This window comes from Schistocerca piceifrons, chromosome 1, assembly GCF_021461385.2.
Source record: "Schistocerca piceifrons isolate TAMUIC-IGC-003096 chromosome 1, iqSchPice1.1, whole genome shotgun sequence".
Lineage (NCBI taxonomy): Eukaryota > Metazoa > Arthropoda > Insecta > Orthoptera > Acrididae > Schistocerca > Schistocerca piceifrons.
The window spans coordinates 344,582,985-344,704,880 of NC_060138.1; the positions used below are offsets into that span (position 1 = coordinate 344,582,985).

General features: G+C 42.7%; 1 protein-coding gene across 1 annotated transcript; it reads left to right on the forward strand.

Moving 5' to 3' along the window:
• Positions 1-57,446: 57,446 nt before the first annotated feature.
• Positions 57,447-104,011, forward strand: LOC124783901 (chitinase-like protein Idgf4). The gene is made up of 6 exons (XM_047254058.1): positions 57,447-57,598; positions 82,648-82,886; positions 87,936-88,068; positions 91,912-92,084; positions 96,995-97,184; positions 103,261-104,011. Exons 1-6 carry the CDS (start codon positions 57,487-57,489, stop codon positions 103,710-103,712), a joined length of 1,299 nt encoding a protein of 432 aa, XP_047110014.1. The 5' UTR covers positions 57,447-57,486; the 3' UTR covers positions 103,713-104,011.
• The last annotated feature ends 17,885 nt before the right edge of the window (positions 104,012-121,896 follow it).

The following is a 121,896-nucleotide window of genomic DNA, read 5'->3' on the forward strand; positions in this document are numbered from 1 at the left end:
TCTTCCACTTTCATTTCACTTCGAGTCGCGTTCTCTATGTCAGAATATCAAGTTTCACTGTGTTTTAATAAACGATTCTGTTACAGCACACTATAATGAATCACCCTCCTCTAACATTATCCTTTTTTTTACAAAGGTGACGGATACCATACTATCTGTTCTTGCATTAGTTAAAATTATCCCAGCTGTTTCATTAAAAGAATTCATATGATTTCGAACGCGATGTATTATATTTCTGGCTAAAATTTCTAAAAAAGAAATTAATGTGTTACAGTCGATATGTACTAACAGTTAAAATTAGTCTTCTTTTAAAAATATTTTAAATTACGAAATTTCTGGAGTACTTAAAATTCATATTATTAATTGTACAATGAAACTCTAATTAATAAATTTATTGCTGGATTTATTTAAAAAATAATGATATAATTTGGTAAAGATTCTTCTCTGGTAAAGAAAGATTGTAACGCGTTTGCTTTGTAAACTCTTTGGCATAATGTGAATACAGCAGAATGTAAGTAGTGGTGGGCTTGCCTCTGGTGGAAGAAGACGTTTTCTAAGTTTGTCACCGACTATGTAATTATTGATTTCTTTTTTTTTAAGTGGAAAATGTAAAAACGGTGTGATGTTGGAAGATGTGACAAAGAATAAAATTCAAGAATGATCCAGGCAAATGGTCATTAGTTATTTAGTCATCAATAACCTACAAAATCGAAATCTCAGCTGTAAGAATATACCCCAATACAAGACTTTGAGCCATCAACAACAACGAAATAATGAAGATAAGTAAAAACTTATTCTTTTGTATATCTTACGCCTCTCGAAGCTTTCAAAATTTGTACAAAGACAGCAAATATTAATAGTGATGTGCGGAAGGGTAAGATTACAACACATAACGTTGCCGCGCGGCCTCGGGCGCCTTGTCACGGTCCGCGCGGCTCCCCACGTCAGAGGTTCGAGTCCTCCCTCAGGCATGGGTGTGTGTGTTGTCCTTAGCGTTAAGTTAGTTTAAGTTAGATTAAGTAGTGTGTAGGCTTAGGGACCGATGGCCTCAGCAGTTTGGTCACATAGGATCTTACCACAAATTTCCAAAACTATAACGTATTTTAAAAGTTTCCAGTTTCTGAGAAAGAAGCTGCTATTTTTGCCTTGCCATAGCACATTTGACTCATATATACAGGGTGAGCTAGAGGGAAATGTATATACTTTGAAGGGTGTTAGTATTAGTGATTCTGAACACAAAACTTCATATGGACCTATGGCCTATTCCGAATGGTTTCCTACATAGAACACATTTAATATCACTTTTGTAGATTTTATTGAAAAACTCGAATCCGAACCCTCCAGGGAAAACGTGTCGCAGTACAAAATGAAACTATTTTAAATTTCCTACAGAAAATGTCCTATTCATTTTTTTTTCTAGAAGAGAGTGCGAGATTGTTGAAAAACTCGCTCGACGCGCATGCGCTGTAGCTTACGTAGTTTTTGTACGCCAATTTGATGTAGCATATTGACGTAGCAAATTGAGACGAACAGTTTGATTCGGGGCCCTTGTGATCTATCAAGTCGGGAAAACACCTCTAGCAGGTCGAGTTAGAAGAGCTTACTTGGTAGATAAAATTACAGCATGACACAACTGGTAAAAAAAGTTTATTTTCTCAGGTCGCACCATTGGAGTTTCGTCAGCCTTGTGTATGACGCTGCCTAGTTTGGGAGACCTAACTTGTGGTGTTGTTGTGCTCCAAACGTGAGCTGAAAATGACCGTGCGGACACCAAGTTCAAATAGCTCTGAGCACTATGGGACTTAACTTCTGAGGTCATCAATCCCCTAGAACTTAGAACTACTTAAACCTAACTAACCTAAGGAGATCACACATATCCATGCCCGAGGCAGGATTCGAACCTGCGACCTTAGCGGTCGCACGGTTCCAGACTGTAGTGCCCAGAACCGCTAGGCTACTCCGGCCGGCAAGTGGACTTGACTGCACACTGTCCGCAGTAATATGTTGCAAGGTAACTTCTTTCTGATTTGATGGGGACGCAATTAAAAATAAAATCGCGTTCTGGAAGGAACACATTCTGGCAAAGAGTCCAGCTCCCTAAGCTCACTGCTGTCAAAGAAAGCGCGAAGCCTGAAGAGTTCATTGTGGTCTTGAAACAATCACAAGGTTAGTCTTATAAAGATTCTGAGGACACTGTCAGTCTTACATCTGTTTTCAAGCTGTTTTTGACACCATTCGCTACCTCAGCTGAAAGCGCCATGTGCATATACCGACGTAACCGACTGGCCTGCAAGGTAATTCCAGTTTTAACGACAAACCATTTTACGTTAAAACTGTCCAGGACATCTACATTGCTTTCGTCAATAGTTTCCACGATTCCGTAATGAGGTTGCAAAAGTACTACAATATTTTGATCGACATATTTGTGTGAAAGACATTTTCTTCGTGGCAACGTGAATGCGAAGCTCGAGGAAATTGTGTCTGTCTGCATGCCGACAATTTGTACCAGATAAACATTTTATTATGCTTTCAGTCCGCCCAAAATAATCAAATAATTCTGAAAATTTGTTTTGTTTGTGACGTACGGGTTGAGAAATGTGAAATATGAAACCAACTAGTACGCAGTGTGCCTGCACTGCCATTTCAATGCGGCTTGTTCACAGTTTTCCACTCCTCATGCTCAGAAAGAATGGCGTAGCGGTGGGGGATAAGTGAAGCGAGGTTGACCGCTTTTAACAGTAGTTCCCGAGCACGGCCTGCGATTCGAAAACTTCGCCTCCCCTGTTGTAGACATATAGTGAATTATTTTGAAAATGTACTGAATCAGAATACCTTCTGGGCTGTTATCCTCTGTATTCTTCTGGAGTAAAAGAGTGGGCAAGATGAATATAGATTCCTTCAGTTGTTTGTAACCAAGAAAGTGAATCAGAATTATGAAACCAACCAGCGACAACGCTTTAACACAAATATAAACATGTATGGTCTAAATAAATTTACAGTTCATAAATATGATATCACTAATACCTGTTTCATATTATAGTTACTAAATTTCAGTTATTTTAGAAAGAGACATTTCGGACTAGAGAATTAAAGTGATATTAAATATACTTCCAGCGAAATGACCAGCCAGAAAAACAGATATTATTACCTGTAAACTAAACAACAAATAATGATTCAAAAGTGAAGTTCCTGAGAACTTCTTCTTAAGTCTACCAGGGAAATTAAGCTAAAATATTTATGTAGTATAAGCAAACCAATTTGTTGAAAAACCTTTTTGGTCAAATCGAGATTTGCTACGCTTGAAACATATTCTGGTTCAATTGTAGCCTTCACCCTCCCTAACTGGCGATGCAAATGACCTTGATTGCGTGAACCTAATGGGTTCGGAAGAATTAAGTTAATCGTTTCGGAAATAATAACTGGTTAGCAACGGAAGTGTACAAATTCCAACTGGACAAACTTTGTTCATTAATCAATCAGTTATCAGAACAGTAATTATTACATAACTTATGTGGAAAAACGTGTATTGACGAAATAGTTCGCACACAAAACCAACTGAAAAATTTTACGAAATAACAAAGACAAATGTTACTGACGGTAACTTGGGAAAAATACAGATAACTGTTACGGAAATAATCAGTTGCTGAGCTATCCCTATTACAAACAAAACTACGTTACCTCGCCATTGCGTTTACCTTCTCAGGCAAACACTCATCACATTCACAAATAAACATTATGGAATTTCACTATTTTAAATAATTTGGAAGTCTGTGCATGAAATGAATCAAAATTCTGTGCAGTTGCAACGCCGAATACCAAACACCAAGCACGCAACAGCAAACACTTGAAAAACTCAATCACGTTAAAAAGTTTGAAAACTAAAGTTTTAAATCACCAGCATTATTGCTTTGAAACTGTTTGCTATAACTTTAATAGAACTTTCGTTAAAATTACAGTAACTGTAACGTTCTCTGATTACGTTCATTACTAAACAGTTTAGACTATTTTCCAATAAAACAAAGCTGGCGTAAGTTTTGAAATACGTTATTTCTTTGACAGGTTACTTATTGATGACACACAATTTTTGCCATCGCGATAGGACCAGTGCAAGATCCTAATGTGGGTCATTGGGCTGAAGTGAGTGACACGACACTATCGAGGAATTAGAACTTCACATAACTACCAGTATTATTCACTTTTCTCAATGAAATTCCCTGGGTATGCCTTACGAAAGGTCTAATCCAATGCGACGTAAGCAGTCTCATAGGTTGTCGATGCCGTGGAGACGTCGGTGTCGGCGCATGTGACAACACACAACTAGCTCCATTCGTTACGAGAACACTAATTAAATCCAGACAGTTTTGGGGCCGGTTCTTGATGTTATCTGCAGCTTAATTCGTCTGCCCACATACGTCACCCCCAATTTGACACGTAGAATATGACTTGATATCACATTGATCAACTTCTCTTCTTATACGACACCACTTCTTCTACACCGAAGAGCCAATGAAACTGGTGCACCTGCCTAATATAGCGTAGGACCCCCGCGAGCACTCAGAAGTTCCGCAAGACGACGTGGCATGGACTTGACTAATATCTGAAGTAGCGCTGGAGGGAACTGACACCATGAATCCTGCAGGACTATCCATAAATACGTAAGAGTACGAGGGGTGAAGATCTCTTCTGAACAGCACGTTAAAAGGCCTCCCAAATATGCTCAATAATGCCCATGTCTGGGGAGTTTGGTGGCCAGCGGAAGTGTTTAAACTCAGAAGAGTGTTCCTGGAGTCACTCTGAAGCAATTCTGGACGTATGGGGTGTCGCAATGTCCTGCTGGAATTGCCCAAGTCCGTCGGAATGCACAGGTGACATGAATAGATGCAGGTGGTCAGACAGGATGCTCACCTACGTGTCACCTGTCAGCCTCGTATCTACAGGTATCAGGAAGCCCATATCACTCCAACTGCACACGCCCCTTTAGAGCCTCCATCGTCTTAAACAGTCCCCCGCTGACATGCAGGGTCCATGGATTCATGAGGTTGTCTCCATACCCCTAGACGTCCATTCGCTCGACACAATTTGAAACGAGACTCGTCCGACCGGGCAACATGTTTTCAATGATCAACAGTCCAATGTCGGTGTTGATGGGTCCAGGCGAGGCGTAAAGCTTTGTGTCGTGCAGTTATCAAGGGTACACTAGTGGGCCTTCGGCTCCGAAAGCTCATATTAATGACGTTTCGTTGAATGGTTCGCACGCTGACAGTTGTTGATGGTGAATTTCACTTCTGTCACGTGGAACGATTATCTTCAGTCGTCGTTGGTCCCGCTCTTGCAGGATCTTTTCCCGGCCGCAGCGATGTTGGAGATTTGATGTTTTACCAGATTCCTGATATTCTCTGTACTCTCCTGAAATGACCGTACGAGAAAATCCCCACTTCATCCCTACCTCGGAGACGCTGTTCCCCATCGCTCGTGCGCCGACTAAAACAGCACGTTCAAATTCACTTAAATCTTGAAAGCCTAACACTGTAGCAACTGCGCCAGACACTTCTGTTATATAAGCGTTCCCGATCGCGGTGCCGTCTTCTGTCTGTTTATGTATCTGTATTTGGATACACATGCCTACAATAGTTTCTTTGGCGCTTCTGTGTATAATGTAGATAGAACCAAAGCGCCGAGCACGCGCACTTTGACGTAACGAGGAAACTCCTGCAGTCAATGCTAACACCGCTTACAAATATGAAAATACCTAATTGCCCTTACCATTTTCCTGGCGACTATGACCAATTGTAATAATATTTTACGAAAAATTGTAAGGGTTGATAAAAATGATTTTACAATATGCACATCAAACATAGAAACCGAATTTCGTTTTACTGGCAGGTGAGATTTAGAAGTTGTAGGAAAAGAAACATTTTTATTTGGACAAACATGGATTATATTTAAGAATCGTATTGAAAAAATATCACATCTGTGTTATTACGTTACATGGTTCCTTTAACTTGCCACTAATGAGGAACACAGTGTGTAATATGATAATTATAAGAAATTTCGTTGCAAAACTCAACCGGCAATATCATAAGAAATTTAAAAAAAAATAGAGTTTGTTTCATAAACACAACTTAATACATTGTTAATTATACCTGAAATAGCACATTACAGAGATTCACAAACAAAAAGTAACGACTTAACTGATAGGCGCAAGGCATCATTAACCCAGGATATTGTTTTCCTGCGTGACATGAGTTCGAAAATGTTTGTGAAAGTAATGTGCTTGCAACACTCTATAAACTCCAGTGTGAACTTCAAAAGAACTTCCCAACCAATCATGCTAAGTGCTCATTCTCAAAAGTTCAGCACTGCCTACTCTTTTTGTGACCTGTCCAAGGTATTTTCGGGAATTGTGACATTTCTGTTCTCAGAAACTTGCATTCGGTTATAATTAATGATATGGTAAAGCTTAAATTACATCGCAAGTAACGAAAAATTTGGAAATTTGTGATAAATAATTTGTAGGTTTTAATATATGATTTGATGACGGGATCAGCACAATGATCCGTTAGAAACGAAAATAAGCAACATGTTGAATCTTAAACGGGAGAATGATAGAGGTAGACTGGCATTCGGGAAGACGGCGGTTCAACTTCCCGTTTGGCTATTCAGATTTGAATTTTACGTGGTTCCTTTGCAAAAGACACGGTCGATTTATGTTCTCAATCTTAGTCTATTCGATCTTGTGTTTTGTCTCTATTGATTTTTTAATCGACGAGACGTTACAATGTTATCTCCTATCTTCTAATAGCAGCAGATGTTTCTCTATGACACAACTAAACATGTAAGATTTATTCTGGCGCAGTGCTAATTAAATAAGCAGTTTCGCTGAACGAAAGTACGTTGCTCATCAAGACACCACTGCTTCTCTGAGAGAAAACGTGATAGGATCATTACTGTGTCCGATATCCCTGCTCTGCAAAACTGAAGGACAAGGTAGGTACAGTAACATAAAATATTAACTACTCGCTGGAAATGAGTAAAAGTGCGGAAGATGTTCAGAGAGGTCTCCAGTCGTGCACAAAAAGTAGGACGTGTCATGGTGTGACGTTAGCGTGACTGCAGTGCAGCAAGAGGCAACTGAAGGAAAGAGAAAAGACAGTGTGTGTAAATCAGGGAGCAGTTACGGTGCGCTGTGGTGGTGTTCTTCATTACAACATGAACTGGAGAGAATATCTGGATGACTTCAAACGGGAAAGAATCATCGGGAAACTGGAGGAATGACGAATTATGACGCATGGAACAGGGGAGTTCGATACTGCTCACAACATTGTGCATGAGCACAGTTACGAACTACAGACTCTGCTGCCTGAAGGAGAGGACGTGGCCGACCACAGTCAACTACAACAGCAGACGATAGCTACATTGTGCAACAGGCGAGAAGGGACCCAAGACAAACAGCGGGTGTAACGGCAACCTCATTTAACATGGCTTGCAAGACACGAAATAACACGCTCCACAGTGGCACAGCGACAACTTGGGATGGTCTCTTTGTCCTATGACCAGCACGTTGTATTCCGGTGACAGTCCCACATCGGAGGCACCATTTACGATGGTGCCAAGAGCACAGCGACTGATCCATGTTTATAATGTGGGGAGACATAATGTAGCAAGGACGCATGACCTACAATCTTTGAACAGATTGAACTTGATGAGCGTTTAGACAGGCTGTATGAACGAGCCTTTTCAACTGTTCTTTCTTTGAAAAATAAGTACAGGAATAGATTGAATGTAGGTATCAATTTGAGGCTAAAATTAACCAGGCGATGCGGTTGTCTACAAAACGATGGCAATGCCGGAAGAAATGCAAGAAGACGTGCAGAGGATCGATGATTGGTGCGGGGGCTGAGATTCATAGGAGGCATCTTGAGGAAACGTAATTCATCCACGAAAGAAGTGGCGTTCAAGACACTTGTTCGACCAATTCTTGCTTCTTCGTCATCGGTCTGGGACCCTTACCAGGTTGGATTAATAGAAGATGTCGCCTTACGTCACGGGATTGTTTGATCGGCGTGATAGCATTACGGAGATGATTTAGAAAGTCCAGTGGCAGTCGCTGCACCGGATAAGTTGAGCATCAAGGAGAGATTTACTACTGAAATTCTGAGAAGCACATATCGGGAAGAGTTGCACAACATATTACTCTCTCTCAAATACGTCTCTTAAAATGAGCACTACGAGAAAATCCGAGAAATTAGAGGTAATACGGACGTTCACCGATAATCATTATTCTCACGCCCCTCCACCACAATCCATTAAGTTGCTTGTGAAGTAGGGACGTACACTGGCTGACAAAAAAAAGTGGAGCACCCTGAAGGTATCGTTGGAAGTCAATGTAACTTGGTTCACGTACACACCATCGGCGGCTATGTAAATGATTAGAGTTGCAGTTCTCTGTGACAGGTAAACGGCCGCCAGAGTGCATCAGTGTTGTTCGGGTTTAATGTTCTTACTAGACGTGTTATGGTGTATAAGATAGTGAACAGCACAAATGTTGAGGAATCTCTGTGAAGGGTGCAGAGACGCCTAGGATCATAGGAAACAGTGTTCGGCGCCTGACAGAAAGGGGCCTCATTATTGGTCTCCATTAGGCCAGCTGGTCGAATCGTACAATATCCATATTCGCGGAGCATTATGATGTGACAGTGGTCTGATGTACTGCATGGGCAGGCACACTCATCTTCAAAGTTCCGGTCGACTACGTCTGTCCACCACAAGGGAGCATCACTGTATTGTGCACCGATCACATCGGAACTCCCGCCATCCGAGAACAAAATATGGATCCTGCGCAACGTTCTGTGTCATCTAATACCGTTGTGTTCACTAATGAATCGCGGTTCTGCACTACCCTGATGACCAATGTCGGCGAATATGACTGCGACCTGCAAGAGGTCCCACTCTTTCAATGTTCAGGAGAAACACAGCGGTGTTATCCCTGGCGTCATGTTGTGGGAAGCCATCGGGTACGACTTCAGGTCACGTCTAATACTGACTGAGGGAACTCTGCACGGCGCGTAGCGGACGTCCCGTGTCCTCGTCTGTCACCTCTCATGTGACACTATCGTGATGCTAATTTTCAACAGAAGAATGGTCCTACACATACGGCACGTGTCTCTGTGAACTGTCTGCCTGATGTTGAGGTATCCCTGTAGGCAGCAAGATCGACTGATCTGTCCCCGATGGAACGCGCGTGAGATAAGATCGAACGTCAAAACTACAACATTCAAATTGCAATGAAATCCAGACCATTAGCTGCTCACAGGCCTTGATAAATATCAATGGGGAAAGTTGAAAATGTGTGCCCCGACCGGAATTCGAACCCGGGATCTTACATGACAGACACTCTATCCGACTGAGCCAACGAGCACACAGAGGATAGTGCCACTGCAGGGTCTTATCTCGGGTACGCTTCCCGTGAGACCCACATTTCCAACTTACTGTCCATACACTACATTTGTAGTGCCCCTGACCACTATACTCATTTATCGTGGCAGTCAATCCACCGATTCCCGTAAGAGCCTGAGCAATGTGAGTGCATCCGCACTGAAGAAGATCACTGGCCAGTAAACCTTATCTATAAGAAGGTGGTATCTGTTCAAAAAATGGTTCAAATGGTTCTGAGCACTATGGGACATAACATCTATGGTCATCAGTCCCCTAGAACTTAGAACTACTTAAACCTAACTAACCTAAGGACAGCACACAACACCCAGTCATCACGAGACAGAGAAAATCCCTGACCCTACCGGGAATCGAACCCGGGAACCCGGGCGCGGGAGCCGAAGTGGCCGTGCGGTTAAAGGCGCTGCAGTCTGGAACCGCAAGACCGCTACGGTCGCAGGTTCGAATCCTGCCTCGGGCATGGATGTTTGTGATGTCCTTCGGTTAGTTAGGTTTAACTAGTTCTAAGTTCTAGGGGACTAATGACCTCAGCAGTTGAGTCCCATAGTGCTCAGAGCCATTTGAACCATTTGAACCGTGCGCGGGAAGCGAGAACGCTACCGCACGACCACGAGCTGCGGACGTGGTATCTGTTCTTTCGGACATGTCCTAATGAACAGATGCCATTGGCGATCTTGCAGAACTCAAAGAATGAAATTACAATGAAATCCAGACCATTAGCTGCTTATAGACGTTGATAAATATCAACAGGGACAGTTGAAAATGAGTGCCCCGCCAATGACCTTCTTCAGTGCGGATGCACTCACATTGCCCAAACTCTTACGGGAATCGGTAGATTGACAGTCGCGAGTAATGAGTATAGTGAGCAGGGGCACCACAAAAGTAATTGTGGACAGTAAGTCGGAAATGTGGGTCCCATGGGGAGCGTACCAGAGATAAGTTCCTGCACTCGCATTACCTTCTGTATCTTCGATGGCTTAGTTGGATAGAGCGTCTGCCATGTAACAAGGAGACCCCGGCTTCGAGGCCCAGTCGGGGCACACATTCTCAACTATCCCCGTTGATACTTATCAACGCCTGTAAGCAGCTAATGGTCTGAATTTCATGGTAATTTCATTCTTCGAGAATTGCAAGATCACCAGTGGTATCTGTTCTTTCGGACATGTCATCTTCATACGGTTACAACATCTGTGGGCTATCTTGCCTCAGCAGAGGATACAACGGCTTTTTGACATCTTTTCAAACGACTGAATGCGTGCATCCATCAATGCTGATGGGGCTGCAACGTCATACCGGTATGTGGGCTCATAGTAACAGGTTCTTCTTAAAATTGACTCGTTATTGTAATGAGTGAAACAACAACACATACTCTTCCAACAAGTGAAGTTTCATTTTCTTTCCTCCCCCCCCCCTTCCCCCTTACTGGCCGATTCAAGTTTTTTTGTCAAGCAATGCAGACGCTGATGTAGTTAACAAAATTTTGGTTCTCCCGGACGTAGCGTTTCAAAACCCTCGGCATGGTACGTTGAAACCAAATAAGAAATGTCACATGTCTGAAATTAAGAAGTTCTTACATAACGAAACGCCTGACTCACAGGTCTCGCTCAGAATGGCCGTCTCAGTTTATAGGGCGATATGCGCAGCAGAGGGCCATTACTTTCCTGCAGTGGCGCAGGATATGACGCAGAGGCAGTCGCCTCCGCATGCTACGCACGTCCTCCAGCAGTAATGGATGCTAACCTCGCCTCATCAGTCATCAGTCAGCTGCAAAGTCACTTACGTGGTCGAGATGCTGCCCACCATTTTTTCCTTACGGTAGTCCTCTCTGAATCTTTTGCTACCCTGTGAACAACGACACATCGCGGCTGCGAAAAAACAAGACTGGAAAGAATGCACTGAAGATAGGGCCATAATTATCTGCCTTCACTTGTCACAACAATTAGAGGATTAATAGGAAAATAGTGGATTAGTAGGAAAATAGTACATTATGTTACGCAAAACTTTTAACTGATTCGGCTCAAATGGCTCTGAGCACTATGGGACTTAACATCTGAGGTCATCAGTCTCCTAGACTTAGAACTACTTAAACCTAACTAACCTAAAGACATCACACACATCCATACCCGAGGCAGAACTCGAACCTGCGACCGTAACAACAGTGCGATTCCGGACTGAAGCGCCTAGAACTGCTCGGCCACACCGGCCGGCCAAAATTAATCACCAGATCTGTTAATACTTTTATCCCACTGTGAGACAAGATGTTTAATGACTTCGGCCACCGCGGCCGGCCCAGTTGAGTTACACACACTGGACCCACACCTGGAATTATTGTCTGGGGTACGATTTCGTATGATAGCAGGAGTACTGTCATGGTTATCCCACGCACTCCGAATGCGAAACTGTACGTCAGTCTAGTGTTGGAGATCTTGTGCTGCCGTTCATTAACATCATTCCATGGGGTGTTTTCCAACGGGATAACGCTCGCTCACATGTCGCTGTTGCAACGCAACATGCTATGCAATGTTTACACTTGTTGCCCCGCCATACTCGATCACCAGTCACCAGATCCGTCTCCGATCGTGCACATGTGGGGCGTCATCGGTCGACAACATCAGCGTCAATCACAATCGTCATTAACCGTCCCTATACTGACCGACCAATTGCAACAGGAATGGAAAAAACTGATATCCGGTACCTGTACAAAAAAAAAAAAAAAAAAAAAAAAAAAAAGAAATGCATGCACGTTTGCATGCTTGCATTCAACATTCTGGCGGTTACAACGGTCTTTAATGTATCAGCATTTCACATTTTTATGGCTTATCTCGCGCTTACATTAACCTGCGATCTTGCAATATTAACCTCTGAAATATGTTTCCTAGACAAATGTATTCCGGAAATTTCATTACGTAACTAGAAATGTAAAAATATATGATAGCAGAAGCAAAAACATTCCTGTAAACATGTATCTGAAAATGAATTTTGGGAAGTGGCCATAACATCCGGTAACTGATTCGGATATAATACTCTGTGGTTACACTTCCAGATGTAGTACAACATGAAAGATAAACGTGTTGAAGCAATGGTTTTTGACTGGTCAGTCACATTGATGTGACCACCCGCCAAAAGAATGAATAACCACCTTTTGCAGCGCAGACCGCTTCGCGAAGTATTGCGTGGAAATGCTAACATGCGAAATCCACCTTCGCCTCTATTGGAACAACCAAATGCAGCACAACCTGACATCGTTTACGAACATCTGCAGAACGAATTACAGATGTCAAAAACAATACTGTACAATTACTAACGTGTTTACTTCAAATATGTAGGCCTACCGACTTCATCACAAAACGCTTCATTATTTCAACTCGTATTTAAGATCGCAAACGCTAATTACGTACTAAAAACGATATACAACTAAATCTAACATGCATGCACAACGCATAACAAGTCTCTCAATAATTAAAATACCTTTTAATCGTTTCCAAAAGTCCTCTGAACTTCAATTCAACTCAAAAGCACGGCGCACATGGGAAGCGCGAGAGACGTTTGGCAGAAAAATGGCGCCAAAGCTAATCAACCAATCGCGGGCTACTTCACCTATGGCCACTCTCTCTCTGTGTACAGGCTCTCTAACCCTCCACAGCTAGTGCTGCCATCTGCCGTCTATGAGTAGTCATTGCAAGTTGACGTCGAACATAGGCGGTGGTCGCATCGATATGACTTGACCGTGTACAGTTTAAGATTTTTTTACGTATTATGCACATTGCACACTGCATATTTTCATAATCTCTGCATCATACACTTATATATAGGGTGTTACAAAAAGGTACGGCCAAACTTTCAGGAAACATTCCTCACACACAAATAAAGAAAAGATGTTATGTGGACATGTGTCCAGAAACGCTTAATTTCCATGTTAGAGCTCATTTTAGTTTCGTCCACCTACGCTCAGTGGAGCACGTTATCATGATTTCATACGGGATACTCTACCTGTGTTGCTAGAAGATGTGCCTTTACAATTACGACACAACATGTGGTTCATGCACGATGGAGCTCCTGCAGATTTCAGTCGAAGTGTTCGTACGCTTCTCAACAACAGATTCGGTGATCGATGGATTGGTAGAGGCGGACCAATTCCATGGCCTCCACGCTCTCCTGACCTCAACCCTCTTGACTTTCATTTATGAGGGCATTTGAAAGCTCTTGTCTACGCAACCCTAGTACCAAATGTAGAGACACTTCGTGCTCGTATTGTGGACGGCTGTGATACAATACGCCATTCTCCAGGGCTGCATCAGCGCATCAGGGATTCCATGCGACGGAGGGTGGATGCATGTATCCTCGCTAACGGAGGAAATTTTGAACATTTCTTGTAACAAAATGTTTGAAGTCACGCTGGTACGTTCTGTTGCTGTGTGTTTCCATTCCATGATTAATGTGATTTGAAGAGAAGTAATAAAATGAGCTCTACCATCGAAAGTAAGCGTTCCGGACACATGTCCACATAACATATTTTCTTTCTTTGTGTGTGAGGAATGTTTCCTGAAAGTTTGGTCGTACCTTTTTGTAACACCCTGTATACTCATGGTTCTGAGTAGCCGATGATTTACAACTTCTAGAAATTTTTCGGAAATCATAATTTACACAGAGCTGCATTCTCTCTTTATTAAACAACTAGTTTCGTGGAATACGTATAGTACAGTACATGCAGTAGCCAGTACGTAATGCAGCCACGCCGTAAATAATATGGCCACATTACCTACTGTGTATTATTTGTTCTCCAGTATTACAGTTGGATTTAATATTCGATTTATGGCTTTTGTTTTTCGCTGGAAAACGCTCTGCCTTCCAAATACTTCGGTATTTTCAGTGGTCTTCCCTTTACAGCGTGATTTTAGATGGTTTTCAAGGCGTTGTCTATACGAAGCATTTCAGCACTCGTGCGGCGAAGGAAAAGAGGAAACGAATTGAGATTTATCGCGAAACCGTATTTTGGCATTCTCTGTCTTCCACCGCATCTGCGCGAATATTTAGTGAATCAATGGGTAGTGGTTTGGAATCATTCGCTAACTTTTAGATAACAGCAAAATTTCTCAGGGTTCTTTGACAGTTTTGCAGATAAGACATTGTTTTTGAATTCGTCGAGCACTTATCAGTAGTTTCCCTGCGTTCGTTTTGACTCCTACAGCTATTGATTCATAGCAGATCTTCTCTTTCCCTCGCAATTTTACTCAGCACAAAGCTACTGTGTGTAGCACAATACCATTGAATACTTGCCGTTGATCCCTTACACTTTCAGCCCGAGAGACTATGGCGTTTTTTTAAGAGACGATCAATAAACGATTAACTTCGTAGTCCCTATTCAACCCTACAAATTCAACTTTTTGATTTCATCGACAATCAATGATGAATTAATTAAATTGGCTGTAGTCCATTCCAGGAGTTTGGTCATCCTAAGTACTAATTATTATTTATTATGTAACAAATAATAAGTTAAAGCACTTATTCATAGTACGACGTTTATTAGTAAACACACTTCACAGAGTTCACAATAACAATAGTCAATGGCCACGTTTTGCCAGTGTTGCCAACCTAACTTAGCGATGCAAGCACAGAACTAAAATATCTGTCTTCTAACGCCTGTGAGTTGACCACTACCTGTGAAGACTGAAGGAAGATGCAGGAAGTAAAGAATAAAGCTTGTAATCACTTTCGCCTCCTCAGGGGTCAACCAGCTTAATTTTCTGGAAAAGCTTTGTTCTACGAGAAATACAACCCACAAAGAATGCTGATGCTGATACTGTACTTAACCTCAGGCTTATAGTGGAAGGATTTGCTAAGTTAAAGAGGAAGACTGTCGTGATTTTGAAAAATATATGCATAATGAGTACATAACGCGATCGGTCTATCTCGTTATGCTGTATTGTTAAATGTTGTGAAAGGCTGCAAGTCCTTTGCCACACGAGAAAAGAAAATCTGATAAATTAGCATTTCGCATTACGTCAATTCCCGGACTAGCCCCACATCTGAAATTTCGTGTCTCCTTGCAAGTAATAGCTGCAAATCAAAAGCTGGTAATTACACAGCATTAAAATAGAAGGAGACGGTCGGGCTTTGAAATAAATAAACCAGTTAAATGTTGAAGGACTTCATTATATTTATAGTGAAACGTCCCCTTTTGAATAATTATATACGTGACTGGGCTTAAACTGACACACAATGTTTTTAGCGCAACGCAATCTGACTTTCAAAAATCCCTACAAAAAAATGGCCCTGACTAACATTAACCTATGCGTTTCACAAATCGCTTGCCTCACAAAAATCTTGGTTACTCGAACTACTGCAATACAGCGAGCGCCACTACTGCCAGCTAAATAAAAGATTCAAACTACGGAAGGCACTAACTACTGATAGGCATAGTTAGCAAATGAAAGATTTTAATAGAGAACAAACAATGTATTTACCTTAATAGTGTTGAAAATCATAATATACATAGCAGTTCATGACATCCAGTCTTACAAATTTCAAAACTCCGCCATTTCTCTCCCCACATCCACCACTGCTGGCGGCTCACCTCCAACTGCCGAACGCTATGCGCTGTTAACATCCAGTTGCCCAAAACTACAATGGCAGACAACAATGCAAACTAGCCACAGACCGCACACAGCACAGCCAGTGATTTTCATACAGAGCGCTACGTGGCGTTACCAATATAAAAACCTAAACAGCCTACTTACATAGCCCCCATGCTCCCCACAAAAAATTTTACAAATTTTTTTGGGCACTGGCCAATAAATATTTGTTAAAATTTTTTTCACAGTTACAATAACAAAGAAATCAAATGCACACACTTATTGATGCAATGTTGGTCAAAAGCTAAAATTTTCTCACAGTCCATAAAGACAGTCCTGATCATCCATCACAGTAAAATTGCATTGTTTTTTTTTCATTTATTTTTCAAAGTCTGAGCAGTAAAAGACAATGCACACGGAAGTAGTGGATTTCCATGCAATCTTGAAGAAGTAGTGTTGTCCTTCCAACGGAAAGACAGTGCTGACTCTTGACATGCAGACAGGTATTGGTCCACAACAGAGCAAACCCACAGCAGAGTCAGTCGAAATTTTGAAGAGTATTGGTAGGTAGGTCATCAAAGAGCAGACCCACTGTAGTTCTGGTAGAGAGTATGGTATTGGTGAGTCATCAAAGGTGCAGACCCACTGTAGCCCTGGTAGACATTGTGGTATTGGTGGGCCACCAGAGGTGCAGACCCACTGCAGTCCTTGTAGAAATAATGGTATTGATGGATCATCAAAGGTAGTCCTTGTAGAGATGGCCAGCAGCCATCTGCTGCGACTGTGCAGGTGCACAATCACCATCAAAGAGTCTTGCGGAGAATATAGCAAGTCCATAAACCACCACCTGTGCACTCACACAGTTTTTGGAATTGTCCTTAGAACCAGCAATGCTGTTATCCAGTCCCTTGCTGAATTATTAACACACGTGCAAACACTAACAGTCCCTACTTCTCACATATTGTCCATATACTATGACCAACAGAAACGTGTGCAGTGAAATGGAACTTACAAGTTAATAATATGATGAACTGGTGTCAATTACAATTTTATAACATAAGAATACAATTACAAAGGTACAAAATACATCATTAAAGAACATAACAATACAGATAACATTTGTAGTACAGGCTTTACAAAAGAATCGAAATAAACAGATACATCAGTGTTACAGGAATTATGACATAAGTGAATATGTAAAATAATGAGAATAGTTTTCGAAACATTAATTTCACACATGAGCATTAAAACAAAACAGAATAAATCATGTCTAAACATCTTTATGAAGTAAATAACATATTATTAATGCAAATTATATTTGAGGATAACAGTATTCCTCATCATAGTGAATGTAGCTTAGTATTAGAAGAGAAAAAATTCTATGAAACAGTACACAGAGACAGGAAGAAAACAAATACACAAGGGTACACAAACACATAGTGGGATAACACAAAAGGAAAGGACAGGGTTTGTTCTCAGTGTAACATTTGGTACTGCAGTCCAACACAAAACTTCATTCCATAGATCTTTCGTCTTATTTCAACATTTGATTCCACCAATAAAAATCCTATCCAAGCATGCTTTCTGTATTTATATGTACACATATTTCTTACCTCATTATTTATTTTCCATTATCTTACCTCATCATTTATTTCGAAGAAAATCCTACCTATACCTGCTTTCTGTACTTTTTTTGTATAACTTCTCAATGCATTTCTTGCAATTCATGGCAACTCATTCTCTTATATAGACTACCCCCTCTTGAGCTAACTTAAATCTACTGAGCTCAGATATATATACTAAGGGACGAGGCAATGCAGCAGCACAAAACAATTAACACAAACAGCAATGACAAGAAAAATGGACATTGGCAAATCAATTGCAATATTACGACTAATATAAGGCACTGAGCAGCAAACAAGAAAAATAAATCAGTAGTAAAACTAGCTTAACCGAGTAATACAAAGTGATATTTAGTAGCACTATGCCTGGCAAACAGCAGCAGCAAATGCAATAACTTATATCTGAACATGACATAGCTCAAGCAGAAAAAATATTACACTAAAGACAACAATGCAGACAAGGAAAATGTTTATTCACATCTTAATGTCTATGTAATTAAAGTGGTGCGCCACAAGAAGTTATTCTACCAAAAAAATTACCAAGTAGTTGAAAAGAAAATTCCGTATGCAATTCCTGTGAAGGGAAATGTCTTTTATGCTCCTTCATTTTTTTTAATAAATCATAAAATTATTTTCTGGATCTGTAGGCATAAAATATTTATATTAGTACATCTATTAAATTTTATTTTAACCAATGCTGCTGCAGCTAGAAACTTGATATTAAACAAAATGAGCAAACTCTCAACTAGAAAGACAATAGATGTAAAATGTGTCTCATCATTTCATTAGGCATTTTAGTAAATATCATAAATTAAAAGCTCCACAGTATAATCATATGTTTTCAAGTTTGAGCGTGTCGTATTTGCGATGCTTTCTACAAAGGAATGTCAATAGCGAGGATAATGGCCTCCCTTTTTTTTTTCTACCTGTGCCTCTGAAAAGGCACACACTAATGGCTTTTTCTCCAGGTGTCTGACACGCAGCTGCTCACGACGCATTACATGCAGATGGTCACTTAACTTTCTTACGGAAATATTTACGACAGCAGTTTCCGCTACAGTGACAGTCTCATATAAAAATTTCACAGGTCGAGAATTTGCATTTCAAATCTGTAGAAACAAAATCCTATAAATAACAGTGTCCAAAAACTTTCGCCGACATTGTGATAACTAACATTCATGTATTTACACACATTTCATAACTCTTAAAGTATGATTCTTGGTTTCCAACATACTTTTTCACAAGTCAGAGTCCCTGACCACTACTCATTATTCCTTACCTTATTACACATATACATATTCGTTGACACTTCTTCAATATTTCATCATAATAAATACGTAGCATAATCAAATTACTCATATACAGTAGCATCATCTTGTTGATCATAAACATACCTCAACAGCATAATACACATCGTCGTCATAAAAATAACATCATAACACCTCACTCAAATCTAAAAAACGTCATAGCTTTCTGCAATAATGTCAAAACCTAAATAAAAAACCTCTGCTCATTTCAACAGTGTCATCTACCTCCAACGTACTTTAAAAATCATGATCCCATACCAAATATATTATTCAGAGCTCTCATGGTATCACAATGGTTCCGAAAAAATACGAACATTTCACAAAGTACAGACAAAATACAATTTCGTAAGTGTGAAGTAATCCAACTCTGCAATTGCGTAAACATATGTCACTGATGTAGAAAAAAAATGTTTATCTCTCAGTTAAATGATCAGATAGCTGTGTAATTTGTGTGTTAGAGAAATATGGTACCGATGTGTAAAGTCGTATGAGCAAATACCATATTAGCTAGGGCTCCGTGTGCTTGCCAAACACATGGTACACAAAGTAGGCGTGTACCCCCCTGAGGATTAATGTATAATACCCTCAGGTGTTACAGATTACAGCAATGGAATGAAATGTATCACGGAAGACTTTCTTTGTAATTCAAAAATCTTTAAAAATAAATGTTATAAGTATAAAATTAATCACTCAAATGCGTGTCCTGTAGCGCTAATTATGCGTCTTGCTGTAAGATAATTCTGTGGAACTGTTGTAGTTATCGTCCTTTGTAAGCAAAGTTATGCTGAAATCAATGTACTTACCTCATCATAAACGAAAGTGAAATGCTTTGCGTATAGATATCGTAGTTATTACGTACCTTACTGTGATCAAGAAAGTACTATAATGTAACATATTGTTGTGCTATGAAAAAGGCTGTCTCATTGTAGCTATACCACAAAATTTACTAATAAAACATGTTTTACTTTCCAGAATAATACATAAAACTGTGCAGACATAAATCAGAAACACCGCAAAAGCAACATTGTAAATTGTCACTCATTAGTAGTGTCATGATAAAATCGTGTAGCTGTCACATAAACTAACCACTGCGTCATCTGGTATCTCACAGAAAGTACTTTAAATCCAGAATGTATTTTCAAGTAAACCAAAATGTTGCATTAAAATCTCATTAGCAATACTGGTAAATGTTCTAAGTATGTGAGCCTTATAGTCGTTACGCAATCGTGCAACTAACAAGCAAGAATGTATACACACAATAACACTGTGTCGTCTGTTCACAATAACAATGCATTCGTAATTTCTGTTTAAATAAGTTCTATTGGTTCATGACTGGATATTTAACTTCAAACATTGTTGCATATTAACAGATTCTAAGTCTGACAAAGCATACTAGTAATGTAAAGTGAAAAATTTTATGGCAAAGACTAAGTTAAAAAGCAGATTATCTTTCAATAAACGGATTTACATGTGAAATGTGGTGTAAACCTTTACTCTTCCTAGTACGCAGAGTTTGAGCTTCAGCGGAATTATCATGTGGTATATGGTACATCGGTAAAGAATGCTAAAATTTTTCTCAGGGTTAGTGTCTATGTTAATTTTCACCAAGCCAGCCGGCGCACGTGGCTGCATGCGGTGCGGGTCATTGTCTGTCTCTTTGTTGGCGCGCATCGTTAGGAATAGGAGACCTAACTTCTACAAATTCACCTTGTCGAGAGTGCCATGCTCTGTTTGAATCCCGCCAGTTCTGATGCAATTCAGGTCTGTCGTTAGGATTATATCGTCTGTCGGCATGTAGGTAGATTCCATAATTTCTTTCTTGTCGGTCACGTGGTGGAGAACTTCTCCCTGAGTGGTAACTGCGTGGAGGACCGTTGTGTCTAAAGTTATTCTGTCTTCCTTGATAATAATAGTTCTGGTTGCTATATTGTCTGTTTCTATGATTGTCTCTGTCATATTCATTACTACGGAAATGCGATCTTTCTCTGTAACTATTATTACTCTGCCAGTGGTTGTCATATGGGTGGTGTCTGTTTTGGTCACGGTTTGCGTTGTAAGAATAGACTTGTCGTGTCCAGTTATTGTTTCTGTCATCACGGAATTGTGACGGATGTGACCTGTAGTGATTGTTTTCCTGTTTTCGCATCCCGCGACTGTCTGAGTCAATTTCTAATTCTTGTAAGAGTCCCTGAAAAGCTTCAATGTCGTCTTTGCAACGTCCTGCCAAAATAATATTTCTTAAATGTTCACGCAATTTCATTAAGCAAATGCGGATGCGTTCTGAAGGGCTGTATGGGTTTGAAAGATACTGATTCTGATGCAACATGTCTTCAAAATATTTGACAAGACTGGAAAATTCAGATTGTTCAAAGTGTTTCATCATCATGATGCTATGTTTTACTCGGTCTTGTGTAGCTTGAGACCAGTATGCTGAGAGGAAAGAATGATAAAATTCTCCTTCACTGTGGCAATCGTGAATGACTGATCGCAATCTTACACCTGGTTCATTCTCCAAGTAGCCACACATAAATTCTAACCTGTGCTCCAATGACCAGTTGGGAGGAAAACAATGAGAGAATTGATGAAGCCATGCTTGTGGATGAATGTCGTTGTCAGAATTCTTAAATGTTTTGAATTTACGTGTAGTAATGAACAGCTTATAGTCAAAATCATCATGTCGGCGAGTCGCATGTCGGTCATTGTTACGTCGTTTCAGCGGTTCCATCTCAAAATTCGGTGTGCCTTGCCAATTTCTTTCATAATTTCCGAAGTGTCCTGTGTTATTATTTTGTGGTTGTTCCGAATTTCTAAGTCCCTCTTCCCGTATTGGAGCGCGAGTGGCCTCTGAAATACGTAATTCTTGTATTACCTGAGTCAGCTGATCTTGTATTTCCTGGATTTCTCTTTGGTGTTTCGTATTAATTTGATTCTGATTTTGTTTGAATTTCCTAATTTGTTCGCACTCTTCTGTGTCATTACAGACTACCGGTTTTGTGTCATTCAGATTATCATCTACCTTCGTAGATAAGTTAGTGAACTGATCCGAAGGTTCGGCTACTTTCTCCGATAGTGAACACATTTCCTCAGTGTGTTTTTCTGAACCAAGTTTCAGAGTGTCCATTTGTGTTGAAATCGAATCTACTGTGTCCTTTAAGTTTTCTTGAGTTTTTGCAAGTTGCGTAACCGAATCGGTAGATGCAACTGAGTCAATTTTAGCCCACAATGTCTCATGATTTTCATGAACAATGGTTTGCAGTTCTTTTATGGCTGCTTCGTGATTCTGTAATGCATTTTCATGCCGCGAAAAAATGGGTTGAAAATGCTCACAAATTTGTGTTTTTACGTCGTTACAGACTTTTTGACATTTCGATTCGATTTTATGTAACTCAGTAGTTAAATCTTCACGTGTTTGTTCAAGCGTGGTGTGAAGATTTTGTTCCACTGCGTCTAACTGTTGCTGTGTTTGTCTCTGGTGTTGTTCCATTGTGTCTAACTTTTGAAGCTTTTGCTGTGTTTGTCTCTGGTGTTGTTCCATTAAGTCTAACTTTTGAAGCTTTTGCTGTGTTTGTCTCTGATTTTGTTCCATTTGTTGCATTAGCTGTAATAACAATGCATTAGTGTCTGGAATCTGTTCCTCTACGCTTTTCGGCAGTGCATTTGCACCGGCAACATTCACATTTTGACAAGCAGAATATGTGTCTTGACTTATTTGAGAAAACGGTGAGGACGCAAAACCTGAATCTACGGTATTTGCAAAATTGTGTCCTGTCATTTCGGATTCCTGAGGCGAGCTGTTGCCGAGCGATCGATCGATAATGCTTCCCTGTTCACTAATTGTTTCACTACCTACGCCATTGTTTGCCGCCCGCTCCATTTCCCTATGCACAATTACCAAATTACTATGTTGAACATTAGTTAATACATTACACGGTGGCGCTAACACACTGCTTTCGTCTTCACTGTCATTTCTCAGTTTACTTTGGAGCCTAGTATTACGTTTTTCACACGCCATTATTGTCACAATATTTCACACGATAACACAGAAAATAGGAAAACACATTAACATAGCACTGAAAATAATATCTAGTTAATTGCAAGCGCAGCTGCGAAATACTTGCTGCAAATCTACATGCATGCCACAACTGTTTTACTGTACAACAATGAAAAACTACAACTACAAAGGAAATTCTCTCTATAATTACGCGCTAGCAATAAACAAAAGCCACACTAATTACACAAACTACAAGAAAAAATCAGAAGATTCCAGTGAGGTATCTTCGGCTAAGGGTCGACATATGAAACGTCCCCTTTTGTAAAATTATACAAGACTGTGCTTAAACTGACACACAATGTTTTTAGCGCAACGCAATCTGACTTTCAAAAGTCCCTACAAAAAAATGGCCTTGACTAACATTAACCTATGCGTTTCACAAATCGCTTACCTCACAAAAATCTTGGTTACTCGAACTACTGCAATACAGCGAGCGCCACTACTGCCAGCTAAATAAAAGATTCAAACTACGGTAGGCACTAACTACTGATAGGCATAGTTAGCAAATGAAAGATTTTAATAGATAATAAACAATGTATTTACCTTAATAGTGTTGAAAAATCATAATATACATAGCAGTTCATGACATCCAGTCTTACAAATTTCAAAACTCCGCCATTTCTCTCCCCACATCCACCACTGCTGGCGGCTCACCTCCAACTGCCGAACGCTATGCGCTGTTAACATCCAGCTACCCAACACTACAATGGCAGACAACAATGCAAACTAGCCACAGACTGCACACAGCACAGTAAGTGATTTTCATACAGAGCGCTACGTGGCGTTACCAACATTAAAACCTAAACAGCCTACTTACAATAGTTAATGAGAGACTAATCTATTGAAGCTTACACGGTGGTAGCTGGAGCAAAGCTTCTCCTCACTGCTCCCAGAAAGAAGTGAAATCTGAGCTTTGCTTTATTTATAGGCAATCTTTTTACAGTACGTTAAATATCACTAGGGGACTCTTTGGTCCTCTTTCTAGTGACACACAATTTGAACTTTACATTTAGAAGACATAAAATAGGAAACTGGATATGGCGTCTTGTATGACCTCGGTTTTGGAATGTCTTAAAAGTCTGTGTGTAGACATGTTCTTCCCCACCAGTTTAAGGGATTTGAAGTCACAAAAATAAAGTATAAATGTGTACTTCACAGCAGAATTAAGCTGTTCGGTTGCCATCAGTTGTTTTATTTATTTTAATATCAGAGTTTTTCCTATATGTATTAAATTTATCATGTACATTTATATAGTAGCAGTTATATCGCTAGCATGCTGAGGCAATTACTCCTTTCACAACGGGTTCTGTCATCTTAGCAAAGTAAAACAAATATAATGTTTACGAAATTTAAAACGTTTGTGAAATAATATGGAAAATGTCTTCATCTTAAAGGAATTTTCTGTGCTAATCCCGTAACTGGTCTTAGACTTTTTTGACCTGCAGTATTTCCTATGTTATAGAGGATTCAATATTATGATTAATGTCTTATTAATATTAATTCTCCTGAAGGTCTGGACTACAGTTGTATGTGTAAAACATGATCTTTTGTTGTCTAGCATCAGTTGAGCGTACGTTACTTTCAAAAACAGTCGTCTAACTGAATTTCGGTATTGCTTCATAGCATCTGACGTTAATATGTAACACTATTTTGGAATTTGGCCAGTGAAAAAATCCCGCATGAAACCTGTCATCTTATTATCATCTTGAGTTCTTACAAATCCTCGATTCATGATGACATAATATGGGGTAATGAATTTAACTGGTCTCAACATTTGAAACATGGATTGCTTACAGGAATCCTAAAATACAATTTCAGAAGGATTTATGGTATGTATGGAATCAGCAAGTAATGACCAATGCTATTGTTACAAACATGTGTTATGTATAAGAAAACAGAACTTTTATAATATCTGTTTAAGTTAGGGTCAAAGAGTCTGTTGCTAGGAGCGCGATGGACTTTGTTTCTTGCCTTACTTGCTGTGTGGAAATATTTCTTACGTTTCTGAGCATTTCTTTTAACACTCTCGTGATCACAGATTCCTTTTGTTAAGAATCTGAATTAAAAAGTACAGACTGAGAATGTTATTCTGACGAATTGGTTCTGTCTCAGACTGATGCCATACTTAACACTGTTCTTGCCCGGCTTTTTCTGCTAGTGTCAGTCACCCAATTTGCAGTTGGTAATTTGAAATCTCGCGTTGTTACCATAAAAAGACCGGGGAATGCACACGCGATGTCCTCTTTTCCTAGAACCATTCTGCCACTACAGTATATGAATCAGATGGCCTCTAAAAATTACTTACGCACCCCGATGCAAAGAAAGACATTTATAGGTCTTGCTACGGTCAGTGAACGAGGTGGCGCAGTGGTTAGCAAACTGGACTCGAATTCGGGAGGACGACGGTTCAGATCCCCGTCGGGCTATTCAGACTTAGATTTTCCGTGTCCCTCAGTCGCTTAAGGTAAATGCCGGGTTGGTTCCTTTGAAAGGGAACGCCTGATTTCCATCCCCATCTTTCCATAATCCGAGCTTGTGCTCCGACTCTAATGATCTCGTTGTCAACGGGACGTTAAACTCTTGTCTTCCTTTCTTCCTTCCTTGCGATTGTTGAAGAAGATACCACAAAATTTGCACGGTACGTAAATATTACTGAGCGCTATGTGAGGCCACCCGCGCCCTTTTCTCAGTGGTCAGTGCGCCTCACTGCTCTCCGGAGCACCTGGCTTCGATACCTCGTATTACCAGGGATTTTCCTCGTTGGCAGAAGGACCGTAACGGGGCGCACTTAGCCTCGTGGAGTCAGTTGGGGAGCTACTTAAATGAGAAGTGGCCACTCCAAGTTCTGGGAAGCTGACAACGGTCGCAAGAGAGCGGTGTATTGACCCACGGCCTCCATACCGCGTCCAAATGACGCCACTGGCTGAGGACGACACGGCGGTCAGTCGGTACTGAATTACCTGACAGGGCCAGCAGACGGAGCTTCAAATGGCCGTGGTGACCCTAGACCTTGGAGGTCTCGGGTTCAAACCCGGAAGGAGCCGAGCGTTCTTCCTCGTTCCAGTCCCACCCACTCAGCCTGCTGTCACATGATTACCAGAGATGTTTCTGTGAGTAAAAGGTGGCCGAAACGAGATGGGCCCCCAACCATCTCCCTCCTAATACCGTGGCGTATAACGGCTAATACCGTGGCGTATAACGGCAGCAGTAATTCCAGTAGCCCGTTCACTGCTGTGTGCCTCAGACATTACCTTTCGTTTATTCTGTAAGCTCGCCGCCCTCTGAACAGGGTCGCGTTTACCCGCATGAGGCTGCAACTCCACAAAGAGACCCGCACCATAGAAAAACTAATATTAAAATATTCTTTTTTCTTAATGTCGTGGACTGGGCCCTCTTCTGGCTAAAAAGACGTAGACCTAAGGCGAAAAAGACGTAGACCTAATCATTTCGTAAGAGCTTATTCGGCTAATTTTTTCTGTACTCAGCTGACGATAATTGTGTCAGCATTCATATCTCAAAGCTCGCGCTTTGACTTTATTTCCCGCCCGATAAAAAGCGTGGCACTTTAGTTGGAAAAATCGCTAAGACTTTTGAAAGAATGATTAACGAGATTTTTCCAGTCCGAAGTAATCATTTTCGGAGAAAACTGATTTGTTTCATGCCTCCTTTCATCCAAACCAACACCCATAACATGTCAAAGACACTATTCACAGTGTCGAGGTCACTCTTCGAATACACCAGTCACTTACGGTCACTAATAGCAGTGCCAACATGTCACTTTCTAAACAGAGGTTGTTTAAAGACAGAGTTCAAAGCGCTGTATTATAAGGCAGGTTCAGTCTTTTGGCTCTGTTCAGAATTGGAAGTAATGTTGTAAGATAGCTTGAGTAATATAAGTAGCCTTCTTCGTTAGTAAGAAGAGTGGGTGCAAACAGATTAGCCACTAAGATTATTTGCAACTTGCATTTTAAGGCAGATTGTTCGACATAGAATTTTGTTTGGATGAAAGACAGATGAAACTAGCTAAGTGCTAAAGTCCTTTCATTACCTTGCACTTGTCTAGGAGACATGTTTGCTAATAGTTACAATACGTTATTTTCAAAAGTGGAATACTGATTTTTTTCGTCAACGTGAAACTAGACTTTTTGTCCCTTTCTTGAAAGACAATTGTTCATAGCGATGTCAATAAGACATGTTGAGTATCTTAATGACTTCATTTTTCCAATTTTTTAATCTTATCAGTAAATCAACTCATAAACTTGCAAATTCCACGTGTAAGCTGAGAAAACTTGTCGACTTTAGTGTCCGATGGCGGTTGGACCTCCTGGCAATTGGGACGCTCCAGACTCATTCGGATACGTAATTTGAAATTAACGTTACACGACATATCGAAAAGGATGAGGCCCCCATAAATAGATAACGGCTACCAGCTATGTTGGTTGTCGGGTTGTTTTTGGGGAAGGAGACCAGACAGCGAGGTCATCGGTCTCATCGGATTAGGGAAGGATGGGGAAGGAAGTCGGCCGTGCCCTTTCAGAGGAACCATCCCGGCATTTGCCTGGAGTGATTTAGGGAAATCACGGAAAACCTAAATCAGGATGGCCGGACGCGGGATTGAACCGTCGTCCTCCCGAATGCGAGTCCAGTGTCTAACCACTGCGCCACCTCGCTCGGTCACCAGCTATGCAAAATTAATTATGTAATCGGGATGATCATCTAACTCCAGCTTGAATACCAAAAGATCCAGTTAATCCTTTCTTTATTGGTTCCACTGGTTACACGTGAAAAAACTGCATGTAGAGAAAATGTATATTTAAGTACCATAATATACAGGGAAAAACATTAAGTCATATGAATTGGACATTAAGAAATTTATGAATGTGCAGCAGGGAACAAGACAATGAATGGAAACGTTTCCTGACGTGTTCACCCTCGTACCTTGTTTCATCTACAGAAAAATAAAAATTGCATCGAACATGTTGTGAGTGTGAAAGAGGAATGAAAAAGTAGTTAATACAATGCTACTGGAACGTAATGAGCAATCACTTTGACCAACCGACATAGGTTAGTCACACCATAACAACAATGGAAAATCATACTGCACATTAAACAGTTTTCGAATTCGTGTAAGTAATCTCTACAGCAACAATATGAATTTTGAAAACTGTTACATAATAACCATCTATCTGCACATGCTACTGAATCCAATAGTGTAGCTTGCTTCACGTTTTGCGGAAGCACAAGGAAATAAAAAGAAACTCTTCCAAATAGATCGCAGAAAGAATCAAGCAGTGCGAGAATTATTCACTTTAGAAGTACGAAACCGTTGACAGAACTTATATAGAGGCGTGAACAACTGTGAAACTTTCTCCAGCGCCAGTCACTCTTGGATCACAAAGAAATTGCAATTAAATTTCTGTTTACCAGTACAAAAATTACTGGGGGATACCGTCCACCAAAAAAAAATTGACAGTTAAACTGAAATGGTTGATCTGACAGAAACTTTGAAGAGCCTTACATCACATACGTGCACCGTCATGAGAAAGAAAAATATAATACCAGATAAAACTACAACACCTGTATCAGTTTAAAGTAAAATAGATACATTAATCCCATGACAAACTCCTCGTGTGAAACACTCTTTCAAATGTGTCATTACAAAAGACTATACAAATTCACCCAGTCACATGGAAGCACATACACAAAGATTGTTCTAGAAATTGCATAAAATTCCCTCGCAAACTGCCAAAAATTAATATTGCACAGCTAATCGAATGAAATATCACCGTAAAGACTCTAAAGTTCAACCGATGCCTGACTAGAACTACAGCTTTTCAATTATGTTTCAAGTCAACTGTCGGAGCGAAATCAGTACTTAATCTGGCTGGCTATGGACCCCACCAACCAAACGTCCAGAGTGAGAAAATACTCAGTCTTTCTGTCCTCTCGGCACCTACACGAAAAAAGTGCACCTAAAGTGATAACAGTCAAGTGAAACACGTGACTGGTTGCCACCATATGAACCTTCTTCCCAGGAAGATTTGAAGTGACAGACCAAAGATGAAGACAAATACCTGTCGTCGCTACATGGCAGGACCTTTTTAAAAAATTTGCTGAAACATTGACTGTGCAAGAGATATACGTAACTGCCAAGAAGTGGACGGGATAGCCGGCCGGGGTGGAAGAGCGGTTCTAGGCGCTACAGTCTGGAACCGCGCGACCGCTACGGTCACAGGTTCGAATCCTGCCTCGGGCATGGATGTGTGTGATGTCCTTAGGTTAGTTAGGTTTAAGTAGTTCTAAGTTCTAGGGGACTGATGGCCTCAGAAGTTAAGTCCCATAGTGTTCAGAGCCATTTTTCGGACGGGATATCAGGAAGCTAATTACTCATCGTCACAATTATTTCTGTTATTGGCTGTTGTCGTTGCATTCATACTTTATGAAACTGACAGAATTTAGAATAAGAGGAAACGAATCAGCCAGAAAACTGGCGGACGCATTTCAAACTGTATAGTACGTTCTTATACAACTAAATAATAAACTTACAATACAGACTTTTAATTCGAAAATTGATATGAATTTTTTTTTTTTTTTTTTTTTTTTTTAGATTTTTCCCAAGGTAGCACTCGCGCCACAGGTTTAACTTACAGGGTCTACAGATGCTAAATAAGGCCCTACTCATAAATCTGAAAGTTCATAAGGCAGTGCAATTAATAAAAATAAAAAAAACGACGCACCGCGATAGAATTATCCTAATGGGACGGAAATCGGTACATGTGATATACGTGAACTGAAAAACATATGATTACAATTTCGAAAGGATTGGATGATTTATTCCAGAGAAAGAACTTCACAAACTCAGCGAGTCGATAACGCGTTGGTCTGCGTCTGGCCTTCATGCAAGCAGTTATTCGGCTTGGCATTGATTGATAGAGTTGTTGGATGTCCTCCTGAGGCATATTATGCCAAATTATGTGCAATTGGCGCTTAGATCATCAAAATCCCGAGATGGTTGGAGGGCCCTGGCCATAATGCTCCAAGCGTAATCAACTGGGGAAAGATCCGACGAGCTTGTTGGCCAAGCTAGGGTTTAGCAATCACGAAGACAAGCTGTAGAAACTCTCGCCGTGTGCGGGCGGGCATAATCTGGGCAAAATGTAAGCCTAGGACGGCTTGCCATGAAGGTCAACAAAACAGCCTAGGATAGCTTGCAATGAAGGTGAACAAAATGGCGCGTAGAATATCTTGTAAGCCTAGGACGGCTTGCCATGAAGGTCAACAAAACGGTGCGTAGAATATTGTGTAAGCCTAGGATAGCTTACCATGAAGGTCAACAAAATGGCCCATGGAATATCGTGTAAGCCTAGGACGGCTTGACATGAAGGTCAACAAACAGCGCGTAGAATATCGTGTAAACCTAGAATGCCTTTTCATGAAGGTCAACAAAACGACGCGTAGAATATCATATACATACCACTGTGCTGGAAGTCTGTCGCGAATGACAACCAAAGCGGTCCTGCTATGAAATGAAATTCTCTTCCGAATGCGAAAATAATTTGTTGACGCCGTCCTACAAAGGGAGAAACGATCTGCATTATAAAATCAGGGAAATCAGAGCTCGCACGGAAAGATATAGGTGTTCGTTTTTTTCCACACGCTGTTCGAGATTGGAATAATAGAGAATTAGTGCGAAGTGCACCGCAGACCGTCACTATTGGATGTCGCGCCGCATGGTGGGCGATAGTCAGGTTTTTATCCCACTGCTGTCTGGGCCGTCTCCAGACATTCTTCTGCCTGGAATCTCTTTGACTGGAGTAGAATTGCCTTCAGTGAGAAGTCCCTCTTCGAACTGAATCCAATGACCAGCGGAGACGTCCATGATCCCGCTCGACCCAAAGAGTATGAAGGCCTAGAGACACTATATGCCTACAGCTTCCATTCCTGGCTGCAGTTTCTCTCATTGGACACTCACTACAGGCTCTCCCAGAACAATCGATTATGGCACGTGCACCAAAATCGCGCTACAGTGGTCTGATGGGTTTTTTGAATAATTGTTGTCATGGTCCTGGTACTGAACCTGGCAAGTAGTTGAGGTGATCGAGGTCCCTTTCAGAAATCACAACAGTCTCCTCGTCAACAGTAGTACAAATATTTGCGCAGCACTTTGTTGGTATATGGTCCGCCGCCGACTGACAACATCCGTGTTGCGAAAAACTGCCGTTATTTAGCGAGTTTCATATGTGGACCAAGGAGGTATTGCATGGATGGTCGTAAAGGTTTGCTTACTCAGTGCACATACTCCACACGGTACACTTACAGCTATTCACGGGGAGTGGGGGATGCACCATCCACAGATTCCACATTGACGTCCTCACATTAAATCCTTCTCATGACAACCACGATGAATCGCCGAGCAGTCTGAGGCGCCTTGTCACCGTCCGCGTGGCTCCCCCCCCCGCCCAGTCAGAGGTTCGAGAGAGGTGTGTGTTGTCCTTGACACAAGTTAGTTTAAGTTAGATTAAGTAGCGCGTAAGCTTAGGGACCGGTGACCTCAGCAGTTTGGTCTCATAAGACCTTACCACAAATTTCTGAACACCTCATCGCCAGATTCGTGAATTGCTATGGCAAACCTGTTGGATTTGCCCAAGACATTACAGCGAATTTCCGCATTTTCTTCAACTCACATTCGAATATCGGAAATTTCTTCATTTTAGATTGGCTTCTCGTAATACAGTTGCTGTTTGCCATGACAACCTTCCCAGATTGGAGGAATATGCTATCGCACGCGTCGACAGTCATTGCTATTCCTGCTGAGGCACCCGCTGAAGGTACGCTGGCTGTATTGAAATACCCTGTCGTCCCTCAGCGTTCTTGCATACCTCTCAGCAGTGTTTGAGGTACATAAAGCTCCTTTCTTTGAATGTGGCCCATGTAAAATTAAATAGCGGCACCGCTACGCTCTCAGCCTTCATTAAAGGATTTTAAGTGTCATGTCGAGGATTGTCGAACGTAAATATCCTTCGTACATCTTTTCTGACGGCGTTATCGATGAGGCATTTAGTGAAAGTCAGACAATCTTTTTCGTTTTGTAAATAATAGATGTCAGCTATCAGTCGCCCTTTGGAATATTTATTGCCAGATCTCGATTTCGGCTAGCAACTAGCACTATCCTTTTTTGCTCAATGCATGTAATGCCTGTTGGTCTGGTTTTGCACACAGTTCATGGAACTGACCAACAGGCATTACATGCATTGAGCAAAAAAGGATAGTGCACTGACAATGGCTAGTTGCTAGCCGAAATCTAGATCTGCCAATAAATATTCCAAAGGGCGACTGATAGCTGAAATCTATTATTTACAAATCAAAATAACGGTCGCTGCGTGCAACAGCCTCTGAATGGAGGGTAACCTGATGAATCTCTTTTGTATTATTCCTCATTATGTAAACCGATAGCTATGTTTGTTCCACGTAAAGCAGTACTAGATACTTGATCTATATTCCAATTTTGTGATTTCAGTGCTGCAATCGAAATAACCATAGATTTATAACTGCGGACACTGTCTCTTACTGCACGTAGCTTGAAATCAAAGGCCAGTATACATCTCATATGGTAAATACACAAATTAGTCCTAGAAGCTACTTTTTCTTTCAGTCTCATGACTCGTTTCCTTGCAACCACGGTAAGACATACAATATAAAGGGCTGTAACAGCATTCTACTTAAAACGGTATCTTGTCACAGCTGGCATGATGTAGACACATTTTGTACTACGTCTTGACGCTGTGGAGTCCTTAGGGCATTGTTAACAGATTATGGCATTATCCATCATCCCTTGTCATATATAGTAGCATGCGTATATCACTCTTCTATGATGAACGCGATGGAGCATTTGCGCTGTTGAGTGATATTGCGGACTTACGTCAAATGGTATAGGGACTTTTGGATACAAAGCGCTGTATAGCGATTTCGCAAGCTTCGATTATGCAAAACTTGCTTCGCTCTGTTCGTTCTTCGATCAGAAGGCTGAAGATGGCAGAGCCCTGCTTGGTGCCGTGTTTTTTGACTTCCGAGAAACCTGCGACAGAGTTCTGCACCCTTGGTTATAAAATAAAACCTGTCTTTATTGAATAAGAGAAAAGTTTCGCAAATCGACTAAAGGCTCTACAGCTAAGAGCAATGAGAAGGTAGTTCTTGATTGAGAGACACCGTCAGAAGAGAAATGGTGTCTGGTGTATCCGAAAAACTCAAATGGCTCTAAGCGCTATGGGACTCAACATCTGAGGTCATCAGTCCCCTAGTCTTAGAACTATTTAAACCTAACAAACCTAAGGACATCACACACATCCATGCCAGAGGCAGGATTCGAACCTGCGACCATAGTAGCAGCGCGGTTCCAGACTGAAGCGCCTAGAACCGCTCGGCCACAGCGGCTGGTGGTGTATCCGAGAGAAGTACGAAAGGACCCTCACCGTTCTCCACCCGTAAAACGACATAAGAGGCAACATATTTAGCTCTCTAAGGCTGTTCGCTGAAGATGCAGTTGGATGCAGTAAAGCCCTGAAGCTAGGAGATTGCTACGAAATTCTTTAAGGCATGAAGAGGGTTAGTGGTAGGTGCAAAGACTGACAACTGACCCTCAGCGAAGTAAATGTCATGTTTTGCGCATAATAGACGAAAAAATTGTATACAATTTGACTACGTCATTGATGTTCAATCACTGCAACCACTCTGATACGATAAGAGTGTGGATAGAGGAGTGGAGCGCGCTAGTGGTATTTATTTATTGATAAACAGACAGTTAGCATATATTTCACATCGTGGGAAGAGCAAATACGGTCGTTTATAAAAACATAGTTTAGAAAGCACCTGCATTTCATGACGTTTACCGACAGAAAAAAAAACTTTTCGACTTGCAAACCACTCAAAATATTTACATGTTAGATTTAGATTTATTTTAAAACACTCATCGACACACAACTTTAAAAACATACATTATACACATATATCAGTTGTCTTTAAAAATGTAAAACGCTTTAGCTAGCCTTAGTGCAATTAGCGCACTAAGCCATAACACAGTTAAGTGGAGCCATCATTGCATAAATGGCTCTCATATACAGGGTGATCGTAATTAATGGCGTAAACGCATACAGTTGAAAGTACACGATACTAGAAGCAAAAAAGACTCAGTAAACATAGGGTTGAAAACGCATACCTTAAGAGCTACGAGCAATTTTTAATCTTCGATACTGTGAAGCAAATCTCTTCTACTGCAGGCTCTTTACTTTCCACATTTTGGGCAGTGGTAGTATGGACCAAAACAAGGAAAAATGTTCCGTAAACATTTGCTCTAAAATGCATACCTTAAAAGTTATGAGCAATTGTTCATTAGAAGAGTTCTGTTTCCAAGTAGCGAAGATGAGCGTGTGCTCATAGCTCTTAAGGTATGCATTTTAGAGCACATATTTACTGGACATTTTTTCTTGTTTTGGTCCATACTACTACTGCCCAAAATGTGGAAAGTAAAGAGCTTGCAGTAGAAGAGATTTGCTTCACGGTATCGAAGATGAAACATTGCTTGTAGCTCTTAAGGTATGCATTTTCGACCCTATATTTACTGGGACTTTTTGATTATAGTATCGTGTACTTTCAACTTCCGCGTTTACGCCATTACTTATGATACACCCCGTATATTCCACCATATGCCATACGATGTCGGCGGTACCAGCCCCGGGGTCAGGGATTTTCTCTGCCTCGTGATGACTGGGTGTTGTGTGATGTCCTTAGGTTAGTTAGGTTTAAGTAGTTCTAAGTTCTAGGGGACTGATGACTATAGATGGTAAGTCCCATAGTGCTCAGAGCCATTTGAACCAATTGGGTACCAGCCCCGTAAATATTTAAAAGCAAGTGAATGGTGACAACTTTCACAAAATAAGCTTCAGTCAAACATCACATTCTTCTAAATAACTTAAAAGACACAAGACTAAAACTTATATCATAAATTATAAATTCCAAACTTAATACTTATTGTAAACAGGGGACGAACAAGAAATAATCTTAGAACTGGAAATCCCTCACTTGTACTTATACACTAACACATATACTTTAATAAAACACTGTCTCATGCTAGGAAATAACACTAAAGCGATTGAACACATGAAACAAACATGACGGAAAGACACGACTAAAACAACAACGCCGTAATAAACAGCAGAGACGGGTTAAAGCAGAGTTGTTCGTACACCGATAGACCACAATGTCACACGAAAACTAATCAACGACAAGGACTCCCAAACGGCGTCGCTCACACACTGATGAATCACAATTTACGTACATGTCACACTAATGTGGCAGCACACAGTAGTAAAGAGGAAAAAAGAGCAATTAGCCTCTACCTGAACAGAACGCAAAGTGAAAAACGGCAAACAGACAATAACGTCTACTTTTTCATTACAGAATAGTCGTCGCAGCATTACTGCAAAGATGATTCTGTAGGCAGTATCGACCTCTTCCTTGGGATGTCTTCTCTGTAAGGTTTGCGGACGATCAGACTGTTGCCCGCACTCAAACCACACTGGAATATAGCTGTCGAATACGCTACTCTGGTGTGGATCACAGAGAGAGTTGGAGGGGAATGCTGTTCCTTAAGATGGCTTACGTTGGTGGGGTTATCCGTAGGCATTGCAGAGCTGAAAAATTATTTCGTTAATTTTCCAAAATCACCCTGTGAAATTTCTGTTATCAGCGGGAGCGGACTTAGTTCCACGTGCAGTCACAAACTTTTCCTGTCTTTGTGAGGTCGGTACCTACGAGACTTGGTATAGAATCCAACTTTAATCACTTAATCCGAAGAGCGTTTCAGTCAATTCAGTCACTCTCCCCATCAGTTTAGCTTATTAAATGCTTACCGGCCGCTGGTGGCCGAGCGGTTCTAGGCGCTTCAATCTGGAACCGCGCGACCGCTACGGTCGCAGGTTCGAATCCTGCCTCGGGCATGGATGTGTGTGATGTCCTTAGGTTAGTTATGTTTAAGTAGTTCTAAGTCTAGGGGACTGATGACCTGATATGTTAAGTCCCATAGTGCTCAGAGCCATTTGAACCATATTAAATGTTTTGTGTTGTGTATGGAAACTACAGTATGTTCAGAAGATGAGTACGTATTTGCATTTTGCCTAACATGTGTCGTTTGTGCACTCAGAAGGCATGTATTATTCTGTTATTTGACTTCTCAGGTCGGTTATATGAAGTGGTATATAAGTGCTTCCTCTCACTTCGATTTCCGTGGTCGTTTAATTATTTCATTCTATTTGCAAGAATGATACTTTCCAGCCATTGTCCTATCGCACAGTGAAATACATAACCTTTGGCTGTACCGATTGACTCATTCTATAATTATTACATGGTGCTTTCACTTCAAAGATAGCATAGTCACTTCTGAACATCATGTACCCCGTCCTGTGGATACATTTCTCAGTAAATAAGGTAAATGTGAAGGAAGTACAACTTGCAGAGACCTGGTACTTGATTCTACACAAGTATATATGTTCGAGGTTACATATTTGACCGTAATAATTTCAAATCAGTGTTCATATCCCCACAGAACAGTGGCTGACAATTAATCGAATGACTAAATCGCATTCACTATTGCTGGAATATTAGAGAAGGCTTTTCAAATTCAGTTATGTTTAAATCCGTGTCGCCATGAATATTACAAGTATTTACCGTTGCGCTGCAAAAGTGTAAACTGTTCACGTGTCTGTCATTTGTCACGCTGTAGTCAGATTTCGTTCCTTAATTAGTTACTTGCGTCATAACTTCGTCTACAATAGGACACCTTGGGATGTACTTGCACTAGTAATCCAGTTTCAAACAAAGATGTCTTACAAATTACCTAGCAGCATCTGTACGGAGCGACTTACAATAGAGTAACCGAGTGAGGTGGCTCAGTGGTTACAACACTGGACTTGCATTCGGGGGACGACGGTTCAAACCAGCGCCACGGCTGGGCATCCAGATTTAAGTTTTCCTTGATTTCCCTAAATTGCTCCAGGCAAATGCTGGGATGGTTCCTTTGAAACACTACGGCCGATTTCCTTCCCCATCCCTGACACTATCTGAGCTTGTGCTGCGTCTCAATGACCTCGATATCGCCGGGACGTTAATCCCAGTTTTCCTTCCTTACAATAGATAAACCACGTAAATCTGTCTGTGTGGTAGGCGGAAGTCAAAATGAGATTTCTCAGAATAACGCGTGGAATTTATTATTCATACCTGTAACAGTTCAGCTACAAACCCGTCGTAACACCAATTGTTGTGTATTATCCGTCCTCTACCAACTACTTCTAAAAGAGCAGACAGAAAAGATGAAAACAAAGGTATGCGCTTCGTCATGTGTTTGCTTAGTCTGTGTGATAGCGCCATGGAAGTTCCCAACAAATTCCCGTCAGAAAAGAATATTATTATACATCATGTAGAGCCTTCCTCTCGAAATTCCGAGGATCCACTTTGCCCTACGAGCTAAGTAACCCGTTACTCCCTGCCACTAAAACCTCCCATTATGGCACAAGAAGAATATTAGATAAACTGGGGAATATGCAGAGGAACAAAAACAGTTTTTCTTCTTGTGCACTGTCTCAAATGAAAAAGACAGGTGGGATATGATTTGTACACGATATACCCTCCACCACACACACCATATGATAGCCTTCCCAGCACTAACGTAGCCATGTTGATAATCTTTACTTCTACGTGCTACGGACAATACGAACACCAACTGTTGCGTGACGAAGTTTTTAGAATTTGAAGCACCTCCCTCCTTCAGGCATCTCCAGGTGATATATTTCAGTACCAGTACGCCTTTATGTAAGAGCGATGGGTACCATAGTTTTGTGTGACACGACCCGCATCGAACGTGTCCTGGTGGGAGATTCCCTATAACATAAGCATACCGGATAAAAAATTGGCGTCCTGGTTGATGTCACGGTAAACATAAACGAGTGGGCCCAAGTACGGAGAATATCATAGAACCACCTCTGGTATTGACATCACTCTGCACACACAGTGAATTAAACGTCGCATTGGCATGCCGGTGCACTCGATGTTTTGCATCATTTGAAAAAAGCGAAAATCGCGGCTCATAGGGTCTCTCTATTCGCATTCAGTCAGCTACAGTCAACCTTCCATGTTTTTCAGCCCACTGAATACGTGCAAATTTACATGCTGCTGTGAGCAATGACCTTGTCAGAGATACCCAAAAGTCCATTGCAGTGTTCCCTCCGCAGTGTTCTCTTGGAAAATGGTTGACACGGACATTCATTCACTGACAGAAGTAATTCCTGTCAGGTTTGAAACCGATTGTCATTGATAAGGTGTGACATTCATCTCTAGACCCTTTTGGTTAGAATAGCTGTATGAGCTCTGTTATTCTGCCAGGTTACATCCCTACGAGTGCGTAGCACTCATTGTCGGTGTGTTTAACTACCTGCATTTATGCGTGAATTGTGGTTTCGTAGAGCACAGATGGCAATGGAAACACATGTTTCCGCCATGACTGCTAATGGTGGTCACGCAGGGACCCAGCAGATCCAGTGACGCGCTCCCACTGAGCCACACTCACAGCGTCTCCGCCTACCAGCGGCCTCTGCCGCCGCGATAATGGATGCCCTACAGCAGCTAAAAGCCCCAGTGTTAGTCCTCAATCTTCAACAGTCTTCAGTCTCAGTCAGCGTCCGTCAGTTAGTTCGTTCATTAGCAGCAGAAGCCTCACACTGCAGGACCCTCTGTAGTTGCTTCTAGTAGTAACCAGGTTGAGATTCATTGGGAGAGTCCTTAGAAAATGTAGTCCATCAACAAAGGAGGTGGCTTACAAAACACTCATTCGACCTATACTTGAGTATTGCTCATCAGTGTGGGACCCGTACCAGATCGGGTTGACGGAGGAGATAGAGAGGATCCAAAGAAGAGCGGCGCGTTTCGTCACAGGGTTATTTGGTAAGCGTGATAGCGTCACGGAGATGTTTAGCAAACTCAAGTGGCAGACTCTGCAAGAGAGGCGCTCTGCATCGCTGTGCAGCTTGCTGTCCAGGTTTCGAGAGGGTGCGTTTCTGGATGAGGTATCGAATATATTGCTTCCCCCTACTTATACCTCTCGAGGAGATCACGAATGTAAACTCAGAGAGATTCGAGCGCGCACGGAGGCTTTCAGACAGTCGTTCTTCCCGCGAACCATACGCGACTGGAACAGAAAAGGGAGATAATGACAGTTGCACGTAAAGTGCCCTCCGCCACACACCGTTGGGCGGCTTGCGGAGTATAAATGTAGATGTAGATGTAGAACTGGACTTTATTGCTGTTTGTTCTTTTGTAAAGTTTCGTCGCAACGCTTGGAGAAATCTGTAAGTTAAGTTAAACTTCTGCTTACTGTATTTACATGTTCGCTAATCATCTCTGCTCCTTTACATCTTCCCTATGACGACAGCTGCTGCACCACTCTGTAGCCCACCTCTTCTTACCGTTGTGTACGATGTAGTACAGACAAGAATAAGATTTTCACTCCGCAGCGGAGTGTTCACTGATATGAAACTTACTGGCAGATTAAAACTGTGTGCCGGACCGAGACTCGAACTCGGGAACTTCGCCTTTCGCGGGCAAGTGCTCTACCATCTGAGCTACCCAAGCACGACTCACGACCCGTCCTCACAGCTTCAGTTCTGCCTGTACCTCGTCTCCCACCTTCCAAACTTCACAGAAGCTCTTCTGCGAACCTAGCAGAACTAGCACTCCCGGAAGAACTTCTGTGAAGTTTGGAAGATAGGAGACAGGGTACTGGCAGAATCGAAGCTGTGAGGACGGGTCGTGAGTCGTACTTGGGTAGCTCAGATGGCCGAGCACTTGCCCGCGAAAGGCAGAGGTCCAGTAGTGCAGACAAGTCAGACAACCTCAACCATGGTGTGGCCAAGTGCGCGTCCAAACACGACACCTCTTTCCTGCCATTCTGTCATGTCTCCATGGAAACCAGTCTCATAGCGCTGTTTGCATGCAACTGAATAGCATAAATATATACTTCAGTGCTATCACTTACGTCAGCGGTGGAGGACTTCGTGTGTGCCTGGTACCAGTTCTACATTATCTACAACGCTCCAAAGCGACCCACGTCGTCTTTTTAAGTAGATGATGGGTCAAATGGCTCTAAGCACCATGGGACTTAACATCTGAGGTTATCAGTCTCCTAGACTTAGAACTACTTAAACCAAGTAACCTAAGGACATCACACACAGCCATGGCCGAGACAGGATTCGAACCTGCGACCGCAGCAGCAGCGCGCTTCCGGACTGAAGCGCCTAGAGCCGCACGGCCACAGCGGCCGGAGAAGTCAGAGATCATGTGTAGTGCATAATGGAGAGGTGTTCAGTAAATAATGCAACACCTTTTTTTTCTGAAAGCTGCTTGGCTTTATTCAGGATTCCAATACACCACATTATTTTCCACTGTTTTGGTTAAAAAACCTTATTTTTCAACATAATCGTCATTTAATGCGACGGCCTTACGCCACCTTACTAGGAGGGCCTTTATGCCGGCATGGTACCACTCTACTGCGCGGACTTCCTGCTGGATCGATAACTTCCCCATCATACACGTACTACTTCTTGCAGAGTGCATCCTTCACTGGGCCAAACCGATAGAAGTTGGAAGTTGCGAGATCCGGGCTGTCGGGCGGATGAAGAAGAACAGTCGAATAAAGATTCCTGAAATCCTCTCGGATGCGCAGACTTGCGTGAGGCCTTGCGTTCTCATGGAGACTGACAAGTTCTTTTGCATTTCTGTGGGGACGGGCACACTGAAGTCGTTTCTTCAATGTCCTAAGGGTATCACAATATACTTCAAAGCTGATTGTTGCACCATGAGGGAGGACATAAAACAGAATAACCCCTTCAGAGTCCCAGAAGACTCTCGTCATGGCTTTGCCGACAAAGGATGCGGCTTTGAACTTTTTTTCGGAGGAAAGGTACTGTGGCGCCATTGCATGGATCGCCGTTTGTTTCTGGTTCGAAGTGATGAACCCATATTTCATCGCCTGTGACGACGTTAGACAAAAAATTGTCACCATCAGCCTCGTAATGGGCAAGCAATTCCGCAGTGATGGCCCTTCGTTGCTCTTTATGGTCTTATGTTAGGCGGCGAGGCACACTCCTTTGAGCACCCCAATTGGTGGACAAGTGTGTTAGCACTACCAACAGAGACGTCCAGTTCAGCAGGGAGTAGTTTGATTGTGGTCACTTCGAATGAGTGTGTCCGCACGTTCTAACACTGCAGGAGTCACAGCTGTGTGCCGCAGGCCGGCACGAGGGAGATCGAACAGGTTTGTGTGACCTTGTTGCGATGACGTCAGACGCCTCGCCCAACGACTCACCGTACTGTTGTTCACTGATAGGGGCCCGTAGACATTCTACAACTGACTATCAATATCTGTGATATCCTGGTTTCCCAAGAAAAGAAACTCAATGACAGCTCTCTGCTTGGAACGCACATGTGTGCCAGATGCCGTTTTGAAGGTTATATATAGCGCCATCATTCTTTTTCCCAGCATAGTGGGGTAGCCCGACGTGGCATGGACTCCACAAATTGTTGCAAGTCCCCTCCAGAAATATTGAGCCTTGTTGCCTATATAGCCGACCACAATTGCCCAAGATTTTGTGCACGAACTGACCTCTCCTTTATGTCCTACGAATGTTCGATGGGATTCATGTCGGGCGATCTGGGTGGCCAAGTCATTCGCTCGAATCGTCCAGAATGTTCTTCAAACCAACCACGAAAGATCGTAGGTCGGTGACTAGGCGCATTTTCATCCATAAAAATTCCATCGTTGTTTGGCTGCAAATGGTCTCCTAGTAGCCGAACATAACCGTTTTTAGTCAGTGATCGGTTCAGTTGGACCATAGGAGACAGTCCTTTCCACGTAAACACAGGCCACACCGTTATGGAGCCACCTTCAGCTTCCACAGTGCCTTGTTGACAACATGGATCCATAGCTTCGTGGGGTCTGTGCCACACCCCAACTCTAGCATCTGCTCTTAACAACTGAAATCGGGATTCATCTGCCCAGGTCACGGTTTTCCAGTCGTCTAGGGTCCAAGTAATATCGTCATTAGGCCAGGACAGTCGCTGCAGGCGATGTCGCGCTGTTAGCAAAGGCACTCGCATCGGTCGTCTGCTGCCATTGCGCCGCGCTGTGCCAACGGATTCGTTCGTTGTAAGTCCCACATTGATATCTGCGGTTATTTCACGTAGTGTTGCTTGTCTGTTGGACTGATAACTCTGAGTAAACGCCGCTGCTCTCTGTCGTTAAGTGAAGGCCATCGGGCACAGCGTTGTCCGTGGTGAGAGGCAACACCTAAAATTTGGTATTCTCAGCACATTCTTGACCCTGTGGAACTCGAAATATTGAATTCCCTAACGATTACCGAAATGGAATGTCTCATGCGTCTAGCTCTAACTACCATTCCGCGTTCAAATTACAGTCGTGCGGTCATAATCACATGGGAAACCCTTTCATGTGAATCACCAGAGTACAAATGACAGTTCCGTCAGTGCACTGCTCTCTTATACCACGTGTGCACAGTACTGTATATGTGTATATCGGTATCCCATGAATTTTATCACCTCAGTGTATAGGAGCTGAAGAGGAAATAATCCGTGAACTCCCACAATAAGTGCCGGCCGCGGTGGCCATGCGGTTCTAGGCGCTGTAGTCCGGAATCGCGCGACTGCTACGGTCACAGTTTCGAATCCTGCCTCGAGCATGGTTGTGTGTGATGTCCTTAGGTTAGTCAGGTTTAAGTAGTTCTAAGTTCTAGGGGACTGATGACCTCAGATGTTAAGTCCCACAGTGCTCAGAGCCATTTGAACCATTTTTTGAACCCACAATAAGTCCCGCTTGCTTTTCAACCGAAACTGGCCGAGAAAACATGTGCTGTGTTACCTACTGAACGCCTCTCGTATTTCTGTACTATCATCTGCCTTTTTTTCCTAATTTATCCTTCGTCTTGAGAAATTTTCATAGATGTTAGTGCGATAAAAATAAATTGTCTTTTAGAGGTTCTCGGCATATATTCTTTTTTCGCTGCCCAATTCGTGCAGAAGTTTCAACATCATAAAGACTTTGCAAGTGTGCATTACTCACTATGAAGGTTAACACATTTTACAAGCAGAGGCCTGTGTGCCACAGTTTCATGTGGCTCACGTGAACGTTGAGAATTCTACGTGCGACTAACCGCGCCGTACATCTTTCGGTTGCTTCATTCACCACGGAGGTTTGTAGATCGCCATCCCGGCCTTGCAGAGTAAGGAGATCTTACGATCATCTCCCACCCCATCCCCCTTCCTCCTTCCGCCGATACACTAATGAAATTAATGGCGTCAGTATCGGTGTTGTAGGAAGACACAACCTTATCTTAACAACTGTAATTGAAAAGAATGATTGGAGGACTTGGAGCATCACTAGCTCGAGTAAAACGAGACAGAAACGTAAAATATTCGAAAAGAAGGTATTTGATGGAGTGTAGCCTTGTATGGAAATGAAACGTGGGAGATAAGAGTCCAGATAATATGAGAATAGAAGTTTTTGAAGTATGGTGCTACAGAAGAACACTGAAAATTAGACGTACAGTCACGGAACGAATGAGGAGGTTTTTGTTGTTGTTGTTGTGGTCTTCAGTCCAGAGAATGATTTGACGCAGCTCTCCATGCTACTCTATTCTGTGCAGGCTTCTTCATCTCCCGTTACGTACTGCAGCTTACATCCTTTTGAATCTGCTTAGTGAATTCATCTCTTGGTCTCCCTCTACGATTTTTACCTTCCACGCTGCCCTCCAATATTAAATTGGTGATTCCTCGACGTCTCAGAACATGACCTACCAACCGATCCCTTCTTCTAATCAAGTTGTGCCACAAACTCCTCTTCTCCCCAAATTCTATTCAATACCTCTTTAGTTATGTGATCTACCCATCTAATCTTCAGCATTCTTCTATAGCACTATAGCACCACATTTCGAAAGCTTCTATTCTCTTCTTGTCCAAACTATTTATCGTCCATGTTTCACTTCCATACATGGCTACACCCCATACAAATACTTTGGAGAAACGACTTCCTTGCACTTAAATCTATAGTCAATGTTAACCAATTTCTCTTCTTCATAAACGCTTTCCTTGCCATTGCCAGTCTACATTTTATATCCTCTCTACTTCGACCATCATCAGTTATTTTGCTCCCCAAATAGCAAAACTCCTTTACTACTTTAAGTGTCTCATTTCCTAATCTAATTCCCTCAGCATCACCCGACTTAATTCGACTACATTCCATTATCCTCGTTTTGCTTTTGTTGATGTTCATCTTATATCCTCCTTTCAAGCCACTGTCCACTCCGTTCAGCTGCTCTTCCGGGTCCTTTGCTGTCTCTCACAGAATAACAATGTCATCGGCAAACCTCAAAGTTTTTGTTTCTTCTCCCTGGATTTTAATACCTACTCCGAATTTTTCTTTTGTTTCCTTTACTACTTGTTCAATATACATATTGAATAACATCGGGGAGAGGCTACAGCCCTAGGCTATTCCCTTCCCAACCATTGCTTCCCTTTCATGTCGCTCGACTCTTATGACTGCCATCTGGTTTCTGTACAAATAGAAAATAGCCTTTCGCTCTCTGTATGTTACTCCTGCCACCTTCAGAATTTGAAAGAGAGTATTCCAGTCAACATTGTCAAAAGCTTTCTCTAAGTCTACAATGATAGAAACGTAGGTTTGCCTTTCCTTAATCTATTTTCTAAGTTAAGTCGTTGGGTCAGTATTGCCTCACGTGTTCCAATATTTCTACGGAATCCAAACTGATCTTCTCCGAGGTCGGCTTCTACCAGTTTTTTCCATTCGTCTGTAAAGAATTCACATTAGTATTTTGCAGCCATGATTTATTAAACTGATAGTTCGGTAATTTTCACATCTGTCAACACATGTTTTTTTTTTTTTTTTTTTTTTTGAGATAGGAATTATTATATTCTTCTTGAGGTCTGATGGTATTTCGCCTGTCTCATACATCTGAACAGAATTGGAGAGGAAAGAAATTTATGCTACATTCTGAGACATCAAGAAATAATCAATCTAGCGTTGGGGGGATGTGTGTGGATGTAAAAATTGCAGAGGAGGACCAAAAGACTAATGCAGTGAGCAGGTTAAAGTGGATGTAGATTGCAGCAGTTATCCGCAGATGAAGCGGCTTGCACGGGATAGAGTAGTGTGGAGAGCTGATAGGCACGAACTTGAGCAAGTTAAGTTGTACAAAGAGTGATACCTTCAATAGAACTGATGTGCAATATCACTAAGTTGCTGCTGTAATAGCAGATCCAATCGCATTCACTGCTTGTCATTTTCTTATGAGTATATTACGTTAGTGACGAGATACCTGTGAAAGAAGTATGTCCGTTGACATTCCGCTTCGCGAAGAAAATCCGAAGACTTCGTGTGTCAGTGACACTGTCATAAGTGACGCTGTGGTATTTTGTACGAACAATATTTGGAGCCTGACGCTGATAAAGATGAGTTAAAGAACATTTTTTTACAGGAACTAATAAATAGAGGGCTGAGCGATCGCTAGAATATTTACTTAAATTTGATTGAAGCTGACAAAGGTAGGAAACCTAGGTACTGTTTAGAGGAGGCCACTCACAACAGTGAACCCGAAAGTCTCAGTGACGAGGCATGCGGACCAATTCGACCCAATCATTGTTGATTATGAGTGAGTCAGCGTGGCCAGATTGCTTGAGGGTGTAAAGGCCTGCGTCAGGCCTTACTTGTCGCCAATGGCCCGAAGTGTAATGGGACGTAAATGCAACTTGTATCACTTGATAAGCATTTATTCTCAGAGCATGACGTACGCACTTCAAGTGGTTAAACGTATTCTTCCGCTTTCGTGTGTGCATGGTGCTGGTTTTGTATTTATACAATCTTTTGTAACCCGGGCTGCCGGCCGTTGTGGCCGAGGGGTTCTAGGCGCTTCAGTCCGGAACCGCACTGCTGCTACGGTCGCAGGTTCGAATCCTGCCTCGGGCATGGATGTGTGTGATGTCCTTAGGTTAGTTAGGTTTAAGTAGTTCTAAGTCTAGAGGACTGAAGACCTCAGATGTTAAGTCCTGTACTGTTTAGAGCCATTTGAACCATTTGTAACCAGGGTTACTCTGTGTACTCGGTATTTGTAACACAGAAACGTCTCCTCTGAAGTAGGTTCGACACATTTACGATGGAGGAAAATATTACTTTCTCTCCGTATATCCTGACTTCGAATAAACTGTTGTAACGTTCTGCGAACAAAGATTAAACGGCTCCTTCTGTTCGAGGATAGATAACTATGGGTAAATATGTCCAATGGTAAGATTTAGAGATCCGCGATAACAGCAGAGCTCGCTACAGTACTCGGAAAGAACCAGCCCTTACCCTGGTCCTACAGGTAGCCTATTCTAGTTCTGGTAACGGAGGAAGTTCATATTTCCAATGTCTGGCCAGCAACTCGCCTTGGTTTCGACCTCTCCGCTCACAAAATGATGGTATGTGACACGGCTGATGATTCGTCCGACAGATGACGGTGTTAAACTCGGCTGACCCCTTTCGAGTTATTCGACTGGAATATTATGTGCTACACCTATTCGACTGGAACAGTATGCGTTAGCACTCCCGTCCTTTCATCACAAATTCTTCACCAACGACACAAACGCAACACTCGCTGTACGGTCAGTTATCGTATTCATGAAAACGAGACACATACGTTTGACAGTAACAGCTGCAGTATTCCAGTAGATCCTACTATCATCCATGAAAGTGGTTCAAAGCAGTCGTTTTTGAACTAATGATTTGACTGCGATGTAAGTGTTTCGAGATTCACACAAAGAGCTTCTTGATACTAAGTCTGCAATATCTTAGCCGGCCGGAGTGGCCGAGCGGTTCTAGGCGCTACAGTCTGGAACCGCGCGACCGCTACGGTCGCAGGTTCGAATCCTGCCTCGGGCATGGATGTGTGTGATATCCTTAGGTTAGTAAGGCTTAAGTAGTTCTAAGTTCGAGGGGACTGATGACCTCAGAACTTAAGTCCCGTAGTGCTCAGAGCCATTTGAACCATTTCTGCAATATTTTAGTACGTGGTGGTCAAAAATGGTTCAATTGGCTCTGAGCACTACCGGACGTAACATCTGAGGTCATCAGTCACCTATAACTTAGAACTACTTAAACCTAACTAACCTAAGGACATCACACACGTTCATGCCCGAGGCAGGATTCGAACCTGCGACCGTAGCGGCCGCGCGGTTCCAGACTGAAGCGCCTAGAACCGCTCGGTCACACCAGCCAGCACATGGTGGTTAGGTGAGATATCTAACAACGTGTAAGAATAGAAGAGATGAAAGGGATGGCTCCATTCTTACAACACTGAACTCTTAGTGAGGTTGAGCAGTGTTCAGTTTTTCGACTGGTTCACTTATTTGGGGTCTTGGTTCGAAACAGACGGAGAGAATGACTTTCAAAACTCATCTCCTACCATTTCGTAATAAGGAAATTGCTCAGTTCCAAGATAAAAAAACAATCAGATTTACTAAATTCATATAAAAAAACTTGAAGTGCCTGTGTAACATGAACATGAAGAACTGCAAATCATGGCGTAGCAAAATCAGACAGTCAAATTTCAGGTCATCAGAACTAGCCAGCAGTTGAACTATATATATAAATACATATGACGGGTGCCCTAGCGCTGGTGTGTTGGTAGAGCCGGTCTCAGTAGCACGAGTATTTAGCATTATATTATTGTTAGTGTTTGGGTTTGGAGCCTTAACATCATGGTTATTAGTACCCTAAAGCATCATCATGATCGAATTCCCTTTAAAAATGATAAAAAATGCTTTCATAAAATTCTTATTGTCTATACATTACGTCACATTGAAAATGATGAACAAACTTTCGGAGTTACTGCAAAGTGGCTTTCCTCAGAATATGTATTAGGCTTACTAGACGAGCTATGAAACTTCAACTGTAATACACTGTCCACACTCTTGCCCCTATAATCCCTTAAAAGGAATGTAAAGGTATTGTATCGAAGTGACGGTAACAGTCACACGAAGAAATATTAAAGTACAACAATAAAACAAAAATATTAGAGACTGTGACTTATTCACCACTGATTTTAAAACTTGCAAACAGTCATCCACTTACCCCTACTCTTTCAGAAATTCACAATACCCAATAGGTAAAATTCAGAAGTGTGAAAGTGAAATAATAATATTTAAAGCATCCACTGATGTTTGCGTCTGGCTGATCAGCAATATTAAAAATTGTATATAGCCATTCACTTTCATACTGGCTAAAACTTATACCCTAACGTAATAACTTAGCGAAGAGTTCTGTTGCCTCACAAAATTTTGCATTATATACAAACAGAATAACGTAATAATATTCGTTACACTGATTTTTTCTTCAAACGGGTGAAAGAATTTCAAAACGTTAAGAATCTTTTCTATAACAAACATAATTTTGATTTTTTTCACATTTCATCTTTCCTTTATAGTACATATCCGTCTATTCCCAACTGTTGCTGAAAATTCTGGAAGTTGTCTACAGAATAGGTAGCTATTTTTTAGCTCATAAGCGCATAGAAATGATACTTGTTTTGGCTTTGTCAAGCTATGATAAAAAAAATCTGCAAAAGCGATTTTAAGAAGTACACATTTTTGATACATCTCGCGTAATTTTGTGATGTAAAGCTGCAAATACATCACTGATACGTTATAACATCAGACAAGTTTGTTTCTGTTCGACTCACTTACCTAAAGAGCATTAGCAATCTGCAACATCAAGGATTTCAGCGTTCCGTGTACTAACTAAACAGATGGTGGTTTCCATAGATACGTCCGTATTATTGCGTGTATTCGTGGTGACACTGAAGCGCTGCCATTTTGGTTCATTCTTTTCTTTTACTTCGAGGAAATGTGCTGCTTTACCCACGATGAACGCGTCTTGTAAGCGAAAGCACTTGTGAAACGAAGTGTCCCGACACAACGATGAAATGTCAGAGGGCACTGACATCGGTTCTGAAAACAGCAGTAATCGGTCAAACATAAAGTGGTTAACGAGTTAACGACCTTCTATAGGCTATTCTCCGAATGGTAAATAGTGGCTGTAAGTATTTGATGAAACGCGAGCGCAGTGGGTGAGTTACATCCGAATTACGTCTGGCTAAGCTAGGTATTAAATAGCTGCTAAGCAAACCTGAGGTCGTATATTCCTGTTTCAGAAAGTTCGAGGTACCGTGAAATCTGTTTTTGGTTTCTGTGAATCTTCAATGGTAGTTTAAAATCACATTTAACATATCGAACTCGAATTATTATGTTCTTTTATGAACATTCAGTGTTTTCTTCTCTTTTTTAGGTGCAAGCGTCGCCATTCTCTGACCATGCAATGCCTTTTCTGGATCTAAGACGGCTACTTAAACCTAGAAAATTCAAAAATATGTTGATTTGCAGAAAGTAGTGGTGAGAGAATATAATTAAGTTGCTAAACAGGCAATTGCTTCTGGCACTATTCCGCCTGGTACGATGTGAAACTATACCTCCCTCTAGACTACTATTTCTTAACTAATAGCAGCGAAAAATTATTGTTCCAAATATGGTTGTATTTGAAACAGTAAAATTTTAGCTGCTAGTTACATAATTAGAAGCCATGGCGGTCTAGGGGACAGAGCAATAAATTCTTGCCCTGGAGGTCCAGGATTCAATCTCTGACAGGGTGGCTGATTTCTCATCCTTCCAGTGCCTCCAGGGCGGCCTCAGATCAACTCAGCCTGCTATCAGATGAGTAGCGGTGACCTTTCTCGAGGGCAAATGCGGTCGGGGCGGTGGTCACGAGATCCGCAGCCTCCCAGTGTCGCGGCAAAGAAAGGCTCCACTGTAGTCACATAATTCGCTTCTAATTAACTGGATGCCTTTGGTATTATATACACTGCTGTCCAAAATTAAAGCAACAAACGAAGATTTTACAGGGTTGCGTTTATTTTACAACAAGACAGTACGAGGTTTGTCCGGAAAATACGTATAAAAGTTGAATAATAACTTTATTTTACAATTATTCAGGTATTACAATATGGTCTCCTTCAAAGTACTCGCCCTGAGACGCGATACACTTCTGCCAACGCCGTTTCCATTGTTGATAACATTGCTGAAAGTCTTCAGTTGTGATGTTGTTCAGTTGCCTTGTCGTTTCCGCCTTGATGGCTTCCACATCTCCCAAGTGCCGCCCCCGAAGCACCATTTTGCATTTCGGGAACATGAAGAAGTCACACGGGGTTAAATCGGGTGAATAAGGCGGGTGGTCTGCCACGGTGATTGAGCATCGGGTCAAAAACTCGCGTACGACGAGCGACATGTGAGCGGGCGCATTGTCGTGATGAAGGATCCACCTGCCCCCCTTTGCCAACTCTGGTCGAACTCGGGCCACACGAGCTCTGAGACGTGTCAGAACTTCAACGTAAAAATTTCCGTTCACTCTGTGGCCGGGAGGGACAAATTCCTTGTGACCACTACCCCTAGAATCAAAGAAAACAATCAACATTGTCTTCACATTGGACCTTGATTTTCGCGACTTTTTTGTTCTCGGTTCTCCTGCTAATTTCCATTCCTTGCTTTTAGATTTGAGCTCCACATCGAATTCGTAAAACCAGGGCTCGTCTCCAGTGATGACTCGGTTGAGAAAGTCTCCTAGTTCCTCTGCTTCCAACCAATCCTCACAGCACTCAACCCTCTTTGCTTTCTGTTCTGGCGTCAAGAGCTTCGGTACGATTTTCGCACACAATTTCTTCATTTCAAGTTTTTGTGTCAGGATTTCGTGAACGACTGTTTTGGGGATTGACAGCTCGCCAGGAATCTTTCTGACTGTCAACCTACGGTCTTTAAGAACAAAAGCCCGAATTCGTTCAACATTTGCATCGGATCTCGATGCCGACGGGCGTCCCGGGCGAGGGTCATCGTTCACTTCTTCTCGGCCAGCCCGGAACCTTTTTAACCACTTGTTCACGGTTGGTTTCTTCAGAGAATTGTCTCCGTAAACCTGTTTCAAACACTCAAAAATCTCACGGCCATTCTTGCCTAGCTTTGCAAGAAACTTGATGTTGACGCGCTGTTCCTCAATCAGAGAGAGCTCCATGTCGACGGCAGGTGAAAAAGGGTAATTGTCAACAAGCTGCCGCACATTCCCACCTTCACGCAGGGTGCTCTGACTCGAACTAAGCGTTGATGGGATTGATTACAGCAGTAGTCCCACCTGGCGGTGACTGCAACTTGTAACATAAAGACATTATTCAACTTTTATACGTATTTTCCGGACAAACCTCGTATAAACAGGTGATAGTAAAGTAGGAACAATTTAAAGAATACACAAAGTAAACAACTTCAAAGGTAGACAAAAATGTCCTAGGGGTTTTTTTTTCCAACTCAGCAGATTTGCACATACATTCCGACAACTGGTTAATGTGCTCAGTATAAAGGGTGACCACCTCTGGCACCAATACAGGCATGACAACTACGAGGCATCCTGTGAATGTCATCAATACCATGTTGAGGCAATAATGCCCATTATTCTTCCAGAGCTGCTCGTAAGTCTTGGAGAGTGGTTAGTGGATGCTGACGGGATGCAACCAGTCTCCCTAGTGCATCCCAGAAACGCTCTATAGGATTGAAATCGGGGGAGCGAGTAGGACACGCCATGTGTGCAATATCTTCCGATTCCTAGAAGACGTCAATCACGTGTGCTCTATGAGGTCGAGCATTATCGCCCATGAATATGAAGTCTGGGCCGACAGAACCTCGCAACAACCACACATGAAGTCCCAAGATTCCGTCACGATACCTGATAGCAGTTAAGTCTTTCCGATTCACCCGTGCAGTTTCATGAAGAGGTGTTCTAGGGGTCAACGTAATCGCTGCCCACATCATTAGGGATCCTTCTCCATATCGGTCTGTTTCCACAACCCTTGAGTCCCGAAATCGTGTTCCAAATTCCATCCAGATGCGAATCCGTCGACAATCACTTTCCATACCAAATCGGGACATATCTGTGAAAAGAACATTGGCCCACTATGCGACCACCCAGGTCGCATGTTGACGACTCCATTCTAGACATTCCCTTCGGCGAAGGCGCTTCAGTGGTGCACATACATTAGATCTCCGACAATAGAAGCCTCTCTGCCGAAACCTTCTGCACACCGTTTGCCTCGATACAAGATGTCCAGCGGATGCTGCGAGGTTGCCAGTTGCCGTGCGGTATTAAGGCAGTACTGTCGTGCCCTTACAGGCAAATAACGGTCTTCTCTGTCTGAGGCCAGGCGTGGTCGACCAAGCCCTGGTCTCCGGGATACAGTTTCGGTCTCTATAAACTGTCGCCACATCCGAGAAATAACAGAACGATTCACATGAAGCCATCGGACCACATCAATTTGCGACTGTTGCTCTTTCATTCTTTCTACAGCCCTCCACCGGAGAGAGTCTGGTAGGTGTCTTCTCCGTGACACATTGTACCGTCTGTGACTGTATCTACAGCGATTTTGAACGTGCGACTATCTGTTAAATACCACACCGCCTGATAGGTGCCCTGACGTCAGTGCTGGCGTGGTTGTCCGATGATCGGAATGCCATCATCCGTGCAGAACACGATCGACCGGGCATTTGATGACAGTTTGTATGATTATATCGTGAATTAGATACAGGAACGGAAAATAGCGATTTGGTGCTTTAATTTTGGACACAGGTGTGTTATATTATACCTATGGCAGCCGTAGAGGAAAACATGAGAGACAATTTCATTGTGAAAATTACCTATAGTGAGAGTTTGACTTCAAATCAGTATAAAATCGATTTATTTTCATAATTAGCAGTATCATTTATGTCTGTTTCTTATTTGCGTGGAAATTGCGTGTAAAACTGACGGCGTAGGCAGAAAGAGCTTCCGTTTTACGTACAGAGGTTTCACTCCTCCCTCGCATACTGGCAGTGATTTTGGTCAAAGATGACGTCCCTCTGTCAGTGCATCAGTGCTATACCTAAACAAGAAAAGATCCAGTAACGATACTCTGTGATGCTTGTCGAATGGTGTGTCTTAAGCGGCCTGCACGCGTTCATTACACGTTTATTGACAACACTTGTTTCTCAGACCTTTCATGTAATGAAGTGACCCTCACACCAGCAATAATACGAGTATTGTCATTTGACAATGCTATTTCACAAGGATACGACGTCGAATACCCAAAAGAACGCGGGTGCGGCAATTATATTAACTATAGCTAGAAAGAAACAACAGGAAACAACGAAAAAGAACAAATGGGCCCAAGAATGGACGGAAAAAAAGGAGCGACTAGTTGCATGTTAATTTATTGACTGAAATCACAACCACAGACTCTAAAGACTTCATAAACTATTTTCGGATGACTCCCGCATCATACGACAAATTATTAATGTTGGCATGACATAAAACAGAGCAGCAAAATATGTTAATGAGAGAGGCAGTCGCAGTCGATAAGAGATTAAGAGGAAGTTTGAGGTTTCTGGCCACATTCGAGTCATTAGAATGCTTGAAGCTTCGTGCTGTAAAATAAGCAAATACAATCAGCAAAACTGTTACGGAAACCTATCAGGCAATTGAGGGTCTGAGGGTATAAGCGGTACATGTGTTTGCTGAGACAAACTGAGTAAATGGATACCAAAGTTTAAAAATTATGCGAATTACTATCGAAATATCAGATATTTTCTTCTAATGGTCAGTTAGTCCCGTATAGCAGTATGCCTGTTTCGAGATTGTAAGGCTTATGCATAATTTTGTATAGCATACTTAAAATGCTTATACTCCTGGTGTTGTGGCGTAGCAAGACAGCCACGCCACGGAAGTAGCCGAAAGGCACGCGTTTAGCAGGCAAGTTATAGGTCTGTAACAGGATACGATGTTATAAAGAAAAGTACGTAGCTTCAGTAATACTTAACTTTAATCCATCCTTGGTACATCGCTATTGACGATATAAGTGAGACTCCATAGATACATGCAATGTTACTAATGGCGCCTTGCTAGGTCGTAGCCATGGACTTAGCTGAAGGCTATTCTAACTGTTGGCTCGGCTAATGAGCAATGCTTCGTCCGTGTAGTCTCTAGCTACGTCGTCCGTACAACTGGGGCGAGTGCTAGTCCGTATCTCGAGACCTGCCTTGTGGTGGCGCTCGGTCTGCGATCACACAGTGGGGACACGCGGGTCCGACATGTACTAATGGACCGCGGCCGATTTAAAGCTACCACCTAGCAAGTGTGGTGTCTGGCGGTGACAACACACCTGGGGCATCTTAAAATTTTATAGAGTAAAACAGGTTCAAGTGCAAAAACATTTTCTTTAGTGTGCTTCATTCTGAAGATTTTTGTTTTTGGTATAACACTCATGATCCCCGTCGTTGTACATGCTCGTTATAAAACAAGAATATGTGAGTAATTAATGAAAAAGTAATGTAACAACCTGACAAACAATAGGTAACCAGCAAATGAACTAAAAATACTTAAACGAAAATGTACTGGTGTGGCTCCAACACACGTAAGAGATTATTCATTTTGATTTCTTTAATATCCTTACAGCCAGTGCCTTAATATAGAATCTGAATCATTTACTCCTGTCGTATCTCTTGAAGAATGTCCTCCCTGGGACATCATTAGTCATGCTGTCATTGCATTGGTACAGTTTTCAGCCTGGCCTATCCACTTCTTTGACCACACCTCTTCTTTTTCCACTCCCTCTTCTTACATTCATGGTAACTGCAATCTGGAAATGGGATACATTGTTACAGAACCCACGATAAATTGAAGTGATGTAGTACTTTATTTCCTAAAGAACTTTACCCCTTGATGCAAAGCCAGCAGGAGAAATGTTGATGAGCGGCCAGTATTGTGCGTCCTAAGATTCGCATCGATAAACTGAAGATCACGTTCTAGTGGGTTCTTGAATAGCTTTGTTAGAAGATATTCTTTGCTGATTCTGATCCTACTAATATTAGGAACTTCGTCCTTTGCTACGGAATCCATGGCTTTAATCGAACAAAAGTTTTCCGTTTTCATTTCTACTACGAAAAACAATAGGCTGACATTCTTCACTGCGCCCATCCTGTATTGGGGAACAAATGCAGTGTAGCCACTGGCATGAAGCCTAAACTTTATTATCACAGAGTGCATAATTGTGCAAGCAATCGCTTGTACTTCTTTTATTTTCAAGAGATACAAACTTTAGCTTGACGAGTGTGGTTGGTTGGTTGATTCGGGGAGGGAACAAAACAGAGAGATCAACGGTTCCATCGGATTAGGAAAGGGTGGGGAAGGAATTCGCCCGAGCCCTTTCAAAGAAATCATCCCGGAATTTGCCTGAAGCGACTTAGGTAAATCAAGGAAAATCTAAATCACTATAGCCGGACGTAGGTTTGAACCGTCGTCCTCCTGAATGTGAGTCCTGTGTGCTAACCACTGCGCCACCTCGCTCGATTTGACAAATGTGTGCTTGTGAATGTCACTTGTACGCTCAACTCTTCAATTACATCTGCCCTGCAAACACAGAGTGAGGTAATTAACGTGAAACATTTTTTTACTGTTTGTTACAATTTAGTGAGAATGACATGCATTTTACAGACCTCTTAGTATTTGTTGCATATGTATGATGTATTCTTCGAAGTAGAAACGTTTTCCCACACTGATGGGTAATTAAAAAAACGGATACTATGTCTTCAGATTCATGAAAAAAGCAGTGACATAGCGAATCCTCCAGTGACCATCCTAAAGTTGAAAATACGTTGGTCTATAAAACTGTTTTGTATGTATGTTTAATAATTCTTTATAGGCGATTTTTTTAAATCGTCCAGATATTCTTTTGGAGATTGGCTGCGCAGGGATTATTTTACTGTTGCAGTCGATAAATTCAATCATTATTTCTTTGTTCACCCGCCTCCATAACCGAGTGGTCTACGTGACAGACCTTCATGCAGGAGACCCGGGTTCGAGTCCCCGTACTGCAGCGATTTTTCCTTGGTGGAAGAACTGGACCGCGGCGCACTCAGCCTCGTGATGCCAATTGAGGAACTACCTGAGTGAGAAGTAGCAGTTCCAAGGTCGGGACGTCGACAATGGCCTAGAGTGCGATGTGCTGACTCCATGCCCCTCCATACCGCATCTGACGGTGAATGACTGAGAATGATACAGCGGTCGCTGGGCTAAAGCGTGGTCTTCAGGGCACTTTTTTCTTTAACTTCTTTGTACACTTTAGAAAGTAGAGCAGGGAATTGTGAATATCTATCGAAAGGAACAAAGACGACCTACAAACACAAACGGTGCACACTAACTCTGTGTGGCCGGGTCATGAAGCTCTGACACCATCTGAATGGAGCATCCTGTCAAAACGTCAATTATGGACCTCATAGGCTTTGTGCACATTGACAGTACTGATAATATCTTGGGAGCTATCAATACTAATGGTCAATATTTGTGTTATCAGTACGCGCGGGATTAGCCGAGCGGTCTTAGGCGCTGCAGTCATGGACTGTGCGCCTGGTCCTGACGGAGGTTCGAGTCCTCCCTCGGGCATGGGTGTGTGTGTGTTTGTTCTTAGGATACTTTAGGTTAAGTAGTGTGTAAGCTTAGGGACTGATGACCTTAGCAGCTAAGTTCCATAAGATTTCACACACATTTTAACATTTCGTTATGAATGCAGTAATTCTATTTGTGCGCCGTTGACTTTTTTACGTTTCGTGAAGTTCACAATTCTACATTTCTAATCATTTAAAACAGGTTGTCGACCTTTTTACCAAAGTAAGATCTTATCGAGATATGACAGGATATTTCTACAGTTATTTTCAGATATTTCATCGTTACAAATGACTGAACCATTTTCAGAAAGTCTGCAGGTCATTAATATACAATATGAACAACAAGGGTCGTAACTCACTTGCCTGGGACACTCGTGAAGTTACTTGATATAATTACGAAGCTTAAACGAAGACATTACACATAATAGTTGGACGCCTCATCTAATACCTCAGAACAAACAGTCCATTTTCTTCGAACACTGGTGTCTTTAGACGGCTGCTTGACTACAGGAACAGCTAGTCCACAAACAGGAGTTCATAGTTCCTTTCGGAGAAGCAACAAAGCGGAGAGCTGCCAAAGAGCGCTTCGCAGAATCGTAGCCCACCTGCTGTCGGTTGACTCCCCACGGGAGTCCTTGGTCGCGGCTGAGCCACTCTGCGGATGATGTCATGCTCCTCCCCCCCGTCCCCCCTCCCCCGCCCACCTCCTGGCGGCCACTGTGCCCTCCCCTCCGACCGCGACCAGCCCACGGCCGTTCCTCCGCGTAAAAGTCTGCGGGCCGGGCTGCTCTCGTCCAGTGTGACTGTTCCTCGCGATGCAGAGCTTCGCCAGGTTCCTGCTGTTGTCGGCCTGCTGCTGGTCAGCGGCGCTGGCCGCGACCACCAAGGTCGTCTGCTACTTCAACACCAGCGCGCTCAAACGACCAGGTAATTTCGCATACACTCGTGTGTGGTAGAGGAATTTGATCCCCAACGCAGCACATATTTTAACTGTTGTCTGGGACAATGGGCAACGCTGACTCAGAAATAAATTACATTAGTACGAAGCCCTGGGTTCCAACCAAGGTTGTGGAGGGGTTTCCTTTTGTTATCACATGAATACCAGGACTGAAATTCCCCTCCACAATATCCCCAATTGGGGACCCCTCTGTAGCACTTCCCATTCTACTGTTACTACAATTCCAGTACCATCAAGAAGCCAGGTAACGACGAGTACAGTCGTGCCTGATTGTGGAACTTGTACCCCAATGCACCGTTATTTTGTAACCTGTCGTCTGGCTCAATGGACAATGTTGCCCCAGAAACAGTGCAGTTCCAGATCCCAGGTTCTAGTCAATGTTTTCCGGAGGTTTCCTTTTTTTATCAGAGCTGAAACTCTCTTCCCAAATATTCCAAATTGGGAAACCCTCTGTGGCACTTCCAGTCTACTGTTACAACACCAGTGGAATCAAACGATCAGATAACTACGTCTCGACCAGTGTGTGATCGCGCAACTGAAACCCCAAATTTTTACCTTTTGACTGGGAGTATGGATAACGTCGTCCTTGAAAGAAAGCAGTTCCGTCCCACTGGTTGCAAGTAAGGTTTTTGAGAGGTTCCCTGTGCATTATCAGGTGAATACCAGAACTGAAAATCTCCTCACAAATATTCCCAATTGTGAACTCCTGTGTGGCGCTCCCAGAAATTGGAAGAGAGGTATTTTCAAGAGAACAGTGGGACATATAATTCGTCGTTGTGATGGGTATAAAATAAGTTTAATGACCACTTTCGCCATTGACAAACTGAAACAAATTATTTCAAAGGAAGCTATCTCAAAGAATACAGAGCGACTTAATTACTCCAGTACCTCCAACAGATAATGAAGCAGGCGTAACACTGTTATTTGCACAGGTCATTTCCATTTGCAAGTTACTGATGTGTTTTTACAGTTATTAATAATATACAGTTAGTAATATTAGTTTCATCGGCAGTGCTAAATTACATATTAATGGTACTTTTGCTTGTATTAATTAGACTGTGCGAGTCCCCCTTACTCGAATGTAAATGCTAAGCTCAGACATCCAGAAGAGAATATGGTGCACAGTTTCTTCTGCCTTACGACTGGCCCTTCATCTTAGAAAAACTTTCATACCCGCCCCAATAATCTAGTGGAATCGTTGTCTACCTTTGCAGTTTCTCCCCTACAGTACTCTGTCGGAAGACACAAACGCATTAAACCGAGCGGTGTGTAACAGATTTTTTTCGACGACCATGTTCTCGAGCCCTGGAATGCTGTCTCCGTAAATATAACTGCGGGGGAAAATCTTAAGTAAGGGTAAATTAAGAATGTTGAAAATAGATCTCATTGCTTTTCACAACCACACCAGAAAGAAGGTAGGAGCCACACCGCGAACACTGCCAGGTTCTCTTCCATTATTGCATCCGGCCAAGGCTGGACGTCTGGGAAAAGCATTATGCGCAATTGCTGTAATTTTACGGTTGATGTTATGGATCTTGCACAGTCGCAAGAAAATGCGTCGTTTCCTTTCTTACTTACATATATTGTCTCGTCAAAATAAACTGTTCCTCAGCGGGTGGATTTTTCCGTTGGCTGACTGTCGATAATGCTTCCTACATCACGATGCATAAACCAATCCCTGTGTCGTATGTTGCTACAATTAAAATGTAGTTTTACTTTTCATTGGTGGACATTTCTCACAAATATCTTGTAAACACTTTTGGTCTCTGGAGTTGTTCTTGAAACATTTCATACAATTTTTTACTCAGTTTGCAAAATTACTGCAGGTTGTTGTGGATGTCCATAAATTTTTAGAATCTCGTTAATAAAATGCTTGTTATTATAATGTCTACCGTCACTGTTCAACATCTTTGCCGCTATGCACTATAGTTTCTTTTTTTAGTAGCTACCTACTTATTAGCGTTTTCTGCACTACTTTTGTTTGGTACTAAACAACGAACGGGTTTCATAGCCGAGAGCGATGTGGTGCATGTCGAGCAAAGTAGATCGATAAATAACTACAACATTTAGGAGTTTAGCACTTAGGAACATTACTTCTTTTCAGATTTAAGTGGTCATGTCTCATGTGCGACATAGTCTCAGAGTCTTATTGGATCTGCCGACATACTGCTGTGCTGCGACCCACAACATAAATGCAGCGAATTACTTATGTTACTGTTGTGCGTTAACCTGAAGGTAATTTTATGGAATACGGAAGTGAAACATGGAGAGCAAACAGTTCAAATAAGAAGAGAATAAAAGTGTTTGAAATGTAGGACTACAGACGACGTTGAAAATTAGATGAATAGACACAATAACTAAAGACTAGATAATGAAACGAATTGGGGAGAAAAGAAATTTATTGCATAACTTAACTGAAAGAAGGGACCTATTAATCAATCACCATCCCGAGGCATCAAGGATTCGTCAGTTTGGTAAGGAAAGAAGTGTGTGTCTTTAGGGGGGGGGGGGGAGGTAAAAATTGTAGAGGAGAGAGACCATGGATTGATGGAGTAAGTTCAAATGGATATGGGTTGCAATTGTTATTCGTAAATGAAGAGGCTTGCATAGGATAGGCTAACGTGGGTAGCTGCAACAAACCAGTCTTTGGACTGAAGACCACAACAATACAGTAGCGCACACTGATTCACACTGTGAGCGAGGGTATTGATGTTCTGTGATCCTCACAAGCTTCGTCTACTTTTTAGATTTCTTTGTAACTCTTTCTCATTACTTGTGGCTCACTACCGCACACACTTAAATTCAAAATCGAGCTGAAAGGGTTTCAGTTCCCTTCCTGGACACTCTAGTTTAGCGTTTTCTTTTTAATTTCGCTACATCATTTTATGCGAATGCAGGACTGTTTCGTTCAACAGGGCCGGATTATTTGCACGAAATCATTGTCCAGTCAGAACTTGTACTCTGCCTTTAATGGCCTCCCATTCGACGAAACGTAAGCCCGTTCCTACCTTTATTCGCTACCATTGAGGAAAGCTAGCATGTAACATGTTACAAAATTCAGTAGAAGGCTTCTTTAGTATGTTTCTCCATAACGTTGTTTCTACTGTACGAATTACCAACCTCAGAATTCTCATTTTACGATCTCTGCTTGTGCTTGAAGTACCGGAAACAACACAATCTGAGCCTTTTCCAGGATGTTAATGTGCAGACAGTTTCTTGTGCGTGCTTTACGCCAAAATCGTGAAAGTAGACAACAAATTTTATTCATTATATTTTCTCAAAGTCGAATTACTTTCGATCGAAGTCAGTACAAGATCGTGAAATCAAATTAAACATATTTATGAAATATTTTTTACTGCTTGAATCACTTTTTACTAATACTTATTAGTAGGACATGTTTCAGCAGCGTGCTGCCATGATCATGTGGTTCATACATGTACATTAACGCAAAAAGTCATGAGACTGTATTCGATACAACATGGTGAGTTTAAGCTTAAACTAAATGTGTATGAGTATTCCATAATAATGGCTATAAATGAATATATTTGACAATGAACTCGCACTGGAAGGATACTTTCTAAGGATAATTATGTGTGAGTTATTTGAAGACCTGTAGTACTATAGTTCAGATGGTATTGTTAAGCCAAAATTATAATAAATGTCTTAAAATTAAAATAAAGAATTCTATAGTTTGTTGATGCAATGTGTCGCACATGCTTATTCTCTTTTTGAAGTCAGAGGAATTTCTGAATCAGATATTGCAAGAAAAATTGATGAACGCTGGTCTATAGCGCTGCTGAGACAATGGCTTCTCGCCCTCCCCCCTTATTGAGAAAGAGCTTCACCTTGTGCGAGTGCGTTGACCTAACACAGACGCGCTAAATTCGCTGGTAACGCGTGCCTTTGCATCTACGTATATGCCTAGTAAGGCACTTCACAGTGCGTGATGCAAAATACTTCGTAACGATATTAGACATTCCCTATCGTATTCCATTCGCAAATGGAAAAATGGGAAAATGTCTGTCTTTATGTACCGGTACGTACAGTTCGTTGAGCATTGCAGGAATCTGTCAGTTACTGCCGAAGTGGAGCCGAGGTCGATATGGACCTCGTAGAGAACTCTAATTCTTGACAAAGACTTCTTTTCTCCCATCTATCATTCTGGGGAAGTGGGCTGGCAAAGACTTAAGTCGAATCAGACGGAGTTGTTGAGAACTGTACATCATTTTCCGTACAATAAAACAAGGAGACTGGCTACATTAGAGTGGCAACCTAAGAGAAATGAACGATTTCTTTAATAATATCTCCGTACCCATCCGATTTTTTTGTTATGATTTCAAAAAACAGTCATGGTTTCCAGAAAAATAGTTGGTAACTTACTTCAGCTTTCGTCAAATGTTTAATATCACATACTGGTAGTTCACTAATATACGGTTGATATATACTGTAATTTCCTTGTGCTTTTGTTCTTTACTACAACAAAGCGCTGGTAACAGCATGGTCCATCGTCGTCATTCCTTATGTGGTATGTTGTGTTTGTAAAGATGCCTTGAATTCGCCTTATCCGAAGAGACTTAGCGCCATTTTTGAACTAACTAAGGTAGAGTATACAGTGGGAGAAAAAATTTATGTTCATTTCTAATGATTCTATGATGCTTGCCCCTATTTTTTTTAATTTTCGTGCAGTTGTACAATTTCGACTTACACCACTTTTAAGTAGCTGAATACGTTTTCAGTTATGTGAGCATAAAAATATTTACCATGGGGAACGTAGCCAGTACCGCAGATATTGTTATGATTAGAGAACCAACAAATATATTTAGGTACTTGAGAATGGCCTAAGGCTGAAATAATACAACAGTTCGAGAACAACATAAAAATTAACACTCCATGGAAACATTCGAATATTTCATAGCAACTGTGCTCGGAGAAAATCATCTTAGTTTGGAGATAACGGGAAGAGCCAAGTGAGGAGAAGTGTCTTAGGGAGAATAGTATTGCAGAAAGACAATGGTTCTGTTATTTCGGAAGTAGCAGTTTGGACAAGAAAAATTCGCCACTTCCAGTAAGACCATCAGTTTTTGAACAGCAGTATCTGAACGTCTTAAAGCTAAATGGATCAAGTCAGTCGGCATCAGTGTTGGTACGTATGGATAAATGTGACCTCACGACAACCCAGCAGCATTTACACCCAGTGGATCTTACGTGAAAACTACAAAAATCAGAGAGTGAAAGTATGGTTGTCTTTAGTTATCTCATTAACGATAACGAACGTTCGTATCCAAGATACTTGCCTGTGCCTTTATGCAAAGATGAAAGAAAAAGCAAGTAACTACGAGCGCTATTCGAAATCTAAATCCGCACGAAAGTTTGCTAACTATCCATAAAGAGTAATGTTATGTGCAAGTGGGACAAAGAAAGCACCGAGCACTACTGATTTAGAAAAATACAAATATAAATGCTGGCATTTATTGCGGACAGCTCAAGTGTAACGCGATAAAATAGCTCATGGTGAATCTTCATTGGGGTATAATTCCAACTTCACCTCTTTTTCCGATAATACACCCTCAGACTTCCACATCTCCCGATCTCTACCCAGCAATCTTCAAGGAAACTAATTAAAATTGGTTAGATATATTTGAGGTTTCGTCTATGCGTAGTTGTAGGTCAATTGTGATAGCAGTGTTGTTTAGACAAATTTATTCATGTACAATGGAAGAGATTTCTTCAGAACTTCAACAAAGAAGCGCACCGAATAAAAATGATAAATTACAAGTTGTAAAAATAGTAAAATTAGTTAATGCGAGCGTGTTTCAAATAACAAAGTAATGAGAGGAAATGGTCAACACAGCCTGCACAAAATCGTTGCTGAAAGGAGTCTGAAGCTTGGAGGACATGTACGCACGGAAGAATCTCCAAATCAGCACTGTAGTGCAAAACAAGGGTGGACGCAGAACTAGAGTAAGAGGTCGTAACATCTGAGAACGATCTTTTGCAAAGGGTCTTAACCGCATGGATATGAACTTGGAGGAAGCTGGAAACCTTGCAGCTGACAGAGTTCGCGGGAGGAAACTTGTTGCCCTATGTAGTCCCTAGCACTGGAGGAAATAAGTCTAAGTATTGTGTAATGCGTCAGCAGCTATTATATACACTGTTTCCTGTTTTGTGCTATTCCTGAGTTTATTACCAGCACTTGGGCGTTAGGTCTGTGACTAGAATCAGCGTAAGTGCAGATCTTAAGATAAGAAACTTTATGTCAAGTGACACACTAGGCTCCCTTGGCCTACCAGTTGCGAGAGTATCGAGTTCGTTGCCTTCTCAAACCGGTTGCGTTAGAAAGTTCTGTGTGATGACGCTCGTTCTTCGTTGCTGGTACAAAACTCTCACCTACGCATAATTGCAGAGGTATTCCAGGAAGATCTGACGACCATGTGCCGCAAATACTATCTCAGCAACATACGTCACCCATAACCAGATATCGGTCCTATTCTGTAAAGACAGGTGCAGCCACAGTTCTGCCAAACTAACTTCACTGTACCGCTACTGGAGTTTCCCGATCTGTCAAAGCAAATGATATGACTGCCTCAAGAGTCATTACTTCACATTTCATTTTCAATTTACTGCAACTTTGGCGTCATTGCGAAAGAAACGATGCTGTACTTTACAGACAATATTCCCCACATTCTTCAAGGGACAATTACGTTTTCCGAACTCAGAATCGATTGCTGACGAGTACAAATCTTACTGCTTTGATCCCAATGCTTCCCGTTTCGAAACAATCTATTATTCAGGTTCTTTAGTTTTTAAGTACGCGGTAAATATAATAAGGTTTTAAACGTGCATGATGTATCTGAAATGGAACTTCCGATACACAGATCACTTCTTGTTTCGCCGCACTTGCGGTGATAAACATTTATGAAAGTGATAGATTGGTCTATTTCCGCAATTTTGTCACGAAAATGGAATCACAAGAAAATGAGAACTAATATGTAATATTCCATGAGCCACTGAAATCGGCTCTGTGATGGTGTTTTGTTTCCAAGATGAGTCTCCGAAGAGATCAATGATTCTCAAAGGTCGCTTTGCAAAGAGAGGCCTGTTAGAATCGTTGAAATAAAAATAAAAAAAAATACAGCTCCTGAAGACTGATTTCCTGTCTTAATTGGCATAGGAACAAGCCATACGTCACCTGTGAGTAAGTACCGCCACTTTATTGTGAACTCTCTTCATGAACGTGTGTGCCTGTTTCTAGAGCATTTCTTCGTTAGTGTGACTTAGCGACCGACCAGCTTGTTTGGATGTAGTGTCAGCGGTTGCCACCGTTTATCTACGGTCGCGAACCACGATAACAGTTGAACTCTGACGCCGATGTTTAAAGGCAACGTGAAAAAATCGACGACTGAAGAACTCAAAAGCAGAATCGTTAGCTGATATGAGAAGAAATATGGAACTGCGAACAAATGAAAGCAACAGCAAAAAAAGCATCACAACAGCGATGCAAAAGCAAGTTTGCGAAGATCAGTATATAAATAACGTTGGTAGTATCTGTATGTATCACATAGCAAAATAGTTGCTAATTCTCGCTGATGTAGGTAATTTGGTTGAAACTTTGTGGTTTAGATTACGTTCGACAAAGACTAGAGGGTATTTAACTTTGCAGAGATACATCATAGTTATTTTCTTTCCACTACACTGTACCTTGGAGTCCTATAAGGATGCACAAACGTGCCGTTTACCTATTGCAAAGACAGATAGTTTCTTTATGTGAAACAGGAGACACTAAATTTCAAATATAACTTATTTTATTAAAAGAACTTCACTGTCATTCACTGATATAACCCTTAACTCCCAGAGGGACAGCGAAGACAAGACAAGACTAATTACAGCGCACTCAGAGGTGTTAAAGCAGTCTGTCTTTCTGCGCTCCATACCCGAATGGAATGAGAAAAAACCCAGAATGGGAAGTACCCAAATCCATTTACTTCAGTGGTTTGCAGATACAGATTTCGATTATCGAGACACGAATAAGTGCAAAAGCGATGCCTCTTGTGACGTCACTATCGGTCTCGGCGAGTCTTCCTGCAGCAAGGTGTCGATACGTGCAGAAAAGGCTGGTGGTCAGAAGTACCTATGAGGTGTAAGGTGGGTTCTTGATGCCACTTAGATACCAAATTTCACCACAAGTCTGCCAGACGACACCGTGGTTCAGATGGCTCTGAGCACTATGGGACTGAGGTCATCAGTCCCCTAGAACTTAGAACTACTTAAACCTAACTAACCTAAGGACATCACACACATCCATGCCCGAGGCAGGATTCGAACCTGCGACCGTAGCGGTCGTGCGGTTCCAGACTGAAGTGCCTAGAACCGCTCGGCCAGACGACACCGTGGACGTAACACACCACAGGTAGGTCGTCATACCTCCTGTGACAAACAGCCCACCCTTTCTCTTGACTCCTTTGTGAAGGAGGTCTGGACAGCGACGTCCAGCTTTGAAATAGCGCCGTTGTTCTTATCGGTTGCCGAGGAAAAAATTTCGGACACTCCGCTGCGCTGTTCACAATCGGCACGAGAAGGTTTCTGGAGTTGAATGAAGTAACCCCATCCCCTGTGGCGTTCATTTTCACAGTTTTCGCGGCAGAAGATGACAGTTTGCAGTCCAATGTGCAACAGGGCGACATTCTTGACAACCTTTGACACTGCCAACATCGCCCGGACGATTCATCCTTTCTCTAAGGACATCACGAGACTGCACCTTACTGAACGTGATCTAACTCCTTTTAGTGTAGCGTGGCCGCAATGCGACGAAATCTGAATGTGATCCCTCCTTTTTGGTGCCCTTCAGTGCCGTGTGCATGGGAGGGGAGGGGATGTGACATTGACACGTGGGCGAATAAAACAGCAATGAATACCGCAGTTCGTTAACTCCATCAATTCCACCTGCATACCTTCACTGAGTACTTTAAAAATGTGCCTGTACTAAGACACCCTTGACCGATTTCTTGGCACTTGCAGGCAGGCAACCCTCTTGACACCTCTCAGATACCGCATGGCCCCAAGCAGGCACTAGAGCTGTAGGGTGTCGAAGGAGTTTCCTGCCCACAGGCATCTAGTAACCAGTCAAGCGTTTTATCTGAACAGGTACACTTTTAAAGCGCTCAAGAAAGATGTGCAGGTGGCACTGAGGGTGTTGCTAAACTGGAGGGAGGGCGGGTGCGGGTCTTTGAGGGATCCTTTGCCATTTTATTATGCACATTTCAATAAAGCAACCCTCTGGGATCACGCCACAGGAGGTTGCAAAAAAGGAGGGACAAAAACCACAAACACTCTTTTCTGCTTTGGATCATGTTCAGATTTCCTTGAATGGTTTTGAACGGTTCCAAGCGGTTCCAGTCTTTATATCAGAGCAAAGATTGTGAGATTATTTTCAATGGAGTTAGAGCCCTGTCATTTCCTTAGAGAAGGACTGAATCGTCTGGGGTATATACGTAACTAGCGTCAAAGGTTGTCAAAAATATCGTCCTGTTGCACAATGCTCTGTAAACTGTCGTTTTCGACTGTGATGTCTGTGAAAATTAACAGGTCAAGGGAAGAGCTAATTTCATTCAAATCCCTTATGACACCTCCTGAGGCCTTTTCTTGACGATACACAGCAGCGGTGCGTTCGAAATGTTTTCTTCACCCACCCATAACAAAATCGCATTATCTCAACGGTGGGTGTTGTGGATCTGACCTCTGTTGCAGAGGCATCAAGGGAAGGGGTGAGATGTGGGTACAGAGAGATGTGACGGCCTGTCCCCTTGGTGTGTTATGTTTATTGTGTCGTTGGGAAGAATTTGGTGAAACCTGGTGCGAATGTGACGTCAGTGACCCACCTTACTCCTCACATGAACTTCTGGGACGTGTTTTTTCTTTATTTTTTTTTCTTTTTGCACATCTCGACACCTTACTGTTGAAGCGTCGATGCAGGCTATGTGAGTGCATTTTAATTGGTACCTCATTTGTCTATGTAACATGGTGTGTTGTAGTTCGGTGAAATCCGTTACCACTTTTGGGTCAATGCCTGGTGCAATGTATGAACATAACCAGTTTGTTCATGAAAGGAAGGAAGAGAGCAAGCAAGAAAGAAAGAAAGAATTGGCCATACCGTTTTTAAAAGAATCATCCTGGCATTTGCCTTCAGCGTTTAAAGGAAACCAGAGATTCCCAAGTCTGGATGTGCACTCCACCACCTCGAACGGTAAGTAAATTTTGGAAAGTGGGTAAACGAAAATTGCCACAAATATGTGTGAAATTGGACGTATTCAGTAGAAGAGATGTGTTTTACAGTAGCGAAGCTGAACAAGTCCTCATATCACATAAGGTACACATTGTAGAGTCCATGTTTACTAGACAATTTTTTCGTGTTTGTGTGCCATACTACGTCATCCCACAATGTGCAAAGCAAAGAGGTTGCAGTAGATAGAGATGTGTTTCACAGTATCGAAGATGAAGAAGTACTCCTGTTTATTAAGGTATTCATTTTAGAGTCTATGTTTACTGGACTTTTTTGCTTCGAATGATCATTCCTGTCGTATCCCTGACCATTCCTCCTGGAATATCTTCCATGCATTGTGTATCTTTCTTGTTTGTCGTGCAGAGTAAAGATTACAGAGGTCCTCAATAGCCATTTTAGTAGTTAATACGCTGATGAGCCAAAACATTAAGACCACCTACTGAAAAGCGTGTTCGTCGACTTCTGGAGCGCAGTTCAGCTGTGATTCTGCGTGTCCTGGATTCTATAAGAACTTGGCAGGTTTGCAGAGGGTTGTGCCACCAGTTTGCCACGCCCAGGCCACACATTACCGTAATTTACGGACGAATGATTTGTGGGAGCAGAGCTGGCGCCAGATATCGTCCCAGTTGGGTTTCATTGGATTCAGATAATCTGAATTTGACGGCCGATACATCAACGTGGGTTCAATATTATGCTTCAAACCACTGCAGAACGATTCTGGCCTTGTGACACCGACAGTTATCCTGCTGGAAGATGACATCGCTGTTGAGGAAGACATCAATCATAAGAGGTCTTTAATAATGTTCACATAGTCCACAGCTATCATGGTGCCTTCGATTACTTCAGCAGGTCCCATAGAACCCGATGTGAATGACCCCCCCCCCCCTGCCCCCCATAACATAATACCGCTCCCACCAGTCTGCGTCCATGGTGCGCTGCAATTTCCGAGCTTAAATGACGTCGTATATGGTCATGACCATCGATCTTTTTTAACAATAAACGGGTTTCATCCGACCAGGCGAAACGATTCTGCTGACCCGTGGTCCAATCTCGATGAACTCGTGCCCACTGTAAACATAATTGACGACGTCGTTGGGCCAACTTGGGAACACTTCAGGGGTCCCCTGCTGCGGAAGGCCATGTTCAGCACTGTGCGCTGAACGGAGTGCTCCAAAACACTTGTCCCTGCGCCAGCACTGCACTCATCGTCCCATCTCCCTCAGAACGCCGCCTATCCTGCATTAGAGAGCGGGCAAGCCTCCGATCCCTATATTCTGTGAGGAGGTATGGACGCCCAATTTCTAATCTCAGACTCGTGGTTTCAGCTTTCTTCAACCACTTTCGATAGATGCACACGATACTGGCACACGAACAGCCGACCAGCTTCGCCGTTTCAGAGATGCTCGCTCCCAGGCACTGGGCCACAACAATCTGGCTTTTGGTAAAGTCGCTTAAGTCGACGGACTTCGTCATTTGAGCTGCTTATCGTCGCTAGAATGATTCCCCATTCGTCTCTGCTCCGCTCATATACTTCTCGTACCGTGCCACGTGCCCTCAGCGCGTTGGACAGAGGTCACAATGTTTTGGCTCCTTGGCGTAAATTTTCTGCAGTCGAGATGCTCATAGCAGTGTCAACGTCGTTATAAATATTCCAGCCAGGGTAAACCAGAGAGACCGGCAGCATTACCTGAGGTCGCTTGGCCGAGCGGTTCTAGGCGCTTCAGTCCGGAACCACGCGGCTGCTACGGTCACAGGTTCGATTCCTGTCTAGGGCATGGATGTGTGTGATGTCCTGAGGTTCGTTAGGTTTACGAAGATCTAAGTCTAGGGGACTGATGACCTCAGACGTTAAGTCCCATAGTGCTTAGAGCCATTTGAACCATTTTGAGGTCGCTCAGTTACGGCGATGTTAGGGGGATGTACGTATAGTAGTAGCATCGGAATTCTACACTTGTCATCGTTACATCCTATACTCACTTTTAGCAATACAGAATGCCGCTTGATAGAAAATCATTACAATCAACTACGAGTTTGTTGCGAAGATACTCATCTGATCACCATTCACGGGAGCAAGGAGGAAGAAGAAAATGTTCAAATGTGTGTGAAATCTTACGGGACTTAACTGCTAAGGTCATCAGTTCCCAAGCTTACACACTACTTAACTTAAATTATCCTAAGGACAAACGCACACACACCCATGCTCGATGGAGGACTCGAACCTCCGTCGGGACCAGCCGAAGGAGGAAGACGGTGGAAAACTATGTACACTTCAATGTTCTCTGCATTCAAATGCTCGTTCCACTGCATAACAAATAAAGACTTTCTAATTATTACTTAAACAGTGTAACTAATATTCAGTACTGTAACAAAACTATGACTTTTCCCTATTGCTGTCAGGAAAACTCATTAAGGTAACCAATGACAGTAACATAATTTTCACAAGCTGCGACACTGTCGCGAAAAAACAGTGACCCGTATATGTAATCAGTTTCCTTTAATTTACGTCTATGGTCACAAACTAAAAAGTTTGTGACCATAGACGTAAATTATGGGAAACCGTAACAGAATTTGTCATTGCTTCTTAGACATCTCGACACAAAATTAAAATAACACCTTTCAGAATGACACCTGTAAAAGTTTAGAGAGAGAAAAATGCTGCATTATGAAAATTTCGACAGAAAGAGTTTTAGATCCACTTCAACAAAATTCAAATAGCTCGGAGCACTATGCGACTTAACTTCTGAGGTCATCGGTCGCCTAGAACTTAGAACTAATTAAACCTAACTAACCTAAGGACATCCATGCCCGAGGCAGGATTCGAACCTGCGACCGTAGTGGTCGCTCGGTTCCAGATTGTAGCGCCTAGAACCGCACGGCCACCACGGCCGGCCCACTTCAACAGACGAAATTGTAAGAATGTTTTGTACTATGATATCCCATTCAAATAATACGACGGGAGCGAAAGAAAGGCTCACTTGTATTGAAAGTTACATGACTGTCACACAGAATCACTCAGAAATTCGGATGTGATAATATCACTGGTACTAGTCAGTTCTATGTCTAGTCATGTTCCAGTATGTGGATGCAACAGACGTTTCATAATGTCAGTCGCTGTTTTGCGCTCTTCGCAACCCTTCTCCAGCATGCCCATTTGTTTCTGCTTGTTCGCTGTCTGCTGATTTGTTTACATATCGTCCAAGATTCTTCATATCCAAGGACCCATACGTCTTAGAAAGTTGCAGTGTAGTAGTTCGACAGTCACTTTACTTTATTTACGTTGAGTTGAGCTGCAGAGTTCGGAAATCGCTGTTGATGCGTTGTTGGGTGACTGGTTGCATTATGATTTGGCGAATTTTCAATCTCTCGTCACTTGCGGAAATCGTAGGTTGTTTGCTTGAATTGGGGGAGGGGGCCAGACGGCGAGGTCATCAGTCCAATCAAGTTCCGGAAGGATGGGGAAGGAAGTCGGTTGTGCCCTTTCAAAGGAACCATCCCAGCATTTGACGGAAGCGATTTAGCGAAATCACGGAAAACCTAAATCATGATGGCCGGACGTGGCTTTTGAAGTGTCGTCCTCCTGAAAGCGAGTCCAGTGTGCTAACCAATGCGCCACCTCGCTCGGTTTGCAGAAATCTTACTTCGGATATAAACTGGAAATAAGTGCGGAAATCTGTTTCCGATCGTTCGCTTAACAATGGTGATGCACAAGATACGCTTTTCATTCCAGTAATAAAACAATGTTTCACTATATCGAAACAGGCATTGTGGCGGCAAGGTTCCTTATGTCCCTTTACGACGAACCTGCACATACCTGTGAACATTGTCTCAGCAGATCATCAGTAGGGAAGCCGAGCGAAACCTACTGTACTTGGACGTGAACCGGGCTGCAATTAAAGTCACTAATCTACGTTTCGGGAGAAAGTTTTCACACGAAATGAAAGGTTGGAAATTTTGTCCTTAATTAACATATTCTGAAACTTAGGTGAACAAGTATCACTGCCAAGCCCGTGCTAGTCTTAACACTGTCACTCACAATCCCTTTCTCTCACGTTAGCAAGTTTATGGTGTTGCATTTCCCGAAAACGTAATAGCTACAAAAATACGGATTGTTTTTGATGAGAATGCTCGCCAAATATTAAGTTTGTCGGTATCTAATGCAGTCACAGTTTTTAGCTACCGACCTGCTCAATACGTCATGCGGCATTTATGTCTTTTCTCGTCACAAAATTCACTTAAAAATTCCGAAATTTCTACACACCCATTGGAATAATTATACCGTCACTTTACAACACTTTTGATATATGAAACACTGCTAGATCCGGCAACTTATCATTTCCATCGGAACTACTACTACACACGTCCGAACTGCTTCATGGCTAGGCTCCGACTCCTCTCTAGAATACTCTAAGTCTTATCTACCAGCAGAGAAAGGCGCGCGAAAAATATTGCTTTACCATTGGTCAGTTCACTCAACAGCCAATAGCAAAACAACATTCTCCCGCGTGAGTTCGCGCTTTTCATCAATAACCAATCGCAAAATGGTTAACCTAACGACTGCACTTTTTACCGACGCAATTATCTAATATGCTGAAGTTTTGTTCATGCATAAAGTTATTTACTATTGATATTAATACCTGAATTAACTTTCCCTTTACCATAAACTAACTTTACAAATCTATTCTACAAAAATCCCCTTTGTCCACATCCATAGTTCTTCGAAAGTTGCCACACTAAATCCCACTACATAACTCGTTAAACAATTATCTTCATATTAACCTTAAACCACACTCAAGAATCATTCATATTGCTAAAACACATTTATAACATTTTGCATACTCAAAAAGACATAATAACACTTTATGAAAATACTAGAACAGTTTATGAAAAACATTCTATTACGTTAGTGCACTCTAGTGGGCACAATCGAAACTAAATCACAGTCCCCTATCCAGTACTGTCCTCTATCGGCTGATACATAAACTACGTGCGCGTCCAGTTTCGCGTCACCATCTGTCACTATCCATCTCTGAGACACATCTCCCACTTAACCGCCTCCAAGGTAGGATCGGTATACGGCGCTACGCCTCAGCATGATTAGAAACAAAGCTAATGATCATATCTGTAGATGCATGCGAGGGGGGGGGGATTACTTCATTTCAAATAAAGAGGTAATAAATCTGCAGAGAAGTTTATTACATTCGTGTTCTAAGGAGTTGCAGCAACAGTTACAAGAACGACATGAGCCACCAGCTGGGACCTCATAATGTTAGTGTGGTTACCAGACAGCTGACGAGCGTGGAACATTCTTTCCGTGACGCCGCCTTTGCAAGCTGCTGGCGCAGGATGACATCAGCCGTGCGTCCTTCCTGTAAGTCAGCGGCTGACAGAGCAGCGGCTGCGTGAGAATGGAGAACAGTGTTGGCTCACTGGCTACTGGCTAACGTAGCGCAACGCGGCGGCCAACGTCAACGGGGGACTCACCTGTTGTGAAGTGGCTATCGGAACATCTGCTAACCAGTCCGCGTCAACAGATCGCAATAAGACACAGTTGTGCTAGCAGCTATTATCACAGGGTTGCTATATACATGTTACTAAAATGAACAAAAGGACCGCTGATCTAGTGTAAGCAATTCCATTAACACAGCAACAAGTCGAGACTCCTCACAATTCCCATAATGTGATTCGAACGTGGAAGTTAGTACAAATATTGCACTGCATTCCTTCGTTAACATACTAGGACTGCAACGCCAGCAGTACAAACTTGCTGTAACTGTTTTAGTATTTCATCTGCTGAGCATTTCACTTTAAGTCGAGTCCATCATTACGGAGGTGTGTAATTACTGTATGAGCTAAGTACTCTGGACAAAAATTTGCTCACCCCCAGGAGACATCACGCTATCTCTGCCTGCAGCCTTAATAACAGCCACAATGTGGCTAGGAAAAAAATCCACAAGTTCTTTTAGATACGTCGTACCCAGCTCAAGCTGTTCATTAACGGGGTTGTTGTTGTTGTGGTCTTCAGTCCGTACGCCATTTTTTTTGTTTCTTTTATTGCCTGCTGAAGGTACGGACTGGATAACTCCCTTCTCAACAACTGCTTGTCTTTCATTCCCCTAGAATACTATAAATGCCTTTGGTATCTGTACATGTTGTAAGTAGCCATTCCCTCCCTTCTGCCTTCAGAAGTCCAATCTACGTTGTCAATAACTTTCTCTAAGTCTACAAATGTGGGATCAAAATCGGAAAATTTAACAGGTCTATCGAGGTGCGATAGGGTGCCCTAGTATTCGTCAAGCCAGGAAACTATGCGTGCAGCGATGTGAAGCCGGCTGATGTCATCTTGGAAGACGGGAGTGTCCAGCGTATATTTACCCTACTGCCCATTAAAATTGCTACACCACGAAGAAATGCAGATGATAAACGGGTATTCATTGGACAAATATATTATACTAGAACTGACATATGACTACATTATCACGCAATTTGGGTGCATTCATCCTGAGAAATCAGTACCCAGAACAACCACCTCTGGCCGTAATAACGGCCTTGATACGCCAGCGCCTTGAATCAGAGCTTGGATGGCGTGTACAGGTACAGCTACCCATGCAGCTTCAACACGATGCCACAGTTCATGATGGGTAGTGACTGGCGTATTGTGACGAGCCAGTTGCTCGGCCACCATTGACCAGACGTTTTCAATTGGTGAGAGATCTGGAGAATGTACCGGCCAGGGCAGCAGCCGAACATTTTCTGTATCCAGAAAGGCCCGTACAGGACCTGCAACATGCGGTCGTGCATTATCCTACTGAAATGTAGGGATTCGCGGGGATCGAATGAAGGGTAGAGCCAGGGGTCGTAACACATCTGAAATGTAACGTCCACTGTTCAAAGTGCCGTCAATGCGAACAAGAGGTGACCGAGACGTGTAACCAATGGCACCCCATACCACCACGCCGGGTGATACGCCAGTATGGCGATGACGAATACACGCTTCCAATGTGCGTTCACCGCGATGACGCCAAACACGGGTGCGACCATCAAGATGCTGTAAACAAAACCTGGAGTCATCCGAAGAAATGACGTTTTGCCATTCGTGCACCCAGGTTCGTCGTTGAGTATACCATCGCAGGCGCTCCTATCTGTGATGCAGCATCAAGGCTAACCGCAGCCATGGTCTCCGAGCTGATTGTCTATGCTGCTTCAAACGTCGTCGAACTGTTCGTGCAGATGATTGTTGTCTTGCAAACGTCCCCATCTGATGACTTAGGGATCGAGACGTGGCTGCACGATCCGTTACAGCCATGCGGATAAGATGCATGTCATCTCGACTGCTAGTGATGCCCTCCTGAACCCACCGATTCCATATTCTGCTAACAGTCATTGGATCTCGACCAACGCGAGCAGCAATGTCGCGATACGATAAACCGCAATCGCGATAGGCTACAATCCGACCATTATCAAAGTCGGAAACGTGATGGTACGCATTTCTCCTCCTTAAACGAGGCATCACAACAACGTTTCACCAGGCAACGCCGGACAACGGCTGTTTGTGTATGAGAAATCGGTTGGAAACTTTCCTGATGTCAGCACGTTGTAGGTGTCGCCACCGTGCCAACTTTGTGTGAATGCTCTGAAAAGCTAATCATTTGCATGTCACAGCATCTTCTTCCTGTCCGTTAAATTTCGCGTCATCTTCGTGGTGTAGCAATTTTAATGTATAGTAGTGTATTTTAAAGATGCAGAGAAAAGGACAACCACTGATCACCAAGAATATTGAAATAAACGTCCTGGTACATGCTGACAGTGAGTGGGCCCAAGTCATGGTAGTAGGAATACCCACAGAACATCTCAGAACCACCACCAGCCTTAGCTAACCCCCCGCATACTGCTGTTTAATCGCCTCATTGGGTCGTCTCTGTTCTCGACTTCCTCCATCATTTGAGGAGAGGTAAAATAGCGACTAGACGAACGTCACTGCACACCTAGCTTTGGGAAATCTAGGACTATGGAACCTGCATGTTGCGTTCATCCATGGTTCGCAGGATATCATGTGACAAGAGGGCAAGCCGAGTTTCACGCGAGCGATGATTTTCATCTGAAGGTAATTTATTAGATTGTAACTCAAATTATATTCAAGAATTCTGCAGCATACCGATGATATTGGTCTGTAATTTTCTTGTACCCTTTTTATTATACAGCGCTCAGGCCTTCATAAGCCTGTAACACGTGTGCTATGCATATGATCCTATATAACTGTACTTTTCTCTCCAGATATCTTGCGACAGTAGCTGGGTAGTTAATTCTTTTGATCAGCTGTAATTTTTAGCGTCACAAGTAAGTCTACGAGCAGTGCATCCGGTACTGCGGGCAGTACATTTCTTTGAGTCAGAACACAGTCATCTGTCATCAAAAGTCGAATTGGTATGCTTACAATTAGCAGTCACTGGCGTATCCCCTATTGTTCGCTTTTTAGTATATTTATATTGGTTCGCGCATTATGCAGATTGCACCCACATGTGCTTTTTTGAAAGGATGAATTCTACCAGGGAGAATCCTGTCACATTAAACTTTTCTGTGGCATGTTGTACGTTTTCAGAGCCTAACAATTCATGTGCGTCGTAGACTGAGTTCAATTTGATCACAACCTAAGGTGAGGTAGTTACATGTAATGGCGCTGTATATAACAATTCTTCTTTGTGAAAGGTAATTATCGAGGGTCATGTCAAGTCAAACACGCAGCAACTGAGCATAAACTTCCAAGAATTCACTATAAGCATAACCACAACTTCCTTACAACTGTTTTCAACAGCAAGTACCGTGAATGAATGCAACAAGACACACAACACGTCTCGCTGACATTTGCACTGCTGTGCATTTACTACCAGTACAACAGAGATACAAAGATAAATGGAAGTAAGAATTCGAACGGGATACAATTACTCCGTGGTTTCCCTTGGCTCAGATAAACAGAGCGAACATTCTACACTAGTCCTGAGGAGTGGAGCGCTAAGAGTGACCAGCTCGGAGCCAAGGGGGCCAAGGTATTGTTTCCAGCTTGAGGTTGACGACCTTGGGAACATTTGTGACCGGCGCCAAGCCGCAGCTGCTGCCAACTGTGGTGAGAAATTGACGGTTCGTTGCATTGTCTACATTTCCCGGTGTCCACTTTGTTCACCTGTCATAATGGCGAAAGGTATAAAGATAGATAAAACGACAGAAAATGTCTCGCGCCGCTGGGCATCTAGTTTCCGCAGTCGAGTTTACCATTAGGGACAGTGGCGGCGTTAGGCGCCGGCGACGTCGGTGACAGCTGACCTCGCAAAAAGTTGTTCAAGTTGTTAAAATTTTAGCTATTTAGTTATCCGTGTTTATTTCCGTACGAGTGTAGTAGTATTTATCTAGGGTCGTCTTGCAACATTATGAAAGTCAAGTCCCTATTACAAGATACACCTAAGGTGCACACCTATGCAGCAGCGACCCAGGCGTACATGTTTGGAACTGCAGACGAAGTCAAAACAGTGGTGATGCAGCGGTTAACAAGCCAGGCGGCAGACTTCTATGAGGAGGGTATTCAAAAACTGGTACAACGTTATGACAAGTGCCACAACATTGACGGAAATTATGTGGAAAAGCAGATTAAGGTACAGGCTTTCATGTAAAAATAAAATTATTGAGGTATCTTAGCACGTCTTTTTTTAATTTCAAAACGGCACTTACTTAAAAAAACACGCCTCGTATGATAGACCTAGAAGTCTCTTAAGTGGACACCTGGACTTTATAGCCGTAATATATGCTTCAGATTGTCCAGTGGCGATCAATATTATTCTTTCACATTGTTCATTACACTTACGGGTAATAAAATTACTTGACTCAATAGGGAACAAATATTAGGCATGTTTTTTATTGTAAAGGATCTAGGCTTCTACCTCTGATGGTAGTACCAAGTTACAGGGGAGTGTGTCTTAGTGTTTGACGTTACTTCGTACATTTGGATGGAACTTAATACTAGCCAATGAGTTATGAGCGGATAACCGTAACGTGTTAGCCGGATCTCGAATGTCTGCTTTCTGTTGGCGGAGCTTCATGGAGCCATGGCCCCTCATAATTATGGCTCAGTTTAAAAGAGTTGTAAAATTGTCTTGGGTAGTAGCGCAGTTGTATGAGTTTCGTCTGAGATTTCGTATTCCTAAAGAATTTCGCTACTGTGCAGGCCGGTGTTTTTCTGAAACGCCAGCGCATTGGAATAATAACAAAATGTCTTAGTTCACTGACATTCAGATTGAAATTTTCAGATTTATTTTTATTACATCGCAGGAGTATGGTCTATGAGTGTAAACTCGGCGTGTATGCCTGTTGGCAACGGCTAAGGTGCGCAGGATCCCGCTTTGCGGTGACTGCAAATTCATCAGGTCTCTCTGCCACAATGACCCACATTCCTGAATGCTGCAATTCCCCCAAATTAGTGTCCACGTGGCCGGACAGGATTTAGAGTGACATTCGACATGAATACAGATTTACAGCCTTGCTCCCAGGTCACACGGCACTCGTTCTCTCTAGCAAGTAAGAAAAACGTACGTCACTGCGTGACCTCGCACTGAAGAACAGCGGTCGCGTCGCTGGTGAAGGGCAGCTTCAGAGAAGTAGGAGTTCTGAGAAGTGTAGCGCCTAATAGGTGGAGGCGGCTCCAGTGGGAGGCCGAGAGTGGCGCTTATTATTCCATATGAGAGGGGAACGGAATGCCTGGCCTGTGTAGCAGCTGAGGAAAACGGGGAGCAACTGTGAAAGGCAGCCAGCCTAACATGACGAGAACGTGTTGTTCTGTCGTTGCTGGTAGGAGGCGTGCAGGGTAATCTGCAAGTGCACAATGCAGGTCGTGGAAAGATAAGCTAGAATGTCATTGCAGTCTGTACAGCCACTGCTGTTCCATTACATCAGTCTTACCCTAACTGCACAGTAGCTATATTGTCTGCTTCTGTAGTATTGTTAATTTTTCAGTGTATAGTGTGATTTAATACCCTCAAAACAATTACACAAGTCATGAGCCACGTCAAGAAGCTGGAATAATTGCAGTTCCATCAATGGAATAGACTCACTTAACCGAGTTGACGAAACAATAAATAATATAAGCTACAATCCAATTCATGGGGCACTTAGAAAGAATGGACTCAAACAGGTTAACGCACAAAATCCATACATTTATAAAGAACAAAACTACAAGACCGAACTGGTACAAACAGACGGAAAAAGACCTGAGAGAATTAGGGTCTCCAAATCTACATGATAGAAATGAAATCAGAAAAATCACAAAGACACGGGGTTTTGAGGAAGAAGAGAGAAAAACTAACCGACATACATGGTCTACGCAACGAAAGCTAGCCCATTCGTTGTTTATGAAGGAATACTGGGCGAAAAGGAAGACCAACAAATGTTGATTACGCGTGGTCCTAAGTGATCCATCCGCGAAGATGAAGAATAAGCTACAAGTCATGAGTCACGTTAAGAAGCTGGAACAATTGCAGTTCCACCAACGAAAATATTGATGAAACAATAAATACTATAAGTTGTTGTTTCAATAGCTGTTACAATCAGTCACAAGATCAAGACCTTTTTTTTATTATTTCCATTTTTGACGCTCATTTTCAGACATCACGTTTTATTGTTAAGGCATTTATAACTCATTACTCAGTATTAACTAAATAAAAGAAAGAGAAATTGACGAGTTTATTGTCCTATCGCCGACGGTTCTGCTAGAGACGGATGGCAAGGCCGAGCGAGGTAGCACATTGGTAAGCACACTGGACTCGCATTCGGGAGGACGATAGTTCGAATCCTTGTCGAGCCATCCTGGCTGAGATTTTCCATAATTTTTCTAAATCGCTCCAGCAATGCCGGGATGGTTCCTTTGAAAGCGCACCGTCGATTTCCTTGCCCTTCACACATTCCAAGCGTGTTCTCCGTCTCTTATGTCATCGATGTCGGCTGGACGTGAAAAAGTAGCCTTCCTTCCTTCCGTCAGACGGGAAAAGAAGTTAGCTGTGTCCGTTTCAAGCAACCATTTGTCTCAATCAGTTTAGGAAAACCATAAAAAATCAAAATCGGTATAGTCAAACAGGTATCTGAACCCAGCTCGTGGCGAACGTTATTTTTTATCTGATGATTAGTGTACGCCGGAACAAGCAACGGAATTTGAATGAAAGAAGCTGAAGGTGCGATCTAGGCGGGTATTGTATCGCCAGCAGGATGCTAATCAACGAAGACCTGATTACAGATGTTTCATCAATTAGTAGGCATTCGTGACCATCTCTTAAAGTGTGAAGCCGACAAAGATGAGTCTTCGACGAAGCCTATCCTCTTTTTAAAGAGTTCTGGGATAAAATTCTGTATGAGGCAATTGCGGCTTCTTTGAATATTTGCTCCCCCGTAAACTTGTCACGAATAGCTCCCGTTTGATAACTGGCGGAAGTGCAGCAGTCTGCAGTCTTTCTTTTTTCCATATCATGAACTTATTCTACGACTTCTAGTGTGTTGCCTTCATTCGGCTATGTTGACAGCGCTTCTGTGCCCACATTTATTTCGTTAACAACATTAACAAACGATCTTCAGTGAGGTTTGAGAGTCTTCACCCAGTTCGGTTGCAATTTGTGCAAGTGTTCATCATTTCACATGAAAATATTTAATAACATCCAACTAGTATTTTTTTAACCGTCTTGTACGCTCACTTGTTATTGGCCTTTCGGGGTGGCTATCAAAAACCATTGTATGCCCATCATATATTCAACAAAAGCATTATTGGAATGGTGCTTACCAACAGTGACTTGCTTCAATAAAATTTTCTATTATAAAAGTTTTCTTGGGTAATGAAATTGCCCTCGTAATAATGCCTGAAGTTAGATATTTAAGATGTCTAGTAATTAAATGCAATTTACTTTCTTTTCGGTGTTTTGTTGGGTCATACTTGGTCTGTATCTGTATATAGAAGGTGAACAGTTTGGATCGGAAAGACCCTACCGTCGAAAGTCGATCAGTGTGTGTATAGGAAAATCTACAGATGCACACCACTACGTACGTACACACACTAGCCGAGAAAAATTATTCTACTCTAGGTTAAACCCTTCAAAAGGAGTATCTTTACACATTGGGCAGCAATAAGAACAGCTGGCCAGTGTCCATTGACACCCAACTCAAAGCAGCTCACCAAAACGTCTGTACAGTGTGTGTAGAAATATGTTTGTAGGTTGCTTAGTACATCCAATTTGGGTGTCACAAGCAAGCCATTTATTTTCACCAGGGCAGAAGGTCAGGTACTGAGTGTGAATATGTGGACGAAAAACGAATAGTCTACACTGAGAGGTCTAGCCCATTTAATGCACCGTTACGACCGTGCATAAAACATCATGCAGCAAATTATGTTCTATGTTTGTGGGGAGACTGTTACATGTAGAGAAAATTACAACAAACACCCTGAATTGGGTATATACTGTCAGTTCCACAAGAAAGTGTACGCCGTTATCTGTAAAAAAAAAGACAGTGTTATAAATATACGTTTACATGAAAATAGATGTTGTTACTAATTGCACAATTACCTAGTAGCTAATCCAGTCGCTGCCATGATCGGTTACAGCTTAGCACATTTTTGGCACGCTTTTCACGAGATCTCTATATCGTCCTGATTTTATACATCAGTTTCAAAGTATATACTGGCTCTCCTTTAAGTTTCATCTTAATATACGACCAAACATTTTCGATCGGATTTCCATCCGGAGACAGTGCGGGCAAATCCATCGTGGACGTCCCATTGTCTTGTTTCCATGCTGCACAGAGACGGCTGCGACGTTTTGGATCATTATCCTCTTGAGGCACCCAGCTTGCCTCGTTCGGAACAAATACCTTCTTAACGGACCTCAGAAGGCATTTTTGATAAACACTGCACATTTTGTGAGCACTCAGCAATTTTGCAATCATTTGAAACTGCAACCGATGAAACGAAACATTTAAATCTCACACTGTTTATGTACAAACACTGTGCAAAAGCGCACTGAGTACAGATTCAAGACCACTAACAGGGATGTCGCGGCGGATATTACATCTAAAATTGTGGCGTACAGTTTCTTGTGGGATTGGCTGTACTAAGGTTGGTTGGTTGTTTTGTGGGAAGAGACCAAACTGCGAGGTCATCGGTCTCGTCGGATCAGGGAAGGACGAGGAAGGAAGTCGGCCGTGCTCTTTCGGAGGAACCATCCCGGCATTTACCTGGAACGATTTAGGGAAATCACGGAAAACCTAAATCAGGATGGCCGGACGCGGGATTGAACCGTCGTCCTCCCGAATGCGAGTCCAGTGTGCTAACCACTGCGCCACCCCGCTCGGTGACTGTATTAAGGTACCAATAATTTACGTTCATGTACTTATACCCGTAACAACATTATATATATGAAAAGGATAGACTGCTATTCATCATATTGCGGAGATGCTGAATCGCAGATAGGCGCAAGTCACACACACATGACCACAGCCCTGTATGTGTGTGTGTGCGTTGTTCCTATGTTTGTTCTGTTGACACGTTTATCACAAATACATACTATGGATAAACTAATTAAGTAATAAGACCTCTGAGGACAGACGCCTCACGTGACTGGCCCAGTAGCAGAACTTAACTGATGAGATGTATAAACTGAAGTACGTCGCTCCTGTGTCAACTAGCGTGTTTTCGGTGCGCTCATACGCAGGCGACGTCTGTTGCAGAGTCGAGCCGCATTCTGCTGTCGCAGATCGAGCCCAGCTTCTCGTACTGCACGCACCTGGTCGTGGGCTACGCCAAGATCAACACGGAGACGTACAAGGCGGTGCCGCCGAGCGAAGACGAGCACACCACGTACACCAACATCGTGGCGCTCAAGAGGCGCTTCCCCAGCCTCAAGATCCTGCTGTCGATCGGCGGCGGCGCCGCGGACACCGACAGCAGGGAGAAGTACTTCGAGCTGGTCAGTTGACACGCGGAGCGCTTTCACACATTGCTGCGTACAAGCATTAACAAAGCGTTACACTAAAAGTCCTTGGTAACTATCAAACTTGTTTGTCATATTCGATGCTTCATATCCACGACTCTGCCAAACAACCGCACACACGTACTGGCCAAGTTTGTCACATTTGACCTCACTTTTGAAGCAGCTGTCTCGCTGTGCATATCGTGTGGTAAATTATTTTGAGATTAGTGGAAATAGCTAGCAATAAGCCAAACCCGGGTTTGATATCCGGTCAGCCGGCCGGTGTGGCCGTGCGGTTCTAGGCGCTTCAGTCTGGAACCGCGTGACCGCTCCGATCGCAGGTTCGAATCCTGCCTCGGGCATGGATGTGTGTGATGTCCTTAGGTTAGTTAGGTTTAAGTAGTTCTAAGTTCTAGGGGACTGATGACCACAGATGTTAAGTCCCATAGTGCTCAGAGCCATTTGAACCATTTGAAATCCGGTCAAGTCGAAGATTGTCTCCGCTCATGGACTGGGTATTTAATTGTTTTAACGTTCGTATCGTCGTGATTGACATTCCATTAATGAGGTGACTGTGTGGGCACTTCCCGAAATCCAATAAATTAAAAAAAAAAAAAAAATACGATGGTTGGAACTTTAACAGCGGCAACTATTTATTTAGAGCTCGTACAAAATAGATACGTGTTTCAAAGTTTTACTGACCTTCAAAGTAGTCACCAGCATTGTGTATAACCCGTTGCCAGCGATGTGGAAGTCGTAGGATACTCTTCGCAGTGCCAGTTGTGTTCGAGCGGCGCGGTCTATTGGTTCAAATGGCTCTGAGCACTATGGGACTTAACATCTATGGTCATCAGTCCCCTAGAACTTAGAACTACTTAAACCTAACTAACTTAAGGACATCACACAACACCCAGTCATCACGAGGCAGAGAAAATCCCTGATCCCGCCGGGAATCGAACCCGGGCGCGAGAACGCGGTCTATTGCCCGACGAATCTGTAGCAGTTCTGAAGCGAATGCCCAGAAGTGTTCCCTTCAGTTTAGAAATCGAGTTGAACTCACGAGGGCTTAAGTCAGGGGAGTGCAGTAGGTGGTATAGCTCTTAGCAGCCCTATCAGTCAAACAAATCAATAACAGCTTGCACTATACGTGCTTGAACATTGTCCTGCAAAATGATGGGCAGCTCCTACAAAAAGTCTCATCACTTCTGTCTCTATGCTGTTCATTTTTGGAACACAAACTACCACCAGCTTTCTAAATCACCTTGAAGGTAAAATTGGAAAGATTTGAGCTTATACGGATGTCTGCCAACAACCATTCTTCCCACGCACCATTTGTAAGTGGTGCACGAAGTACTCTCCACCACCCAACATTAGGTGGCATGTGAAGTACAGATGTAGATGTACGTCGTGATGTTCTAACTGAGTGTTACCATCAATTCAGCCCAAAAATCCACAGTGGCAAGGAATCAAATTTCTATTTTTCTCTATAAGGTGGCAGTCTATACATGCTAACAAAAATCTAAACACGCACTGCAAAAATTGGGTGGCGTTAGAACATAAATGTGGCAACACAATTTAAAATCATAAGTTTCATTTCTTAACACTGAATATTTACAGTAAATGTACTTAACTTTCTTACTAGTTGTATGCTTGGCATTTGAGTCCTATACCTAAAATGACTGAGCGTTAATAACAGTGCTGTCACTTGGCAGCCCGTGATTTAGTCACTATGGATGAAAGTGATTTGCAGGCATATGCTGTTAACTGTTACCATTGCTCCCTTAAATAAAGACTCCAACGTCGAAACATTAGTCACTGTAGAACTTCGTAACTGTCTGTAGAAGAGATGGGACTGTAGCAGTCTCAGAATGAGGCTGCCAAAACAGTGGTCCATAGTGTAATCTGTCACAGAGATGTGGCGCAACTAACGGGTGTCCCAGTTGGGGGAGTGATCTCAACCTGTGTCCGTATTCTGTGGAATCAAAGAGCCATCTCTGTGGCATGTGGCAACACTATCAGCGGGTGGATATGATTTGCTGACGAACATTTTGCTGAAGCAGAAGATAGTCCCTTTCGGCGAGAGGCTGCTACTCCGAACTTAGGCGGCACATGGCAAGTGTGTGTGTGTGTGTGTGTGTGTGTGTGTGTGTGTGTGTGTGTGTGGTGGCAGAGTTTCGTGGTACTGCTGTGTACTTCTTGAGCTATGTACACAGCAATGTGTATGATATAGCGTCCTATCCATATGAGCTCTGTACAGATGGACATCCGAAAAAGCTAGAACAGGACAAGGGCAAGGAAGCGACGCAGAAGTAACCACCAGCAGCGTAAATGACTGTTGCAACATTGCAGATTATAACTGTTTTTAGTAGTATTTTGATAGATGGTGAGATGGTGTAAACTACAAGGCGAAACCTGCAAACAATAATCCATACAATGATCTGGTACAGAATATGATTGCCATAATTTGAATGTTCCTGTGGACTCCACACAGTGGAAATGACCTCTAAATATCAGACACAGCGCAGCAGTCGTCCATTGGGCCCATTGACTTTAACAGCACACGTGGGCGCTACCCGTCATTAAGTACTTGAGCATTCGCCTCTGGCCTTACAAGTAACGACGTTGACAGACGATCCGCAGCACGGGCAGGTCACTACATAACACCACATGGCTCTCATTGAGTCATATGTCATTCTTTTGTTACTCTCGAGCACGACATAGCGCGAAGAGTTACCTCCCCTTTACTTTCTGCGCAAAACTTGTTTGTACCAACCTGAGTTAAGAGGCAGTGTAGTCGAGTGTAAACTCTACAAAAATCCATAAAAGTACTAGTACTGCAATTGATTCTGGTATTATAAATGAGATTTCTTTGGTTGTTCCAAGTCATATTTACGTGAAAACGTTTACTAACTGATAAACGATCTTTATTTTTAAAAACTCCACCGACGACAGGCTACATTTCGTGGCAGACGAGCCACTAGTAAGTTTGTGCAAAGCACAGTACATGCTATATTATGAACAAAGCATACGCCATGAACAGAAACCACCTATATCTGTCAGTACAGGGAGGAATGATTGTCCAGGGAGATCAGACAGAGTGTTCTGTATGGTAATAACATTGTACTTCTCTGCCTTCTCTCAAGAGGATCGGACTCAAACCGTTCCGCGTAACTCGAATTGTGGTCCCTCTCATGTGTTTAACCCATCATTGCTTACCCACCGTTACGGTTTCTTCTAGCAAAGACCTACGTAAATGTACGCAGAAAATTGTCAAAAATAGGGTTCCTCAGTAGAAAAGCATATGCTCCGCTCCAGTTTGCGGTTTCGAAAAGATGAAGGGTTAATTTTACAGAACACGCCAATAAGAAGTGATGAGATATGCTTTAGAGCTCATCAAAGTTTATTACTTTGAAACTTATGGAAAACGTAAAATTTAAGTCTCTCTCGGCGAATAAAATATTCAATCAACCCTCGGGATTGGAGCCTGGTGACTTCTTCGACAATTGCCGATAATTTGAAGGTACACAGCTTGTCATTTTCCTTAGCGCCACCACGCAACCAACGTCAGAATTCATCGATATTGAATATCAATTACGTACAAATGACGTTCTCTCTGTTCCTCTGTTTTCTGACCAAGGAGAGTGTAGCATTCCAAGCAGAATTTAAGCAAACAACTGCATCTGCATTACAAGGTTACTTGCTAACTTTAATCTGAACTCCTCGTTAATAGCACTATCCCAGTAGATAGAAGTCCATTCTGCGTTTTTATATTCATTAGGATGACCGGTGGCAAAGCAATGTTTTACAATAGCCTATTAGCTCACTTGTTGTAATTGTGTGATACTTATGCAAGATTTGCTTTTATAAGCCTTTTTATGATGATGATGATGTCCCATACTCCGTAAAAGAGCGTAGGGGACGATGCGGGAGACCCGCACCATATGAAGCAGCGATTTCATATTGGTCCATATTCATGTTCACTATCTAAAAACGCGAACTATTTTCACCTAGTAGTGTCCTAAGTTGATTATCTCTTGATGTAATTCACCAAAAGATAATAAAAATTTGTCTTGCAAAAACCAGGAAAAATATCACATAAATAAGCTAACTTTACACCTTTACGAAACCTTTTCAAATTTTTAATATTCTGATACACATGAGAGCCAATAAAAATCACCTTTCAAAAGACTACGATTTACACAACCACAATGTATAGCTAAATAATTTACCTTTAGATTTGTTATTTTGTTCTAGTAACCGGAGTTGCGTTTTGTACTTAGAAAACTCCCCCCAGACATTAGGAATCCCTGAAAATTCGAAAGAAAATTAACCAGTCGCGCATATTTCGATATTCACAAGTCCCTGTCAGTAGCAACAGTGTTTACTCATGGATACTTATTTCCTTCTTCATGCCGTCTACTGATGTTTTACTTCTTCTTAATTTGCAATCTACTTCGTTCTCGTTTTCTTTAAGGAGACGCTACAATCCTTCAGATCTATTTCTTTTTATCACAGCCATAATCTTTTCACTGGCCTCCATGTCACCAGATCTTTTCACTTTGTGTGAGCTACTAAGTGTCGTCCTTGGTACAGCGACTAAGGTTGGTTGGTTGGTTTGGGGAAGGAGACCAGACAGCTTGGTCATCGGTCTCATCGGATTAGGGAAGGATGGGGAAGGAAGTCGGCCGTGCCCTTTCAGAGGAACCATCCCGGCATTTGCCTGGAGTGATTTAGGGAAATCACACAGCGACTAAGGATCAGTGGCATATTGCGGGACCAAGCAACTGACTTCCATGCTTTCAACGTACCATGGATAGTGTCACAAAATAAACTTTCATAAAGGCTATAGAGTAGCTATTATTACTGAAAATAAAATACGAATCACTTAACGAAGGACTGTGAAACTAAAAGACTGAATGTAGGTTATAAATGCAAGTGCTACCTAAACTATAGAACCGTAATTTATTTTACGTTACAATTGTTTTTTTAATGATGAGGACATGTAATAGAGTACGGTAGTGAGAAATATGTTGTCTTCTTTTACAGCTTGAAAGTGATGAACACCGAACGACTTTCGTAAGTTCGGCAAAGAGCCTACTGAAGCAACACGGATTTGATGGCATTGACATCGCCTGGGAGTTCCCCAAGAACAAAGCAAAGAAGGACCGCGGCACTTTTGGTGAGTGGCAATAATTACAATATTCACACGTTGGCACAACAGATGCATGTAAAAATTTATCAATTAGAAGGACTGTATGAAACTCCTGGAAATTAGCCTAGATGATAACGTTCCTTTAACACACAAAGCCATACATACCACAGTTAATGCACAGCAAGTTACGTAAGAGAGATGCGCATGCGATACTTAATGAACAGTTTAAGTATTTAATCATAGGGTGCAGACCTCCACGAACTGTACTTGCGTAATATTAAATATTAGTTTTCTGGGTATAAGGCCGTGGATCAGGGCACAGAATTATACCTCGGACTGCTGCCTTACCCCATAAAATAAATATTAGCAATTAGTTTAAGGATTTCTTACCGAAGAACTTTAATTTTTTATTCTATTTTAACATATACAGCAACCAGTGATTTTTATGTATTTTTATTTATTGCAATACACGTTTCGGGCTTTTACCCATCTTCAGTTGATGTAATACACATCTGAGCACTAAGTAAGTACATCGTTAAAACATCGACAGCAAACTGGATGTTGCAGCTGCTCTGTGTAGAATAACAATTTCGTTTAGCGGCTACACTTCGCGAGTTGTGTATTTACGATAAACTGCTCGTTAGGTGTACTTGCGTTCTACTCTGATCGTTGTTATTCCGATTTTTGCTTTTAGAGGATTGGAAAAAAAAAACACTTTCCCACTTGTATTTCACTTTTGCAAGATTGTCAAAAGCTGCATATCTTGTAGGCAAGAGTTTCCAACTTGATATTGTAAAGGCTTTGAACAAAGAATAAGTTAAAATTCCACTATTTTGGTACATCGTAATAAATTATCTTCAAATGAAACATATATTATAATTTAATGAAAAAAACATGTTGATGTTAAATCACAATTTGACTGAAAAACAGAAAATTGAATATAATATATGTAGACTTTTATAATTATGCAAAAGATATAATGTACATGGAAAAGTTGATATTATTGCAAAATTAAAGAAGGGAAGTCAATAAATGGTTGAAGAGAATGTTGGTGCTGATTTCTCTATGGAAGACTTTCCGATCGCCTGATTTTCGGAGTATTATTCAGATGTGGCATTAACTCAGTACAGTGAGGCCTCGACAGACAGTGTAAACGCAGATAATTGTTAACACGGAAAACTGACTCTAGTTTCTAACCGTTTACTTTGAAACGTATTTTCTACGAAAAACACATAAAATTTCTGGTAGCTTTTTTTTTCCTGTGTCACTAGCGAAACAATGACGAGATGAAGTCGCTGGGAGCATGCGTCACACTGTCCACAGGTAACCGGCCACTATTGAAGCGGTTGCTTCTCCACGAGAAGTTTCTCAGGTGCCACTCTCACTATCCTGTTCTTCATTTTCCATACAATCTTCTGAGTAAAACACCGCAGTGATTTAATTAGTCTCTAATCAGGATGGTACAGAAACAAACAAACAAATGCAAAAAAGTCACACTCAAACATGAAAAATGCTTTTCTTAGAACAATCAAAGAATTTTGCTAAAGAAAGCATAGAAATTCAGATATTAAGATCAAGTCGTCCGTTAGTAAACTAATAAATGGAGACACAGACGAAATTAGAATGCCCTCACACTATAAGAAGAAGCAATGACAGACTAGGAAATTGTTTTTGTGTCTTCAAGAAGGAAGGGGAAACCACAGCGTTAAGAGACACTTAAGTTGCATCCACAGCACATGTGATCTGTAACAGGAAGACCTATTCATTGGCAAAAGATTCCGAATTATTTCTCCATCCGGATTTCCGGGAGGGGACTGTCAAGAAGGTGACCAAGACAAAAAGAATAAATAAGCAAAGGAAGAATAATATTATACGAGTCGGAGAGTGGAATGTCAGAAGTCTGAAGTCTTTTTCTCCTACTGCTCTTTCTGTCGAAGAAACAATGGCAGAAATAAAAGATGGGTTCAGCAATGGAATCAAATTAAGGGTAAAAAGATATCAGTGATAAGACTGCTGATGAAAGTGCTATACTCAAGGAAAGCGAAGGAGAATTACAGACACACAAATGGAATGAACGGTCTACTGAGCAGAGAACAAGAACTGAGAGTAAACCGATGAAAGACAAAAGTATGAGAGCTAGCAGAGGTTAGTGAAAAATTTACCATCCAAACTGGGGACCGCGAAGAAGGCGAAGTGGAGGAATTCTGTTACCTCGGAATCAAAATAACACATGACGGTCGATGCAAAGAGGGCATAAAAAACATACTAGCGCAGGCGAAGAGTGCATTCCTGGCCAAAAGAAGTCTGCTAGTATTAAACGATACCTTAATTTGAGATAGAGAATTCTGAGGATGCACGTCTGCAGCACAGCACTGCATGATAGTGAATCACAGACTGTGAGGAAACAAGAAAATAAGAGAATTGGAGTCATTTAACGGGTGGTGCTATAGAAGGATGTTGAAAGTTAGGTGGGCCGATAAGATAAGAAATGAGGCGATTCCCTACTGAATCGGTGAGGAAAATAATAAGGGGGAAACACAAACAAGAAGGAGGAAATGGAAATTTGTGGTAAGGACTAAGGCACCAAACTGCTGAGGTCATCGGTCCCTAGGCTTACGCACTACTTAATATAAGTTCAACTAACTTACGCTAAGGACAACACCCATGCCCTAGGGAGGACTCGAACCTCCGACGGGGGAGCCGCGCGAACCGTGACAAGGCGCCCAAGACCGCACGGCTACCCCGCGAGGCCAAGAAGAAGGGACCGGATGATAGGGCATGTGCTGAGACATCTATAGTACTGGAGGAAGCTGTAGAGGGAAAGAGAGATTCGAATACATTGAACAAATAATTCAGGAAGTAGGGTGCACGCAGTACTCTTAAATGAAGAGGTTGGCGCAAGGAAGGATTTCGTTGTGGGCCGCATTTAACCAGTTGTACCGTTGAGTAACCCTCCCCCTACAACATATATATATATATATATATATATATATATATATATATATATATATAGGGTGTTACAAAAAGGTACGGCCAAACTTTCAGGAAACATTCCTCACACACAAATAAAGAAAAGATATTATGTGGGCATGGGTCCGGAAACGCTTAATTTCCATGTTAGAGCTCATTTTAGTTTCGTCAGTATATTCTTCCATCTACGCTCAATGGAGCACGTTATCATGATTTCATACGGGATACTCTACCTGTGCTGCTAGAACATGTGCCTTTACAAGTACGACACAACATGTGGTTCATGCACTATGGAGCTCCTGCACGTTTCAGTCGAAGTATTCGTACGCTTCTCAAGAACAAATTCGGTGACCGATGGATTGGTAGAGGCGGACCAATTCCATGGCCTCCACGCTCTCCTGACCTCAACCCTCTTGACTTTCATTTATGGGGGCATTTGAAAGCTCTTGTCTACGGAACCTCGGTACCAAATGTAGAGACTCTTCGTGCTCGTCTTATGGACGGCTGTGATTCAATACGCTATTCTCCAGGGCTGCATCAGCCTATCAAGGATTCCATGCGACGGAGGGTGGATGCATGTATCCTCGCTAACGGAGGACATTTTGAACATTTCCTGTAACAAAGTGTTTGAAGTCACGCTGGTACGTTCTGTTGCTGTGTGCTTCCATTCCATGATGGATGTGATTTGAAGACAAGTAATAAAATGAGCTCTAACATGGAAAGTAAGCGTTTCCGGAGACATGTCCACATAACATATTTTCTTTCTTTGTGTGTGAGGAATGTTTCCTGAAAGTTTGGCCGTACCTTTTTACAACATCCTGTATATATATATATATATATATATATATATATATATATATACTCTTGCCAGTATTTCTACACATGTTTTGTCGTTACCAGGCTCCATATGGCACGGAATCAAGAAGGCCGTCGGCGCGGCCCATAGCCACACGGACGAGAAAGCGGACGAGCACAAGAGCCAGTTCTCGGCCCTGATCCGCGAACTGAGGACGTCGCTGAGGAACGAAAACGCTCTCTTGACTCTCAGCGTCATCCCATACATCAACCAGTCGGTGAGTATTAGGCGCTTCCTTTTTAGATGCCATAATTAGGAATTTTGAATTATACTGTGTTTTTAACGCTCTTATTACAGGGGAGATGCATCTACCCTGATACTTAAATCACGGACATCGGTCAAATTTTATAAATGTTTCAAAATACTGAAGCACGTGATAACACGCAAAAGAGTAGGTATTTAGTATATTACTAAAAAATAGAGATATAGAGATTTTTTCCTTATATCAGAAAGATGGGCTTTTCTTCGAAAGGCTACCGTAGTTTCGGAAAAAAAAGTGAAATACGGCATGCTAATATTAGGAATGAGCCTAAGACACGTACAGAAAGTCCGTCATCACGTCCAGTTTCACCGCCGTTGTGCGAGTTTACAAGGCAAGAAGCAGTATCTCCTCCGTGCATTTCGCACGGTTCTTTATACACCTCTAAGAATCAGAGTGTTAAGAGCACATTACGTCGCTCTGCTCCGACTTTCAGGAGCTTCCGAAAGTCGATAAAAAGTATTTTGTTTCTTGTAAAAGAACCACAATTGCTTTACCACTTATGTAAATGAAGAAATATTAATCATATCTCAAGGTACCTACTCTTTAATTAACTGTGATACGTGAAGACCATGTTTATGTAACGCGAACCGTTCAGAATCGCAGGTTCTTATAATATATTGCACCCACGAATACGTAAACATACGAATCACCAGTAGAACTTGAAATTAATGGCACATATAATGAACAGAGATGTCATTGAAGTATATGATTTGCAGATGGGTAAATCAAAAGCATTGTCGGCAACAAGCAACAAATGGTGGTGTCATCGTTAACTACGTACATTTAAATTGGTATTTATAATAACACTTCACTACGGTGATTCAAGGACGCATTTAAAGCGCGTTGCAGTCATGGCGTGCCATAATGCTTCGATTCGCCTCAGAATCTCATAGGTATTGCTGGGCCATTTCAATATTGATGATACACTATGTGATCAAAAGTATCCGAACTCCCCCCAAAAACATACGTTTTTCATATTAGGTGCATTAGACTGCCACCTGTTGCCGGGTATTCCATATCAGCGATCTCAGTAGTCATTAGACATCCTGAGGGAGCAGAATGGGGCGCTCTGCGAGAATTCACGGACTTCGAACGTGGACAGGTGATTGGGTGTCACTTGTGACATACGTCTGTACGCGAGATTTCCACACTGCTAAACATTCCTAGGTCCACTGCTTCCGATGTGATAATGAAGTAGAAACGTGAAAGGACACGTACAGCACAAAAGCGTACGGGCCAACCTCGTCTGTTGACTGACAGAGACCGCCGACAGTTGAAGAGGATCGTAATGTGTAATAGGCAGACCATCACACAGGAATTCCAAACTGCATCAGGATCCACTGCAAGTACTATGACGGTTATACGGGAGGTGAGAAAACTTGGATTTCTGGTAGAGCGGTTGCTCCTAAGCCACACATCACGCCAGTAAATGCCAAACGACGCCTCGCTTGGTGTAAGGAGCGTAAACATAGGACGACTGAACAGTGGAAAAATGTTGTGTGGAGTACGAATCACGGTACACGATGTGGCGATCCGATGGCAGGATGTGGGTATGGCGTATGCCCGGTAACGTCATCTGCCAGAATGTGTAGTGCCAACAGTAAAACTCCGAAGCGGCGGTGTGTTTTTCATGGAGGGGGCTTGTTGTTTTGCGTGGAACTATCACAGCACAGGCCTACATTGATGTTTTAAGCACTGTCTTACTTCCCACTGTTGAAGGGCAGTTCGGGGATGGCGATTGCGTTTTCAACACGATAGAGTACCTTTCCGTAATGCAACGCCTGTGGCTGAGTGGTTACACGACAATAACATCCCTGTAATCGACTGCCCTGCACAGAGTCCTTACCTGAATCGTACAGAACAACTTTGTGATATTTTGGAACGCCGACTTCGTGCCAGGCCACCACTTACATTATGCTTTTGCACAGGTCAGACTTTAAAATCCTCCAAAATGTATAGAAGTCGTCGTCAAAACTAAGCCTTTTCACTTTAGGAATACAATAACATCAGACGAGCGCGAAGCCCTGTGCAACGCGAAATGAAGTAAATTACTTGAATTGTATACAGTGTTAACCTCCTTCACGTTTTTGTATTCTTACATCTTTTGAGGTACGACTTGATAATGGTCCTGCCGAAATTGCAACTGTGAAATAAATAATTTGCACGGTCAACGACAAATATGATGTCCTGTAAAAAATACCCACAAACAACATCAAAAGCTCTCATCGATGATGATCCAAGCAGAACATGAGATCATCCACGCACTCTCATGATCTATAACCAATTATGTAGAATAAATTTCTTTTATTTAACTTCTATGGCCACAAACTTTAGGTCCTCAGACTACGAGTTTCGGTCAGCAATGACCATCTTCAGATCTCACGATGTGACTATTGCCCCAGTATATTAGGACATATTTTCTATAAAACAGATTTGAAGATTGTCGTTGCTGACCGAAACCGGTAGTCTGAGGACTTACAGGTTTGTGACCATAGAGGAGAAATGAAAGAAATGTATTTTACATTTTCGGGTCGCTGTTCCATTCGCAATGTTGCAGCTTGTGAAACCAATTACGTTGGCCGACTGAGATTGACACAGAGCAGTCACTCACTTTTTGAACTCACCATACATTTTGCAAGCAGCATTCCTCTGAAGCCAATAGATAGCAAGCAAGCGATAGAACTACTTTAGTACAACATTCGATAAACAAATCTAGAGAAAATTGGAAAAGTAAGCCAGGCTTTAGCACTAAGGTCGCGGGTTCGAATCATGGTCGGACCACTGAATATTTCAGTCTGCCTTTAACCTAACCTTCACCCCTCAATGATGTGAATGTATGCCAGGGACGACACATCGTTCAGATTCCTCGTTAAACTGTGGGTGCCCGTCCCCTGGTAGTACCACTGGGGCAGGTTCTTTCTTCTTCTTTTTAGTGTTCAACCCTGAGGTTGGTTTGCAGCAGAGCGCCAATCCTCTCTTCTGTCTGCTTTCCTCTTCATTTCCACATACGTGTTACATCCACCATCATTCATGATCTGTTGCTTGTGTGATATCCTTCGTCGCCCCCGCCGATTCCTTCCCTCAGTAGCTCCTTTTGCTATTGTTCCAATGACATTGTTGTGTCTTATGATGTGCTCTACAAGTTTGTCTCTTCTTGTTTGGATGTGCCTCCACAGAGATCTGGTTTCCTGCACTCTCCTAAACACATTTGTTGCTTAGTCTCTCCAGCTGATCTTCGTCATCCTTGTATAGCATCTATAGCACCACCATCTCCAGGGCCCCTAGCCGTCTTCTCTCTTCTCTTCCCCTTGTCCAAGTGTCACATCCGTATAGGGCCACACTCCAAACGAAAGCTTTCATGATACGTTTCCTTATTTTCAGACTGATGTTCTTGCTGGTAAGTTCCTTCTCAGATTAAATGAAAATTTGGCCTGTTGTATTCTGCTCACAATTTCTTTCCGGCTTCTACCATCCTTTGTGATTTTGCTTCCCAGGTAGGTAAATTCCTCTATCACTTCCACTTCCTCGCTTCCAATTCTCGTTCTCAGAGGTTCATATTCTGCTTCAGAGCTGCATACCATCACTTTAGTCTTTTTCTTCTTTATTCTCATTCCATACTGATTGCATAGAATCCTTTCCATTGTTCTGAGGACTTCATCTAGATCTTCTTTTGTCTCCGTGACTATAACAACATCATGTGCATAACATAGCATGTCTATCTTCTGTCTACCAATTTTGATCCTCACCTCATTAGTTCCTCGAACTTGGTCTGTAGCTTCCTGGATGTAAGCACTGAATATAAGAGGGCAGAGAGCACGTCCTTGTCTTACCCCTTTTCCAATATTCGCTTCTTTTCTTGGTGACAGTTCCTAATCGCTTCCGTCACATTCTTGTGGAAACTGAGCATCACGCGGATGTCTTTGTACTTCATTCCACTGTTCCTCAGCACACTGAACACCTCTTGCCAGATAACGTTATCAGGTCTTCAAAGGCAATATAAGTTGGTTTATTTTTCTGTAATTGCTTTTCGATAGGGAGTCTCAGCGCCAGAATCGCTTCTCTTGTTCCTAACCTCCTTCTGAAACCAAACTGATCTTCACTTAGCATATCCTCCACCTTCTCTTCAATTCACTTCAGAATTATTTTTACCAGAATTTTTGATTCATGTGAGATTAGGCTGAAAGTTCGGTACTGTTCACATTTTGTAGTTGCTGCCTCCTTTGGTATAGGAACAACGATGCATTTCTGGATGTCTGTCGGTATCTCTCATGTGTTGTAGATGGACCTAATAAGTTCAAGAAGCATCATTTTCATGCTGTCACTAGCGTACTTTATTAGTTTTGCAAGGATGTCATCAATGCCCATTGCTTTGTTGTCCCGTAGTTCTTTTAGAGCTTTGTCAAATTCTTCTTGCAGAATGCAATTTCCCCCGTCATCTTGGTCTACTTGCTTTTCTCTTTATATTACTTCCCCGGAGCCGCGCGGAGTGGCCGCGCGGTTTGAGGTGTCGTGTCACGGACTGCGCGGCCCCTCCCGCCGGACGTCCGAGTCCTTCCTCGGGCATGGCTGTGTGTGTTGTTCTTAGCATAAGTTAGTTTAAGTAGAGTGTAAGTCTAGGGACCGATGACCTAAGCAGTTTGGTCCTTTAGGAATTCACACACATTTGAACTTCTTCGGAAAGCTGTGTTCCGGCGTACAACTCCTCAATGTATTCCAGGTTAGGGACACGCAAGTCGCTGAAGTGGCGTCCAATCGAAAGATTTGCACCAAGCTGTTGAGCCACACGGAACTCTCTTTAGGAATGATGCACTCTGCAGTTGCAGTGTATCGCCGTTTACCTAACGCTGAAATCGCTGGTGTTGCAGCTGTACTACGACCCGACGGCGCTGAACCAGCAGATCGACCAGCTGCACGTGCTGGCCTTCGACTACCGCAACCCGGAGCGTGACCCCAAGGAGGCCGACTACCCTGCGCCGCTCTACCCAGCCGGACAGAGGGACTCTGACCTCTCGGTCGACGGAAACATACGCTGGTTCCTCGAGAACTCATTCCCAGGTCAGTACGCCCGCTGCTGCTGCTGCTCCGGATCGGAAGCGAACAAAATCTTACTATACACTTTTTATTCAGTTCATATTACTACCGACGTACTGCCGGTTGCAAGAGTGAGCAACACAAAAAACAAAAAATGTTTTAGTCTGTAGTCCCACTTTTATATTGTCTAACAGCTACATGTTTCCGTACCAAGTACCATCATCAGGCCATCCTACGATCAGAAAACCAAAATACGTAGTTAAAATATTCTTTAAGAAACAGTTTCAGAATATTTTTCTCTCTGGTAGCTAACTTCTATATATATCATAAAAATGGATGTATATATGCGTTTTCCACATCTTCTCCTAAACCAATGGATCAAATTCAATCAAACCTGGTATTCATACCTCTCATTGTCTGGAAAAAACTACTGTGGGGCTAAGAAACATCTCCCATTGACGTGGGGTAGATATAAACGGAGTGACATAGGAGCTAGACATAGAGATAGGCAGGAGGAGACTCACAGAAAGACGGGGTAGAATGTGGGAAGAGGAGGAGATGGCCACAGAGAGAGGGGGAAGAGAGGGTGTACAGAGAGAGGGGGAGGAGGAGATGTGTGAAATATATGTGACGTGTGGCGTACGTGTATGCGGGCGAAGCCGTGAGTAAGAATCTAGTATGTTATAATTTTCAGTAAGAAGAAACAGTCTAGGTTGCAAATAGCAACAGAAGCTTTTGCCGCCATTTTGAGGTAGCTTCAGAATTTATTTGGGGGTTGCAGATAATGTATTAGTCAGAAGTACCCAAAATTTTGACATGCACCTTCGGCGGGGCTTGGATATATGTTTCTGTGTATTCACGAGTACTTCAAATTGTGTTGCAGTATTTACGTTTCAAGATTATAAGTGTGGCTCTATCATATCGTCGTAAAACGAGCATACCAAAATTTTTGCTACTTATGACCAATGCCTTGCCCCAGTTTCCAAATAAACTATGAAGATGTCTCGAAAAGGTAAAACGCGTAAATAAAACTTCTGCTAGCATTTGCAGCCTAGAGTATTTTTTCTTGAGGCTGCTGCACCATATCCACGGAATGGTGTAAACGGCAGCCTTAAAATATAGCCAGCCCCCTAGCTCTGGCACGAAGTCCTCAAGCTCGCTTACCCGAGTAGGTGAACCATATACTATAAGTAAAGGTCTATGCCGTGCATTAAAGACGCAAATGCGGTCAGAAGTGTAAAGTACCCGCCTATGTAAAGAGGTTTTTATTTATTAAGTAAGTGTCACAATGCAAAAGATATCTTAAAATAGAACTAAACATCACATGAAAGTAGGGAATGTGAAAAGATCAGTAAAAAAAAAACAAAGAGTGGAACAGTCTCCCATGCAACAAAATATTAAAGGCACAGTAACACATCTAAGTTGCTATGTTTCCATTGTTCTTTGGTATATAGTGCGTACCATTATAAAAAACCGATTTCATCATATATCGTGTAGTCAAGTATGCGTTGTCCATAAAGTAGCGTTGTATACTGAAAACCAAAATTATTTTTATTGATAAGATATCCAGCACCCAGACGGAGTAGCGGCTCATCCTGGCTGTCTATTATTCCCGAGCTGACCATCTTCGGCCTCATTTCCAGTTTCCTGTTTATCTCTGCAGTGTCCGTGTGTTCGGCGGCGCGGCATCACGTTTCCTGCACACCGTATCGCAGTTCACTAAGCCCCACGGCCGTGATGATGAATCGTCAAATGCAACTTGTAGTTGTAAGACGCTACATCGATGGGTATCTGTATTAGGAGAAGACCACAACACTAACCCATGCAACTATGAATGTTGTTAATGCAATAACATTCCGACATAAAAATCCAATGCTTATGTCCCTATCTCGATGGAACTGCATAGCTGTAGTCTATGAGAACAGTCTACATCCAAAATTTCATCGTGAACCTGAAACTTAAAATAGTAAATCGAGTGCATTTACACATCATGGTAGTTGAAAATCAGCCCCTATCATCTTACCTCCGTGTGTCAGGGGTAAGGTGCTGCCTAAGCTTAAGGTTGCACTTTATACCATATGTTAGTTATCACAGAGCATTTTATGATTGTAGGCGGGCCTGATGATGGTGTTTGGTACCGAGACCGATAGTCATTAGAAAAAGTAAAAGTAGAAAATAATTTTTGTGTGCTGTTGTTTGGAATTACTGGATGGAAGATCCCGAGAGATTGTTCTGCAGCCTACTTCCAAAGAATTTCTTACCTCGCATACAATGCAAGCTTGCCTTAGCGAATTATGAGTGTGGCATCTTAAATGTAACTGTCCAATGTATGAGGTTACGATGCAGAGTTTTGTGTCATGTTTGACGAGAGAGAGAGAGAGAGAGAGAGAGAGAAGAGGGTGAAATCTGATACCGACACACAGCCCACTCTTGTTGAATAGCACTAAGGGGGCCTCCGAGCCCAGCGATGTATTAAATGGACTGATTACTGTCAGCTGCGTCTCAGGCCCTCACTACACGAGGTAGCCGGCCGAAGTGGCCGTGCGGTTAAAGGTGCTGCAGTCTGGAACCGCAAGACCGCTACGGTCGCAGGTTCGAATCCTGCCTCGGGCATGGATGTTTGTGATGTCCTTAGGTTAGTTAGGTTTAACTAGTTCTAAGTTCTAGGGGACTAATGACCTCAGCAGTTGAGTCCCATAGTGCTCAGAGCCATTTGAACCATTTGAACTACACGAGGTACTGCGGGAGTGTTTGGACTTTAACGCAAGACGTGGGCTCAAAGTGTAGTTTTAATTAACTATACCATGTCCATCTTTGCTACTCTAACAAGGCAGACATTGGCGATTAAAATTTCTTCCACCACCAGTATTCGAGCCAACTGCCTCCCAGTCGATCGCCACTGCACAAGCGACTGGATGCAGAAGTGGAGACGGTAGTCTGAGACAGTATTCTCCGAGAAAAACCGCATCAGCCTGTTATACTCATCGATTCAGTACGGAAGCTTCTTCTGACGAATGAGTGGTCATAAAAGTTAGTTATGAATCTGTGTTCGATTGTGATTACTTACACTCGGGGTTGGAAACTCATTTCTAGCAACTTGTCTTTCAGTCATGTAACATTCCATAATCTGAATATGTGGAAAGTCATTATTTTCCACTAAAGAAGATAACAAAGCTGCTACAATTACTGCACGGAAAGCCATCGAGAAAGGTATCCCAACGTCTTATGGAACCGAAAATCGACCTAGTGGAACAGCTGGGCTTTGGCAGCGTCCTAGGAAAGTCAGCTACTATTACAGACTGATGTATCGAAATTGTTTTTATGAAAAGCGTAACTCTTCACTCAGAATTTATGCCTTCACATAAAAAATGCGACATTGCACTTTGGGATACCGCAACAGTTTATTCTTTCTTGATTCGATTTTATGTTACCTGTAGTTGCATTTTTGTAAGCTTCATTTGTTTACTAGTGTCACAATTAGTTTTTTTAAATAGAAATTTTATATTATCCAGCACGCAGTAATTATTGGCCTCTAGCGTGATGGCGCTCGAACTAGAGGAAGGTCGTCGTAAGTCTGATATTTCATCATCAATACTTATCCGGCAAGAGCAGGGAAACAACTACTGCCTACAGTTGCCGATCCCTACCCTTTGAATCAGTATTAAGTGCTAACTCCTTCGCGCAGCAGTTCTTCATGTTCCTTCTGGTGTTGCCAGCGTCCAACTCCTACCTGCTGTACGATTATAAGCATTGCGAGCGCTCAACTCCTACCTCCTGTACGATTAACGATGGAAGATTGGGGGGATGTGTCCTGTGCTAGAGACATCTCTCTTGGACTCAGCTAATTGAGGAAATCTTCGGAAAAAGGGAAATCTCAAGAAACTAACATTGAAGTTCAGCAATTATAAGGGGCAGTCATAGAAAAAGAGACATATAAAAAAGGAAGCAAACTATTTATTTATTATTACAAAAGTAATCGCCATAGCTGTTAATACATTTATTGCATTGTGAGACAAGACGGCCAACGCCTTTATGGAAAAATGTTTGCGGTATCCTATGGAACCGCGTTTGTATCCAGGCGCGCACCTCTTCATCCGAAACAATTCGACGGCCACGAATGTCTTTCTTCAGAGCCTAAAAAACGTGGAAATCGGATGGGAGGAGATCAGCACTGTATGGAGGATGTGTAAGGGCTTCCCACCTAAACTTCTCCAACGTAATCGAAACAACCTCGGCAACATGTGGGCGGGCATTATCCTCCAACAGAATGATACCGTCTGTCAATATTTCTGGGCGTTTGGCCTTTATGGCGCGTTCTGTGTTAGTTATGGCTCCCTCTTCGAGAAAGTTATTGACCAACGAACCCTAGCAGTCACAGTCCATCATGACTTCTCCGGAGCTGGCATGCCTGTTGTTTCGGCTAGCTGCAGAAGTTTCGGTGGGAAATCCTGACGCATCCTCCATACAGTCCCGATTTCTCTCCATACGGTTTCCATACTTTTGAAGCCAAGAAGAAGAGATATCCGTGGCCGTCGGTTTGCTTCGGATGAAGAGGTGCAGCCCTGTGTACAGTCACGGTTCCGTAGACAACCGCAAACGTTTTTCCATGAAAGCACTGACCGTCTAGTCTCCCAGTGGGACAAACGTATTAACAATTGTCGCGATTATTTATGAAATAATAAACAGTTTACTTACTTGTTTCCATCTTTGTCATTTTCATTAGGACGTCCCATATAAGTATGCTCTGTCTTTGAGTATAAGCAACCGTATAAGAAATTCTTAGATGGGGAAGAGGAACAGCACAAAAAATAGTGTCATACGAAGGATATAGTACTGCCAGTGGTTAACTGTGGTGAGGTGAGACGCGAAAAAGCGAACCTCTACATCACTGTTTGGAAATCGACGGTCACAGGTTCTGTGCACCTAAGACTGGAGTCAAGGTAATAGCTTATTACAGAAATATAAAAAAATAAAAAAGTTAGGTTTTACAGGCTTGCATATTTTTTCTTCACCTCTCCATGAGGCGGGAAACTTTGGGACATGTTAAACTTTGAACATAGCTGCTAAGGTTCAGTGACCGTGTCAGGATTATATTAGAACAAATAAGCCCTCGGCCACAAATATTAAGTCAAAATTGACCAGTTTCGACGCTACTATGAGCGTCGTCTTTAGAATTAAACTAACTGTTCTAAAACAAGTGTGTACCGACTGGAAAGAGATGCAGTACATTACAAGTCACATTCTAAAAAATCTAAGCCGGAAAGGTGACGTCACAAAAAGTTGTAAATAAGATAAAATGGCGAGCCGTGACACATTTCACAGAGCATTACGGAGCTGCCTGCCGCGGTGGCCGAGCGGTTCTATGCGCTCCAGTCCGGAACCGCGCGACTGCTACGGTCGCAGGTTCGAATCCTGCCTCGAGCATGGATGTGTGTGATGTCCTTAGGTTAGTTAGGTTTAAGTTGTTCTAAGTTCTAGGCGGCCGATGACCTCAGATGTTAAGCCCCATAGTGCTCAGAACCATTTGAACCATTACGGAGCTGTCTAAAGTGTTGTCGTGTCCTTTCGTGTGTCACCGCGAGTGATGATTCCTTGGGTTTCTTGGTATAAATAATAATAACAATTGTCGCCCGTGCGGCGTTGGTGGAGACGGGAGCTGACTGTTACCTCCTCTTTGCCAGAGTGGGGACCCCTACTTGAATTCTTTTGCTCAGCGTCCCAGCTGTACCAGATTACTGGTTTATGAGTTCACTCGAACGGAAGCTAGCAACAGAGTGCTTACAGCAAACCTTGTCTAACTGTGTCACTGGAAACCTCATCGCGACTAACAGAGGTCCATAGTTTAAGGTAGCAGCTGTTCTCAGCCGCACCGCCAGGACCTAGTAGATCATGGGAGAGAGAGGATTGAAATGGGTGGGATCTGCAACAAGAGCTTTTGTGTTTCTACTGTTTGTTCATCCGTATCAATTTTCCCTTCTCTCAGTTTCTCTCTTATTAACACTGCCAGCTGTAGGCGCAGATCAAGACAATATGTTGTGCAGCAAGATGAAGTAATACGAAGAAAAAGATTTTAAAGTGTCTCGTTTTCTTTTGCGTACAGCTAGCAAGCTGGTGCTCGGCATCCCGACGTTCGCCCGCACGTGGAAGCTGACGGAGGACAGCAAGGTGTCCGGCGCGCCGCCCATAGAGACGGACGGCCCCGGCGACCAGGACGCGATCGTGCAGACGCCGGGCCTGCTGGCCTACCAGTCGGTGTGCACCCTGCTGCCCAACCCCTCCAACAAGGACAAGCCGACGACGCTGCGCCGCGTCAACGACCCCTCCAACCGCCTCGGCTCCTACGGCTTCCGGCTGCCCTCCGGGGACGTCAACGGCCTGTGGGTGGGCTTCGAGGACCCGGACGTCGCCGCCTACAAGGCAGCCTACGCCAAGACCAAGAGTCTGGCCGGCATCGCCTTCTCCGACCTCACCCTGGACGATTACAACGGCATCTGCACTGGCGAGAAGTTCCCCATTGTTCGGGCTGGAACGCTGAAACTTCGTTCACCGTAGTTTGTAACAATTTCAGTATTCTCGCAACGAACACACATTTACATCCGTATTTTAAAATAATGTACTGATATGCTCTCATCAAATACGTTTCAAACAGAGCCAGTAATATTTTTTATTTTCTTGCTCCACAGAGCACTCTACATCGAACGTGCTTTTCGAGCTCGTGGCACAAAACCAGATTTTATAATCACAGTGGAAGAATTACAATGAATACGAACGAAATTCACATTTTAACAGTGAGGTCTATGACTGTGCTACACAAAGCGATAGAAATAAAGATCTTCTTTCCAAACATAAAACCTTGTATTTTTCTTTTACATAACAGTTACTACCCGATCGTCCAGGTTCACACCTATACGAGACGCACGGTTTTCGACATACCACTCTTACTGTTTTCCACTAAGTTTCTTTACAGCCAGTTTTCTATCTGCAATAGTTTTTACATGTATTGGAGTATAGTTTCTGCCTCTTGTTATCAATCATTCGGTATAAAAACTCTCGCAACACAACATTGCTTATACAGGATCACTCATAACTACCTCAAGGGTTTCAGAAGACGACTGTGCAAGGACTACAAGACATAGAGAAAACTAACACTTATCAGTGGATAGAGCATCTCTGCATATTTTTAACTCACGTTACTGGTGTTCGATATAGGCACCATCTGTGATGCGACGAACATCAATATGTGCGTGCAAAGGAGTGGCAGCTGCTCAGTTTGGAAATCTGGTCATTGTGTTGCCTATCTACAGGCACAAACACAATTTGTCTTCATATTTCGACATGTCTTCGCCCCAGTGCAACTAAGCTACTGCGCGTATTGCGACTCGAAACTGGGACATATGCTCTTTTCAATCATATGCGTCGTTTTCCTGTAAGTCTTCTAATTTTTGTGCAGCCATCTTCTGAAACCACTGAGGTGCGTATTAAGAACAAAGTATATACTCAGCAAGACACCGAATATACCAAAGAAAACCAATAAGAGTAAACAGATGTCCAGCATAATGCTAATTCTGCTTGATTAAGGTAGTCAAATAGAATTGGATTTCAAGACAGTGAAATCTGAAACACACATCTGCTGTTCTACTACACAGAGTATCTCAGCGGAACGAAGGAGAATAATATAATTCACACTGAGCCCAGGAAGACATGTGGAAGTGAAAGCAAGAGATGCCATATGCATGGTTTGCTCATCATTGAAAGGAACAGTAGCTGATCGATGATCAACTGAGTTAACTGAAAGTATTAGTGCCGTCTGTAAGACTAAAATAAAGGATTACTAATTTAAGGAGATTTACAAGTACAGTTCTTAAACGAATCTGACAGAAGCAGTAATCGGCTCTTTCACTGAAATGGTGAATGTCTGCTCTGAGTGAGCTTTCAGGAGGCTTCATTTGGCATAAGGTTTGTTCATTACAAGCCAGCAGTGGAACAGACACACTTGATAAAAATTTACTTTTCCCTCTTTATTACATAAAGAAAATTTTGCTACGTGGCCTTCAAATTTCGGCCATCGAGAACTGCAGTTTGAAGAATACTCAGAGAGATTAAAGCTTTTCCTGCTCAGCTTCCCAGACCCTAGACGGGTTGTAGTTCTGCAATAGCTGTCAGGAGGTCATCAAAGAAACATTGGATTATGTTAAGTATCAAAATGTTTTGATAATGAAAAAAGCAAGTATACAAAATGACCAGGACGAACAAGAAGTTTGACATTATGAGTAATTCTTTCCATATTGTAAGTGCTGTACCATATTAAGAAAAGCTGTAAAAATGTCCACGATTATGCTTATCACGTTCAGTCAGACAACTCGAACGAAAATATAGAATTTTTTGCTAACAGAGAGACGATGACAGAAACAATAGAAGGTAACACTATTTCTGTTAGAGGGAACCGGAGAATTATAAAACACGGTTCACGTATGGCAGATATGCAAAGGATACACAAACAGACATCAAAAATTACCAGTCAGTCTCACTTAGCTAAATTTAGAAAAAGATGTCTTAAAGGACTCTTACAACCCTTCCCCCCCCCCCCCCCCATGCAAAACAGAATGCTAAATTGATCACAATGCTGCTGTATTCGCCGAACGTTGTGCTTACGTCAGGGTCACTTAACAAGGGACAAGTATCTTACATGCCCTATAGTTCAGTACTTCTTGCGGATCCTCTGTCAGCACCACGAATATAACTAGATGTCGCCGGTTCGAGCTGAACCCAGCGCATCGGTAATGACATCCATGTTTGCATTTTTCTGTTTGTCTTCGTTAATTTTTTATGTTTGTTGCTAGCCGTTAGTGTTCCGCTATTGTTCAAAAGCTTCTCCCGAATTCTGACACTGCTCTGTGCCATTGTTACCATGATGACTGCATGAATTCGTCCGCAAAAATTTTTTTCTTTGTACCACACGACATACAGTGACTCAGAATTCGTGTCCAAGAGCTGAATTGTGTCTCAAGAAAACAGGGCTAATATTATGAACCGGTGCTAAAGATATAGCGACTACAGGGCACATTTTACCTTGAATCCTAATGACGTAATGTGCGCGGTTCATTGGCCAAAGCTGCTACGAGCATTCTACTCTGAAACATCTTGACTAAAACTGACTGAATCTCCACTTGGTTGGTTCCAAAGTGGTGGAAGACAACACATGTACAATATGTAGCAGCAATTCCTGAACAACTACTAACAACGAAACGCAGCCAAACAATAGGGTTGGGCCGAAGTGGCCGTGCGGTTAAAGGCGCAGCAGTCTGGAACCGCAAGACCGCTACGGTCGCAGGTTCGAATCCTGCCTCGGGCATGGATGTTTGTGATGTCCTTAGGTTAGTTAGGTTTAACTAGTTCTAAGTTCTAGGGGACTAATGACCTCAGCAGTTGAGTCCAATGGTGCTCAGAGCCATTTGAACCAATAGGGTTGGGAAGTAATCTCACCGTAGTTTTGTAACACTCCAATAGCAGGAAGTCCCTATAACCAACTCGAGTGGGCAGTGGCAATGCATATGGTTGCGGCTGCTTTTGATCGTAGGGGCACCTTGACCTCTTTGCACCGAGTGGTGGCACCAGTTCTGTGGCGGTAGTGCCCTTCAGCATCGGTGTGGCTGCAGCTAGAACTTGAAACTAACGACCCTGGACTTTACAGATTTTCGCGCTCTTGTGAATATTGTGAATTAATTGACTGGCGAGCATTAAAACTGCTTGCCTCCACCATTCATTGCTCCTACACACAAGTAAGGCATCCGTGGTTTCAACTGGAAGAGGAAAATTGATTTTGATGCATAAATTGACTGATTTATACTTTTTAATTAATTGATTTAAAGGCCTGTAACGAGTATAACTGATTTCATGGTTACCTAAGCAATAGGAGGCCAAAATTTTTATTTAATTCAACTCTCGTTCTTTGTAAGACGAACAGAGTTAACAGCTGCTGAGGCTTCTCCACGTGCCTTATGCGTTTCAGAATACTCTCCAGCTTACAGTCTCACTTCTGACTTCTCCGTGAAACTCTGTATTGCATGTATAATTCATTTCCAGAAGTCCGTAATAGACTTTATATATTACAGTTAAATTTTCCTGCGAAGTATGTGACCCAGTAATGTAATGATACTATTCTGATAATACTGCTCATTCATGATAGCTTTAATGGCTTCTTGTAGGTGCACAAGTATTTCTTATATTCTTACTCGTACGCTGTTGGTCAAGTACCCTGTCGTTAATTTATTGGGAAAATGTAAATAGTGCATCTAAACACTTAAGTAGAATAAGTGTTTGTTGTCACTGTACGAATTGGTAACATTTTGTACACTGAAGAGGAAATGATTTTCACATTCTGTTATTTCTTTTAAGAACCATGCACTGAAAATTTCCCTCTCTGATGTAAGGCACCGTATCTTCAGCCGGTTTCGCGGGAAGAAAGCAGTCACTAATTCGTTACTCTTACACTTGACTGCATAACTTAACTAAACATTCTGCAAAATTTCGCCGTCGTTTTCTTTCTGTTGAGGTCTTACGTCGAAACAAGGATGCAAATATATGAGCGAGCACTAATATAGGCAAGGCATCAGTGTGGTATACGTGCCACCGGCGTGCGTGGCGTAAATACGGGAACGTGTTTTTTTTTTTTTTTTTTTTTTTTTTTGGGCAAACACCGATAGGCATTAATCGGATACTGAAGAATGTGTATGGAACAGCACGGCTGTCGGAAACCGCCGTTGTTGAATGATGCGCAACAGTGGGTGCTGCTGCTACCCACATCCTCATATCGCAAATTTCGTAACGCGGCAGTTAGGCAACACAAGTAGGAGACACTCGAGCACCCGCCCTATAGTCCTGATCTCCCCCATGCGATTATCGCGCCTTTGCTTCATTAAAAAAGGCCTTGATGGGTCGACAGTTCCTGTCGGACGATGATGTGTAGCAGGCAGTTACGGACTTCTTCACACAGGAGGACACGATGTTTTACCAAAAAGGTAACTTCAACCTGGTGCGTCGGTGAGGCGATTGCCTCAGTGCCCTCGGTGATTTTGCCTGATTGGCATGCAGACTTTTTATAGTACGACTCTCGAACGGAAACTTTTTGAACGTTCCTTATAAATTAGAGCATGGAGTTACGAATGCTGTATTTTCATATTATCCTTCCGCACCCCAATCCATTACGCCATACGATCGTGGTAGGTAATTTTGTGACATCAGTCTTTACTCCGAAACATGGAAACTTATTTTCAGTTTAAAAAATACGAGTTGTCAGAAAAAACCTGTAAATATAATGGGATTTTCATTTTTAGTTAATTCCAGTTAAACAGTTAAGCCTAGATAGGGCATCCTCAAGATTTTACAGCTTCGATGTCTCATATGTGCAAGTGTTATGTTGCTGTGATTCGAAGCTGTGTAGCCAGAGAAGTAACCAATATTTGCACACCAGGTACAGGTGATTACAGTGTACATCGTGTATCTTTTCTGTAGCAATGACTCACTTCCTTTTTCTGTCGTCACACCGTGAGCAGGTTATTATGTTGCCAAATGGTTCGAATTTCCTGCCCAATTTTTTTTTTCTGTGGAGGGCATATGGTTACTGCAGCTGAATGCAGAAGTTCGTAAAGCACTGAAAATCTTATAGCGCCCCAGCTACAGATCATGGACTTAAAGGGGACGTCAGACCGAATTTGTCCGATTACTTCCACAAAGCTTACAGGAGATCCCGACTTGATTATGGATGCTCAGATTGTGCTTCAGCCCGGAAAACCTTTCTAATAATTATCGATTGTGTTCACCGGGAGGTGAGCAGGATAAGAAAAGAACCTTTGAAGAACAGCGCTGAGAGTGATGGACCAGCAGTTGTCATCAGGTGCCGTCTCCTCGTGGTGTGGCAGACTAACACAACCCTCTTGTCTTCCAAACTACATGCCTTGTGTATTGTTGCTTGTCTTCTAATAACTTAACCGCAAGAAAGTCATCGATGAACAATGGAGATCATAAAATACATCATCAGCAGTGGACAAATTGTATTTCTTAAATGTGGGTAAGGCGTTTATCACATTGTCAGTTGAGGCGGCCAAGTCATTGAATTACTACATAAATAAAAATATATCTGAATAAATTTTTGGCCTGTGTGTAACCTTATAATTGAGTACACCAATCACGTCGGTGTATACACTAATCGATCTAAACATGATAATTTCGTAGACTGCTCCTTTGTATTACCCGATGCGCCCTCAAGTTTCACTCACTACAGAAATCGATAGTACTGAGCTGCATACAGTCCTCAGGTCACCACTTCAAAACATTTCTCTATTGCTACCTAAATCAATTTCAGTCGATTCAGCACCTGCTCTCAGCACAGAAACAAATTGAGTGCTTTCAAGATAGCCCATTTTCCTTACACGTTGTGTAGATGGCAATGTCAATACGCGGGCTTTATACCATGGTAGAACGGTGCAAGCTAGCCTGTAGTGGCGGCGCCGGCGGTGGTGGCCGAGTGGTTCTAGGCACTTCAGTCTGGAACCGCCTGACTCCTACGGTCGCAGATTCGAATCCTGCCTCGGGCATGGGTGTGTGTGATGTCCTTAGGTTGGTTAGGTTTAAGTACTTCTAAGTTCTAGGGGACTGATGACCTCAGATGTTAAGCCCCATAGTGCTCAGAGCCATTTGAACCATTTTTTGGTGGCGGCAGTTCTCCATCTGCCAAACAACTAAAAAATTGTAAACACCAAACCCAAGAGGTGCCACATTTATCAATAGCAAATGAATATCTGATATTCATTCAGTAGCGGTCCCTGTGTGGGTCACCTAAAGAGTTGGCTAACTTGACATGAAATTAATTTAATTCCTTCAAACCCACAACAAAATAAATGATATCATAGGGAATGAGAATGGGTGTGGTTGAAAAAATGAATAACAAGGTCCTGGGGTATGACAAAGAAACTTATTAACTAATATCAAGGTCAAGAGAGAACAAACATATAAACAGACACTTCAACTTTATAACATTTCATTGACTGGTTGATTGGCAATAGACCTGGGGAAACTAAGTGGAATCTAGGTGTAGATGAGACTGACTACTGTGAGTGGAAGAATGCCAATCTAGGCTAGCACACTCTATTGTATCGTTCCACTGATTGGTCACTCACATCAAATTATAGTTAAGCATTAAATGGACACTGGGAGTGACTACTGTGAATACAAGGCTGCTATAAAAAAAAAAAAAAAAGATGGCCATGAAAACGATTGCTAAGGTTTTGAATTTGCCGAAGGTGCACAACGTTACCGATGTAGCCGTGGAAGACGAGGTGCTGTTGTCTGCTGCCGAAGCCGCTAGGTTCGTTGGCGCATCGTACTGTGAGAGATGATTCCATGTCCGTCGGTGATTGTCTCACGTCCCCAAAAATCTGCAGTTTCGCCCGGGTGTCCAGACGTCTTTACAACAAATTGCTCTCTCTGTCGAAAAGGAAGATCTCTAGCGACTGTACTCTGCGACGGTCGTGAAGCAAGACACCTGCCTCTCCCGTTGCTCAAAACATTCCAGAAAACAGTCGTTCCCCCAATGTTCTTGAATAAACCTATCATGGCCCAGCAGTGGTTACTCTGCCTATCTGTTTTCTAACAAGGAGATCCAATCCTCCTCAACCAATCACTGCAATGCAGTATATATTCTGTTCTCCAAAAACACTACACACAATGCCTTAAGGTCCTGCAGCCAAATCCCCGGCGCATTTCACAAGACGAGGGAAGCTTCCTAGTGAAAAAACGTTCCGTCTCGTCCATAAAAAGATTTAGCGGGCGCCGTTTTGGCTAGGCGCGACGGCATCTAAGAAACGCGACATCTGGAGAAATTCGTTGTCCCCTCTCACAGGGTACGCTGTTCCTGTAATAAACGTACACTACTGGCCATTAAAATTGCTACACCAAGAAGAAATGCAGATGATAAACAGGTATTCATTGGACAAATATATTATACTAGAACTCACATGTGATTTGGGTGCATAGATCCTGAGAAATCAGTATCCAGAACAACCACCTCTGACCGTAATAACGGCCTTGATACGCCTGGGCATTGAGTCAAATAGAGCTTGGATGGCGTGTACAGGTACAGCTGCCCATGCAGCTTCAACACGATACCACAGTTCATCAAGAGTAGTGACTGGCGTATTTTGACGAGCCAGTTGCTCGGCCACCATTGACCAGACGTTTTCAGTTGGCGAGAGATCTGGAGAATGTGCTGGCCAGTGTAGCAGTAGAACATTTTCTGTATCCAGAAAGGCCCGTACAGGACCTGCAACATGCGGTCGTGCATTATCCTGCTGAAATGTAGGTTTTCGCAGGGATCGAATGAAGGTAGAGCCACGGGTCGTAACACATTTGAAACGTAACGTCCACTGTTCAAAGTGCGTCAATGCCAACAAGAGGTGTCCCCATACCATCACTCCGGGTGATACGCAAATATGGCGATGACCAATACACGCTTCCAATGTGCGTACACCGCGATGTCGCCAAACACGGATGCAGCCATCATGATGCTGTAAACAGAACCTGGATTCATTCGAAAAAATGACGTTTTGCCATTCGTGCACCCAGTTCGTCGTTGAGTACACCATCGCAGGCGCTCCTGCCTGTGATGCAGCGTCAAGGGCAACCGCAGCCATGCTCTCCGAGCTGCTAGTCCATGCTGCTGCAAACGTCGTCGAACTGTTCGTGCAGATGGTTGTTCTCTTGCAAACGTCCCCATCTGCTGACTCAGGGACCGAGACGTGGCTGCACGATCCGTTACAGCCATGCGGATAAGATGCCCGTCATTTCGACTGCTAGTGACACGAGCCCGTTGGGATCCAGCACGGCGTTCCGTATTACCCTCCTGGACCCACCGATTCCATATTCTGCTAACAGTCATTGGATCTCGACCAACGCGAGCAGCAATGTCGCGATACGATAAACCGCAATCGCGATATGCTACAATCCGACCTTTATCAAAGTCGGAAACGTGATGGTACGCATTTCTCCTCCTTACACGAGGCATTACAACAACGTTTCACCAGGCAATGCCGGTCAACTGCTGTTTGTGTATGAGAAATCGGTTGGAAACTTTCCTCATGTCAGCACGTTGTTGGTTTCGCCACCGGCGCCAACCTTGTGTGAATGCTCTGAAAAGCTAATCATTTGCATATGACAGCATCTTCTTCCTGTCGGTTAAATTTTGCGTCTGTAGCACGTCATCTTCGTGGTGTAGCAATTTTAATGGCCAGTAATGTATTAGATGAGTGCCAGCCCGACGCCGCTTTACCTGGACCTGCACACGCGATAAGGAGTCCAGACTCCCACACCAAGTCCAATCGGTAATAAAGCGGTTAGGCCGGCGCGAGGATGCCCGGCGCCACCGGTTTCTAAAGCAGTTTCACTTCGCAATCAGCCACGGCATTCTCATATTCTTGCTTGGCCGCCAGTGAAACAAGGCGGACCGCCATAATGGCAGCCCATAAACAACTGCCCTGCAGTGCCCACGACCAGTTTCGGTGACTACAAAGGATAGCATTGAGAAGGTGCCGAGAACTTGCCGCTTTTCCGGGAAAGTTCTAAAGCTGCCCCTAATGCAATAGTCATCTACAGCGTCCAAAAATGTCTCTACAGCCGAGTTTAATTCTCTTACTGCTACTCAAGTCATCCAAGTACTGTGAGATCAATCAGTGCATCCCTAACAGTACATCAGTTTAATATCAATCAGGGAAAATTTAGATAAACCAAAGGCGAATGAAACTGCATGATAATCACCGAAACAAAATGAAAGGGGAAGTGCCTGATGGACATTACCACGTCAGTGGCCTGCCCGGAAGGCACCGCCATCTTTCAAGCGCACACCATGAGCGATCCCACTGCGTGCCATAACTTAGTTGTTGGCGCGCAGGATCATGTGTATCTGGGAGGAATAGTTGCTGAAAGTGAATGATTAAGTGGCATTCGATGAAACATACGAACTGGCTCCTTTTAGCCACTGAGACCATACGAGATCCTCCTAACACTGTTTTACATCGTCCACTGATGCATTTAGTTCTTCTTTAGAGGGAAAATTCACCAGTGTGGTTGACAGATTACGCCAATTAGTGTGACAATATGCGATGTTTCCTAATGAGAGGTCAGGTTTGAATGCAGACATACCATCAATGTTGCCTAACAACAATGAGCCTATACAAATTTCTCTTCTAACACCCACATAATTTTAGAGATAAGAGATTATCTATATTCTAGCTGAAATTCTAATTCCCTCAGAGTGAATGGTGGTATCAGTATTTTTATACAGTGATCAGCCAAAATATAATGACCACTGTCCACCTCGAGGCCGATTGCTGTCTGGTGGCCTTGCGCCCACGTGATGCGGTAAGGGAAGCATGCAAGCGGAGGAAAGACGAATAGGGAATCACACGAATCGACGAAACGGACCACAAACGCGGATATTCATTGACATAACCGGTTTTGGCAGCGAGCGGATCGTTAAGACACGATGCCTGGGAACAAGCTTCTCTGAAAAGACAAAGCTGATAGGTTAGTAGCGTGATTGAGGGAGGGTGACACCATGAGGAGGCGACAAGATGCTTTACATTCACTGTAATCACAGAATGTGAAGGTCAAGCTCTTATCCGCTCTGTAAAGCAGGACAGGCCGCGATTCATGACGAATCTGACGACATAGTACATTGCTACATACTTATATGGATATGTCCGAAAGACATGTCCGAAAGAACAGACACCATATCCATTTAAGTATACAGTTCTGGAAATACCGCCCATGTCCTTCCTCTCCTGTGCTGATGCACACATATTACGCGAGCTCTTACGGGACTTAGTAATAATGTCTTCCACGAGTGATGAGTGTGTTGGGTAGGGACACTACAAATGTAGTGTGTGGACATATAAGGTGAGAATGTGGGTCTCGCTGGAGGCGTGCGCGAGATAGTCCCTGCAGTCGCACTATCCTCTGTGCCCTCGGTGGCTCAGATGGATTCTCTGTAATAAAAAAAAGTGAGTCAAGGGATCAACGATCAACTTGAACAGATGTCTCGTGACGTCCGCCGAGACCAAATGCAACGAACTGTATCGAATAAAATTTAAAAAAAAAAGAAGATGGATAGAGCGTCTGCCTTGTAAGCAGGAGATCCTGGGTTGGAGTCCCGGTCGGGACACACATTTTCACCTGTCCCCTTTGATATATATCAATGACCGTCAGCAGATGAAGGTACTAATATATAATTCTAATTTAGTACAATGCTTGTGCAGGCACATGTTTTGAGGCTCTCTGCTGAGCGCACACTGCTGAACATGGAACTTAGCAGCAGACGACCCCTAAGTGTTCTCATATTGACTCAACGACATCCTCAATTATGATTTCAATATTCATGGGTTCGATTGAGAGTGAACCATGGATCAATGGAAACGTGTCGCTTAGATGGGTACGCCGTCATCCAGACGAACAGGTACTCGAAACAATCACTGACATTCACTTGGGCTTCCACGGTATTTGGTGTAGTAACTGGAGGCACCGTAACAGCTGTGGACTACGTGGACAACATGCAAACTTAATCCCAACAGCCGTGGCTACTTCCATAAGGGATAACTGTCCGACTCGCAAGGCCAGAATCGTGTTGCAGTGGTTGACGAGCATTATACTAAAGTCAGTTGAGGTCTTGGCGGCCAAATTTATCTGATATGAACCCAATGGAAGACATGTTGGACGTTTATAGCCGTTAGGTGCGCAAACCACAGGCACGTAATTTAAGGAGTTGCGTGACCTGTGCTTCTAGGTGCCACATACTTCTGTAAACCTTCCAAGGACTAGCCGAAACCATGCTCGCATGATCATTGCTGTATTGGAGCTCGAAGGTGTATCAACACGCTATTAAGCACGTGGTCATAATGTTTTGGCTTATCACTGTAGGTGTTTACAGTACTTCCTAAAACGACTTGCAGTAGTAAAATTCGTATTTAATTCACCTAGAATGGCGTACCATTGAAACGCGCAAGAGTGCCAATGACCACGCCGTCATGTGCCATTACCCTATTATCACAAGAAGTACGTTAGCTCACGGTGAAGGAGGGCTACAGCGCACTGCATTCACCGCCTTGTCTAGGACGTCGTAATGAAAACATTCCAGGTCAGTGGACAGACCAGATTTCAGAGTTGGAACACTTCTAAAGGCATCAAGTGCTTGGTTTAACTTTCATATTGCAAAGGTTTTTTATGTTGCAACATGATAAATTCGAAAACAACAAAAACATGTGCGAAAAGACTGCTTTGATAGTACACAAAGGAATCCATTTGTTCTTATACAATTTATCTGCGTTTTTCAGTTTTTCGTTTCTTAGGATTTCTTCAGCGGGCGTCGTTTACAACAATAAAATGGTCATATTGCAGTGAAAAGAATACATTTATTTGTTCATCGTGAGCAGAAACTAGGCTCTAGCGACCAGCAACACGGCGCAATGGTTGAGACTGTGGCAGAGCTTGCGAGGAGCAGTGTTCTAATCGCCGTCCGGCCGTTCACATTTTGGTTTTCTGTTGTTGTTTATTTATTTATTCAACCTTCTCAACGATATTTTTTCATCTTGTCCCATTTCTTCGATGTTTATGGAACAGTTGACCTCCTACTTCACTTATTCGTCCTCTTCCTCTAACGAGTTTCGATAGAAGCTCAGTTGGGTGTACGTCACCACATTTCCAGTGATCCGGAGCAAGTGATAAACTTAAGACCCGCTAGCCTTGCAAACGTTGTTTTGTTCCTATTGACCCATGTTTACAGGAAACTTACTGATACACTCCAAAGGCAGTGAGAGACTGACGTTTAGATCAACGTCTTAGTCCTTCACTGATACCGGGCAAATGGATGAAAAGAATGAATACAAACCTCATATTACTGAATTATATTTTTTTGTGTCCTGAAAGCGGTGGAGATTGTAACGTCGTGTAACTTCGTCAAATAATGCGCTCTTCAAGTGAACACCGACTTCCATGAACTCATCAAGTATTTGATGAGAGAGTAGTACTTCGCCCTACTGCTCTTAGCGTCTTCCGAGAAACCCACTGTTGCAAAAGAGGAAGTCTCTGCCGTGTGACGTGCTTAGAAGCATGGAATGATAGCGGCATAAAATGTTTGAGGGCACGAGTGGTGACACAAAAGACGGAGGCTTGCTCCTTTGAATAACACATGAATATGAAGAAAGAAGTGTTGCAAGTGTCCAAGTGCTCTTTAGGCAAGGTTGTGAAAATTGAGAAAGACTGTAGTTGTTCACTCGGAATGTTATTTCCTACGGCAGCAACGAATGGCTCTGAGCACTATGGGACTTAACATCTATGGTCATCAGTCCCCTAGAACTTAGAACTACTTAAACCTAACTAACCTACGTACATCACACAACACCCAGTCATCACGAGGCAGAGAAAATCCCTGACCCCGCCGGGAATCGAACCCGGGAACCCGGGCGCGGGAAGCGAGAACGCTACCGCACGAACACGAGCTGCGGACACATGGCAGCAACGAGATCTTCGCAACAGACTTAGAAGAATTCGAAGCGTTGTCGACGAACCAAAAGCTGAAAGAAGCCAAAATGAATGTATGGAGAGAAATGTAACAAGCGCTCAGTGATTCGAAAGTGAAATACTCTCTTCCGATCCAACACAAAATACGGAGATGTTTTAGTCTGACGTAATCAGTTATATCGAGATAATCCTTATGACAGTCTGAAATCCCACCGGGACAGAAACGTAAGAAGACAGACAGAAAACAATAGTGAAGGAAGGGAGGTCAGAGTTTAACGTCTAGTCGGTAACGGCGTCAGTGAACAAAATAAAAGCTTACGGAAACTCCTACCACGTTTCTGGCTGGTTTCCTTCCTTGCAGATGGAACTCAAGACGTCATTCTTAACGGTGTGAAATCTTCAGCTACAAAAGTAACTTCTGCATTCCCAAAGGAAGTGTCAGAGAGGCGTTACTGTTTGTGTAGTACAAATAAGTGATGTAGCGAACAGCATCAGAAACTAAGTGAGGCTCTTTGCGGGGGCCAACTGAGACTCAATATAAATGTAACCTTTTTCGCAAAATCGTGCAGAAAAACTCATTACTCTTTGATTATATTATTGGTTATGAATTACTAATCACGGTAAAAGGCTGTAAAATATCTATGAGTGTATAACCGGATTTACTAAAGTGGAACAACCATAAGTAGCTCACTGAAGGGAAAGCAGTTGCTTAACTGAAATTCACTGGCAAAATTCTAAGAAAATGTGATTCACAAAAAAAAAAAAAAAAAAAAAAATTACAAAATCCTTTTCCGACCGATTCTAATTATTCGGTGGCCCTAAGCTCTTAAGGAGTAGGATTAATAGAACAGACGAAGAGCAACCAGTTTCCCGCCCGGCTCGTTTAACGTTTAATAAGCGCAGCAACGTCATGAAGATGCTTATAAAACTCCAGTACCAGACACGATGAGAGTGCTGCTGTTAATCTCGACACCTGGAGAACATATGTTAGCAGTAAAGGAATTTTTGACGTAAATTTTCTCGGCCAAGACAACTGTTCTACGCGTTACCCATCCAACCAGGCCGTTTTTATTATATTCCATTTTTACGTTGACTTGAGAATGGTGCTTCCTACAGAAGCCAGTCATCAATGAAGCATTATTCACTGTTCTTTTTTGAATGTATGTAAGACAGACTTGCTCATTGTAGCCATTAACATTTCATTTGAATGTTGAAGAGACAAAAAGATTACCTCAATATGGGAACTGCTTGTCACAGACCGCGAATCAGTACAACGCAGTTCGCACACGATAATCGCCGAAGGAGAAAGGGTACTCAGTCTGGTGCTTAATGGTTGAGGCTTACGATCGAGTGTTTAATGGTGTGAGGATTACCACCGGGTGTTTAATGATGTGAGGCTTACCTTATGGGCATAAACGGAAAGAAAAAATAAAGGTTAATGATGTGCGCAGGAAGCGGGCGTGCTGGATGACTAAAGGTTAAATTTGAAGGAATGATCATTGAAAGGACGGTAGAACTTTGCTATGTCCGAAGTAGGGTCGATACTCAAGCAAGCTGGAAGAAAGACATAATACCAAGGTTTCCACAAGGTGAGCCGGCCGGTGAGGTCAAGCGGTTCTAGGCGCTACAGTCTGGAACCGCACGACCGCTACGGTCGCAGGTTCGAATCCTGCCTCGGGCATGGATCTGTGTGATGTCCTTAGGTTAGTTACGTTTAAGTAGTTCTAAGTTCTAGGAGACTGATGACCTCAGGTGTTAAGTCCCATAGTGCTCAGAGCCCTTTGAACTTTTTTTTTTCGCAAAGTGAAGGGCAGTATATTAGAAGAAGAAGCTGGAAACATTCAAAAATATGTATCTTGACACCAAAAAAAGATTAATGAAAAACTATGTTTGGAACACAGCTGCGTATGGGTACAGAATACAGACAGTTTCGAAAACAGGAATGGAACGATGAGAAGTCTTCGAAATACAGTGTTACCGAAAACTGTTGATTATCAAATGGATTGAATGAGTAAGTAATGAAGACATCCCGCAACGTATTAGTGAGGAAATAGTGGTGCGCCAGTCTCTCGCAACCTATGAACAGACGAGAGAGATCTGGAGAACGTGCTGATCAGGGAAGTAATCAAACACGATCCGTAACGAGGTAGGTCAGGACAGTACTGGCACCGCGCTATCGTGCGTTATCTTGCTGAAAGACGTCGAAAATATGGCACACCCATCAGCCTTATCATGACATTTGAAACGTAATGGCTACTGCCCAAATTACCAGCTCTGTTAAGAAGATGTGACCGAGTGGCACCTGACGTAGTGTACATATATATTTATATTTATACCCAAATGGTTCAAATGGCTCTGAGCACTATGGGACTTAACATTTGAGATCATCAGTCCCCTAGACTTAGACCTACTTAAACCTAAATAACCTAAGGAAATCACACACATCCATGCCCGAGGCAGGATTCGGACCTGCGACCGTAGCACCAGCGCGGTTCCGGACTGAAGCGCCTAGAACCGCTCGGCCACCGCGGGCGGCTTCTATACTCTCCACCCCACCTGACGGTGTATGGTGGAGGGTACTTCTGGCGCCACTACCTGATCCTCCCTTGCATGTTGTATTCGCGAACGGTTCGGGGGAAGAATGATATCGTGGACATTCGCATTAGCCCTGATTTCTCCAGTTTCTCGTTGTGACCGTTTCTCGAGTGGTGTATGGAAGGAACAAGTAAGCTGCCCGTCTCTTCACGGAACGTGTTCTCACGGAATTTCAATAGTAAACGCCTCAGTGATGCACACAGACTCTCTTGTAACGTCTGCCACTGTAGTTCGTTGAGCATCTCGATAACGCTCTAGCACCGACTAAATGAACCCGCGACAAAACGTGCCGCTCTTCGTTGGACCTTGTGTATGTCTTCTATTAATCCAAAGTACTAAAGGTCCCAGACTGATGAGCACTACTCACTAATCGGCCGAACAGGTCCCTTATAGGTACTTCCGGATCTACGTATACTGACGGAAAAAATCGCGACACCAAGAAGGAGTTGTGTGGCGTAAACGAAAGTTGGCAGCCGTATTTCAAAATCTGGAAGATGTATGTACAGAGTGTCCCAAAAAGAATGATCCGAATTTAAACAGAATTATTTACTAGGAAGAAGGGCTTAACACCATCAAGTTGCATAGTAAATTACCCAGAAAAGACAGAACATTATAAAAATCCATCATAAATGTTCAATATGTCCTCAATTGGCTGCACGGACGACATCTAGCCGATAGCCGACTTCATCCCAAACTGAGCATATGGTGTCTTCTGTCACTGAAGCTACAGCAGCTGATATTCTGGTTTTTAGTTCCTCAATGTCACGAGGTAAGGGAGGAATATAAACACACTGTTTAACGTATCGAATATGAAATGCCCGCTGAACTGCGATCACTGATTGAGTACGACTAAATTCTGTAACACAATACGCCTTCTGTTGCGCGGGCGCATATTTCGCGAGACTGGCTGCAGACTGTGATAGAGATACGGAGAAGCTGGATGTTCCTTCTGCGATATCGCAGAAAGACTTGGCAGGCCTGTAGTCACCGTGCATAACAGCTAGCAACGGTGGTCACGAGAATGTACAGTCACAGGAATCATGTTCAGTGTACGGCTCTGGCGCATCCTACTGTACCTGCACCAGCTATTTCAGCAGCAGTTGGCACCATAGTGACACGAAGAAATTTTACAAATAGATTACATGAAGGACAGCTCCGAGCCAGACTCCATTCCACTGACTTCAAAGCACCGCCATTTGCGATTTTAGTGGTGTCCAGCGAGAGCTCAGTGGAGAGTGGGATGGAAGTCTTGTGTTTTCTGATGAAAGCTAGTTCCGTCTAGGTACCAGGGTTGGCCTCATATTGATTAGAAGGAGGCCAGTTGAGGGCCAGCAACCAACCTGTCTGCGTGCTAGACACACAGGACCTACACCTGGAGTTATGGACTGCAGTGATTTTTTGCATGACAGCAGGAGCACTCTCGCGGTTATCCCATGCATTATGGGAGCAAATTCGTGCATCCATCTGATGACTCGACATGTTGTGCTGCCGTTCATGAACAGTATTCCAACAGGACAACGCCCACATACCACAATTGTAACCCAACATGTTCTAAAGAGTGTCGACACGTTGCCTTGACCTGCTCGATCACCAGACCTGTCCCCAACTGAGGACATATAGGACATCACTGGATGATAACTCCAGCGTCATTCACAAATAGCATTAACCGTCCCTCTATTGATCGATTAAGGGCAACAGATATGGAACTTCATTCCACAAACTAACATTCGGCATCTGTATAACACAATGTATGTACTTCTGCATGCTTCAATTGAACATTCTGACGTTTACACCACTTGTTAATGTACAAACATTTCACGTTTACAATATCTTATCTCGCACTTGCATTAACCTGTGATCTTTCAATGTTAATCACTTAAATATGTTACGTAGACAAATGTATTCCCCAAATTTCATTACTCTCCATTATTTGTTTTTTGGTGTTGAGATTTTTTCGTCAGTGTACATACTCGGCAAGCCCATGTAGGGTCCATGGCAGAGAGTACCAAGTACCACAACTAGTCTTTTCTTTTTTTTTTTTTTTCTTTTTGCTTTTCCACTCGCATCACACCTAATTTCACTCATCTTATGTTTGTCGTCCCTCGCGAAATATTCGTTGGCGGCAGTAGAATCGTTCCACAGACAGTGTCAAACGCGGTTCCCTAAATTTCCTCGGTTGTTCGTCGCGAAAAGAACGTCGTCTTGCCGCCAGGGATTCCTATACGTGTTCACGAAGAATCTCTGTAATACTTACCTACTAATCGAACCTATCGTTCAAATCTAGCAGCACCTCTCTGAATTGCTTCGACGTCTTCGCTGAATCCGACATGGTGGGGATCCTAAACATTCGAGTAGTACCCAGCATGGGTCGCATTAGTGTTTTATACGCCGTATTCTTTACAGATGAGCTACACTTTCCCAAAGTTGCCACAACAAAACGAAGCCGACCATTATCCTTCCCTTCTACCAATATGACTTTCTCGTTCCATCTCATATCCCTTCGCAACGTTACGGCTAGATATTTATCTATGTGACTGTGTCGGACCGCACACTAATAATGTTGGTTATTTTTCCTAAT

Excerpts from the sequence above, each read along its gene's own strand:
- LOC124783901 (XM_047254058.1), top strand. The coding sequence starts at position 57,487 with ATGCAGAGCTTCGCCAGGTTCCTGCTGTTGTCGGCCTGCTGCTGGTCA. Across the intron at positions 82,887-87,935 it reads GGGAGAAGTACTTCGAGCTG|CTTGAAAGTGATGAACACCG; the intron begins GTCAGTTGACAC and ends CTTCTTTTACAG. Across the intron at positions 97,185-103,260 it reads CCTCGAGAACTCATTCCCAG|CTAGCAAGCTGGTGCTCGGC; the intron begins GTCAGTACGCCC and ends TTTTGCGTACAG.